This window comes from Eretmochelys imbricata, chromosome 6, assembly GCF_965152235.1.
Source record: "Eretmochelys imbricata isolate rEreImb1 chromosome 6, rEreImb1.hap1, whole genome shotgun sequence".
Classification (NCBI taxonomy): Eukaryota; Metazoa; Chordata; order Testudines; family Cheloniidae; genus Eretmochelys; species Eretmochelys imbricata.
This window is the reverse complement of record NC_135577.1, coordinates 2317961-2457500: the sequence shown is the minus strand read 5'-3', so window position 1 is coordinate 2457500 and position 139540 is coordinate 2317961. Positions and strand designations below refer to the sequence as shown.

The 139540-nt window shown below is 55.1% G+C and overlaps 5 protein-coding genes and 2 pseudogenes across 5 annotated transcripts in view; 5 read left to right on the top strand and 2 right to left on the bottom strand.

Annotated features, from left to right (window-relative positions):
* Positions 1-2409, bottom strand: part of BCKDK (branched chain keto acid dehydrogenase kinase) — a 22640-nt gene extending 20231 nt beyond the window's left edge. The window contains exon 1 of the mRNA XM_077820523.1: positions 2292-2409. The gene's annotated coding sequence lies outside the window, so the exon portion shown is untranslated. The remainder of the gene's footprint in view (positions 1-2291) is intronic.
* Positions 2410-5125: 2716 nt separating this feature from the next.
* LOC144266937 (vitamin K epoxide reductase complex subunit 1-like protein 1) lies at positions 5126-12927 on the bottom strand. Its single transcript, XM_077820524.1, is given in 5 exon segments — positions 5126-6058; positions 6060-6092; positions 6187-6295; positions 12759-12873; positions 12876-12927. Coding segments are annotated over 5 exon segments (681 nt in total). The 3' UTR covers positions 5126-5686.
* An 11895-nt stretch (positions 12928-24822) lies between these two features.
* On the top strand, positions 24823-60001 carry LOC144265901 (uncharacterized). Its single transcript, XM_077818959.1, has 35 exons — positions 24823-24882; positions 29291-29404; positions 29956-30171; positions 30573-30710; positions 31044-31280; positions 31449-31499; positions 36977-37033; positions 37371-37457; positions 37578-37701; positions 38341-38471; positions 40670-40723; positions 41168-41260; positions 41442-41654; positions 42568-42657; positions 42846-43058; positions 44269-44358; positions 44547-44759; positions 45944-46018; positions 46207-46419; positions 47610-47684; positions 47874-48086; positions 49275-49349; positions 49538-49750; positions 50923-50997; positions 51186-51398; positions 52573-52647; positions 52836-53048; positions 54218-54292; positions 54481-54693; positions 55882-55956; positions 56145-56357; positions 57571-57645; positions 57834-58046; positions 59232-59306; positions 59495-60001. Exons 2-35 carry the CDS (start codon positions 29339-29341, stop codon positions 59999-60001), a joined length of 4959 nt encoding a protein of 1652 aa, XP_077675085.1. The 5' UTR covers positions 24823-24882; positions 29291-29338.
* Positions 60002-74618: 14617 nt separating this feature from the next.
* Positions 74619-96117, top strand: LOC144266935 (serine protease 53-like). The gene is made up of 17 exons (XM_077820522.1): positions 74619-74661; positions 80717-80743; positions 82594-82762; positions 84162-84442; positions 84564-84730; positions 85115-85331; positions 85463-85613; positions 85987-86246; positions 86393-86556; positions 87383-87614; positions 87955-88014; positions 88840-88897; positions 90531-90589; positions 91336-91392; positions 93097-93153; positions 93625-93681; positions 96074-96117. The coding sequence occupies exons 1-17, from the start codon at positions 74619-74621 to the stop codon at positions 96115-96117; spliced, it is 2103 nt and encodes a 700-aa protein (XP_077676648.1).
* Positions 96118-108379: 12262 nt separating this feature from the next.
* LOC144265897 (perforin-1-like) lies at positions 108380-115667 on the top strand (annotated as a pseudogene).
* A 1822-nt stretch (positions 115668-117489) lies between these two features.
* Positions 117490-123320, top strand: LOC144265896 (perforin-1-like). The gene is made up of 3 exons (XM_077818955.1): positions 117490-117504; positions 119920-120506; positions 122207-123320. The coding sequence occupies exons 1-3, from the start codon at positions 117490-117492 to the stop codon at positions 123318-123320; spliced, it is 1716 nt and encodes a 571-aa protein (XP_077675081.1).
* Positions 123321-130061: 6741 nt separating this feature from the next.
* On the top strand, positions 130062-132537 carry LOC144265895 (perforin-1-like; annotated as a pseudogene).
* Positions 132538-139540: the final 7003 nt, after the last annotated feature.

Here is a 139540-nt window from a genome sequence, read left to right as displayed (position 1 = left end):
CCAAACCTAGAAGACCCCACTCCCCTCTCAGAGCCGGGGAGAGAACGCAGGAGGCCTGGCGCCCCGCCCTCTGTAACAGACTTGGATGGTTGGATTTATCTCAGGCCACTGGCATTTAGCCTGGCGTGAACCTCGCACAGAGGAGAGGAACCAGAGAGAATAAAAACCAGGCCCCACCCCAATCGCTCTGTGCCACCCTGCCACCCACAGAAAAGCCATCTGCCACCAGACATCGAAGAGGACAGAAAAAATATCCGGACTCCTGGGTTCTCTCCCCAGCTCTGGGAGGGGGATGGGGTCTAGTGGGTTAGAGCAGGGGGGACTGGGAGCCAGGACTCCTGGGTTCTCTCCCCAGCTCTGGGAGGGGAGTGGGGTCTAGTGGTTAGAGCAGGGGGAGCTGGGAGCCAGGACTCCTGGGTTCTCTCCCCAGCTCTGGGAGGGGAGTGGGGTCTAGTGGTTAGAGCAGGGGGAGCTGGGAGCCAGGACTCCTGGGTTCTCTCCCCAGCTCTGGGAGGGGAGTGGGGTCTAGTGGGTTAGAGCAGGGGGCACTGGGAGCCAGGACTCCTGGGTTCTCTCCCCAGCTCTGGGAGGGGAGTGGGGTCTAGTGGGTTAGAGCAGGGGGAGCTGGGAGCCAGGGCTCCTGGGTTCTATCCCAGCTCTGGGAGGGGAGTGGGGTCTAGTGGTTAGAGCAGGGGGGCTGGGAGCCAGGACTCCTGGGTTCTATCCCAGCTCTGGGAGGAGAGTGGGATCTAGAAGCCAGGACCCCTGGGTCCTGAGGCTATTCACCCACCTTGTCCTGGGGTTGGGGCAGCTGTTACCCTCTGGGAAAGCAGCGACCACACTAACAGCCGAACAAGGCTCTGTTTGCCTGGCTGGCGCGGTCGGATTGCGAGCGCTCTGCGAATGTGCATAGCAGCCTTGCCTGCCCTCCCCCAGCCCTGTCCTCAATTCACCCCCAGCAGCTGTGCCCAGTGGGGATGGTCTCCAGGACATGGAGGGGAGGGGCCTTGTTCCCACAACGCAGCCCGTTCGGGGAGAATGACTTTGGCCTCCCCCTGCCCCCTAATATACAGTCCCATGTTGATGGAAGGGGGCACTGTGTCTTGGGACCCCACATGCCTCTACAGCTTCCTGCACTGGGACAGGGGTGATATGGGAATAGTGATCAGGGCCATACGCTGGGTATACTGCCTTGTCCGCGGCTGCTATGGGGCCAGACAGGCTTCCCCAAGCTCCAGGTGAGCTTGGAGGGGATACCACCCTAGACAGACTGCCCAAGCCATGCGGCACTGGGCCAACGAGCCATGGTCCATCTAGGCACTATGCTGCATATAAGGCCCAGTTGGCATACAAATTACCCCCTTGTGTTCACAAGCTGCCGAAAACTCTCCATCCCCAAGATCCAACCCAGCCAGATCTCAGGGCCCTGGGGTCTAGTGGGTTACAGCCGGTGGGGCTGGGAGCCAGGACTCCTGGGTTCTCTCCCCAGCTCTGGGAGGGGAGTGGGGGCTAGTGGGTTAGAGCAGGGGGGTCTGGGAGCCAGGACTCCTGGGTTCTCTCCCCAGCTCTGGGAGGGGAGTGGGGGCTAGTGGGTTAGAGCAGGGGGGTCTGGGAGCCAGGACTCCTGGGTTCTCTCCCCAGCTCTGGGAGGGCAGGGAGTAAAAAACTCTTATCTGAGGTCCAGCGTGGTGCATTTCAGGTCTCGTCCCAAGGTGCCCGATATCAGGGGCAGGTGCATGCCAGGCCCCCAGCGCAGTCCATCGCCCCCTAGCCCGGGCTCTTTGCACCCCAGAAGGCAGGGCTGGGGGCGGCGGAACCGGGACAGGACAGCAGGAGCCCAGCCCTGGCATCGGGGACGTACAGCCCCGGCGCCTGCCCCCCACCACAGCCAACTCACCGGCATCAAAGCATTGCAGGAGCATCCCTGGCACCCAGCTCCACCCCTCCAGACCCCACTCTGGGGATGGAACCCGGGCGTCCGGGCGCCCAGCCCTGCCCCCCTCTCTATGCACTAGACCCTGCTCCCCTCCCAGAGCTGGGGATGGAACCCAGGAGTCCTGATCCCCCAGCTCCAGCCAGACCCCGCTTCTCTAACCACTAGACCCCACTCCTCCCCCTCCCCGGGCCGGGGATGGAACCCAAGTGCCCGAGGCCGGACTCGAACCGGCGGCTCAGAAACCCTAGGGCCCGTTTCCCATCCCCTTGCGCCACATGGGGAAAGCAGGGAATGGTACAGCCCCAACCCCCCCATTCCCACCGCCACGGTGGTACGTTCTAAAGGGGGCCCTTACCGCCAGGTGCGGGGCCTGCAAGGTTCCACTCTGGGGGACCGGAGCGAGCCAGCAGCCTCCGCCGCTGAAAGGGGGGGGGAGCCTCAGCCACCACGCAGCCCGGGAGCAGGGTGTCTTGGGAAACGTAGTTCCGACCGGCAGCCTTCCTCAGGCAAGTCAACAGTAAAGCGTCTCCTGGAGAACTACAAATCCCAGAAGGCAATGCGGTGAGAAAGGGCTCCATGAGCGGCTGGGGGCGCAAAGCCTCATGGGCAACGTAGTCCCATAGGGCATCTCCCTGCTTGTCAATGGGAAAAGCCGGCCGGCCTGCCTGCAGTTCCCAGCATGCTCTGCAAAGGGAACAGGATTCCACCCCCCTGTATAAAACACAGCACAGTGCCTCATGGGAGGTGTAGTGTTGGAAAGTTCTGTGCAGAAGTCACTAGGAGCCAGAACTCCTGGGTTCTATCCAGGGCTCCAGGAGGGAAGTGGGCTCGATCTGGGAGCCAGGACTCCTGGGTTCTTTTGATCATTTTTTCTACTCCAGAAAAACCTAGAGGCCCCAGGCTCAGAGCAGGGCAATATTGTGCAAGGTGCTGTACCAACACCTAGGAGGGCCATCCGTTCCGCAAGGAGGAGAGGGGACAAGTAACTGTTGAGGGTGGGGGCAGGAGGGGGCACAATTTAAAAGTTCTGGTGATTTGCAGCAGGGTTCAGGGCAGGTACTCAAGAGACAAGGGAGTTTCGATTTCTAGAGCTGCTTCTGAGGTCATGCTGTACAATACTACGTAATAGCAAATGGAGACTGTTCCAAAATTAAGCTACCCAGGGAAAAAACTGGTTATAGGATTCATACATGAATTAAAAATCTTAAGAAAGTTGTCTTAATATACGGTTAAGAGTTAAGGCCAGTTTGTACAGGGGTAGCTCGGACACTTGAAATTCTTTTTAAAAAACACTCCGAAATCATTATACATTCTGTCATTTGGCTTCTTTGATGGGCTACCTGGAAATAAAGTGCCGGAACGAATCTAGTGAATGAATATAATCCCCCCACAACTACGTACAGCTTTATTATTACAACCAAACCACGCGAGGTTTTGATCGGAAAAAAAAAAACCTCTCTTTATTTCAGTGAAGATGTTGTTTGGAGCAAAGTAACAGCGTTTGCAGAACTGTGTTTCTTTCCCAACTAAAAGATAAACAAACGTGTAGAGGTCGGCATCGATTCCCTTGGGTTTTAATTACCCAAATCTCTCGGGTATAAATTATTCGATAAACTACTTCAGATAAAATATAGCAGCAATTCTGTTGGTGACACACATTGCTGGCAAGCGTAATTTAGCCATTGTTGAAACAGTTTTAAAATTAATATTGGGGCTTATTAATCACAGGGAAACGTAGCCCTTCTTAGTGTAGGAAAAAGTCCAAACTTAATTGTCTTTTCACCACTGCACAAAGCTAACAACAGGTACCCTATTAAATTGGCTTAGTTTAAACGCAGATTGTCCTTGAACCGCTTTTCAGAAAAATAAGTAAAAAAGCCAAATACAATTCCAAGGCCTAAGGAACACACTTGCGAATGCCACGCTGCCTGAAAAAGTGAAAGTCATGGGAGAACAACTATTCAGGCGAAGGGTCAAAGGCACCCCCTTGGTTACTTTATTAAGGTTTGAAAGTCTGGAAAGAAACGACTGCCCATCACATATTGTGAACCCACTCCGTGCAAAAAATATAAAAATATAAATCCCGGCAGAAATATGGGGGGGGTCACATGACCCCTCTCCCCACACGTCGCCTCGGCCAAAGAGCTTAAGAGCAGCCACCTCTTCCGCTGACCTGCTGTGTGACCATGGGCACATCCCTGCCCCCCGCTGTATCTCAGTTTCCCCTCTGTGTGAAACAGCATCTCACCGGGGGCACTGAAGATTAACAAACTTGAATTTGCAAATTGCTTTGAGATGGTAGGTGGAAAGACTCTAGGGAAGGGGAGATTAGACCTTCAAAGAGTCCCTCCTACTGACACATGCAATTTAGGATTACGGCAAGCAACAGAAGATTTAAGGTCACACTGGCCCAATTGCCCCTTCAGTGAAATTAATGCGCAGGGAAATTTGAACCCTATGCATCTCTGCAGCAAGCAGAGCTGACCTGTGGAACTCACCGCTGCAGAAAAGCAGAGATCAGAGACTGCATCTAGGTGAAACACACATTGAACATGAATGTTACAATCCGTCTGCAGTGAAAGAAGCCCAGTGGGAACTCATGGCTCACCGTAGCAAGGCATCGAAGAGGAGTTGCATCTTCCTATGAACCATCCATTGTCGAGCAGAGATGGAAGCAGGACACCAGATTTACGAGTCCATGGATCTGAGTTGGGGCACCAGGGCAAGGGCACGACTCCAGGCTAGATGCAACCCTTGTCCTATCGCCATATCCTAATGCTCTGTACCTTGTTAGCCTGACACCACTATCTACGCATTGCCTGGCTCCCAAGTTTCCAAAGGGTTAAATAACGAGACACCAAACACACCCAGCGGCCTATTGCTGAGGGCGCCTTTATTTCAGCTACAAACAGGCAGCTCCAGCTGGTCTCTTCATGGTCATATTGATTTGGTGCACAGTGCCCCCTGCTGGTCAGTTAACAAAAGTACCGCTGTCATTGCAGCAAGGGACTTACAAGCCGGGGCTACATAGGGCTAGATCAGGATCTCAAACTTGAATCACCATGAGGGCCACATGAGGACTAGTCCATTGGCCTGAGGGTCACATCCCTGACCCCCAGCCCCAGCCCTGTCCCCACTCCACCCCTTCTATGAGGCCCTGCCCCTGCCCCACCCCCATTCCAACCCCTTCCCCATATCCCCGTCCCGCCTCTTCTCCCTCTCCTCCCCTGAGCGCCTGGCTCCCTGCTCCTCCCCCTCCCTCCTGGAAAGCACTAAGCGCCGCCAAACAGCTGTTTGGCAGCAGGAAGCGCCTACAGGTAGGCGGAGGAGCGGGGACACGGTGCGCTGGGGGAAGGGGAGCCTGGCTGACCCCAGGAAATAATCCCGTGGGCCGCCGCGTGTTTGAGACCCCTGGGCTAGACTGCGTTCTTGTTTAGTCCATTCACACTGAGTTTGTCAAGATCAGAATCCAGCCCTGACTCTAGTGGCACCAATGGGTCGCTCTGGATCGAGATCAGAATCCAGCCCTGCCTCCATTGGCGTCAGTAGGGTCATATGTCTCTCACTCTCCCTCACGCACGCACACGCTGGTCCCTGCTGGAAAGAATCGGGCACACGTGAGAGCTGCTCTGCCCCCTGCTGGAGGTGATGAAACCTGATCTCCCGTGTGTGTGTCTCTCACACTCAGTCCCTTGCTGGGTATGTGTGCGTCACGTAACCATTTTAACCCACATGATTCCAGCATTTTGGTTAAGCCAGAAATGGCCTCAGTTTGTGTTTAAAGGGTGAAGGACCCAGGGTCTGATCTGGTTTGGCACAGAGGGGGCAGGATCCCGTGCTAGATGGGCCCCTGGCTCCTATACAAAGAGGCTTCGCGGTCGCACTGCAGCTCCAGGAGGGGGCTGGGCGGGGCTCCTCAGCCATGCTCACTGCCCCTTGGGCCTTGGCGCGGCGTGGCCCGCTCCCACTCAGGCCGACCAGACGCTGGTAGTTGAGGAGGAGCAGGGCGCCGTTGAGCAGGTAGGTGGTGACGCACACCAGGCAGAAGTCGTGGAGCACGAAGAAGAGGATGTAGGCCAGGTAGAGCGAGCCGGCGATGGAGACCAGGGAGGTGCCCAGCAGGTGTGACGGCCGCCAGGGTGCTGGGAGTGAAGCCTGGAGACGGTTCGAGAGAGGGCTCGTTAGGCTACCAGGCACCAGCCTGCCCGTGTGGGACGGGGTAGATGCCCCCCCCTCCCCCCACCACTTACCAGCAGTGTCTGTAGGATGTAGAAGACGATGCCAAATAAGCTGTTGGGCTGATTAAAGACGCTGTGTTTCCCCAGGAGATCTTCCACCAAGCCAAAGCCACGGCCCCACCTGCAGAGAGAACGGGGACGTAGGACTAGGGGCTGCAAGGAGGCTGGTGGTGTACAGACAGCGACCCTCGCCTTCCACAAGGTGGACTCTGCTCTAACCACTAGACCCCACTCCCCTCCCAAGCCGGGGATACAACCCAGGAGTCCTGATTCCCAGTCCCCCCGCTCTAATCACTAGACCCCACTCCCCTCCCAAGGCAAGGGATAGAACCCAGGAGTCCTCACTCCCAGCCCCCTCTGCTCTAATCACTAGACCCCACACCCCTCCCAAGGCTAGGGATAGAACCCAGGAGTCCTGATTCCCAGTCCCCCCTGCTCTAATCACTAGACCCCACTCCCCTCCCAAGGCTAGGGATAGAACCCAGGAGTCCTGACTCCCAGCCCCCCTGCTCTAATCACTAGACCCCACACCCCTCCCAAGGCCGGGATACAACCCAGGAGTCCTGACTCCCAGGCCCCTAAATCCTGCTCCAGCTGGGGGGGGGGGGGGGTGGCAGGGAGCTCTGATTCCTGCAGCCCCTAGCGCAGGGAGCTCAGCCCCCTTCCTGTTTGCTGCCCCCCCCTTGCCATTTTGATGCCAGTAACGAATTCTGATGATAGCTCATTTCACACCCCCTGGCACCGAAGGACCCCAGTGGGCTGAGGCTGGGGGGCTGCAGGGGTGGGCCGGCTCAGCTGACTGGAACAGCCCCCCGGGGCCCCAATAGGGTCCAGAACCGGGTTACATTGCCGCTCCCCTGGGCCCTGCAATTGCCAGCCGCTCGGTAAGCATGAGCCCTTACACACGTGGCAGAAACAGAACACCCTGGCAATGATTGACCACGGCCCCACCCATCACAGCCGTGGGGGCAGGCGGGACTGGTGGCCTAGGAAACGCTTTCATTGATAAAAGCTCCCCTCTTCCCCACCCCCTGGCAGGAGACAAGCCAGCTGTTTATCCCGCAGCCAGATGTTTCAGGGTGTTGCCCACTGCGAGGGGAGGGGGGAGCCCAGGCCCGTGCAGTCAGGCCCGCGGATGCTAACACACGCATACAGCCAAACCCGAGTCCTGACGGAATCCGAATCGGTGTTTCGCCCGCGCCCCAGATCCCTGCGGGGGTGTTTCTCACCGAGATCACGGCCCCCGTCACGCTGGGGGGACACCCCTCCCTCGCCCGCCAGTGCAATCAGTGCCCGGTACTGCATGGACCCGACTTGCCCTTCCCTGACTGAGATTGGGACCCCTGTCATGTCAAGGCACTGCATGGACCCCCCCCCCAGCCAAAACCAGATCCCCCACTGCTCCAGGTGCTGCACAGACCCCCCCCCCACCACCCACTCCCCAACCAAGATTCGGGCCCGCCGTTGTTCCAGACACTGGGCAGACACACGGCGAGAGACGGTCCCTGCCCCGCAGAGCTGACAGTCTAAACAGACAAAGGATCATTGTCCCCGTTTTACAGATGGGGAAACTGAGGCCCAGATGCAGCATCGGAGGGTGAGCTGGGGAACAAAATCAAGATCTCCTGGGTCCCAATCCTCACTCCATGGCCCAGTCCCCCCTGGCTCTGTTGACAGGCCAGGGTCATTCCCCTTTCACCTCTCCCTGCCAGTGATAAAGCGTCCATCACCTCTGCCCCGTCCCTGCGTTCGATCTGGCTGTTTGCAGAAGACTAAGTAAACTTAACTCTGGTTCTTTCCCTCCACCCCTCTCCGCCCCCAGGAACATTTCCCCCCCTCTACTAAAAAGGACAGCAAATTCACTCCAGACCCTTCAAAAACATTTGTAAAAGAAGTTTCAAGGGGCTCCCAATGAGACGAAAAATAGTTCCAAGTGCCCCCCCCCTTCCAATTCACTTGCCAAATGTTTCTCATTTTATAACCATGTTTCCCTATATTTTTTAAAAGTGTTTCTCGCCCGCCCCCCTCCCCAGTCCTTGGTATCCTTACAGTCGCTCCTAGAAGCGCCAAAGAAGGATCACCAGGCGCTGTACAAACCCGGGCCCAGATGACAAACCCTGCCTCCGAGAGCTGAGCAAGAGCTCCGAGCTACAGCCAAGCCACTGCTCTAGCCACTTGGCTGGTGGGTCCGGCTCGCTGAGGCCGCCAGATTTGGGAAGAGGAATTCCCCCAGCTCAGACCGGCAGGGACCCTGGGGCAGACTTCACCTCCCTCTGCAGCGTGGATCCCCTGGGCCCATCTCAGATTATCCACTCCCTGGTATTGCGAGGGCCTCGGCATTGGGGGTCTCCTCTGCCTGATCGCACTCAACACAGAGGTAACTGGGATGATCTCAGGGTCTCTCTGGAGCTAACAAACAAACTGGGGGGAGCGGCAACACAGAGCACAAAGGGGCCAGGCTGGAAACAGAGATGCCAGGTCATCAGCAGGGCTGAGGCTGCAGGAAAGGACTAAGCAGAGGGTGCAGAACCACAGGGCTCTCCCATGGAGTGGGAAAGCACATAGGGCCTAGGAGGCAGGGGTATGCCCCGTGGGCTAGGCATGTAGGGCTGCAGCACAGCACGGCATCAGGGTCATCGCACAGGGGTGTGTGGGCACAGCACAGGGGGCAGCAGGGTGGAACATAAGTCCATGGCATTGGGAGCAGCAGAGCGATTCCACTGGGGGGCTGGGGCAGCTGGGGGGGGGGGCTATTGCACAGGGCGGCTGAGAAAAGGAGGCTATAGCACAGGGGTGTTGCAGTAGGGAGCAGGGGAGGTTCATGCAATGGGGCTGGGGCTGCTATGGGAAGCAAGGGGGATGCAACGGGGAAGGGGAAGTCATGCAAGGGGGCCGGGGGTTGCAGTGGGGGGAACGGAGTCATGCAATGGGGTCGGGGGTGTTGGAGCGGGGAGCAGGGGTTGCAATAGGGGAGGGGGAGTCATGCACCGGGGCCAGGGGCTGCAATGGAAAGCGGGGGGGGGGGGTGCAATGGGGAGGAGAGGATCATGCCGTGGGCCGGGGGTTGCAGTGGGGGGAAGGGGGAGTCGTGCAATGGGGCCGGGGGTTGCAGTGGGGGGAAGGGGGACTCGTGCAATGGGGCCGGGGGGGTTGCAGTGGGGGGGAAGGGGACTCGTGCAATGGGGCCGGGGGGTTGCAGTGGGGGGGAAGGGGACTCGTGCAATGGGGGCCGGGGGGTTGCAGTGGGGGGGAAGGGGATCTCGTGCAATGGGGGCCGGTGGGGTTGCAGTGGGGGGGAAGGGGACTCGTGCAATGGGGCCGGGGGGTTGCAGTGGGGGGGAAGGGGACTCGTGCAATGGGGCCGGGGGGTTGCAGTGGGGGGAAGGGGACTCGGCAATGGGCCGGGGGTTGCAGTGGGGGGGAAGGGGGACTCGTGCAATGGGGCCGGGGGGTTGCAGTGGGGGGAAGGGGACTCGTGCAATGGGGCCGGGGGGTTGCAGTGGGGGGAAGGGGACTCGTGCAATGGGGCCGGGGGTTTGCAGTGGGGGGAAGGGGACTCGTGCAATGGGGCCGGTGGGTTTGCAGTGGGGGGGGAAGGGGACTCGTGCAATGGGGCCGGGGGGTTGCAGTGGGGGGAAGGGGACTCGTGCAATGGGGCCGGGGGGTTGCAGTGGGGGGGAAAGGGGACTCGTGCAATGGGGCCGGGGGGTTGCAGTGGGGGGAAGGGGACTCGTGCAATGGGGCCGGGGGGTTGCAGTGGGGGGGAAGGGGACTCGTGCAATGGCCGGGGGGTTGCAGTGGGGGGGAAGGGGACTCGTGCAATGGGGCCGGGGGGTTGCAGTGGGGGGGAAGGGGACTCGTGCAATGGGGCCGGGGGGTTGCAGTGGGGGGAAGGGGACTCGTGCAATGGGGCCGGGGGGTTGCAGTGGGGGGGAAGGGGACTCGTGCAATGGGGCCGGGGGGTTGTCAGTGGGGGAAGGGGACTCGTGCAATGGGGCCGGGGGGTTTGCAGTGGGGGGAAGGGGACTCGTGCAATGGGGCCGGGGGGTTGCAGTGGGGGGAAGGGGACTCGTGCAATGGGGCCGGGGGGTTGCAGTGGGGGGGAAGGGACTCGTGCAATGGGGCCGGGGGGGTTGCAGTGGGGGGAAGGGGAGTCGTGCAATGGGGCCGGGTGTTGCAGTGGGGGGAAGGGGTGTCGTGCAATGGGCCGGGGGGTTGCAGTGGGGGGAAGGGGAGTCGTGCAATGGGGCCGGGGGGTTGCAGTGGGGGGGACGGGGAGTCGTGCAATGGGGCCGGGGGTTGCAGTGGGGGGGACGGGGAGTCGTGCAATGGGGCCGGGGGGTTGCAGTGGGGGGGACGGGGAGTCGTGCAATGGGGCCGGGGGGTTGCAGTGGGGGGGACGGGGAGTCGTGCAATGGGGCCGGGGGGTTGCAGTGGGGGGGGGACGGGGGAGTCGTGCAATGGGGCCGGGGGGTTGCAGTGGGGGGGACGGGGAGTCGTGCAATGGGGCCGGGGGTTGCAGGGGGGGAAGGGGACTCGTGCAATGGGGCCGGTGGGTTGCAGTGGGGGGAAGGGGACTCGTGCAATGGGGCCGGGGGGTTGCAGTGGGGGGAAGGGGACTCCGTGCAATGGGGCCGGGGGGTTGCAGTGGGGGAAGGGGACTCGTGCAATGGGCCGGGGGTTGCAGTGGGGGGGAAGGGGACTCGTGCAATGGGGCCGGGGGTTGCAGTGGGGGGGAAGGGGACTCGTGCAATGGGGCCGGGGGTTGCAGTGGGGGGGAAGGGGACTCGTGCAATGGGGGCCGGGGGTTGCAGTGGGGGGGAAGGGGACTCGTGCAATTGGGCCGGGGGTTGCAGTGGGGGAGGGGGAGTCGTGCAATGGGGCCGGGGGGTTTGCAGTGGGGGGAGGGGGAGTCGTGCAATGGGGCCGGGGGGGTTGCAGTGGGGGGAGGGGGAGTCCGTGCAATGGGGCCGGGGGTTGCAGTGGGGGGAGGGGGAGTCGTGCAATGGGGCCGGGGGGTTGCAGTGGGGGGAGGGGGAGTCGTGCAATGGGGGCCGGGGGGTTGCAGTGGGGGGAGGGGGAGTCGTTGCAATGGGGCCGGGGGGTTGCAGTGGGGGGGAAGGGGGACTCGTGCAATGGGGCCGGGGGGTTGCAGTGGGGGGGAAGGGGACTCGTTGCAATGGGGCCGGGGGGTTGCAGTGGGGGGGAAGGGGAGTCATGCAATGGGGCCGGGGGGTTGCAGTGGGGGGGGAAGGGGAGTCATGCAATGGGGCCGGGGGGGTTGCAGTGGGGGAAGTGGACTCGTGCAATGGGGCCGGGGGGTTGCAGTGGGGGGAAGGGGACTCGTGCAATGGGGCCGGGGGGTTGCAGTGGGGGGAGGGGGAGTCGTGCAATGGGGCCGGGGGTTGCAGTGGGGGGAGGGGGAGTCGTGCAATGGGGCCGGGGGTTGCAGTGGGAGGAAAGGCAGTCATGCAATGGGGCCGGGGGGTTGCAGTGGGGGAAGGGGACTCGTGCAATGGGGCCGGGGGGTTGCAGTGGGGGGAAGGGGACTCGTGCAATGGGGCCGGGGGGTTGCAGTGGGGGGAAGGGGAGTCGTGCAATGGGGCCGGGGGGTTGCAGTGGGGGGAAGGGGAGTCGTGCAATGGGGCCGGGGGTTGCAGTGGGGGGAAGGGGAGTCGTGCAATGGGGCCGGGGGTTGCAGTGGGGGGAAGGGGAGTCGTGCAATGGGGCCGGGGGGTTGCAGTGGGGGGAGGGGGACTCGTGCAATGGGGCGGGGGGTTGCAGTGGGGGGAGGGGGACTCGTGCAATGGGGCCGGGGGGTTGCAGTGGGGGGGAGGGGGAGTCGTGCAATGGGGCCGGGGGGTTGCAGTGGGGGGAGGGGGAGTCGTGCAATGGGGCCGGGGGGTTTGCAGTGGGGGGAAGGGGACTCGTGCAATGGGGCCGGGGGGTTGCAGTGGGGGGGAAGGGGACTCGTGCAATGGGGCCGGGGGGTTGCAGTGGGGGGAAGGGGAGTCATGCAATGGGGCCGGGGGGTTGCAGTGGGGGGGAAGGGGAGTCATGCAATGGGGCCGGGGGGTTGCAGTGGGGGGAAGGGGAGTCCATGCAATGGGGCCGGGGGGGTTGCAGTGGGGGGAAGGGAGTCATGCAATGGGGCCGGGGGGTTGCAGTGGGGGGAAGGGGACTCGTGCAATGGGGCCGGGGGGTTGCAGTGGGGGGGAAGGGGACTCGTGCAATGGGGCCGGGGGGGTTGCAGTGGGGGGAGGGGGAGTCGTGCAATGGGGCCGGGGGGTTGCAGTGGGGGGAGGGGGAGTCGTGCAATGGGCCGGGGGTTGCAGTGGGAGGAAAGGCAGTCATGCAATGGGGCCGGGGGGTTGCAGTGGGGGGAAGGGGACTCGTGCAATGGGGCCGGGGGGTTGCAGTGGGGGGAAGGGGACTCGTGCAATGGGGCCGGGGGTTGCAGTGGGGGGAAGGGGACTCGTGCAATGGGGCCGGGGGGTTGCAGTGGGGGGAGGGGGAGTCGTGCAATGGGGCCGGGGGGTTGCAGTGGGGGGAGGGGGAGTCGTGCAATGGGCCCCCCCGCGCACCTGGAGGTGAAGACCTTGGAGCAGCTGACAGAGGGGCTCAGGTCGCACATGGCCCGGTAGCCGGGGTCCCGCTCCCGCGAGCTCTCCACGTGCAGCGCGTACACGGAGAGCGCCACCCCAGCGCGCAGAGCCCGAGCCGCAGCGCCCGCTCCCAGCCCGGCGCCGCCATCGCCCGCCGCCACCGCGCGCTGGGCGCGAGCTCGCCCCCACCGGCCCGCGCGGCCTGCCAATCAGCAACCGGCGCGGGCCCATTGGCTGCCCCTTCAGGGGGCGGGGCTGGGGAAGCAAAGGCTTCTGGGACTTGTAGTTTTCTGGAACCAGTGGAGGAGAAGGCGGAACTATGGGGCAGGGGGGTGGGGTCTAGGGGTTGGAGGAGGGGCGGGGCCTGAGAGCCAGGACTCCTGGGTTCCATCCCCAGCTCCAGGAGAGAAGTGGGGTCTAGTGGTTAGAGCAGGGGGGCTGGGAGCCAGGACTCCTGGGTTCTACCCCCAGCTCCGGGAAGGGAGTGGGGTCTAGTTGTTAGAGCAGAGGGGGCTGGGAGCCAGGACTCCTGGGTTCCATCCCCAGCTCCAGGAGAGAAGTGGGGTCTAGTGGTTAGAGCAGGGGGGGCTGGGAGCCAGGACTCCTGGGTTCTATCCCCAGCTCCGGGAGGGGAGTGGGGTCTAGTGGTTAGAGCAGGGGGGCTGGGAGCAGGACTCCTGGGTTTTCTCCCCAGCTCTGGGAGGGGAGTGGGGTCTAGTAGTGGCTGGGGGGAGGGAGGAGGGCTGGGAGCCAGGACTCCTGGGTTCCTCTCCTTAGCCGTGCTGGGGGGACCTAGTCGTGGCAGTTGCACCCCCATGTTGGGCACACACCCCAGCACATGGTAATACTCCACCCCGCTGCCTCGCATGAGGTTGTTGCAGGTCTCCCAGATGCTGCCTCTGGCCACGAGCTCCAGGCGGCAGGCCCCCAAACAGTCATCGCTCTACACGCCCTGGTGGTCCCACACCTGCTCCTCTAGGACACTGTGTCCCGTCAGCCTCCTCTCTCCCAAATCCAGACCCTACGCCACCAGGGCGGAGTTGTTACAGTCCTTGATGGAGCGCATCCGCAGTTCCCGGCCTTAGAAGGAAACCTTGATGTGGGGGTCGGTGGCGGACGTGGGGTCCCCTTACAGGCCACTGCCCCACAGCACCCTGCCTGTGTGGGCCGCACATGGAGTTGGTGGGGGGGGTCCCCTAGCACTAGCATTTGCAGACGTCCCAGGAGATGGCATAGCCCCCCTCCGGGCAGCCACGGGGGCAACTCCTCCTCTGCCCCAGCTCAGCCACATACTCTTTCACCACCCACCTCAGTGCCTCCCACCTGGGGTCTTCCGGCCCCACCAAGGTATAGATAGGCAGTAGGGAGTAGGAGCCCCAGCCGAGCTGGGTTTGAGGCTCTCCATCCAGGCCGAGAAGACCCCGACATCTTACTTTGCTGTCAATGGGCATGAGCCCCCGGTGCTGCCTGGCTCTCGTAGGGGGTGCCGTATGTGGCGAAGCAGGGCCCTGCACATGTCCAGGCTGCAGGTGGGTGGTAGGCGGCGCAGGGCCCGGGAGAAGTGGGGTATCAGCAGGGAGCTTGGGGGAGTCTCAGCTTCCCTAGAGGGGAAAGAGAGAGGAGTTAGGAGCCATCCAGAGACCTCCGGCACCTTCCCACCCACACACAAACTGGGCCCCACCTTCCCCAGTGCCCACTCTGTGGCTTCCCTGGGGTCAGAGGGCTCCGTAGGGGTGTTCAGCCCTCACAATCCGTGCTGAACCCACTGCCGCAGTGCACTGCTAGGGGGCGCTGTGATCCAGAGAGAAGGGTAGGGGTCCAGGGGGGGTGCCATGCTGCAGGGAGCAGGGCAGGGGCCCAGCAAGGGATGCTGTGCTCTAGGGAGCAGGTCAGGGATAATGAAGGGGATTCTCACCTGATTGCTCCTGGGGGAATTCTGCACTACTGCGTGTGTGCATAATTAATGAGCCGTGCATATTTTTCATTTTTGCGCAGAAAAAAGCTTCTGCCAATGTGTTCCTGCAGTTCCGCCATTTGCCAGAGGGTGCTGTGGCGCAAGAACAGCAGCAGCTCCCAGCAAAAAATAACATCTGCAGTTCTGCCTTTTGCCCACCAGAGGGCACTATGGTGCTAGAACACAGCAGCAGCTCCTGGCCAGCTAGGAAAGAGAAAGATCCTGCCTTCTTCACAGTGCCTGTCAGGCCAGGTCAGGAGGCAGGGGCTATGGGGAAACAGACAGCGCAGGGTGCTGGGGGGTCAGACAGGGGTTCACAAGGGCTAGTGGGGGAGGACACACTGGGGCAGGGGCTGAATGGGAGTGGAGGCATAGGGCCACAGAAGGGAGGGAGGTGCAGGGCCACAGCGTGATGCGGGAGGGGGTGTAGAGCTACATAGGGACAGAGAGTGGCTGAGTGGGGGCACAGAGACACATGGGGAAGGGGGAGGGGGTACAGGGTCACATAGGGATGGGGGAATGGGTGTCTGAGCGGGGGTGGAGGGACACATGTGGACGGGGTAGATGTGTCTGACTGAATAGGAGAGGTTAGGGGTCAGCCAGGGTCTGTATGGAGGAAGCTCCCTAAGAATCCCTCCTCGCCCCCCAGCAAAACCTGTTCCATAGTTTTCCCACCCATATCCAACAACCCTCTAAGCTCACACCCAGGTTCCTTCCCAGCGATTTACTTCCCTCTCCCTCAGCTCCTCCATTACCCCGACTCCCCCCAGCCTTTGCCCTGCTTCTGAGCGGTGCAGGAAATAGGGTTCTGTATTGTAGTTTAAATGAATTATCACTCAGAGTTCTGTATTAATGTGCCTAGTAAGGAATCAGTTTGTCAAAAAAACATTTCCTAACTCTTTTTTGTTGTCTGTATTGTTACAGACATACTTGCTGACAGGTATTTTGAAATAAATGGCCAAAACTAATTGCAACTAGTGTGATTATATTGTGTTATTTTGACAAATAAAATATGCAGAATTTGAAAACATGGTGTGCAGAATTTTAAATTTTTTGTTGCAGAATTTTAATTTTTTTAGTGCAGAATTCCCCCAAGAGTATCACCTGTAATACACGTAGGACACCTCATGCTGCTCAAACATGTATTTGTCCTGCTTCTCCTTCAGCTGCGCATAGCTAGGATTGGGACCACCCAGGGCTAAGCCATGGGGCTCACCTGGCACCTCCAGCTCCAACTTCCAGTCATTGTTCATGTCTGACGCCATTACCCGGACCACAGCCGTGTCTGACATTTCCACTGAGCTGCTGAGGTCCTGGTTGCCCCAGCTGTGGACCCTCCAATCCACCACCGCCAGCGGCAATCTCTGCCACTACCTTCCCTGCAGTGGGTTCTGGCATAGGCTGCAGGTGCTGTTTGGGACGCATCCCGGACTGGTGTCCATCAGGTAGGCCCGCGTCCAGCCCAGCATGGTGGTCACATCAATGCCCTCCCCAACCTGGTTGTGCGCGGGCAAGGAGGCCACATGCTGTTCACACACCTCAGCCATGCCCATGTTGAAGTTGTGGGAGACTCCAGGGAGAAAGAAGAGGAGACGGATGAAGGCACTGGATCTGGATGTGGCTGGGAGGGGCCATCAGTCTCTGAGCCTCCCTAGAGAAACAGAGAGAGCCTTCATTAAAGACAATCCAGTGGCAGGCAGTTCCCCAGACACAACACATCCTAGCAGCATCCCAGCAGCCTCCATGTTGCTATGACCCTCCCTGGATCTGAGAGGAAGATGGGATCATAGAATCGTAGGACTGGAAGGGAACTTGAGAGGTCATCTAGTCCAGACCCCTGCACTCACGGCAGTTCTAAGTATTATCTAGTCCAGGCTGGGGAACCTTTTTTCTATAAGGGTCCATTGACCCACAGAAAAAAAATCAATCAGGGGCCACACACAACCCCACGGAGGAACAGGGGGCGGGGGCATGGAGGCTCAGGGCTTTCCCTAGGGTTGCCTACTTTCTAATTGCACAAAACCAAACACCTCTGCCCCGCCCCTTCCCTGAGGCCACGCCTCCCACTCACTCCAGCCCCCCTCCCTCAGTGGCTCACTCCCCCCCACCCTCATTCACTTTCACTGGGCCGGGGCAGGGGGTTGAAGTGTGGGAGGGGGTGAGGGCTCCAGCTGGGTTAGGGGTTTGGGGTACAGGAGGGGGCTCAGGGCGGGTCAGGGTGTTGGGGTGTGGGAGAAGGTTCGGGGTGCAAGCTCCAGGGGGCAGTTAGTGTGCGGGAGGGGGTCTCAACCTGGGGCAGGGGGTGTGGGGTGTGGGCTCCGGCCCGGCAGCGCTTACCTCAGGCAGCTCCCAGTCGGCGGCTCAGTGGGGCTAAGGCAGGCTCCGTGCCGGCCCTGGCTCTGTGCTGCTCCTGAAAGCATCCGCCACGTCTGGCCCCTCGGGGGAGGTGCGCTGCCCCCGCAGCTCCCATTGGCCACCGTTCCCGGCAAATGGGAGCTGCGGAGCTGGCACTGGGAGCGGGGACAGCACGCAAAGCTTCCCTGATCGCCCCTGCGCCTAGGGCCCACAGGGACATGACAGTCACTTCCGGGAGCTGCGTGGAGCCGACCGGACTTTTAACAGCCTGCAACCCTAGCTTCCCCTGCAGCGGGGCGAGACGGCACTTGTGGCTACAGCCCCGCGGGAGGGCACCAAGGCTCGGAGCTTGCGGCCCGTGGCACGGAGACTTGCTGCAGGCTGGATGAAATGAAGCAGTGGACTGGATCTGGCCTGTGGGCCATAGGTTCCCCATCACTGATCTAGACCATCCCTGACAGGTGTTTGTCCAACCTACTCTTAAAAATCTCCAATGATGGAGATTCCACAGCCTCCCTGGGCAATTTATTCCTGTGGTTGACCACCCTGACAGTTAGGAAATTTTTCCTAATGTCCAAACTAAACCTTCCTTGCTGCAATTTAAGCCCATTGCTTCTTGTCCTATCCTCAGAGGTTGAAAAGAACAATTTTTCTCCCTCCTTCTTGTAACAACCTTTTATGTACTTGAAAACTGTTAACCTGTCCCCTCTCGGTCTTCGCTTTACCTGACTAAACAAACCTAATTTTCTTAATCTTCCTTCATAGGTCATGTTTTTTAGACCTTTAATCATTTTTGTTGCTCTTCTCTGGACTTTCTGCCATTTGTCCACGTCCTTCCTGAAATGTGGTGCCCAGAACTGGACACAACACTCCAGTTGAGGCCATATCAGCGCAGAGTGGAGTAAAAGAATTACTTCTTTTGTCCTGCTGACAACACTCCTGCTAATACATCTCAGAGTGCTGTTCGCTTTTTTTTGCCACAGGGTCACACTGTTCATCCCCCAGATCCCTTCCTGCAGGGGAAACAGGGACCCTCAGAGCTGAGCTGAAAGACCCTGACTGTGAAACGAGACAAAGCTGGGGGCTGTATAAGAGAAGGAAAAGGGACACAAGATGAGATCCATCCATGGAGGTGATGTTCTGCCCACAGGAGGGTCTCCTGAGAGGTGGGTACCAGCCCTCTGCACTGGTCAGGCACTGCATGGACTGGCCACTGCGGGCGGGATCCCTTATTAGACAGGAAAGGAGCTGGGTAATAAGGGCAGGCTCAGGACTGCAGTTTATGTTTGTCAGTAACCTGGTGTTTCCGACCCTTCTCCTGGCCTCTATTTTGAATCTCTGTCTCCAGCTCTGTAAAATAAACCTCCGTTTGGTTTTACTGTTCCCATGTCTACGTACCGGATGTGAAGGAGAGTGGAACTGAGGTGATGCCCATAAACTGGGGGGTGCTGCGGGAGGCAGAGGCTCGGTGCACATTGCAGCTGTCCCGATAACAAGAGATGGGGCACTTGAGCAGAGCAGAGAGGGGGGTGTAAACTGCTCTCCAGCAGGAGAAAATGCAGGTCTTGAGGATCCCAGAGCAGAGCATCAGTGGTACCAGCATTTGGCAGTTAAGGGCAGATTTCCCCCTCCTGGCCATGGGCACGGCTCTCCCACGCTGTGAGCGGTGATACTAGTTCACCCCGGACACCTTAGGTAACCCCAAAATGTCACAGGAAGTTCACACCTCTCTGAGCGATGGGCTCAGTCTTTCTGCAGCTCAGGCAGCTCCGCTGTTAGTTACATTAGAGGCTGTTCACACCTCTTTGAGCTACAGATTCAGGCTCTCTGCAGACTCAGGCAGACATCACTGCTTTGATTACTCTAGAAGGAGAAGAAATAGGGGGACACTGGTCCAGTGACTAGCGAATGGGGGTGGGGGTGACAGGATCCCCAGGGTACAACCTGGAACTGTGGGACCACTGTGCCTCCTTAATTTCTCCGTCCTCGGCTGCATCTCACAAACCTAAGCCAGTGACAAGCAGCAAAACCCTCCAGGTGCTGGGATCACTCAGCCAACAAAACGTGGAGTCACACACCCAGCTAAGTTGCACGAATGCTCCCTGAGCCTCACAGACAGACACACCAGCAAATCACCTCAGGCTGCAGCCTTGCACCCCAGAAATACACCTTCTAACACTGCTCAAGACTCCCTTGGACAGCACAAGTAATTAATAAGTTTGCCGCTCTGATAAAGGGTAGTCCAACAGCCCTTGTGAACCTGAGCTGAGATTCTCTGAGCACTTCAACCAGAAACACACACTGTTTTAGGTAAAACGTAAAAACAGATTTGTTAACTACAGAAAGGCAGATTTTAAGTGATTATACATAGCAGGCATAGAAATCAAAGTTGGTTACTGTAGCCAGACAGACAGCCCCCCCCCCCCACCTCAGACCAGCATTGCTGGAAACACAGGAGGAAGCCGGAACAGGAGGAAGCCGGAGCACTTAACATATATTCCAGCACAGCCTTTGAAGCTGTGAAAGCACAGGTGTGCTGCTACAATGTGCCTCTGGGAACAGATACAACGATTAAGCTCACAGCAGGCAGAGGCCCTGTGACAGACATGGCTCTTAGCCCCTGCTAAATAGCGTGATGCACACACACCAACATCCTAGGTGGGAAAATATTTACCCTGATAAAAGAAATGTCCAGTAGTCAAAACTTATTGTTTCTCTCCCTTGCAAGTGTAAACTACTCTTGCGAAAGCTGGCGTCACCCAGACAGACCAGCCTCAATTTGGCATAAGAAAGGAGAAAGAGAATAAAGGAGTACAGAGGTATAAGTAGGGGACCTACAGCACCATGATTTTTGAGTGCTTTTCACTATCTATCTGCGGGTCAGATAAGTGACAGCCTCCCAAGGCTTCTGCAGCTAAGAGGGTCCCTAAGCCTTGTCCCTTATTCGTCTTTCCGCGGAATTGAGTGACCGATCCTGGCTTGGCACCGCTGGAATTGAGAGATGCAAGGAGGGTAAGAAGCACCCACACCTGATCTCCTATCTTTAGTGTACACATATTTTGAAATAGCGCTCTATACTTTGTTTTCTTCCTTTGGGATTGTGGCTTCAGTTTTGTAACTTGTTTGTGTGTGTAACATCTCTACATTTAAATAAGTAGGCACTAGCAATTTTGTAACCGCATGATTAGAATCTAGCTTAATAAATTTTGGTAACCATTTGTGCCTAAGCCTGACTTGTTTTCTCTGGTTTACTGTAAAGCAGCCAACACAATTAAAGAACCTCAGCCGTTTTGGCTCTAAAGCCTGGCCATGAGGTGAGAGTACTAAGAGCCTAGCGTTGTGTTGTGCCGCCTCCACGGAGCAAACTCTTGGGGCACCTGTCAGTCAATCCTGGCTGCCCGCTGCGAAGGAGCTCTGAGCTCTAGCAGTTAAAGTCACGGGTGGTTAGGACCTTGGGGCATCCGTCAGCCTAGCCCGGGCTGCCCGCCGCAAAGGGACAGTGCGTCCTAGCGGTTAAAGTCACGGATGGTATAAACGGGCATAGCTGGCACCTCACCAAACATCCTTGGCCGTCGGCTAACAGTTACTTAAGAAATAAAAAATGGAAATGCAGTCTAAATTCTAACTTTAATAGACTAAGCAAGATCTGAATCAAGCAGTGTCTCACCCTAACAGATGTTACAGGCACCTCATAGTTCCTCAATACGCAGACTGGACTCCCTTCCAGCCCGGGACCAATCTCCCTAGCTCAAAGTCTTTGCCTTCCAGACGATCTTCTGGGCGTTGAGATCATAGAATCATGGGACTGAAAGGGACCTCGAGAGGTCATCAAGTCCAGTCCCCTGCACTCATGGCAGGACCAAGCACCATCTAGACCATCCCTGACAGGACAATTTATTCCAGTGTTTAACCACCCTGACAGTTAGGAAGTTTTTCCTAATGTCCAACCTAAACCTCCCTTGCTGCAATTTAAGCCCATTGCGTCTTGCCCTATCATCAGAGGTTAAGGAGAATAATTTTTCTCCCTCCTCCTTGTAACAACCTTTTAGGTACTTGAAAACTGTTATTGTGTCCCCTCTCAATCTTCTCTTCTCCAGACTAAACAAACCCAGTTCTTTCAATCTTCCCTCATAGGTCATGTTTTCTAGACCTTTAATCATTTTTGTTGCTCTTCTCTGGACTCTCTCCAATTTGTCCACATCTTTCCTGAAATGTGGCGCCCTGAACTGGACACAATACTCCACTTGAGGCCTAATCAGAGCGGAGTAGAGTGGAAGAATTACTTCTCGTGTCTTGCTTACAACACTTCTGCTAATACAGCCCAGAAGGATGTTTGCTTTTTTTGCAACAGTGTTACACTGTTGACTCATATTTAGCTTGTGGTCCACTATGACCCCCAGATCCCTTTCCGCAGTACTCATTCCTAGGCAGTCATTTCCCATTTTGTATGTGTGCAGCTGATTGTTCCTTCCTAAGTGGAGTACTTTGCATTTGTTCTTATTGAATTCCATCCTATTGACTTCAGATCATTTCTCCAGTTTGTCCAGATCATTGGGAATTCTCATCCTATCCGCCAGAGCACTTGCAACCCCTCCCAGCTTGGTATCATCCGCAAACTTTATACGTGAACTCTCTATGCCATGATCTAAATTGTTGATGAAGATATTGGAAAAAACCAGACCCAGAACTGATCCCTGCAGGACCCCACTCGTTATGTCCTTCCAGCTTGACCGTAAACCTCTGATAACTACTCTCTGGGAACAATTTTCCAACCAGTTCTGCACCCACCTTATAGTAGCTCCATCTAGGTTGCATTTCCCTCGTTTGTTAATGAGAAGGTCATGTGACACTGTATCAAAAGTCCTACTAAAGATGTGGGAGTGGGGGAGTGATGATGTCACTGTCCCTCTTCCAGTTGCTAGAAAGATCCTTGCTCTGTCATGGGGGTCAGACAGTCCCATTGGTCAGGCAGTTCCCCATTGACTACGTGCCCTCTCCAAGGAGTCTCTCAGAGAGTGGATTCTTCCTGATGGGCCATCAATGCCTTTCTGGTCCTCCTATGTTGCAACTGTAAGGTCGACTGTGGATATCTCCCAACCTCACAATATAATTCAGAAACAAACAGAGCAAAACTTCATAACTCCCTGTCATAAATATAAAGGGAAGGGTAAACATCTTTAAAATCCCTCCTGGACAGAGGAAAAACCCTTTCACCTGTAAAGGGTTAAGAAGCTAGGATAACCTGGCTGGCACCTGACCAAAATGACCAATGAGGAGACAAGATACTTTCAAAGCTGGAGGGGGGGAAAACAAAGGGTCTGGGTCCGTCTGTGTGATGCTTTTGCCGGGGACAGAACAGGAATGGAGTCTTAGAATTTAGTAAGTAATCTAGCTAGATATGCGTTAGATTATGATTTCTTTAAATGGCTGAGAAAATAAGCTGTGCTGAATGGAATGGATATTCCTGTTTTTATGTCTTTTTGTAACTTAAGGTTTTGCCTAGATTCTCTATGTTTTGAATATAATTACCCTGTAAGGTATTTACCATCCTGATTTTACAGGGGTGATTCTTGTTACTTTTTTTTCTTTTAAAATTCTTCTTGTAAGAAACTGAATGCTTTTTTCATTGTTCTTAAGATTCAAGGGTTTGGGTCTGTGGTCACCTATGCAAATTGGTGAGGATTTTTACCAAACCTTCCCCAGGAAGGGGCGTGCAAGGTTTTGGTGAGGATTTTGGAGGGAAAGACGTTTCCAAACGGGCTCTTTCCTAATAATAAACCCAGTTAGACGTTTGGCGGTGGCAGCGAAAGTCCAAGGGCAAAAGGTAAAATAGTTTGTACCTTGGGGAAGTTTTAACCTAAGCTGGTGAAAGTAAGCTTAGGAGGTTTTCATGCAGGTCCCCACATCTGTACCCTAGAGTTCAGAGTGGGGAAGGAACCTTGACACTCCCCATGCAATGAGAGTACATCCAACCCAACAGGATGTTAGCATTCAACAGATCAAGACTTTTTAAATGATGCCTCACAAGGAATGCATAATACAAAACATCTCATAATCCTATCACAGTGGTGAATATGGGGGTTCAAGGGTGCTACTGTGAGGTCCAGTGTCACAGGCTGTCCTACCCAAAGGCAGTAAAGGCCCGAAGAAAGAGATGCTCACAGAGCCCTCTACAGATGTGAGGTTCAGAACAGTCCTTGGTGACAGCAAGGTCCCCACTGAGAAAACATCAGTGTCACTCTGCAGTTTACCCACCTGTCCCATCCCAGCCTCAGCTGCAACTCAGTGCCTTCTGGGTGGCTGTGTCTGCTCTCCAGGCATGCAGCCAGCATGAAATCTGCTAAATCTCTTGTTTCTGCAGAAAGAGCCGTTCCCTTGTTTCTTTCAGTTTCCATCTGAGTCAGAGAAGAAACGAACCCAGTGCAAAGTGCTGCTTTGTCTGCGGGTCGGTAACACGCCTTTTTCCCTAGCAGAGATGAGGCCAGAGGTTAAAGGAGAAGAAACAGGAATCTCCTGGCTATGGTCTGTTGTTAATATTTCCTGGTAGGGACTCCAAGATGCAAAGGCTGCTCATGTCCACAGTCAATCTCTGGGGTTGTTATTCCTACACAAAGGAATTTCTTAACTGAATTAAGTGTCAAATGTCACAGCCAGGAACGGGCAGGTCCTGATCTCTGCTTAGCCCAAAGGTGTGAACTGCAAATGGCAACAATTCATAAACAGCTGAGATCCTGTTGGAGCTGTCACATCCTGGAGGGGAAAGGCCTCATGTCCCATTCCCTAGGCCCATCCCCGCAACCTGCCAGTCATTATTCAGGTGACAATCCCAAACTCTCAAGAGTTAAGCATAGAACCCAGGAGTCCTGCCTCCCAGCCCCCCACTGCTCCAAAACGCATGATCTAGGATGTGGGGAGTGGCGGGTGTATTTTCCCAAGGACAGAAAGTTTCTGAGGTTCAAGAGTAGGTTTGTGGGAACAATGGGAGAAGCAATGGTGAAAAGCAGGAAGACTTGAACAGATCTTGTCATCCAGATGCAGGGCTGGGAGCCAGGACTCCTGGTTCTATCTCTGGTTCTGCCACTGATGCCTCATGTGATTGAACAAGTCACTGCCTCTCTCTGGGCCTCAGTTTCCCCATGTACAAAATGGGGATGATAAAACTTTGGCACAGGGATTGTCTCTCAGGATAGAATCATAGAACCATAGGCCTGGAAGGGACCTCGAGAGGCCATCAAGTCCAGTCCCCTGCACTCACGGCAGGACCAGCACCATGTAGACCATCCCTGATGGCACAATTGTGGTGCTTATCTCCCCTACCACTGAGCCCCCTGCCCCACCCCAGCCCCACTCCCAGTCAATGGCCCTGAAGCAGAGCCCAGCCCAGTGCTGAAGACAGGGGGAGCCCTGGCAATATGTGGGGTGGTCTCTTCACCCCATGGGCTCCCCTCTTGAGTTTCCCAGGCTGACTGACGCACCCCCCCCTTTGCAGAGTCCCTCCAGAGTTGGTCTCTGTTCCCACTTTTTCTCACCCTCTTAACACACTCCGACTCTCCCTCCCAGTCCCCTCTTTCTGCACCCTCCAGCCTGGGCCCACCCCTCTGTGGCTCTCTGCGTCCCCCCCAGCCCCACTGCCCTTCCACATCCTGGCAGTGCCAATGCGAGAGCAGGGCCGCCCCGCCCCCCGCCATCCTCACACCCGCTTCCAGCAGCTGAGCTCATGCGAGACACGGGAGTTTCACTTTTGTTTCTCAGATAACATTTTGCCTGCACGGAGAGAAGCGAAGATTTGGCCAGGTAAGAACGGGGGCCAGGAGAGCGGGGTGCAGGTTTAAGGAGTTTGTCCCAATCTAATCCATCAAGGGCTTCATTTGTGCCAGGACTGAGCCAAAGCATCTCCCGACCTGGCAGTTCAGAGCCCAGCACCTCTGGGCCGGGCAGTTCAGAGCCCCAGCTCCTGTGGGTTTGCCGTGTCACTTATGAATGTAAAAAAAACTGCGTAAGCCCTGGCACCTCTTTTGTTACATATTAATCGCTCCATCTGGTATCAGCTACCCCTGATCTGCACCCTCTGGGATGTCTTGAGTGCCCCCGATGTAACGCAGCTGTCAGTGATGTCAGCTGTCCGTGGGGGAGCCTCAATGCCAGAGCAGACTGGGCAGCTTCTTGCACCAGAAACGCTGTCCCAAAGCAAGTCTAGGGCCTAGACCTGCTTCCCAGTGATTTCAGCTCTGCTGGGCTGCAGCCAAACTCTCAGCCAGCTCTCTTGTTACACAGTGGAAACAAGAAAAGTCAAATAGGACCTAGGGCATAAGCCCCTGCAACAACCGCAAACACACACTTTCTCTCCCCTCTAGGCTTTGACGCCCATGTCCCCTGCCTAGCGAGTGCAGGTCAGTTGCGGGGGAGTCCCTCAGTCAGGGCAGGCCAAGCCCAGTTCTGCTGCCCTGGATTCACACAACAAGGATACCAGCCCTTGTACCCCTGCCCCGATAACAAAGTGACTCGTGACCCAACACCAGCCGAAAGGGATCCTTTGGGCAAAGCAGCCCCATTGTGCTGAGCATCTGGGCAGGGTAGCTGTGTCCACGCAAACAAGGTCGGCTGCTAAAGTCCTTTTCCTCCGCTCGTCCACCTCTTCCTCCTCCTTTCCCCTAGTTGTCAGGGGGGAGCTCATTCCGACCCTGCTTCCAGCTCAGTTCTAAGAAATGCCTGGTTTCCGAGAAGAGGCAGCTCTGCTCGGGTGTTATTTCTGTAGGGAGAGGAAGTGGTAACTTCCTGAAACTCGCAAGGTGGCTTTGTCTCCTATGGGGCAAAATGTCTGACCCCACGACAGTCACCACTCCTGGCATTTCCAGTGCCCCTTAAAGCCCTGGAGTACTTGTGGCACCTTAGAGACTTACCAATTTATTTGAGCATAAGCTTTCGTGAGCTACAGCTCACTTCATCGGATGCATTTAGTGGAAAACACAGTGTGGACATATATATACACACAGAACATGAGAAAAAAAAAACAAAACCAAAAAGCCAAACCTGTAAGGAGAATGATCAATTAAGATGAGCTATTACCAGCAGGAGAGCGGGGTGGGGGGAGGAGGGGGCTTTTTGTAGTGATAATCAAGGTGGGCTATTTCCAGCAGTTAACAAGAACGACTGAGGAACAGTGGGGGGATGAGGGGTGAAAAAAAATAAACATGATTTCAACAATTTCCATCCCACCATCAACCTCAGCCTGGACCAGTCCACACAAGAGATCCACTTCCTGGACACTACAGTTCTAATAAGCAATAGTCACATAAACACCACCCTATACCGGAAACCTACTGACCGCTATTCCTACCTACATGCCTCCAGCTTTCACCAAGACCACACCACATGATCCGTTGTCTACAGCCAAGCTCTACGATACAACCGCATTTGCTCCAACCCCTCAGACAGAGACAAACACCTACAAGATCTCTATCAAGCATTCTTACAACTACAATACCCACCTGCTGAAGTGAAGAAACAGATTGACAGAGCCAGAAGAGTTCCCAGAAGTCACCTACTACAGGACAGGCCCAACAAAAAAAATAACAGAACGCCACTAGCCGTCACCTTCAGCCCCCAACTAAAACCTCTCCAGCACATCATCAGGGATCTACAACCTATCCTGAAGGACGACCCAACAGTCTCACAGATCTTGGGAGACAGGCCAGTCCTTGCCTACAGACAGCCCCGCAACCTGAAGCAAATACTCACCAGCAACCACACACCACACAACAGAACCACTAACCCAGGAACCTCTCCTTGCAACAAAGCCCGTTGCCAACTGTGCCCACATATCTATTCAGGGGACACCATCAAAGGGCCTAAACACATCAGCCACACTGTCAGAGGCTCGTTCACCTGCACATCTACCAATGTGATATATGCCATCATGTGCCAGCAATGCCCCTCTGCCATGTACATTGGTCAAACCGGACAGTCTCTACGTAAAAGAATAAATGGACACAAATCAGACATCAAGAATTGTAACATTCATAAACCAGTCGGAGAACACTTCAATCTCTCTGGTCACGCAATTACAGAAATGAAAGTTGCGATATTACAACAAAAAGACTTCAAAAACAGTCTCCAGCGAGAGACTGCTGAATTGGAATTAATTTGCAAACTGGATACAATTAACTTAGGCTTGAATAGAGGCTTGGAATGGATGGGTCATTACACAAAGTAAAACTATTTCCCCATATTTATTTCTTTCCCTCCCCCACCCCCACGCCCACTCTTCCTCACTCGTTCTTGTTAACTGCTGGAAATGGCTCACCTTGATTATCACTACAAAAAGTTTCCCCCCCTCCCGGCTCTCCTGCTGGTAATAGCTCATCTTAATTGATCACTCTCCTTACAGGTTTGGTTTTTTGGTTTTGGTTTTTTCTCATGTTCTGTGTGTATATATATGTCCTCACTGTGTTTTCCACTAAATGCATCCGATGAAGTGAGCTGTAGCTCACGAAAGCTTATGCTCAAATAAATTGGTTAGTCTCTAAGGTGCCACAAGTCCTCCTTTTCTTTTTGCGAATACAGACTAACACGGCTGCTACTCTGAAACCTTAAAGCCCTGGTGGCCTCAGTTTCCCCATTTTCAAAATGGGGATGATAAAACTTTTCTGTTTACACCTGAGCTCTTTCAACAGAGACTGTCTCATGATGTGTCTGTGGAGTGCCTGGCACAGTGGGGCCCTGATCTCAGTCAGGGTCTGTGCCATGCCTGACAGAATTGGAGCTCCCAGCTCCCCTACCACTGAGCCACCCGGTCCCCGCAGTCAAATGGTCCTTAGGCAGAGCCCAGCCCACTGCTGAAGATAGGAGGAGCCCTGGCCATCTGTGTAGGGGGTGGTCTCGTCACCTCATGGGGACCCCTCTGAGTTCCCCAGGCTACCTGATGAGCCCCCCTTTGCAGAGCTCCACCACCCCATGGTAGTCTCTCTATTCCATCTTTTTCTAAGCCTCCTTCCACATTCTGACTTTCTCCCCATCTCTCTCTTTCTGCACTCTCTGGTCTCTGTCACTTGCTTTTCCAGCTTGGCCTCACCCCCTGTGCCTCTCTGTGTCCCCACCACCCTCACTGCCCTCCCTCCCCCTAGCAGCACCTGTGAGAGCAGGACCGCCCCACCCACCCTCACACTCTCACCAGAGGAGGAGCACATAAAAGACATGGGGAGTTTTGCTTTTGCTTTTGTTTTTCAGACGAAGTTTTTCTGCGGAGAAGTAAAGATTTGGCCGGGAAAGAGCCGGTGTGTGTGTGGGGTGTGTGTGTGTGGAGGGTGTCTGCCCCAATCTAGCCCATCCCCCCTCTACCCAGGGGGGCAGGATCATCCCCCCCAATTTATTTCCCCCCACAGGGCCAGGTCGACCCCCACAATCTATTTCCCCCCAGGGGGCAAGATCGTTCCCTCCCATTTGTTTCCTGTGTTTCACCGACCCTCCCCAAGCTGGGCTGGGGCATTGCCCAGTCACATGAGAGCGCTCGGCTCTCTGTGGGGTGCAAATTAATGTGGGGTTCCTGCCAGGCAGGGGCAGTTCCGACCTTGCTGTCTGTCCAGCAGAGAGACAGGCAGAGACAGCAGCTAATCTACCCCCAACGCTGGGCCTGGCTCATGGCATGATTTGAAACACTGTCAAACTCTGACTCAGTTCAACCAGCTAAAACTTTGGGTCTGTGGAATTCAACAGAACGTGACTTGTCTTTTGTTAGCCACGATCAGGACATTTACAGGGACAAGCTAAGCCAGGCAAGGAGAGCCAGCCCCCCAGATGTTCACACCCTCCCCCCGCAAAAATAGAGGGGTTCTATATATTTTCTTGCCAGTCTTTAGAGCCCCTTTTCCAGTTTCACCTCTGCCTCCCAGGTGCAGGAGCAGGAAACATGAGGGCTGGGTGCGAACTGCTTTGGTTTAACCTACACGGGGAACAAATATTTAATAATGGTCTCCACAGTCTAGCAGAGGAAGGTCCAACGTGATCCCATGGCTGGAAGCTGAACCTAGACACATTCAAGGTGGAAACCAGATGTCCATGTTTACCAGGGAGGGGAATTAACCATGGGAGCAATGTACCAAGCAGCGTGGTGGATTCTCTGTTGAGATGGGATGTGTTTCTAGGAAATCTGCTCTCGTTCAAACAGGAATTAATTGGGGGGAGTTCTCTGGCCTGTGTTATCCAGGAGCTCAGCCTTGGTCCCTCCTGGCCTTGGAATCTACCAATCTCCGCCATGACTTCTTGCAATCTGTCTTCTTGCTCTGGTTCCACCCAGGGGACAGGAATACAAACTGGGCAGGTAAACTGAGTCACACAGCTTATTGACAGAAATATTCCCGTGTTCTCTCTTTCTCCCACCCCCAGCCTCCTGCTGTCAGGAAGGGGCACACCTGGGCTAGAGATCAGCCATTCTCCATCAGAGCCCATCTGCTCCTGCGTGCCAGGTTCTCACCCAGTAGGTCCCCCTCTCAACGAGTTCCAGAGAGATGGAGCAACTCTGGGATGATGTCACCTGCTCCATCTGCCTGGATGTCTTGAACAAACCCATCTCCTTCTGCTGGGGCTGCCTCGTGGCTCACTGGCGTGTGGTCTTGGCCCGGGGGTCCCAGTGCCCTACGTGCCGGGCTCCCTGCTCCAGGGACAGGATAACCCCAGACACGCGGTTGAGAGCCCTGGTGGAGAAAATCACAGAGTCCTCATGGGAAGAGATGGAGGTGGTGAGACCAGACAGACCAGATCAGAGAAAGGGGCCTTTCCCCTCTAGGAGCACTGGGTCCCAAAGGCCCCAGGGCAGGGGACTGACTGGCTCAGGGGTGGAGTCCCAGCTCTGACCCTGCTCTCTCCCTGCAGCAGGGGCCGGGGGCTCAGCCAGAGCCGGGCCGCCCGGTGCAGCTGGTGCGTCTGGACGAGGAAGGGGACCTGACCCTGGACAAGGAGGCCCTGAGCCGCTGCCTGGAGCAGGGTGGGGTGGGGGACGCCCCCGTCTGCCTGGTGTCCATCATCGGGGAGCAGCGCCGGGGCAAATCCTTCCTGCTGAACTGCCTGCTGCGCCAACTCCAGAGCCCGGTGAGTGAGGACGGGATCCCCAGTTAAGGCCCCGCCCCCTGAACCGCAGACCCCGCCCACCCCAGACAGGGCCCCGCCCCCTCCACCCCAGGCCTTGCCCTCTACAGCAAAGGTCCCCTCTCCCCAGCCAGGGCTCTCCCCCTGTACCAGGCCCAGGGCAGAGCAACTGAGGCCCCACCCTCCAACCATGCCCCCCCACCAAGCAACATAGGCCCCAACCTCCAGCCATGGCCCCTCCCCCTGCAGCACAGGCCCCATGCCCTCCCCATGTATCACCGGACCCACTCTCCAGCCGTACCTTCACTCCCAGACCGCTAGGACTCCACCCCCTCCCCTGCTCCCTCAGGACCCCAGACCCAAACCCCGTTCCCTCCTGACCTTGCCCTGGTCTCCCCCTGCAGGAGGCTGTGGATGCGTCATGGATGGACCGAGAAGACGAGGTCCTGCGGGGGTTTGAGTGTTGTAATGGGATAGAGACCGTGACGAAGGGGGTATGGATGTGGGACCAGCCCCTCTGGGTCCAGGACCAAGGGAGGAGGGTGAGTGGGGCAGGGGGCAGGCAGGGGGATGGGGAATGGGGCAGGAGGGGCGGGGAATGAGGGTGATGTGGGGGGAAGATTCTAAGGGAGCAGGGGGGCTGGAATAGTGGGGGAGGGGAGAGGGGAATGGGGATGTCTGGGGTGCAAAGTCCTGTGTGGAGGTAGGGGGACTGGAGGGCTGGAGGAGGCGGGATGGAGCAGTGGGTGGGGGGAGAGAAATGGGCAGATGGGGGCAAGGTCCCAGCCCTGGGGCTCCCTACAGACACACTGGGCTGGAGTTGGGGGTGGGGGATGTTCACAGCTTGAAGCTCCTCCCCCAGGGCCCGCCTCCAGCCAGCGTGCCCAGGCCAGGCCCCAGGGAGCCGGGCAGCGGAGGTGCCGGGGCTGGGCAGGGGCGAGGGTGGTGTTAGCACAGGACGCCCGTTGCTGTGGCCGGTGGATCTGTCTGTGTGTCTGTCCCTGCAGGTGGCTGTGTTCCTGGTGGACACTGAGGGCTGCCTGGACCTGCAACGCCCCATGGAGACCAGCATCAAGCTCTCCGTGTTCAGCATATTGCTCAGCTCCTACTGGGTGGGGGCACCATGCTGCAGGGGACGGGACTGGGGGCTCCGCAGGTGGTGCCATGCTGCGGGGAGTGGGCGGGGGGGGGGGGGGTCGGCAGGGGGGCTGTTCTGCTGTGAGGTGAGTGAGGTGTGGGGTTGGCGGGAGGGCTCACCTTTTCTTCATATTATTTTCTAGATCTTCAATATTCCCAGCACGTTTACGCGGACGGAGGCAGATTATTTGGAGGTGGGTGGGGCAGGGGATACACACAACTCTACTGACATGGACCTGCCAGCCAGGTCGCTGCCGGGGGGACCCAAGTCCCTGGGCGGTGTGGGGATTGGAGTGGGGCAGTCTAGAGGCTGTTATTGATGTTTAGAAAGACCTAGCGATCTCGCCCCAGGCTGGGGTTTCAGGTGTGGTGAGTCTGAACAGTAATACATGATCAGTCATTAATAAAATATTAGTGACTGTCATATTTCTGGTTATTTATCATTACCTGACAGCTATTATTCATTAACCAATTAGCTCTGGGCAGTTGGTTCTCACAGCCGAGTGCTGGACCTCCTGAAGGTCCGGTGGAGAAGAAACTTTTGTGTCCCGGTTCACTCCACTAAGTGATCTGAAATGTGTCTGCGGACTCAGATTGCCGGGATGGTGAGGGAGCCTTGTGGCAGCTCACGGTGGGTTTGGTGACCTAGAGCTGGGGTGGGTGGAGCAAGGGGTTAGCCCAGATACAGCTTCCCCCAGAAATCAGCATTTCTCACAGCGCGGGCCCATCCAGAATGTCGCATTTAGCCAAGCCAGGGCCAACAGAGTTAAGGGAAACACCCTCCCAACCGTACCTCGGCCTTCTTGGGCTGGCACCTTAGTATGCCCGTGGCACCCAGCCCCACTCTCTGCCTGTGCCCCTGTCAGGGTTCCCTCCCCACTCTGAACTGTGGGACACAGATGTGGGGAACCGCATGAAAGACCCCTAAACTTATTTCTACCAGCTTAAATTAAAAACTTCCCCAAGGCACAAATTCTTGCTTGCCCTTGGACGGTATGCTGCCACCACCAAGTGAGTTAGACAAAGACTCAAGGAAAAGAACCACTTGGAGTTCCTGTTCCCCAAAGTATTCCCCCCAAGCCCCTTCACCCCTTTTCCTGGGGAGGCTTGAGAATAATATCCTCACCAATTGGTACAGGTGAGCACAGACCAAATCCCTGGGTTTTAGGACACTAAAACCAATCAGATTATTTAAAAACCAGAACTTTATTATAAAGAAAAAAGTAAAAGAAGCACCTCTTTAAAATCAGGATGGAAGGTAATGTTTCAGGGTAATCAGATTCAAAATATAGAGGATTCCCCTCTAGGCAAAACTTCAAAGTTACAAAAACAGGGATAAACCCCCCTCTTAGCACAGGGAAAATTCACAAGCTAAAACAAAAGATAAACTAACTCATTTCCTTCCTCTTACAATTTTTGTAATCTTAGATGCTTAGTTCAGGTATGGCTTTGGGAGATGTATTTTCCCTGCCCTGGTTCCTTGCTGACCCAGGGAGAACAAAGGAACACCAAACAAAAACCTTCCCCCACAGATTTGAAAGTATCTTCTCCCCTTATTGGTCCTTTTGGTCACATGCCAACCAGGTTATCTGAGCTTCTTAACCCTTTACAGGTAAAGGAGGGATTTTATGCTACCCTTAGCTGTATGTTCATGACAGCCCCATATGGGGCAGGAGCAACTTGCCCTTGCGTGGCACCCAGACACTGAGCCTGGATGGGCAGGATCAGATGTGGTCTCAAAAAGTTATCACGATACAGAAAGACAAAGAGAAATGCCATCCGGTTCTGTGTTAGGCCTTTTACTTCGCTTAGCCAATTAACTAACTTGTATAATTAGTTATTTTATATTCATTAATAGCTGCCAGTTATTGATTATTTGTGAGTCACTACTGGCTGTCAGCTGTTCGTTGTTTTGTACCCACCATTAGTTGGGTCAGTTGATTTCAGAGCGATCATTTCGGGAGATGGAAAATAAAAGTCTTGTTGAAAAATGGAAAGCTGATTGTCATAAATATGAAGGGAAGGGTAACCACCTTTCTGTATACAGTGCTATAAAATCCCTCCTGGCCAGAGGCAAAACCCTTTCACCTGTAAAGGGTTAAGAAGCTAAGATAACTTTGCTGGCACCTGACCAAAATGACCAATGAGGGGACAAGATACTTTCAGATCTGGGGGAGGGGGGACGACAAAGGCTCTGTGTGTCTGTGTGATGCTTTTGCCGGGAACAGATCAGGAATGCAGCCTCAGAACTTCTGTTAGTTAGTAAGTAATCTAGCTATAAATGTGTTAGATTTCCTTTTGTTTAATGGCTGGTAAAATAAGCTGTGCTGAATGGAATGTATATTCCTGTTTTTGTGTCTTTTTGTAACTTAAGGTTTTGCCTAGAGGGATTCTTTATGTTTTGAACCTGATTACGCTGTAAGGTATTTACCATCCTGATTTTACAAAGGTGATTCTTTTACCTTTTCTTTAATTAAAATTCTTCTTTTAAGAGCCTGATTGATTTTTCATTGTTCTTAAGATCCAAGGGTTTGTGTCTGTGTTCACCTATGCAAACTGGTGAGGATTTTTATCAAGCCTTCCCCAGGAAAGGAGGTGTAGGGCTTGGGGGGATATTTTGGGGGAAGACGTCTCCAAGTGGTCTCTTTCCCTGGTCTTTATTTAAAACGCTTGGTGGTGGCAGCATAGGGTTCAAGGACAAGGCAAAGTTTGTGCCTTGGGGAAGTTTTTAACCTAAGCTGGTAAGAATAAGCTTAGGGGGTCTTTCATACAGGTCCCCACATCTGTACGCTAGAGTTCAGAGTGGGGAAGGAACCTTGACATGGTGGCAGAGCGGGTGGGATCATTATGAGATCATTTTGGAATTATTTTGAGATCATTTTGAACCAGAGATCATTTTGAACCAGAAGCACAGCAGGATTTTAAAGGATTTTGTAAAAGGTGATTGCAGCTCTAGATTCTGTGTCTCTGCCTGGGGGACAGAGCAGCAGGCATAACAAAAGGATTTTTCTGTAGGATGAGAACAGCTACCAGGAAAAAAAAAATAGAAGTATCCGGTTACAGCACAGCAAAATTTTACATGCCAGTTTTTTTGTTTTGTTTTGTTGTTTTCTTTCTAACTCTCGGGTGTAAAGTTAGTTAAAAACAGAGAGGCTAGGATGAAAGAAAGCAAGACACAAAAACAGGAATATACATTCCATCCAGCACAGCCTATTTTACCAGCCATTAAAGAAAAGGAAATCTAACGTTCTTCTAGCTAGATTACTTACTAACTTAACAGAAGTTCTGAAGAACATTCCTGACCTGGTCCCAGCAAAAGCATCACACAGACACACAGAGCCTTTGTTCCCCGCCCCCTCCAGATTTGAAAGTATCTTGTCACCTCATTGGTCATTTTGGGTCAGGTGCCAGCTAGGTTACCTTAGCTTCTTAACCCTTTACGGATGAAAAGGTTTTGCCTCCGGCCAGGAGGGAGTTTATAGCACTGTATACAGAAAGGTGGTTACCCTTCCCTTTATATTTATGACACGCCCCCCAAATCACAGATAGGGTGAAACACTGGCTGTGATTTCTTCCTGGAGCTCTAGGAGAAATCAGAGTTAATAAGACACATGCACCTCTAAATATACTACCAAGTGTATAAAGACTAACAATATTTTCCACATCTCAAGGACGATTTTAACCAGTTGATTCTGGGAAACTTTCACGGGAGATTTCAGAGTAGCAGCCATGTTAGTCTGTATTCGCAAAAAGAAAAGGAGTACTTGTGGCACCTTAGAGACTAACAAATTTATTTGAGCATAAGCTTTCGTGAGCTACAGCTCACTTCATCGGATGCACGGGAGAGTGCATCAGCCACTTTGTTAGAAGCTCCTGAGATATGTTGGATGTCGAAATCAAAATCTTGGAGAGCTAAACTCCACCAAATAAGTTTTTTGTTATTTCCCGTGGCGGTATGAAGCCACCGTAGCGCAGCATGGTCGGTTTGCAGGTGGAAACGCCGTCCCCAAACATATGGGCGTAGCTTTTCCAGAGCGTAGACAATGGCGTAACATTCTTTTTCACTGACTGACCAGTGGCTTTCCCTCTCAGACATCTTCTTGCTGAGAAACATGACAGGATGGAACTCCTGAACCGGTCCTTCCTGCATTAAAACTGCTTCCACACCACGCTCAGACGCATCTGTGGTTACTAGGAATGGTTTGTCAAAGTCTGGGGCCCTTAGTACAGGGTCAGACATGAGTGTCGCTTTAAGCTGGTTAAAGGCCTTCTGATACTCTTCGGTCCACTGAACGGCATTTGGCTGTTTCTTTTTGGTTAGGTCTGTCAGTGAGGCGGCGATTTGGCACTGACAAAATCAGAATGTTTTCATGCAAACTTCCACTTTCAAAGAACAGCCAAATGTTAGCGTTTGTTGGGTTTCTCTCTCCACATTTTTGGGTTCCACTGTTTCTCAGGTTTCGATCTTTGATTTTCAGTCTTCAGTTTTCAGTTCTTGTTCATTGTGTTTTGGTCCATGGTTGTCAGTTTTGCGGCTTTAGTTATCACGTGGCACATTTCATTTATTGGGTTTTGTTCTTTGATCGTCAGATTTTGATTCTTCTCATTGGTTGAGGGGGGGGTTTGTTATCAATTTTCTGCTTTTTGTTTATTGATTGCAAGATTTCAATGTTTGTTTACTGGGCTTCATTTATCAGCGTCTTTCTACTGATTATTGGCTTTTAATTTTTCGTTATATATTTGGGGTGTTTAAACATTTTTTTCATTTCTGCTGTTCACTTATTGCTTCTTTTCACTGTTGGTTTTCTGTCTTTGACTATTCATTTTCTAACTCTGACTTGGTTTTGTGACCTTGATAACTGGTCTTCGTACTTCAGTTACTGGTTTTCTGTTTTGGCTATTGGTTTTCTGGCTTCAATTACTACTTTTGTGGCTTTGATTACTGGACTTCTGCTTTCAGTTATTGGTTTTCTGATATTGATTACTGGTTTTCTGTCTTTCACTTTGGGGTATTTTGACTTTGATATCTGTTTTTCTGACTTGCACTGCTGGTTTTGACTCTCTGACTATTGGTTTTCTTATTTCAAATACTTATTTTTTATTGTTGGCTTTCAGACGTTAATACCCGATAACTTACTTCGATTACTGGTTTTCTGACTTTGATGAATACTGGTTTTCTATTTTTGACCATTGGTTTTCTGGCATTAATTATTAGTTTGTTGATTTTGCTAAGTGATTGTGTGATTTCTTTCACTGCTTTTCGGGTTTCAATAACTGGTTTTCTGATTCCAGTGACTAGTTTTCTTCTTTTCATTATTTCTTTTTGGTCTCCAATTATTGGCTCAATGAGTTTGATTTTTGGCTTTCTGTGTCTTCTGTGACTGCTTTTCTAGAACCAGCTATTGGGTTTTCTGAATTCAGTTATTGCTTCTGGATGCGTGATTACTGGTGTTGAGTTATTGTTGTTTGAAATTATGTTTTCTCTCTTCATTTTGTCAATTTTTCTCTCTTCAGTTATCAGTTTCCACTTAATGTTGTCTGGGATCCCTTTAGTTTCAGTGGCATTTATTTCACTCGTTTATTTTGCGTCGCCAATCTTGATTGGTCACCTTTGAGGGGATGGTTTCTTCAAGATGGAAAAAATTGCCTTGTCTCTCTCTCTGCATCTCAGATGTTCATTCGGGTTGCGAAGGAGGTTGGAGAGACCTGCAATCTGGCCCCAATCCAGGTGGGTCCTTGTTTCCCATCACCCCCCGACATGCGGGTACAATGCTAGTTCCACCCCACCCCCTGCTCCAGTCACCCCACCTGATTCTTACTATTCCTATCTATCATCTCTATTATCAGAGCACCTCAGAGCCCCCATCCTAGGCTCGGACCCCGTCATGCCAGGCGCTGGACAAACCCAGAACAGCCAGTCCCTGCCCCCATTGTTCTTCCACCCCCACATCATGCCCAGGGTCTCAGTGTCGGTGGCTGGGTTGGACAGCAGCCTCCAGCTCTGGTCTCCTCTCTGTGCCCCCCCCAGCCCCAGAGTGACCCTTCCCCTGTGCTCTCCGTTGCAGCACCTGGACCTGTTGGTGCGAGATTGGCAGCACTCCAGAGCCTACGGCGCAGGCGGGGGGCAGGAGTATCTCACAGACATCACACAGGTAATGATCAGAGCCGGGCGCCACGTGTGTTCATGGAAACAGCAAACTCTGACTTTGGGGTGGAGTTGAAGGGTTCCACAGCGGGTCTGATGGCCGCAAATGTTACTTTGATTCCTGTAGAAACTGGAGGCCTCTGCTCAGCAGCCCCTGGTGGTTGGAGCCCTGAGGGAAAGCGGCTCCCGGTGCTACCTACTGCCCCACCCTGGCACAGAGTTCATCAGGAGCGAGGCAGGGATGCCAGGCAGTAAGAGACCCCATCTTCTCCCCTCTTACCCCCTGCACTGCTCCCCCAGCCCCCACCCCCTCCTGCACTGTCCCCACTCCTGTCCCTGCACCCATTCCCATCCCCTCTTGCACTTCCCCCATCCTCATCCATGCCCCCATCCCCACCCTCTCTCCTCTGCTGCCCCTTTCTTGCCCCTTTCTCTCCCTTCTGTGCTGCCCCCACCCCAAAATCCCAGTGCCCAGCTCACCCCCCCCCTTGACTTAGAATTTACTGTCCTGCCCACGGCACAGGTGAACTCACTAGGTCACAGCATCTATGCAGGAGGGGAGGGGGACATGCAGGGTCACTGCTGGGGTCCTGGGATCCTAGAGGGACGAAGCAGGTTTCCCCCTTTTAGGTCTTCATGGGTCCCCTGGCACCACGCAGTGGAGACTGCTGACCCCTCCACTGCAGCCTCTCCCTGCTCCCGCTGCTCCTCCCCCATTTCCCCCCGGGCAGTGGGGTGTGTGTGGGGAGGTGCTAAGCAGCCATTGCCCAGAGATGGAATCTCATTTCCTGTGGCACAAACTAGCCCCCCACATACCCCATTTAACTTGTGTCCTACCCCAGACACCTGGGTCCCTCCTGGATGCCTATGTCCTTTTCCCCCCCCTGCAGACATGGACAAATATTTCCGACAGTATCTGCGGGACTATGTCAGCACCGTAGAGAGCTCAGCAGGGACACACGCCCGGACGGACCAAGCCAGGAAGGGGCTGACTGGGGCTCAGCTGGCTGCCAGCATCAAGGTGGGAGAGTGGGGTCTGCTAAAGGGGAGGGGGGCCTGGATGGGAGACAGCAAAAGGGCTGCAAAGCAGGGACAGGGGTTCAATATGGGCTGCCATGCTGCAGGGAGCAGGTGGGGGTCAGCAGGGGGCGCCGTGCTGCAGGGAGCGGGTGGGGGTTCAGCAGGGGGCGCCGTGCTGCAGGGAACGGGTGGGGGTCAGCAGGGGGCGCCGTGCTGCAGGGAACGGGTGGGGGTCAGCAGGGGGCGCTGTGCTGCAGGGAACGGGTGGGGGTCAGCAGGGGGCTCTGTGCTGCAGGGATCGGGTGGGGGTCAGCAGGGGGCGCCGTGCTGCAGGGAACGGGTGGGGGTCGGCAGGGGGCGCTGTGCTGCAGGGAACGGGTGCGGGTCGGCAGGGGGCGCTGTGCTGCAGGGAACGGGTGCGGGTCGGCAGGGGGCGCTGTGCTGCAGGGAACGGGTGGGGGTCAGCAGGGGGCGCTGTGCTGCAGGGAACGGGTGCGGGTCGGCAGGGGGCTCTGTGCTGCAGGGAACGGGTGCGGGTCGGCAGGGGGCGCTGTGCTGCAGGGAACGGGTGGGGGTCAGCAGGGGGCGCTGTGCTGCAGGGAACGGGTGGGGGTCAGCAGGGGGCTCTGTGCTGCAGGGAACGGGTGCGGGTCGGCAGGGGGCGCTGTGCTGCAGGGAACGGGTGGGGGTCAGCAGGGGGCTCTGTGCTGCAGGGATCGGGTGGGGGTCAGCAGGGGGCGCCGTGCTGCAGGGAACGGGTGGGGGTCTGCAGGGGGCGCCGTGCTGCAGGGAACGGGTGCGGGTCGGCAGGGGGCTCTGTGCTGCAGGGAACGGGTGGGGGTCAGCAGGGGGCTCTGTGCTGCAGGGAACGGGTGGGGGTCGGCAGGGGGCGCTGTGCTGCAGGGAACGGGTGGTGGTCAGCAGGGGGCTCTGTGCTGCGGGGAACGGGTGGGGGTCAGCAGGGGGCGCTGTGCTGCAGGGAACGGGTGGGGGTCAGCAGGGGGCGCCGTGCTGCGGGGAACGGGTGGGGGTCAGCAGGGGGCGCTGTGCTGCGGGGAACGGGTGCGGGTCAGTAGGGGGAGCTGTGCTGCGGGGAACGGGTGGGGGTCGGCAGGGGGCTCTGTGCTGCAGGGAACGGGTGGGGGTCGGCAGGGGGCGCTGTGCTGCAGGGAACGGGTGCGGGTCGGCAGGGGACGCTGTGCTGCAGGGAACGGGTGGGGGTCGGCAGGGGGCGCTGTGCTGCGGGGAACGGGTGCGGGTCAGGAGGGGGAGCTGTGCTGCGGGGAACGGGTGGGGGTCAGCAGGGGGCGCTGTGCTGCGGGGAACGGGTGGGGGTCAGCAGGGGGCTCTGTGCTGCGGGGAACGGGTGGGGGTCAGCAGGGGGCGCTGTGCTGCGGGGAACGGGTGGGGGTCAGCAGGGGGCTCTGTGCTGCAGGGAACGGGTGGGGGTCGGCAGGGGGCGCTGTGCTGCGGGGAACGGGTGCGGGTCAGTAGGGGGAGCTGTGCTGCGGGGAACGGGTGGGGGTCAGCAGGGGGCTCTGTGCTGCGGGGAACGGGTGCGGGTCAGGAGGGGGAGCTGTGCTGCGGGGAACGGGTGGGGGTCAGCAGGGGGCTCTGTGCTGCGGGGAACGGGTGGGGGTCAGCAGGGGGCTCTGTGCTGCGGGGAACGGGTGGGGGTCAGCAGGGGGCTCTGTGCTGCGGGGAACGGGTGGGGGTCAGCAGGGGGCGCTGTGCTGCGGGGAACGGGTGCGGGTCAGTAGGGGGAGCTGTGCTGCGGGGAACGGGTGGGGGTCAGCAGGGGGCTCTGTGCTGCGTGGAACGGGTGGGGGTCAGCAGGGGGCGCTGTGCTGCGGGGAACGGGTGGGGGTCAGCAGGGGGCGCTGTGCTGTGGGGAACGGATGGGGGTCAGCAGGGGGCGCTGTGCTGTGGGGAACGGGTGGGGGTCAGCAGGGGGCGCTGTGCTGTGGGGAACGGGTGGGGGTCAGTAGGGGGAGCTGTGCTGCGGGGAACGGGTGGGGGTCAGCAGGGGGCGCTGTGCTGCGGGGAACGGGTGGGGGTCAGTAGGGGGAGCTGTGCTGCGGGGAACGGGTGGGGGTCAGTAGGGGGAGCTGTGCAACAGGGAGCGGGCAGGCGGCTCAGCGGGGGGCAGGGGGCTGAGCTGTCCCTGATCCCAGTTCCCCCGGGTGTTACTCCCCACAGGACGTCTCCCAGTACTTGAAGACCAAACGCTACAACTTTTCCTCCCCTGTGAAGGTACCGGGTCACCCCTCTCCCCGCCTCTCTCTTTCCAGCCTGGATATGGGAGGTGGGTGGGGGCTGGTTCTCTTGACCCTGACCCCAGGTTCTCCTGCCATTGGCCAGTCACACTAGGCCAGGAGGGGGCACCATAACAGATCCCCCAAATGTGCTTATCGGGGACTCCCAGCACGCAAGAGATAAGGGCACGTGCAGGAAGCCCTGCCAGAGAACCAGTCCCCTCCACTGCGGTGGCAGCAATGTGGCTATTACCATGGGGTCAAGGGGCTGCCCCCTGGCTCTGGGGGAATGTGGGGGGTCGGGGGCCAGTGTGGAGGTGATAGCAAGGAGCAGGGTCCTGTAGGAATGGGGGGAAGGTGGTGACTGGGGGGGGGGGGGCTCCCAGTTCAGAGATGGGCCTATCCCATCCCCACCCCCACCCTTTCCCCTCTCCCTTCACAGATGGCCGAGGTGTTTGCAGCCATGAGAGAGGAGATAAACGGCAGAGCAGTAGAAGCCGCCAGCCAGGAATATGAACAATTTGTGCAGCAGCTGGTGAGCTCAGAGGGGCTGTGGGTCGGGGATAAGGGGCACCGGCAGAGCTTGGGGGAGCAGGGCTGGGCTAGCAGGGGGCTGCGGGTCGGGGTTGAGGGGGCTGCGGGTGTGTGAGGCGGCAGCGCCCCCTGTGGCTGGGTAACGCTCGTGCCCGTCCCGAATGGCCGATGTCTCCCGGCAGGACCGTGACCACCAGAGCACGAGCAGCTGCCTGAGTGTGAAGCCTGCAGAGATGCAGCATCGCCTGGAGGAGAAACGCCAGGAGCTGCTGGAGCGCTGCCGGGGGAAGCTGCGGGGCAAAGACCCCGAGAAACAGGCGGCCCTGGAGGAGCTGAAGCAGGGCCTGGACAGGCTGATGGCCCAGTTCCTGCCAGGATATGAACAGCGCTTTAAAGTGAAGAAGGCCATGGGGTTGGGCCTGTACACTGGGGGGGAGGAGGTCCTGGAAGTGGTGGGTGCGGGTATCGGAGTAGGCATCGGGGCGGGTGTAGCTATGACTGTGGTGGGGCTGGAGGAAGCAGTGTTTCTTGGGGTCAGGGCGGGGGGCTTTGGCCTGATTGGGGGCGGGGGCAGCTGGGTGGACAGAAGGTGGTCTGGATCCAGACAGACACCACCACCCAAGGGCAGGAGGACAAGGAGGAGGGTGGGGCAGGGTATTTGGGTCAGGAGCCCCGACTGTGGGGTGACAGATAGTGGGGAGGAACATCACCCCCCACCCTGGGCAAGTCTCTGTCCCAGCCCTGAGTAATGAGAACCTCTGTATGCAAGGGGATAGATAGATAGATAGATAGATAGATAGATAGATAGATGAGAGGGGTGTATTGGGATGGATAGATAGATAGGTAGATAGATAGATAAGAACAACTTACAACGGGTAGCTTGATTGCAAAAGGACACAAAGGTTGATTGATTTACAGCGGGGTCCCAATCCGACAGTTTTCAGTTCATTCTCAGCCCAGGTCCACGTGCCATTAGCCAGTCGCACTAGGGAGGGACACCACAACAGCTTCCCCAAATGCCCTGATTGGGGCTCCCTGACCCCAGCCCCCAAGAGATAAGGGGACCCCCAGGGACCCGACTGGAGAACCAACCCCCTGCACTGGGGTGGTGCTCATGTGACCATGGCTGTGGGGTCATTGTGGGGCTGCCCCTGGCTTTGCGGGAATGGGGGGGTTGGGGGGCGAGTGGGGAGGTGGGAGCAGTGCGCAGGGCCCTGGAGGAATGGAGGGAGAATGTGGTGAGTGGGGGGCTCCCAGTTCATCGATTGTCCCACCCCCATCCCCTCCCTGTCCCCTCTCCACCCACAGATGGCTGAGATGGCAGAGATGAGAGAGAAGGCAAACAGAAAAGCAGTAGAAGACACCAGGAGGGAATATGAACAATTTCGAGAGAAGCAGGTGAGAGCAGTGGGGCTGTGGGTCGGGGATAAGGGGCACCGGCAGAGCTGGGGGGAGCAGGGCTGGGATAGCAGGGGGCTGTGGGTCGGGGTTGAGGGGGCTGCGGGTGTGTGAGGCAGCGGTGCCCCCTGTGGCTGGGTAACGCTCGTGCCCGTCCCGAATGGCCGATCTCTCCCCGCTCCCGGCAGGACCGTGACCACCAGAGCACGAGCAGCTGCCTGAGTGTGGAGCCTGCAGAGATGCAGCAACGCCTGGAGGAGAAACGCCAGGAGCTGCTGGAGCGCTGCCGGGGGGAGCTGCAGGGCGAGGATCCCCAAAAACAGGCGGCCCTGGAGGAGCTGAAGCAGGAGCTGGACAGGCTGATGGCCCAGTTCCTGTCGGACTACAAGCTGCGCTTTAAAGTAAAGAAGGCCATGGGGTTCAGCCTGTACATTGGGGGGAGGGGTCCAGGCCTTGGTGGGTGCGGGTTTCAGGGCAGGCATCGGGGCGGGTATAGCTGTGGCTGTGGTGGGGCTGGAGAAAGCAGTGGCCATTGGGGTTGAGGCTGGGGACTTTGGCTTGATTGCGCGGGGGAGTTGGGGGGAGAGCGTTGGGCAACTGGGTGGGCCCCGGTTTGGGTGGAAGTTGGTCCGGAATAAGACAGGCACCAACACCCCAGGACAGGGGAGACAAGCGGGAGGGCAAGGCAGGGTGTTCAGATCAGGATCCCTGCTGTGGGGTGGCAGATAGTGGGAAGGAAACATCACGTCTCACCATGGGCAAGGGTCTGTCCCAGCCCTCAGCACTGGGAACCTCTGTATGCAAGGGAATCGATACAGGGGGAAATGGGGATAGATAGATAGATAGATAGATAGGATTATGGGGATAGACAGATAGATAGATAGATTAGATAAGAACAACTTATAACAGGTAGCTAGATTGCAAAAGGACACAGAGGTTGACTGATTTACAGCGGGGTCACCGAGATCAGGATCCAGCCCTGACCCCATTGACATCAGTCGATAAATAACTCGGCCCCGGATCCTGTGCTCCAAGCCGGCCCCTGCATCCCTCAGTCTCAAGTTTCGTTAGTTTTCATTCCCAACCAGTGGGAGGAAAACCTATTTTCACATTTTGTGTTTGTTTTAAAGATTTTCTCCTCCCCTGATACAGTGCATGTGTCGCGGGGACAATTTTGGGGCGTTTCCCCTCATTTCCCCACTGATTTGAAAACAATCCAAAGGGTTTTGGGAGGTTAGAAACCCCCAAATCCCAATCCGACAGTTTTCAGTTCATTCTCAGCCCAGGTCCACCTGCCAGTAGCCAGTTACACTAGGGAGGGGCACCACAACAGCTCCCCCAGCTGTCCTGATTGGGGCTCCCTGACCCCAGCCCCCAAGAGATAAGGGGACCCCCAGGGACACAACCAGAGACAGGTGGACATGGCCGCGGGGTCCTTGGGGGACTGCTCCAGGCTCTGGGGGAATGTGGGGGTATGGGGTTGAGTTGGGAGGTGACAGCAGCGAGAAGGGTCCTGGAGGATTGGGGTGAAGTGGTGAGTGGGGGGAGAGGGGGGCTCCCAGTTCAGAGATTGTCCTGTCCCAAACCCACTCTGTCCCCTTTTCCCCACAGATGGCCGAGATGTCAGCGATAATAGAGGAGGTAAACAGGAGAGCAGTAGAAGCCACCAGGACGGAATTTCAACAATTTGTGAAGCAACTGGTGAGCACGGAGGGGCTGTGGCCGGGAGTGAGGGGCACCGGTAGTGCTGGGGGGAGCCGAGGGCTGGTTACCAGCGGGCTGTGGCTCAGAGTTGAGGGGGCTGCGGGTATGCGCGGCGGCAGCGCCCCCTGTGGCTGGGTAACGCTCGTGCCCGTCCCGAATGGCCGATCTCTCCCCGCTCCCGGCAGGACCGTGACCACCAGAGCATGCGCAGCTGCCTGAGGGTGAAGCCCCTGGAGATGCAGCAACGCCTGGAGGGGAAACGCCAGGAGCTGCTGGAGCGCTGCCGGGGGGAGCTGATGGGCGAGGATCCCCAGAAACAGGCTGCCCTGGAGGAGCTGACTCAGGGGCTGGACGAGCAGACGACCCCGTTTCTGTCAACCTACAGGGAGCGCTTTAAAGTGAAGAAGGCCGAGTGGTTGGGCCTGGCCGTGGGGTGGGGCAGGGAACGTCCTGGCCGTGGGGAGCGCGGGGATCAGGGCGGGCGAGGGTGCGGGTGTAGCTGTGGCTGTGATGGAGATGGAGGAAGCAGTGGCCATTGGGGTTGGGGTGGGGGGTTTGGCCGGATCGGGGGGGCTGAGGGCAGGTGTCTGGGGGCTGGGTTTGGACGGAAGAGAGCCCAGAATATGACAGGCACCAGCCCACCAGGGCAGGGGGACGAGTGGGAGAGCGGGGCAGGATGTTCTGATCAGCAGACCCTGCTGCGGGAGGGGGACGGGGCATAGTGGGAAGGAACCATCACACCCCACCCTGAGACTGTCCCAGCCCTCAGCACTGGGAACCTCTGTATGCAAGGGAACAGATACATTGGTCGATAGGTAGATAGATAAGTTTGTTTATGGGAATAGATGAAAACATCTTACAATGGTAGCTAGATTTCAAGAGGACACAGCTTGACTGATTTACAGCGGGGTCATGGAGATCAGAATCCAGCCCTGACCCCATCGACGTGAGTCGATAAATAACCCTGCCCTGAATCCTGTGCTCCGAGCCGGCTCTTGCATCCCTCAGTCACAAGTTTCATTGTTTTTCATTTTCAACAAGTGGGAGAAAAATTGATTCTCATATTTTGCGGGTTTTTTAAAATATTTTCTCCTCCCCTGATACAGTGTGTGTGTAGAGGGGACAATTTCGGGGTGATTTCCCTTCATTTCCCCACTGAGTTGAAAACAATAGAAAGGGGTGAGGGAGGTTAGAAACCCCCAAATCCCAATCCACCTGTTTTCTGTTCATTCTCACCCCAGGTCCACCTGCCATTGGCCAATCGCACTAGGCCAGGAGGGGTCACCGCAACAGCTCCCCCAAAGTCCTGCTCGGGGCTCCCTGCCCCCAACCCCTGGAAGATAAGGGGACCCCCAGGGATCGAGCCAGAGAACCAGCCCTATCCACTGGGGTAGTAACAATATGGCCATGGCTGTCCCCTGGTTCTGGGGAAATGTGGGGAGTTGGGGGGCCAGTGGGAAGGCGACCACAGCGAGCAGGGTCCTGTAGGAATGGGGAGAAGGTGGTGAGTGCAGGGGAGGGGGGCTCTGAGTTCAGAGATGGTCCCATCCCAACCACCGCCCTGTCCCCTCTCCCCCCGTAGAGGGCTGAGATGGAGGCAAACAGAAAAACAGTAAAAGCCACCAGGACGGAATATGAACAATTTGTGCAGAAGCAGGTGAGCGCAGAGGGGCTGTGGGTCGGGGATAAGGGGCACCGGCAGAGCTGGGGGGAGCAGGGCTGGGATAGCAGGGGGCTGCGGGTGGGGGCTGAAGGGGCTGCAGGTGTGTGAGGTGGCAGCGCCCCTTCTGGCTGGGTAACGCTCATGCCCGTCCCGAATGGCCGATCTCTCCCCGCTCCCGGCAGGACCGTGACCACCAGAGCACGAGCAGCTGCCTGAGTGTGAAGCCCCTGGAGATGCAGCAACGCCTGGAGGGGAAACGACAGGAGCTGCTGGAGCGCTGCTGGGGGAAGCTGCGGGGCGAGGATCCCCAGAAACAGGCTGCCCTGGAGGAGCTGAAGCAGGGGCTGGACGAGCAGACGACCCAGTTCCTGTTAACCTACGAGCAGTGCTTTCAAGTGAAGAAGGCCGAGTGGTTGGGCCTGGCCGTGGGGTGGGGCAGGGGACGTCCTGGCCGTGGGGAGCGCGGGGATCAGGGCGGGCGAGGGTGCGGGTGTAGCTGTGGCTGTGATGGCGATGGAGGAAGCAGTGGCCATTGGGGTTGGGGTGGGGGGCTTTGGCCAGATTGGGGGGGCTGAGGGCAGGTGTCTGGGGGCTGGGTTTGGACGGAAGACAGCCCAGAATATGACAGGCACCAGCCCCCCAGGGCAGGGGGACGAGTGGGAGAGCGGGGCAGGATGTTCTGATCAGCAGACCCTGCTGCGGGAGGGGGACGGGGGGACATAGTGGAAAGGAACCATCACACCCCACCCTGAGACTGTCCCAGCCCTCAGCACTGGGAACCTCTGTATGCAAGGGGATAGATAGGTTGGTCGATAGGTAGATAGATAAGTTTGTTTATGGGAATAGATGAAAACATCTTACAACTGGTAGCTAGATTTCAAGAGGACACAGGTTGTCTGATTTACAGCGGGATCATGGAGATCAGAATCCAGCCCTGACCCCATCGACGTGAGTCGATAAATAGCCCTGCCCTGAATCCTGTGCTCCGAGCCGGCTCTTGCATCCCTCAGTCACAAGTTTCATTGTTTTTCATTTTCAACAAGTGGGAGAAAAATTGATTCTCATATTTTGCGGGTTTTTTAAAATATTTTCTCTTCCCCTGATACAGTGTGTGTGTAGAGGGGACAATTTCGGGGTGATTTCCCTTCATTTCCCCACTGAGTTGAAAACAATAGAAAGGGGTGAGGGAGATTAGAAACCCCCCAAATCCCAATCCACCTGTTTTCTGTTCATTCTCACCCCAGGTCCACCTGCCATTGGCTAATCGCACTAGCCCAGGAGGGGTCACCGCAACAGCTCCCCCAAAGTCCTAATCGGGGCTTCCTGCCCCCAACCCCTGGGAGATAAGGGGACCCCCCGGGATCCAGCCGGAGAACCATCCCTATCCACTGGGGCAGTGACAATGTGGCCATGGCTGTCCCCTGGCTCTGGGGAAATGTGGGGAGTTGGGGGGCCAGTGGGAAGGCGACCACAGCGAGCAGGGTCCTGTAGGAATGGGGAGAAGGTGGTGAGTGCGGGGGAGGGGGGCTCTGAGTTCAGAGATGGTCCCATCCCAACCACCGCCCTGTCCCCTCTCCCCCCACAGATGGCTGTGATGGAGGCAAACAGCAGAGCAGTAAAAGCCGTCAGGGAGGAACATGAACAATTTATGCAGAAGCAGGTGAGCGCAGAGGGGCTGTGGGTCGGGGATAAGGGGCACCGTCAGAGCTGGGGGGAGCAGGGCTGGGCTAGCAGGGGGCTGCGGGTGGGGGCTGAAGGGGCTGCAGGTGTGTGAGGTGGTGGCGCCCCCCTGTGGCTGGGTAACGCTCGTGCCCGTCCCGAATGGCCGATCTCTCCCCGCTCCCGGCAGGACCGTGACCACCAGAGCAGGAGCAGCTGCCTGAGTGTGAAGCCCCTGGAGATGCGGCATCGCCTGGAGGGGAAACGCCAGGAGCTGCTGGAGAGCTGCTGGGGGAAGCTGCGGGGCGAGGATCCCGAGAAACAGGCTGCCCTGGAGGAGCTGAAGCAGGGGCTGGACGAGCAGACGACCCCATTCCTGTCAACCTACAGGGAGCGCTTTAAAGTGAAGAAGGCCGAGTGGTTGGGCCTGGCCGTGGGGTGGGGCAGGGGACGTCCTGGCCGTGGGGAGCGCGGGGATCAGGGCGGGCGAGGGTGCGGGTGTAGCTGTGGCTGTGATGGCGATGGAGGAAGCAGTGCCCATTGGGGTTGGGGTGGGGGGCTTTGGCCGGATCAGGGGGGCTGTGGGCAGGTGTCTGGGGGCTGGGTTTGGACGGAAGAGAGCCCAGAATATGACAGGCACCAGCCCCCCAGCGCAGGGGGACGAGTGGGAGAGCGGGGCAGGATGTTCTGATCAGCAGACCCTGCTGCGGGAGGGGGACGGGGCATAGTGGGAAGGAACCATCACACCCCACCCTGAGACTGTCCCAGCCCTCAGCACTGGGAACCTCTGTATGCAAGGGAACAGATACATTGGTCGATAGGTAGATAGATAAGTTTGTTTATGGGAATAGATGAAAACATCTTACAATGGTAGCTAGATTTCAAGAGGACACAGCTTGACTGATTTACAGCGGGGTCATGGAGATCAGAATCCAGCCCTGACCCCATCGACGTGAGTCGATAAATAACCCTGCCCTGAATCCTGTGCTCCGAGCCGGCTCTTGCATCCCTCAGTCACAAGTTTCATTGTTTTTCATTTTCAACAAGTGGGAGAAAAATTGATTCTCATATTTTGCGGGTTTTTTAAAATATTTTCTCCTCCCCTGATGCAGGGTGTGTGTAGAGGGGACTATTTCGGGGTGATTTCCCCTCATTTCCCCACTGAGTTGAAAACAATAGAAAGGGGTGAGGGAGGTTAGAAACCCCCCAAATCCAAATCCACCTGTTTTCTGTTCATTCTCACCCCAGGTCCACCTGCCATTGGCCAATCGCACTAGCCCAGGAGGGGTCACCGCAACAGGTCCCCCAAATGTCCTGATTGGGGCTCCCTGCCCCCAATCCCTGGGTCATAAGGGGACCCCCAAGGGATCCAGCCAGAGAACCAGCCCTATCCACTGGGGTAGTGACAATGTGGCCATGGCTGTCCCCTGGTTCTGGGGAAATGTGGGGAGTTGGGGGGCCAGTGGGAAGGCGACCACAGCGAGCAGGGTCCTGTAGCAATGGGGAGAAGGTGGTGAGTGTGGGGGAGGGGGGCTCTGAGTTCAGAGATGGTCCCATCCCAACCACCACCCTGTCCCCTCTCCCCCCGCAGATGGCTGTGATGGAGGCAAACAGCAGAGCAGTAAAAGCCGTCAGGGAGGAACATGAACAATTTATGCAGAAGCAGGTGAGCGCAGAGGGGCTGTGAGTCGGGGATAAGGGGCACCGTCAGAGCTGTGGGGAGCAGGGCTGGGATAGCAGGGGGCTGCGGGTGGGGGCTGAAGAGGCTGCAGGTGTGTGAGGTGGTGGTGCCCCCTGTGGCTGGGTAACGCTCGTGCCCGTCCCGAATGGCCGATCTCTCCCCGCTCCGGGCAGGACCGTGACCACGAGAGAAGGAGCAGCTGCCTGAATGTGGAGCCTGCAGAGATGCAGCAACGCCTGGAGGGGAAACGCCAGGAGCTGCTGGAGCGCTGCCGGGGGGAGCTGTGGGGCGAGGATCCCCAGAAACAGGCTGCCCTGGAGGAGCTGAAGCAGGGGCTGGACGAGCAGACGACCCCATTCCTGTCATCCTACAGGGAGCGCTTTAAAGTGAAGAAGGCCGAGTGGTTGGGCCTGGCCGTGGGGTGGGGCAGGGGACGTCCTGGCCGTGGGGAGCGCGGGGATCAGGGCGGGCGAGGGTGCGGGTGTAGCTGTGGCTGTGATGACGATGGAGGAAGCAGTGGCCATTGGGGTTGGGGTGGGGGGGTTTGGCCAGATCGGGGGGGCTGTGGGCAGGTGTCTGGGGGCTGGGTTTGGACGAAAGACAGCCCAGAATATGACAGGCACCAGCCCCCCAGGGCAGGGGGACGAGTGGGAGAGCGGGGCAGGATGTTCTGATCAGGAGACCCTGCTGCGGGGGCGGGGTGGGGCATAGTGGGAAGGAACCATCACACCCCACCCTGAGACTGTCCCAGCCCTCAGCACTGGGAACCTCTGTATGCAAGGGGATGGATGGATAGGGGAGGATGAGGATAGATAGATGAAAACATCTTACAACTATTAGCTAGATTTCAAGAGGATGCAGCTTCACTGATTTACAGCGGGGTCATGGAGATCAGAATCCAGCCCTGACCCCATCGACGTGAGTCGATAAATAACCCTGCCCTGAATCCTGTGCTCCGAGCCGGCTCTTGCATCCCTCAGTCACAAGTTTCATTGTTTTTCATTTTCAACAAGTGGGAGAAAAATTGATTCTCATATTTTGCGGGATTTTTAAAATACTTTCTCTTCCCCTGATACAGTGTGTGTGTAGAGGGGACTATTTCAGGGTGATTTCCCCTCATTTCCCCACTGATTTGAAAACAATACAAAGGTTGTGAGGGAGGTTAGAAACCCCCCAAATCCAAATCCACCTGTTTTCTGTTCCTTCTCACCCCAGGTCCACCTGCCATTGGCCAATCGCACTAGGCCAGGAGGGGTCACCGCAACAGGTCCCCCAAATGTCCTGATCGGGGCTCCCTGCCCCCAACCCCTGGGACATAAGGGGACCCCCAAGGGATCCAGCCGGAGAACCAGCTGTATCCACTGGGGTAGTGACAATGTGGCCATGGCTGTCCCCTGGCTCTAGGGAAATGTGGGGAGTTGGGGGGCCAGTGGGAAGGCGACCACAGCGAGCAGGGTCCTGTAGGAATGGGGAGAAGGTGGTGAGTGTCGGGGAGGGGGGCTCTGAGTTCAGAGATGGTCCCATCCCAACCACCACCCTGTCCCCTCTCCCCCCACAGGGGGCTGTGATGGAGGCAAACAGCAGAGCAGTAGAAGCCGCCAGGCAGGAATATGAACAATTTGTGCAGAAGCAGGTGAGCGCAGAGGGGCTGTGGGTCGGGGATAAGGGGCACCGGCAGAGCTGGGGGGAGCAGGGCTGGGCTAGCAGGGGTCTGCGGGTGGGGGCTGGGGGGGCTGCAGGTGTGTGAGGCGGCGGCGCCCCCTGTGGCTGGGTAACGCTCGTGCCCGTCCCGAATGGCCGATCTCTCCCCGCTCCCGGCAGGACCGTGACCACCAGAGCAGGAGCAGCTGCCTGAATGTGGAGCCTGCAGAGATGCAGCAACGCCTGGAGGAGAAACGCCGGGAGCTGCTGGAGCGCTGCCGGGGGGAGCTATGGGGCGAGGATCCCCAGAAACAGGCTGCCCTGGAGGAGCTGAAGCAGGGGCTGGACGAGCAGACGACCCAGTTCCTGTCAACCTACAGGGAGCGCTTTAAAGTGAAGAAGGCCGAGTGGTTGGGCCTGGCCGTGGGGTGGGGCAGGGGACGTCCTGGCCGTGGGGAGCGCGGGGATCAGGGCGGGCGAGGGTGCGGGTGTAGCTGTGGCTGTGATGACGATGGAGGAAGCAGTGGCCAATGGGGTTGGGGTGGGGGGCTTTGGCCGGATCGGGGGGGCTGTGGGCAGGTGTCTGGGGGCTGGGTTTGGACGGAAGACAGCCCAGAATATGACAGGCAACAGCCCCCCAGGGCAGGGGGACGAGTGGGAGAGCGGGGCAGGATGTTCTGATCAGGAGACCCTGCTGCGGGAGGGGGATGGGGGGACATAGTGGAAAGGAACCATCACACCCCACCCTGAGACTGTCCCAGCCCTCAGCACTGGGAACCTCTGTATGCAAGGGGATGGATGGATAGGGGAGGATGAGGATAGATAGATGAAAACATCTTACAACTATTAGCTAGATTTCAAGAGGACGCAGCTTGACTGATTTACAGAGGGGTCACGGAGATCAGAATCCAGCCCTGACCCCATCGACGTGAGTCGATAAATAACCCTGCCCTGAATCCTGTGCTCCGAGCCGGCTCTTGCATCCCTCAGTCACAAGTTTCATTGTTTTTCATTTTCAACAAGTGGGAGAAAAATTGATTCTCATATTTTGCGGGATTTTTAAAATACTTTCTCTTCCCCTGATACAGTGTGTGTGTAGAGGGGACTATTTCGGGGTGATTTCCCCTCATTTCCCCACTGAGTTGAAAACAATAGAAAGGGGTGAGGGAGGTTAGAAACCCCCCAAATCCAAATCCACCTGTTTTCTGTTCATTCTCACCCCAGGTCCACCTGCCATTGGCCAATCGCACTAGCCCAGGAGGGGTCACCGCAACAGGTCCCCCAAATGTCCTGATTGGGGCTCCCTGCCCCCAATCCCTGGGTCATAAGGGGACCCCCAAGGGATCCAGCCGGAGAACCAGCCCTCTCCACTGGGGTAGTGACAATGTGGCCATGGATGTCCGCTGGCTCTGGGGAAATGTGGGGAGTTGGGGGGCCAGTGGGAAGGCGACCACAGCGAGCAGGGTCCTGTAGCAATGGGGAGAAGGTGGTGAGTGTGGGGGAGGGGGGCTCTGAGTTCAGAGATGGTCCCATCCCAACCACCACCCTGTCCCCTCTCCCCCCACAGGGGGCTGTGATGGAGGCAAACAGCAGAGCAGTAGAAGCCGCCAGGCAGGAATATGAACAATTTATGCAGAAGCAGGTGAGCGCAGAGGGGCTGTGGGTCGGGGATAAGGGGCACCGTCAGAGCTGTGGGGAGCAGGGCTGGGATAGCAGGGGGCTGCGGGTGGGGGCTGAAGAGGCTGCAGGTGTGTGAGGTGGTGGTGCCCCCTGTGGCTGGGTAACGCTCGTGCCCGTCCCGAATGGCCGATCTCTCCCCGCTCCGGGCAGGACCGTGACCACGAGAGAAGGAGCAGCTGCCTGAGGGTGAAGCCCCAGGAGATGCAGCAACGCCTGGAGGGGAAACGACAGGAGCTGCTGGAGCGCTGCCGGGGGGAGCTGTGGGGCGAGGATCCCCAGAAACAGGCTGCCCTGGAGGAGCTGAAGCAGGGGCTGGACGAGCAGATGACCCCGTTCCTGTCATCCTACAGGGAGCGCTTTAAAGTGAAGAAGGCCGAGTGGTTGGGCCTGGCCGTGGGGTGGGGCAGGGGACGTCCTGGCCGTGGGGAGCGCGGGGATCAGGGCGGGCGAGGGTGCGGGTGTAGCTGTGGCTGTGATGGCGATGGAGGAAGCAGTGGCCAATGGGGTTGGGGTGGGGGGCTTTGGCCGGATCGGGGGGGCTGTGGGCAGGTGTCTGGGGGCTGGGTTTGGACGGAAGACAGCCCAGAATATGACAGGCACCAGCCCCCCAGGGCAGGGGGACGAGTGGGAGAGCGGGGCAGGATGTTCTGATCAGCAGACCCTGCTGCGGGGGTGGGGGGGGCATAGTGGGAAGGAACCATCACACCCCACCCTGAGACTGTCCCAGCCCTCAGCACTGGGAACCTCTGTATGCAAGGGGATGGATGGATAGGGGAGGATGAGGATAGATAGATGAAAACATCTTACAACTATTAGCTAGATTTCAAGAGGATGCAGCTTCACTGATTTACAGCGGGGTCATGGAGATCAGAATCCAGCCCTGACCCCATCGACGTGAGTCGATAAATAACCCTGCCCTGAATCCTGTGCTCCGAGCCGGCTCTTGCATCCCTCAGTCACAAGTTTCATTGTTTTTCATTTTCAACAAGTGGGAGAAAAATTGATTCTCATATTTTGCGGGATTTTTAAAATATTTTCTCTTCCCCTGATACAGTGTGTGTGTAGAGGGGACTATTTCAGGGTGATTTCCCCTCATTTCCCCACTGAGTTGAAAACAATAGAAAGGGCTGAGGGAGGTTAGAAACCCCCCAAATCCAAATCCACCTGTTTTCTGTTCATTCTCACCCCAGGTCCACCTGCCATTGGCTAATCGCACTAGGCCAGGAGGGGTCACCGCAACAGGTCCCCCAAATGTCCTGATCGGGGCTCCCTGCCCCCAACCCCTGGGACATAAGGGGACCCCCAAGGGATCCAGCCGGAGAACCAGCCCTGTCTACTGGGGTAGTGACAATGTGGCCATGGCTTTTCCCTGTTCTGGGGAAATGTGGGGAGTTGGGGGGCCAGTGGGAAGGCGACCACAGCGAGCAGAGTCCTGTAGGAATGGGGAGAAGGTGGTGAGTGTCGGGGAGGGGGGCTCTGAGTTCAGAGATGGTCCCATCCCAACCACCGCCCTGTCCCCTCTCCCCCCACAGGGGGCTGTGATGGAGGCAAACAGCAGAGCAGTAGAAGCCGCCAGGCAGGAATATGAACAATTTGTGCAGAAGCAGGTGAGCGCAGAGGGGCTGTGGGTCGGGGATAAGGGGCACCGGCAGAGCTGGGGGGAGCAGGGCTGGGCTAGCAGGGGTCTGCGGGTGGGGGCTGGGGGGGCTGCAGGTGTGTGAGGTGGTGACGCCCCCTGTGGCTGGGTAACGCTCGTGCCCGTCCCGAATGGCCGATCTCTCCCCGCTCCGGGCAGGACCGTGACCACCAGAGCAGGAGCAGCTGCCTGAGTGTGAAGCCCCTGGAGATGCGGCAACGCCTGGAGGAGAAACGCCAGGAGCTGCTGGAGCGCTGCTGTGGGGAGCTATGGGGCGAGGATCCCCAGAAACAGGCTGCCATGGAGGAGCTGAAGCAGGGGCTGGACGAGCAGACGACCCCATTCCTGTCAACCTACAGGGAGCGCTTTAAAGTGAAGAAGGCCGAGTGGTTGGGCCTGGCCGTGGGGTGGGGCAGGGGACGTCCTGGCCGTGGGGAGCGCGGGGATCAGGGCGGGCGAGGGTGCGGGTGTAGCTGTGGCTGTGATGGCGATGGAGGAAGCAGTGGCCAATGGGGTTGGGGTGGGGGGCTTTGGCCAGATCGGGGGGGCTGTGGGCAGGTGGCTGGGGGCTGAGTTTGGACGGAAGAGAGCCCAGAATATGACAGGCACCAGCCCCCCAGGGCAGGGGGACGAGTGGGAGAGCGGGGCAGGATGTTCTGATCAGCAGACCCTGCTGCGGGGGCGGGGGGGGCATAGTGGGAAGGAACCATCACACCCCACCCTGAGACTGTCCCAGCCCTCAGCACTGGGAACCCCTGTATGCAAGGAGATAGATAGGTTGGTCGATAGGTAGATAGATAGGTTTGTTTATGGGAATAGATGAAAACATCTTACAATGGTAGCTAGATTTCAAGAGGACGCAGCTTGACTGATTTACAGCGGGGTCACGGAGATCAGAATCCAGCCCTGACCCCATCGACGTGAGTCGATAAATAACCCTGCCCTGAATCCTGTGCTCTGAGCCGGCTCTTGCATCCCTCAGTCACAAGTTTCATTGTTTTTCATTTTCAACAAGTGGGAGAAAAATTGATTCTCATATTTTGCGGGTTTTTTAAAATATTTTCTCCTCCCCTGATACAGTGTGTGTGTAGAGGGGACTATTTCGGGGTGATTTCCCCTCATTTCCCCACTGAGTTGAAAACAATACAAAGGTTGTGAAGGAGGTTAGAAACCCCCCAAATCCCAATCCACCTGTTTTCTGTTCCTTCTCACCCCAGGTCCACCTGCCATTGGCCAATCGCACTAGGCCAGGAGGGGTCACCGCAACAGGTCCCGCAAATGTCCTGATCGGGGCTCCCTGCCCCCAACCCCTGGGACATAAGGGGACCCCCAAGGGATCCAGCCGGAGAACCACCCCTATCCACTGGGGCAGTGACAATGTGGCCATGGCTGTCCCCTGGCTCTAGGGAAATGTGGGGAGTTGGGGGGCCAGTGGGAAGGCGACCACAGCGAGCAGGGTCCTGTAGGAATGGGGAGAAGGTGGTGAGTGTCGGGGAGGGGGGCTCTGAGTTCAGAGATGGTCCCATCCCAACCACCGCCCTGTCCCCTCTCCCCCCACAGGGGGCTGTAATGGAGGCAAACAGAAAAGCAGTAGAAGCCGCCAGGCAGGAATATGAACAATTTGTGCAGAAGCAGGTGAGCGCAGAGGGGCTGTGGGTCGGGGATAAGGGGCACCGTCAGAGCTGGGGGGAGCAGGGCTGGGATAGCAGGGGTCTGCGGGTGGGGGCTGGGGGGGCTGCAGGTGTGTGAGGTGGTGACGCCCCCTGTGGCTGGGTAACGCTCGTGCCCGTCCCGAATGGCCGATCTCTCCCCGCTCCCGGCAGGACCGTGACCACCAGAGCAGGAGCAGCTGCCTGAGTGTGAAGCCCCTGGAGATGCAGCAACGCCTGTTGGGGAAATGCCGGGAGCTGCTGGAGCGCTGCTGGGGGAAGCTGCGGGGCGAGGATCCCGAGAAACAGGCTGCCCTGGAGGAGCTGAAGCAGGGGCTGGACGAGCAGACGATCCCATTCCTGTCAACCTACAGGGAGCGCTTTAAAGTGAAGAAGGCCGAGTGGTTGGGCCTGGCCGTGGGGTGGGGCAGGGGACGTCCTGGCCGTGGGGAGCGCGGGGATCAGGGCGGGCGAGGGTGCTGGTGTAGCTGTGCCTGTGATGGCGATGGAGGAAGCAGTGGCCAATGGGGTTGGGGTTTGGGGCTTTGGCCGGATGTGGGGGACTGTGGGCAGGTGTCTGGGGGCTGGGTTTGGACGGAAGACAGCCCAGAATATGACAGGCAACAGCCCCCCAGGGCAGGGGGACGAGTGGGAGAGCGGGGCAGGATGTTCTGATCAGGAGACCCTGCTGCGGGGCGGGGGACGGAGGGACATATTCGAAAGGAACCATCACACCCCACCCTGAGATTGTCCCAGCTCTCGGCACTGGGAACCTCTGTATGCAAGGGGATGGATAGATAGATAGATAGATGATAGGGGTGCATGAGAATAGATAGATAGATAGGTGTGTTTATGGGAATAGATGAAAACATCTTACAACTAGTAGCTAGATTTGAAGAGGACACAGCTTGACTGATTTACAGCGGGGTCATGGAGATCAGAATCCAGCCCTGACCCCATCGATGTGAGTCGATAAATAACCCGGCCCCGGATCCTGTGCTCCGAGCCGGCCCCTGCATCCCTCAGTCTCAAGTTTCGTTAGTTTTCATTCCCAACCAGTGGGAGGAAAACCTATTTTCACATTTTGTGTTTGTTTTAAAGATTTCCTCCTCCCCTGATACAGTGCATGTGTCGCGGGGACAATTTTGGGGCGTTACCCCTCATTTCCCCACTGATTTGAAAACAATCCAAAGGGTTTTGGGAGGTTAGAAACCCCCAAATCCCAATCCACCTGTTTTCTGTTCATTCTCACCCCAGGTGCACCTGCCATTGGCCAATCGCACTAGCCCAGGAGGGGTCACCACAACAGGTCCCCCAAATGTCCTGATCAGGGCTCCCTGCCCCCAACCCCTGGGACATAAGGGGACCCCCAAGGGATCCAGCTGGAGAACCAGCCCTATCCACTGGGGCAGTGACAATGTGGCCATGGCTGTCCCCTGGCTCTGGGGAAATGTGGGGAGTTGGGGGGCCAGGGGGAAGGCGACCACAGCGAGCAGGGTCCTGTAGGAATGGGGAGAAGGTGGTGAGTGTGGGGAAGGGGGGCTCTGAGTTCAGAGATGGTCCCATCCCAACCACCACCCTGTGCTCTCTCCCCCTGCAGAGGGCTGTGATGGAGGCAAACAGCAGAGCAGTAGAATCCACAAGGTCGGAATATGAACAATTTGTGCAGAAGCAGGTGAGCGCAGAGGGGCTGTGGGTCGGGGATAAGAGGCACCGGCTGAGCTGGGGGGAGAGGGAGGGGTAGCAGACTGGACTGAGGGTCGGCAGTGAGGGGTCTGCAGGTGTGTGAGGTGGCGGCGCCCCCTGTGGCTGGGTAACACTCGTGCCCGTCCCAAATGGCCGACCTTTCCTCCCTCCCGGCAGGACCGTGACCACCAGAGCACGAGCAGCTGCCTGAATGTGGAGCCTGCAGAGATGGAGGAATGCCTGGAGGAGAAACGCCAGGAGCTGCTGGAGCGCTGCCGGAGGGAGCTGCTGGTCGAGGATCCCCAGAAACAGGCTGCCCTGGAGGAGCTGAAGCAGGGGCTGGACGAGCAGACGACCCCGTTCCTGTCAACCTACAGGGAGCGCTTTCAAGTGAAGAAGGCCGAGTGGTTGGGCCTGGCCGTGGGGTGGGGCAGGGGACGTCCTGGCCGTGGGGAGCGCGGGGATCAGGGCGGGCGAGGGTGCGGGTGTAGCTGTGGCTGTGATGGCGATGGAGGAAGCAGTGGCCATTGGGGTTGGGGTGGGGGGGTTTGGCCGGATCGGGGGGGCTGAGGGCAGGTGTCTGGGGGCTGGGTTTGGACGGAAGACAGCCCAGAATATGACAGGCACCAGCCCCCCAGGGCAGGGGGACGAGTGGGAGAGCGGGGCAGGATGTTCTGATCAGCAGACCCTGCTGCGGGGGCGGGGGGGGCATAGTGGGAAGGAACCATCACACCCCACCCTGAGACTGTCCCAGCCCTCAGCACTGGGAACCTCTGTATGCAAGGAGATAGATAGGTTGGTCGATAGGTAGATAGATAAGTTTGTTATGGGAATAGATGAAAACATCTTACAATGGTAGCTAGATTTCAAGAGGACACAGGTTGTCTGATTTACAGCAGGGTCATGGAGATCAGAATCCAGCCCTGACCCCATCGACGTGAGTCGATAAATAACCCTGCCCTGAATCCTGTGCTCCGAGCCGGCTCTTGCATCCCTCAGTCACAAGTTTCATTGTTTTTCATTTTCAACAAGTGGGAGAAAAATTGATTCTCATACTTTGCGGGTTTTTTAAAATATTTTCTCTTCCGCTGATACAGTGTGTGTGTAGAGGGGACAATTTCGGGGTGATTTCCCCTCATTTCCCCACTGAGTTGAAAACAATAGAAAGGGGTGAGGGAGGTTAGAAACCCCCCAAATCCCAATCCACCTGTTTTCTGTTCATTCTCACCCCAGGTCCACCTGCCATTGGCCAATCGCACTAGGCCAGGAGGGGTCACCGCAACAGGTCCCCCAAATGTCCTGATGGGGGCTCCCTGCCCCCAAGCCCTGGGACATAAGGGGACCCCCAGGGATCCAGCCGGAGAACCAGCCCTATCCACTGGGGCAGTGACAATGTGGTCATGGCTGTCCCCTGGCTCTGGGGAAATGTGGGGAGTTGGGGGGCCAGTGGGAAGGCGACCACAGCGAGCAGAGTCCTGTAGGAATGGGGAGAAGGTGGTGAGTGTCGGGGAGGGGGGCTCTGAGTTCAGAGATGGTCCCATCCCAACCACCGCCCTGTCCCCTCTCCCCCCACAGGGGGCTGTGATGGAGGCAAACAGCAGAGCAGTAGAAGCTGCCAGGCAGGAATATGAACAATTTGTGCAGGAGCAGGTGAGCGCAGTGGGGCTGTGGGTCGGGGATAAGGGGCACCGGCTGAGCTGGGGGGAGCCGGGATGGGATAGCAGGGGGCTGTGGGTCGGGGTGGAGGGGGCTGTGGGTGTGTGAGGCAGCGGCACCCAATGCGGCTGGATAACGCCAGTGCCCGTTCCGAATGGCCGATCTCTCCCCGCTCCGGGCAGGACCATGACCACCAGAGCAGGAGCCGCTGCCTGAGTGTGAAGCCCCTGGAGATGCGGCATCGCCTGGAGGGGAAACGCTGGGACCTGCAGGAGCGCTGCCGGGGGGAGCTGTGGGGCGAGGATCCCCAGAAACAGGCTGCCCTGGAGGAGCTGAAGCAGGGGCTAGACGAGCAGACGACCCAGTTCCTGTCAACCTACAGGCAGCGCTTTAAAAAGAAGTCCATATTGAAGGCCGTGTACATCGTGGGGGGTGGCCTGGCTGTTGCGGGCGCAGCTGCCGGGGTGGGCATTGGCGTGGGCGTGGCTGCTGGTGCGCTGGCTGTGGGGGAAGTAGTGGCCATCGCGGTCGGGGCGGGGGGCGGTGGCCTGATTGCGGGAGGTTTGGGGGCCTGGTTAGAACAGAAGTTCGGCCGGAACAAGACAGGCAGCAACACTGCAGGGCAGCAGGACGAGGGCGGGGCAGGGAGCTCAGATCAGGTAGCCCTGCTGCCACCGGGGGGGTCCTAGTGGGAAGGAGCCATCACACCCCACCCTGAGCAAGACTCTGTCCCAGCCATCAGCACTGGGAACCTCTGTATGCAAGGAGATAGATAGATAGATAGATAGATAGATAGATAGATGGGGTTTATGGGGATAGATAGATAGATAGATAGATAGATAGATAGATAGAGGGGGTGTATGGGGATACATAGATAGAGTTATGGAATCAGACAGAAAGAACTTACACCAGGTAGCCAGATATCAAAAGGACACAGAGATCGATTGATTTACAGCGGGGTCACGGAGATCAGAATCCTGCCCTGACCCCATCAATGTCAGTCGATAAATAACCCTGCCCTGAATCCCGTGCTCTGAGCTGGCCCCTCCATCCCTCAGTCACAAGTTTCATTGGTTTTTATTTTCAACATGTGTGAGTAAAACTGATTCTCATATTTTGCATTTGGTGGTTGCTGGTTTTTTTTAACGTTTTCTCCTCCCCTGAAGAACTGTGTGTGTCGAGGGGACAATTTTGGAGGGGGTTTCCCTCATTTCCCCACTTATTTGAAAAATGATACAAAGGGAGGAGGGAAGTTAGAAAACCCCCAAGTCCCCTTCTAACATTTTTCAGTTTATTCTCCCAATGAAAGCTACATTTTCCCAGCAAAAAGGCACATCAAAAACAACGGTTTTCCCACAAACAAAAACATGTTTTGTGATGAAAACTCATTTTTTGGTGACAAAAAGACTCAGGTGAAATATTTCCATCAGCTGGGAGGAGGGAGGATCGCAGCATCTGTGTGTTCATGTGGGGAAGAAAGGGGGAGTTTGAATTCATGTGAACTGACCCATGTTATCGTCCAAGTGAGGACAGGACAATTGTGCGTGTAATTCACATAGCTGGGGTCTGAACGTCTGCACACGGCTTGTCAAACGGGTCACTCACACACCTTTTCCCCGAGCAGAGATCAGGCCGGAGGGTTAAAGGAAGAGAAACAGGACTCTCCTAGCAATGGTGAGCCCCATTCCCTGCCTGCCCCCCTGAGCCAGCCAGTCCCCTGGCCTGTAGCCAGCACCCCCTAGAGGGGAAAGGCCCCATGTCCCTGTCAAACTGTCCTACAGTGGCTCAAAGAGTACCAACCTCAGGGCAGACTGGTGAGTATCAGGGCACAAACCCCCAAATGGCGACGAGTCCTCGACTTAGATTTCACCGACCCAGTATCAAGTGTAAACTCGTCAGGCTCTTTAACAGCCTTAACATGGAGTCCCAGACAGTCCCTCGGGCACCCCGATCTATCTGGTCACCCAGGTGAGCCTGCCTTTGTGACAGATGGTCCCTTACACCAAAGATCACAGCAAAATTCAGGTTACTCCCGTCCTAAAGGACCCGTCACCTACCCCAGGTCAATTGCACCGTAGATCTCACACCACAGACAACACTTTTAGCCAATCCTATAATAAACTGTCTCAAGATTTATTAAATAAGAGAGTTAGCTACAAAGTTAAAGCAGGTAATCATAGATACATACAAATGAGTTACAAAGTTTCAGGAAGATGTGGGCAGGAAGGTAGGGGCCTGGTTTGGACGGAAGGTGGTCCAGAATGCAAAAGGTACCAATGCCCCAGGGCAGGGTGTTCGGATCAGGAGCCCCGGGCTGCAGGGGACACATAATCGGGAGGAAGCATCACACATGCACACCCTGAGCAAGGGTCTGCCCCAGCCCTGAACACTGGGAAATTCTGTATGCAAAGGGGTAGATTAGAGAGGGGTGGTGGTGTATGGGGATAGATAGATAGATAGATAGATAGATAGATAGATAGATAGATAGATAGATAGATAGATGGGATTTATGGGATCAGATAGAAAGAACTTACAACATGTAGCTAGATTTCAAAACCAACCAGAGACAGGAGTAGAACCCAGAAGCCAAGATTCTCAGTCCCCCCTACCCCCCACTCCTCTAACTAACATACAAGACCCCACTCCCCTTCCAGAGCTAGGGAGAGAACTCAGGAGTCCTGGCTCTCAGCTGTCCCCTCCTCCCCTGCCCTGCTCTATCTCACTAGAGCATATTCCTTCCCTTCCATCCTCATTGATAAAGAGAATAGCTACCCAAGTTGTCCATGAGATGTCAGTGGGCTCTGAGAATAGACCTTACCTCAACTTTCCCTTTTACTGCAGCCATCTGTCCTTCTCCATGCCTGGGGATATTTCCAGACCCTAGAAAGAAATACATGTGAAAGTCTCTTAGGCTCATATCAATGGAAGATAGTAGCCTATCAATCTAGACCATAGACTTTGTCTCATGAACCCCGTCGAGAACTCCAGACTACCTGGAGTCCTACCTTAGCTCCTGCTGAAATGATAGAGGAGGAACCAAGCTTGTAGCTGGAGCTGCTGAAATTGAGTTCAAGGTGTGAAGTGGGGTTTGTGGTTGAGTTGACCTGGCATCATGGAGCTACATGGATTAGCAGGAGCACTTCCCTCCCCCCTCCCCCCGTTCAGAGCAATCGTTTCCATTTAGGTCCATGCAGCCACAAACATGTTCTGTTCTTGCAAGGGGTCCAAACACATGGGAACTAGACCCTTCCTGCATCTGAAATTTAGCACAGCTTTCCCTCTGTCCCTCTCCATCCAGCCCCGAGGAGAACCTGCCTCAGATCCTGTGCTCACTGCAGGACAACCATAAATACTGTACTTCTTAAGCATTGCCCTGCAGGGCAAGTCTACAGACCCATCCTGTACTTTCGAAATCTGCTTTCTCTGAGGACACCACAGCTGCATCTTTCTCTAAGGATCTGGCACCTCCTGGACTCTCTGGATCATTCTTTGCAGGTAAAGCCATTCCTGGATTTTCTGGTCCATTCTTCAGTGGCAATGTGGCAGAATTTTGTGTCACTGGTCCCTTCCCTAAGGGCAACATGGCTTATGGCTTCTCACGTTCTTCTGGCTTCTCTGGATCATTCTTCTCTGAGGACGTGGCATCTTCTGAGTTCCATGAATCAATATCTCCTGAGGATGGGTGACTGTCTCTGGATTCCCTAGGTCATTCTCCTCATGCGGTAGAGCGGTTTCTGGATTCTCTAGATCATTCTTCTCTAGGGATATGACACCTCCTGGATTCTCTAGCGCATTCTTCCCTGAGGTTACAGCAACTTGTGGATTTTCTGTTCCTATCTTCTCAGAGAACATGCCACCTTCTGGATTCTCTGCATCATTCGTCTGAGTTACGTACCCTGCAAAAGGAGAACAAATAGACCCTCTCCTCATCACCTGACAGAATTTGTTGCAATTCCAGACACTTCCTTGGGTGAGAGAGAACGGGGATGTGGCTCTGTTCAGCCCTTAGCCACTTTCCTGAGGCTGCGGGCTGCTGCCCTGCATTTTAGTTAGCTCAGTAGTGATGGAAAACACTAAAAATAGACAAAGAAATCCTGTGGTGTAAGGATTGTGAAGGTGTTACTTTGCAGAGTGTGGGGGAGGCAGAGGCATGGGACTGTGACACAAAAATTTGGGGGGTGGGATTTGGTGCTAAATCCTCAGGTTTCAAGGAATGTTACAGACATGCTGTTTAGAAAGCGAGAGAAGTCACTGTGATTATCCTGGTGACATGGTCTCCTCAAGACCTCACGGAGAGACAAAAGAAAAAGCCAAATTAGAACCCAGAAGTCCTGACGCCCAGCCCCCTCTGCTCTAGCCATCAGTCCAACCCGTCACCAATACGCAGCCACATGGCAATATCTCCTGGCTACAGGTTATGTCTCTTTTACGCAATCCTGCGGTGATGTTATGAGTGCGATATCATATCTCCTTGAAAGGTGAGACAGGGCCAGAAAGAGTTAATTAACTCACAGACTGACATGACTCATGGCCGAACTTTAAAGACTTGTTAGGAGGATGTGTAAATGAATAGAGCTTGGAAATGCAAGCCGGCATTGTTAGAGAGAGAAGGGGAGCTGTTTGCTCAGGGCTTGTGATGTAAGCAAACAAGTCTTGTCTATTACTATGGGTTTGATTCAAAGAGTGAAACAGTGTTATTGTCTATGTCTCTTTGAAGGTTGGGGTAACCTCTATCTGAACTGTTTAATGGATAAATCACCCTGTGCTAATTGCCATGATGTTTTGGAGAAGAAAAGTTAAGCCTACTGTTTTCTCAGGCCGAAAGTCTGCTGGAAATGTATTAAGACCCTGGGACACGATCCTTCTTCATCTCAGATCTGCTTTGGATTTCAAGAAGGGGAAACCCTAAGCCACAAGAATTGAGTCACTGACTGGAATCACCCTGAATATGGACATTGGACCATAACCTATGGACTATTTCTAAAAGAACTTTTGGCCACTACAAACTCACCATCTCTGCTCTGTATCTGGACCTCAAGAAATAGACCTCAAGTCTGTACGTATATTGATCTTTTAACCAACTCTCTCTTTTTTTATAAATTTTAGTTCAGTTAATAAGAATTGGCTAGAAGCATGCATTTTGGGTAAGATCTAAGTTATCATTTGACCTGAGTCTGGGGCTTGGTCCTTTGGGATCGGGAAAACCGTTTCTCTTTTACTGGGGCATTGGTGTTCATAACCAGTCATCCCCATAAAGAGGGGCACTGGTGGTAATACCGGGAAACTGGAGTGTCTAAGGAAATAGCTTGTGTGACTTATGGTTAGCCAGTGGGGTGAAACCAAAGTCCTCTCTGTTTGGATGGTTTGGCGTGCCTTAATAATAAATGACACCTAGACTTGGGCTGTGACTGCCCTCCTCTAAGCAATTGGTCCTGAATTGATACTCTCAGTTGTGTCCCGCCAAAGGCAGCATCGTTACACCTGCTAAAACTGAAATGACTCAGAAAGCCCCAACTCACGGCGTGCCGGGGACTGTAAATCTGATGGAAACTCTGGGAAGAGGCTCTGCAGACACTCCAGGAACTGCTCACAGCCGCGCTCCCCCTTCCTCTGGATCTTTATCAGCTGCCTTCGGATCCTCTCCCTGGACTCTAAAAGCGTCTCCAAGGCCTCCTACTCCTCCTCGGTGACTATCCCCAGCGAGGCCACTTCGTCCAAGACGGGCTCGGGGGTTGTTAGAAGGAGGGCGATGAGTCGCTCCTGTCTCTGGAGGACCATTTCAAAGGCCAATGGGCCTTGGTCCCCGGGGCTGAGCAAGGGATTTGCAGAGAAACAACTTCAGATTGTTTGTAACTCCCCAAAAACCACACTCAACTCATCCACTGCAGCACAACGCCCCCTAGCCCCGCACGGGGGCAATGGGGCCAGCCCTGACTGCCAGGGGAGAGCATCCCCTACTGAGCCCCTTCCCCAATTCCTGCAGCACTGCGCCCCCTAGAATCGCATGGGGGTATTGGGGCCAGCAGTCACTGCCAGGGGAGAGCGCCCCCTACTGAGCACCTGCAGCACTCCCTGCAGCATAGCGCCCCCTAGCACCACACGGGGGCAATGGGGCCAGCCCTGTCTGCCAGGGGAGAGCGTCCCCTACTGAGCCCCCTGACACACACACTCCCTGCAGCACAGCGCCCCCTAGGGCATCAGGGCGAGCCCTGACTGCCAGGGGAGAGCGCCCTTTACTGAGCACCTACACCGCTCCCTGATTTTAACACTGAGAAGGCGGAAAATCACGTGAGAAAGGCTGCAGCCGTGGAGAAAGGAACAGCAGAAGGAAGGAGAGAATGGACATGAAGAGGAAAGATAGCAACGGCACGACCGTCAGGTAAGCGATACTGGCAGTAAAATGACTGGACCCAGTTACGGTGTCTGTACACCAGTGCAGGGAGCCTGGGTTACAAACTGGAGGAGGAAAAATTACTGGTGCAGGAAGTGAAACCAGATATTGTAGGGATAAGAGAACCACGATAGACTCGTAAACATGACCGGCGTGCGGGTATTGAAGGGCATGTGCTGTTCAGGAAAGATGGAACTAAAGACCAAGATGGTGGAGTAACATTGTAGATTAACGATATAGACTGTAAAGAAATGAGAAGTCAGAGAATGGATAAAACAGAGTCTGTGTGGGTCCAAATCACTTTGAGGAACAAAGCTACCAGAGTCTCCCCTGGGTTAGTGCTGGGGTCTGCTACAGACCCCCAGGATCTGATTTGAATATGGATAGAGACCTCTTTGATGTTTTCCATAAAATAAACACTCCTGGGAGTTGTGTGATTTTGGGAGACTTTAACTTCCCAGATATAGATTGGAGGACAAGTGCTAGTAGGGCCCAGGCAATCCTGGATGTGATAGATGATAGATTTCTTCACCAAATAGTCGCTGAGCCAACAAGAGGGGATGCCATTTGAGATTTGGTTTTGGTGAGGAGTGAGGAAACTCAGAGAAGATGTTCGAGGGCTTTCCCTCAACCCTCCCACTTCCCTGGTTCTTGTCACGCAGACAGCAAGCAGCAAAAGACCAGAAGTCCGAAGCGCAGACAATGCGATGTTTAGTGGGGTTAGTTTCCAAGCAAACATATTCTGAAGCCCTTACACCAGTCGGGCTTATCTCTATACACCGATAGAGTCTGTTCCCCTGTGATCCCTTCCCATCTCTGACGCCGCAGAGCCTTGCCTGTGTCCCTGTTCCCTATTCCCTGTTCCTGTTCCCCACCCCCTTAGCAAACATGATTCTAATTTCCCTTTCCCCCACTTCCTGTTTGACCCCAGTTTATATAGTAATATCCTCAGCGATACCTTATCCAATCATTTTACAGAAATTTAACTAACCAATCCTAACATATTGTAACATAATTCTCTAGCTAATTATATCCACTACCCTAATTAACTCACCCCTAGCGAAATTAATTATACATCAGACAGAAATAATTAGAGAACCAGACAGATTAACAATAGAAAAGTGGGGGCCATAAAGATAAAACAATACAGAAATGCGGGTTTCACAACCACAACCATTGATAAGTGATTTCTTGCCTGACAGGATACTATCAAACTAAGTTTTCTTTAAAAAGAAAAGGAGGACTTGTGGCACCTTAGAGACTAACAAATTTATTTGAGCTTAAGCCTTCGTGAGCTACAGCTCACGTCATCGGATGCATTCAGTGGAAAATACAGTGGGGAGATTTATATACACAGAGAACATGAAACAATGGGTGTTACCATACACACTGTAAGGAGAGTGATCAGGTAAGGTGAGCTATTACCAGCAGGAGAGCGGGGGCGGGTGGGGACCTTTTGTAGTGATAATCAAGGTGGACCATTTCCAGCAGTTGACAAGAATGTCTGAGGAACAGTGGGGCGGGGCGGGGGGGGGGGAATAAACACGGGGAAATAGTTTTACTTTGTGCAATGACCCATCCACTCCCAGCTTTTATTCAAGTCTAAGTTAATTGTATCCAGTTTGCAAATTAATTCCAACTCAGCAGTCTCTCGGAGTCTGTTTTTGAAGTTTTTTTGTTGAAGAATTGCCACTTTTAGGTCTGTAATCGAGTGACCAGAGAGATGGAAGTGTTCTCCGACTGGTTTTTGAATGCTATAATTCTTGATGTCTGATTTGTGTCCATTTATTCTTTTACGTAGAGACTGTCCGGTTTGGCCAATGTACAAGGCAGAGGGGCATTGCTGGCACATGATGGCATAGATCACATTGGTAGATGTGCAAGTGAACGAGCCTCTGATAGTGTGGCTGATGTGATTAGGCCCTTTGATGGTGTCCCCTGAATAGATATGTGGACACAGTTGGCAACGGGCTTTGTTGCAAGGATAAGTTCCTGGGTTAGTGGTTCTGTTGTGTGGTGTGTGGTTCCTGGTGAGTATTTGCTTCAGGCTGGGGGGCTGTCTGTAAGCAAGGACTGGCCTGTCTCCCAAGGTCTGTGAGAGTGATGGGTCGTCCTTCAGGATAGGTTGTAGATCCTTGATGATGCATTGGAGAGGTTTTAGTTGGGGGCTGAAGGTGACGGCGAGTGGCGTTCTGTTATTTTCTTTGTTAGGCCTGTCCTGTAGTAGGTGACTTCTGGGAACTCTTCTGGCTCTGTCCATCTGTTTCTTCACTTCAGCAGGTGGGTATTGTAGTTGTAAGAATGCTTGATAGAGATCTTGTAGGTGTTTGTCTCTGTCTGAGGGGTTGGAGCAAATGCGGTTGTATCGCAGAGCTTGGCTGTAGACGATGGATCGTGTGTTGTGGTCAGGGTGAAAGCTGGAGGCATGTAGGTAGGAATAGCGGTCAGTAGGTTTCCGGTACAGGGTGGTGTTTATGTGACCATCGCATATGAGCACCGTAGTGTCCAGGAAGTGGATCTCTTGTGTGGACTGGTCCAGGCTGAGGTTGATGGTGGGATGGAAATTGTTGAAATCATGGTGGAATTCCTCAAGGGCTTCTTTTCCCTGGGTCCAGATGATGAAGATGTCATCAATGTAGCGCAAGTAGAGTAGGGGCATTAGGGGACGAGAGCTGAGGAAGCGTTGTTCTAAGTCAGCCATAAAAATGTTGGTGTACTGTGGGGCCATGCGGGTACCCATAGCAGTGCCGCTGATTTGAAGGTATACATTGTCCCCAAATGTGAAATAGCTATGGGTGAGGACAAAGTCACAAAGTTCAGCCACCAGGTTTGCTGTGACATTATCAGGGATACTGTTCCTGAAGATCTGATTGTACGGGACAACCTTGGTTTGAGTGATCATGAGCTAATTCAGTGTAGCCTAAATAGAAGGATAAAATACATCTACAACTTGATTTCCAAAGGGCAAACATTAACAAAATAAAGGGAATTAGTTAGGGAAATGGACTGAACCAAAGAACTCAAGGATCTGAATGTGGAGGAGGCTTGGAATTTAAATCGAAGTTGCAGAAGCTCTCTGAAACCTGCATCCCAAGCAATGGGAAAAATTCCTAGGGAAGGGTTGCAGACCAAACTGGATGAGACAGCTTCTCAAACAGGTTATTACAAGAAAGCAGAAAGTCTACAAGGAATGGAAGAGGGGATGGTTCAGCAAGGAAATAGTTTAATGGGACTAAATCGGGGCCCCCCAGATAATCTGAAGCCAAGAATATTAAAGGAACTGGCACATGAAATTGCAAGTCAATAGCAAGGATTTTCAATGAATCTGTAAACTGAGAGGTTGTCCCCTATGACTGGGGGATTGCTAATGTATTAGTACCGATTTTTAACAAAGGGAAAAAAAGTGATCCAGGAAATTAGAGGCCCATTAGTTTGACCTCAATTGTATGCAAGGTCATGGAACAAATTTTGAAAGAGAGTAATTAATGAGATAAATGTAAATGGTAATTGGGATAAAATACAACATGGTTTTACAAAAGGCAGGTGATGCCAGACCAACCTTATCTCTTTCTTTGAGATGATAACTGATATCTTAGACAAAGGAAATGTGGTAGACCTAACCTACCTGGCTGTCAGTAAGGCATTTCTTATAGATCCACATGGGAAATTATTAGTTAAATTGGAGAAGATGGGGATTAATTTGAGAATTGAATGGTAGACAAGGAGCTGGTTAAAGGGGAGACTACAACAGGTCATACTGAATTCTTTCCCAGGTGTATGGCTGGTGGGTCTTGCCCACATGCTCAGGGTTAAACTGATCATCATATTTGGGGTCAGGAAGGAATTTTCCCCCAGGTCAGATTGGCAGAGACCGGGGGTGGGGGGTTGCCTTCCCCTGCAGCTTGGGGTCCGGGTCATTTGCAGGTTTTAACTAGTTTAAATGGTGGGTTCTCTGTAACTTGAAGTCTTTAAATCATGATCTGAGGATTCCAGTAACTCAGCCAGAGGTTCGGGGTCTGTTACAGGCGTGGGTGGGTCTGTGCCCCACAATGTGCAGGAGGTCAGACTAGATGATCATGATGGTCCCTTCAGGCCTTAACGTCTATGAGCACAGAACCCCATAGCTCCACCCCGGGACCAGCACTGATGTCCAGGGGAGAGCACCCCGTACTGAGCCACCCGCCTGCTCGCCGCAGCACAGCGCCCCCTAGTGCTGCCCTGGGGCATTGGGATCAGCACTGACTGGAAACAGACAGCGCCCCCTACTGAGCCCCCTGCAGCACAGCTCACCCCCCAAGAGGGTAACCCAGGGGGAGGGGGAAGGGAGTCCAATGCTAGGAGCAGGCTTGGTTGGCTCCTTTGTCTTGCCCCTCCCTGTCCTCCCTTCACCTCCCTTCCCTCCTCTGGCCACTGTCGGCCTGCTCCCCCATGGGCCGAACCCTCCCCTCTCCCTCCAGGCAGGGTGGGGTCCCCTGGATGGCCCCCTCCAGTGTGGCTGTCTTGGTGGAGCAGCCAAACGCCCATTCCTGGTCCCAGAGTTGGGGGAGCCGGGGGAATTCTCTGCCCCGGGCTATACAGGGGGGCAGAGCAAGTGCGCTCGTGCCCTGATCTCTGGGGTCTGTTCAGGCCCGGCACGATGGGCCCCCAATCTCAGTTGGGGGGTCTGTGAAAAGCCTGGCACAATGCAGGTCCTGATCTCAGTCGGGGTCTGTGCAGTGCCCGGCACGATGGGCCCCCAATCTCAGCTGGGGATCTGTGAAAGGCCTGGCACAAAGCGGGTCCTGATCTCAGTCGGGGTCTGTGCAGTTCCCGGCACGATGGGCCCCCAATCTCAGCTGGGGGTCTGTGAAAGGCCTGGCAGAAAGCGGGTCCTGATCTCAGTCGGGGTCTGTGCAGTGCCCGGCACGATGGGCCCCCAATCTCAGCTGGGGCTCTGTGAAAGGCCTGGCACAAAGCGGGTCCTGATCTCAGTCGGGGTCTGTGCAGTGCCCGGCACGATGGGCCCCCAATCTCAGCTGGGGGTCTGTGAAAGGCCTGGCACAAAGCGGGTCCTGATCTCAGTCGGGATCTGTGCAGTGCCCGGCACAATGGGGTCCCAATCTTAGCAGTACCCTAATACAAATAGCTAATAACAATATCGAATTCAAGCATCCTCATTGGGCTGCAGAGTTAACGCCAATTTAACTGTAGGGGCGAATCCTCCCACTGCCTCTCCCACAGCAGCTCCATTCACACCCCCTCTGACATGACTAGCCAAAGAACAGTGATAATTAAGTCTCCGATTTAGTCACGGGTATTTTTCACAAAAGTCATGGACAGGTCACAGGCAAGAAACAAAAATTCACAACCCGTGACCTGTCCATGACTTATACTAAAAATACCTGTGATTAAATCTTGGGAGGGGGGCCCACTGGCGGGGCACGGGGCGGGGTGCAGTGCTGGGGGGGTGCCCAGGGTCAGTGGCACCAGCTGTTGGGGGCTGCAAACCCCTCCCACTTCCCTGGTCCTTCTCACATGAACAGAGAGCAACAATACCCGAAGTCCAAAGGTGCAAACAGTTCAACGTTTATTGGGGTGAACTTCCAGCAAGCTTAAATTCAAGTTCCTTTTTCCTTATTTTCAAATCCCAACTTACTTCCTGTTTGCCCCTAATTTATATAATAATATTCTCAGCTATACCTTAACCAATCATTTTATTGAAATCTATCTAACCAATCCTAACATATTGTAACATAATTCTCTAATCAGTTATATCCCACTACCCTAATTAACTTACGCCTAGCAAAATTAATTATACAGCAGACAGAAACAATTAGAGAACCAGACAGATTAACAACAGAAAAGTGGGGGCCATAAAGATAAAACATACAGAAATGAGGACAGGTTTCAGAGGGGTAGCCATGTTCGTCTGTATCAGCAAAAAGAACAAGGAATCCTTGTGGCACCTTAGAGACTAACGAATGTATTTGGGCATATGTATTCATGGGCTAAACCCACTTCATCAGATGCATGCAGTGGAAAATACAGTAGGAAGATATATATAGATAGATAGATTAGATACAGAGAACATGAAAAAATGGGGGTTGCCATACCAATTCTAACAAGAGTAATCAATTAAGGTGGGCTATTATCAGCAGGAGAAAAAAAACTTTTGTAGTGATAATCAGGGTGGCCCATTTCCAACAATTGACAAGAAGGTGTGAGTAACAGTAGGGGAAAATTAGCACAGGGAAATAGTTTTCAGTTTGTGTAATGACCCAGCCACTCCCAGTCTTTATTCAAGCCTCATTTAGTGGTGTCCAGTTTGCAAATTAATTCCAGTTCTGCAGTTTCTCGTTGGAGTCTATTTCAGGCCTAAAAGTTGCAAATCTTCAACAAAAAAAACTTCAAAAATAGAAAAACATTAGCTTAAGAACAGGGCCTCAGATTGTCACAGTGAGAGAAGGCCCTTACACCGGCAGACAGTGATTTTGGTTCTTTATTTTATACCTCTTAAAGTATAGCTAAATGATAAACATATACCTAAATTCTTAATGTATAGGCCTTTACAGACAGGCCTGAATATCTACATCCTAACAGCTGTAAGGGCTAGAGAATTAATTTGTGAAAGGAAGTCTGAGAACCTGTGGAATCCAATTATTCCACACCGGCCTCAAAGACACATCAGCCAGGCTGAGTGTTGGACAGCAAGGGAGTGCTGTTGTGTTTAAGGCTTGGGGAGGGATTCCAGGACTCCTGGGTTCACCTCCCAGCTCCCTGTGTGACCGTGGGCAAGTCACTGAATCACTCTGTGCCTCAGTTTCCTCTCCCCACTCTGGGTCTGTCTTATCTATTTAGACTGTGAGCTATGAGGGCTGGGAGCTGGCTCCTACAGAGATCAGGGCCCACATTGTGTGTGCGCTGATCTTAGTGACCCCGGGGCAAATCTGGAGTGACCCCACTGATGTCGGCTGATCTCAGCGACCCCAACAAACGGTTCTGTTCTTGGCCTCGGCGGTTGTGGAATTTGCCCTTAACGCTCCACGTGCAATCCCCGAGCTGTTAGTCAGAAATCCTGCATTCTCGGGCCTCGCCGTGCCCCCTCCCCGCATCATGGGTGGGTGCACTTTCCAGGGAAACCGAGGCGCGACTCGGAAATGCGTCGCTCTCCCCTCACCCGCTGGCCCTCACTCATGCTGAGCTGGCTCATTACAGTGTCTTGGCAGGTAAATGATTGGCTGGTTTGGCTGTATTGACAGCTTTCCATGCCCCCCAGCTGCGCATGTATACGCAAATACACGCACGCAGACCCAGGTGAAATGAAAGAAATATACAGCCCATGAACAAGTTTTGCCTTGAACTGCCTTCTTCAGTCCTTACTCATTGCTTAACAATGTGCATGGGGCCTCTGCCAATCTGTAGGGCTCACACACGATGCAGAATGAAAGCCTGAATATCTCTCTATAGCCATGCAACTCTGCTTCTTTAACCAAAAACACATGCCTGTGGTCTTCACTGGTTTGGGGGACCTTTTTTTATTTGTTGGCTTTATTATGGTAGTGCCTGGGCACCCCAAACACAGACCGGCACCCCATTGTGCTAGATACTGTATAAACCCCGAACAGCAAAACGATTCCTGCCCCAGAGAGACTGAGGCACGTGGAACCTTTCACAAGGACATCTCTTCTCCCCACTGTTTAGTAAGTGTTTGAGTTAAATGGAGATTGGAGACATACAAAGCAAACAACAAATCCATGCTCAGACTATTTGCTTCCTGGGGCAAAGACTATGTACAACTCTGCATCTGTACAGCCCCAGGGACAACGAGAATCCCAATCTCAGTAAGGTTTGGGCAGCACCCAGCAGAATGGGGTTCCCAATCTCACTTGATGCAGTGCCTGGCAAAATGGGATCCCCTCTCTTGGTCTATGCAGCGCCTGGCACAATGGGGGGACCCCAATCTTGGCAGGTTCCTAAACTCTACCCTACAACTATATAATAATAGTAATGGGCAGGGGGTTGGACTAGATGACCTCCAGAGCTCCCTTCCAACTCTGATATTCTATGATTCTAATCAACATCGTGATTTAATTATTAATAATGAACATGATTAATAAAGTGGAATCTTTCACAAAGCGCGGTGACGTTTCAAAAAAGGAATCAGATAGGCTGAATGAAATGTGAATCTTTAACCCAGAGAGATTGCAACAAATATCAGTTAAAATTAACCTAGAGAGACTTTTCTCCCAAGTGTTTTCTCCCAAGTTTTCTTTGAGTCAAATGTGTGTGGAGGGGGAAAAATCACCCAGTCTAAATAAAAGCTGAATATTAAACTCAGAAAGAACTGATCCTGAGTTTGCATTGTGAATTGGAGTTAATTGTGTGTTTTAAAAAGTGTCAAGATGTCGCAATAAAATCTAAGTCTTTAACACAGAGATATTTTATCCCCTGAGTTTATTGGATATTTGAGTTAAATAGAGATGCTCCAAAACAGATAGAAGAGTTTTACACTGTCTGAATAAGAACTCCTTCCCCTTCTGGGTTAATCCAGCCTCAATTCCTGGCTGTCCTCATCTCAAAATCCTCCCAGATCCCCAGTCATCCATAGAGTCTTCTAGGGTAGCCAAGATCTGAATTTCTAATGGCCAGAAATGGACACAGTTTCTAGATCCATTAGAAAAGCCTCAAGAAAGGGGCAGAAGGCCCCTGTGTTTGTGATTCTGGCGCAGCTCAGCAAGGAGGAGTCACAAGCCTGTGGGGCAGAGAAAGCCCTAATGAAGTGGCAATGAGTAACCCATTTGCACACGCACGCCTCATTGTGTAATTCTGGCAAGGTGCATGCAGGCGGGACGACCTGGGGCGGCAGGTGCGAGGTGTATTTAAACTGTACCTCGGAGGAAGGCGCAGGAGGATCACAGGAGATCGGCCCACGGAGGATGGAATCTCTCAGCCTTCGGCAACTGCTGCTGATCGGGATCTGTGAGTCACGGGACGGGAGGGAAATCTGGCTGCGGGATGGGGTTGGTGCAGTTTGGAAGTGGCTTGCCATTGTGGTGTGGCAAGACTGATTTAGGCACCGAGCTGCTGTGTCGATGGGGATGGTGACAGGACCTGCAAACCCGGAGCTGGGGATAGAACCCAGGAGTCCTGGCTCCCAGCCCCTCCTGCTCTAACCCACTAGACCCCACTCCCCTTCCAGAACCAGAGAGTCCTGAATCCCAGCCCCCCAGCCCCATGCTCCAACTACTGCGCCCCACTCCCCTCCCAGAGCTGGAGAGAGAACCCAGGAGTGTAAAGTGCCTTGATCCAGACTCCCAGTCCTGCTAACACCTCCTGCGCGGGATGAATCCAGCCTCTGCTCTCCTCACCCAGCAACAAAGAAGGAACACTGAGTAGGAGCAGGGAGCAGCTAACCGCTGTCCCTAGGGATGAGTGAGACCCACTCTTGGGGAAAGAGAAAAGGCCAGGCTGGGTCAGCACGGGACAGTGCTGGGTATTTGCTCAGGACTTTTGTTTACATTTGGGGTTGGAGCGGAGCTGGATTGTAGGGGAAATCCTCATTTCCGTGAACAGGAAGCTTCCCTGTTTGTTTGCCATTTCTGCGTAAGAGTATAAAGTTCCCTCAATGGTTTGCTCCAAATTAGTGCTCAGCTCAGGGCAGGGTTGCAAGACAGCTTCCAATGCACAGGGCACCAGATTCCCTGGTGCACGGGCAAAACTGGAGTGGCTGGGATATCATGACTCCAGGCATCCCACCACTCCCCTCCCAGAGCTAGGGATAGAACCCAGGAAACCTGGCTCCCAGACACCCAGCTCTAACCGCTAGACCGCACTCCCCTCCCAGAGCTAGGGTTAGAACCCAGCAGTCCTGGCTCCTAACCCACCAAATCCCACTCCCCTCCCCGAGCCAGGGAAAGAACCCAGGAGTCCTGGCTCCTAGAGCACAGCCAGCTCCCGTTTTAATTCTGGGGTACTCCACTCCCAAATCCACATCAAACAGCACCCCACATTCCAGCCTTCTCTGCCCTCTTCCTGGGAGCTCCTCAGGCCCCTGACTCTTCAACATAGACCACTCCAAGAAATCCCAGCGCCTTTACTCTGGGTCCCACTTGGCTCCTGGTCCATCTCCGAGCCCTGCCGGGGGCTCACCTCATCTCCCACTGCCTTAGTGCCCCCTCGGTCTCAGCTCGGCCCTGAGTCCACTTTTAGGCCTGACCTGCTGCTGAGAGATGCCCCATCTCCTGGAGTCTTTGCCTTCTAACTGTCCCTAGCCTATTTGTCAGAGGGTGGAGATGAGATCACTTGATCATTACTGTTAGGTTCACACCCTCTGGGGCACCTGGCATTGGCCACTGTCGGCAGACAGGATGCTAGGCTAGATGGACCTTTGGTCTGACCCAGTAGGGCCATTCTTATGTTCTTATGTTCCTGCCCCGGGTTTCCCAGGCTCCCTTCCCACCCCCACCCTCCTTCCTTAGGGCTTCTTGCTGGGACTCAGCCTCATGCCTCCACAGGTCTTCTTGGCTCTTATCGCACAGCACGGCCTCCCTGCCAGCTCCGCACCGCAGGGGCTGTGGCAGGAGCCTTCCCCTTCCTGCAAATCGTCTCCACAGCCCCCGCAAATCTGCCTGCAGCCCCACCCCTGCCACCTTAGGCTTCATCATCACTGCCTCTAGCCCCGTCCTGGCTCTGGTTCTGGCTCCAGGCTTCCAAGTCCCAGCTGCCTCTCACACGATCTCCTCCTTGGTCCCTTTTCCCATGGCCCTGAGCTCCCTCCTTTATGAAAACCCAGCCCTCCCCAGCCCCAGTTCTAGCACCCTCGCCAGCAGCCTAATGCAACTCCAGTTCCTGTTAACGATGGATGGATTCATAGCTTCCCAAACCATTATGATCATCTCGTCTGACCTCCCTGGAGAACACAGGCCAGAGGCCTGCCCCCGAATAATTCCTAGAGCAGATCTCTTGGAGAAACAGCCAATCTTGATTCAAAAAAATGTAACAATGGAGAATCCACCACAACCCTGGGTAAATTGTTCCTATGGTTAATTACTCTCCCCATTAAAAATGTACACCTTATTTCCAGTCTGAATTTACCTAGCTTCAGCTTCCAGCCAGTGGATCGTGTTAGACTTTTCTCTGCTAGACTGAAGAACCCATTATCAAATATTTGTTCTCCGTGTAGGTACATGGGATCAAGTCCCCCCTGAAACCTTCTCTTTGCTAAACTTAATAGTTACAGCCTCTTGTAACTTTTCCAGCTGCACCCGGGGCTTAAACAATGGCTCTGATCCACGTCCAAACTGACCTCCTCTGCTCAGCATCGATCTCAGCTGGTGCCCAGCACCCACAAGGCTAATCAGGGTAAAGGCTGGATCTCCAAGCTGATGAGCCAGAGAAAGTTGTTTGCTCATGCAGCCACACTGGGGCTTTCCTGGGCACCAGAATGCACGCAGCCAGGTGGCTGGAGATGACATGCTGTGGCTAGTATATCTGAGTATTTCCCGAGTGCTAAGAGTTTCAGTCCTAACCTTGGAAGCTTTCTGAGAACTTGGTGTTATGTACATGGGTGGTTCTCAACCTTTATTCATTTGCGGACCCCTAAAAAGTGTCAAAGGGAGCTTAGGAAATCGATTGTCTGCGTAGATAGAGTTGAATTCGGTTCAGTCAGTTTAAGTCTGTGTGGACCCCTTAGACATAGTCTGCCAGCCCCTTGGGGATCTGCAGATTACATCTTGAGAACCACTGATGTATATTACTCGCATTCATAGATTCCACACCAGTAGATCCTAGAGTCTGATGTCTACACGACTGCGGTAAGTCGACCTGCACCACGCAATTCCAGCTAGGTGAATAATGTAGCTGGAGTTGACATACCTTAGGTCGAGTTACCACGGGGTCTACACTGCTGGGGGTCGACGGGAGAAACTCTCCCATCGACTTACCTTACTCTTCTCGTTGGGGATGGAGTATAGGGGTCGACTGGAGAGCCATCTGCTGTCAGTTTGGTGGGTCTTCACTAGACCCGCTAAATGGACTGCCGGTGGATCGATCTCAGAGCGTCGATCCCGGCTGTAGTGTAGATGTAGCCTGACAGTAGGACTTGTGTGCTTGAACTACAGCAGATCTCTCAGGAAAACATCCAATCTTGATTTACTAATAGTCAGGGATGGAGAATCCCCCCTTTGTAAATTATTCCAATGATTAAATTCCCTTTGCTGTTAAAAATTTGCACCTTATTTCCAATCTGAATTTGTCTGGCTTCAACTTCCAGCTGTTGGATCCTGTTAGACCTTTCTCTGCTCAACTGAAGGGCCCATTATCAAATATTTGCTCCCCATGTAAGTCATTATAGACAGTGACCAAGTCAGCTCTTAACTGTCCCTTTGTTAAAGCTAAATAGATTGAGCTCCTCGGACATCTCACTATGAGGCAGGTTTTCCCATCCTTTAATCATGCTCACAGCTCTTCTCTGCACCCTCCCCAAAGTTATCAGCATCCTTATCTAACATCATTCTGCAGAGACTTGTTTGGGGGAGTTTTGCCAAAGTTTCTGCTTTGAGAAATGCTCTTTCAAGGTGTTCTCACATCCATGTGCAGACTTCGATTCTATGTCGCAATCATTTCCCTGGAAAGGCATATTAATTAAATCGAGGAGAGAGGGAAGATTCTGAGAAGCATGACTCAGGTGCCTTGCCCTTGGACTGAGTTGGATCCAAAAAAGAGCACATGCAATTCTCTGCAACGACAGCACGAGCAAGGGGGCCGATGGTGACGAAAATGTTTCCAGGGTCTGACAAGTCCTTTGGAACACCGTTTTCCAAGGAACTACAGCTCGGGGAGGGGTGAAATCAATCAGGACTGTCCTTGGGTTTGTGTAGATTGGATGAGTTCTCACAGACAGCTGGAACCTGCTCTGGGGGTTGACTTTTCCATGATCAACTGAAGTTGCTGCTTTGATTGAGGACAGGATCCTGGTCAATAGCAACTGTACGCAAATCCTTAGACTAGGACTGTCTGTTAGGACTACCTGGCCTGGCGTTAAGCAACTTGCTTGCTCATGCTTGGCATTTCTCAGAATTTTGAAATATCAACTCTGAAACCAGAACCGTTGGCCTCCAGGCAACATTACCAAAAATAGCCTTTGCGGAGGGCAGGACTCAGGCTCAAAGCCTGTGAGTGCTGAAGTTTACCATCACAACTAGTCACCAAATCCTGCTGGGCACATAAAGATTTTTTCTCCCCCGGCTCCTTGCTTGGCCTCCAGCCACACTGGAGAGCTAACATTGAGCCTGGATAACTTCATCACTCTCGCTTCCCCAAAGGGGGTAGGAGCGGAGATCCAAACTTAGCGGGGGAGATCAGTTTTGAGGTCGATGAGAGCCATCGTTTCATCGCTAGGCGCGCACAAACAAAGCGGTAAGAGCTGGAAGTGGTGGCTGTCGTGTGATTTTTAGGGGGCCATATTTCGGGCTGACCTCAAATACCCCACCGTGCAGCCTCGTGAGGTGCCGCAGTTTTCAAGACAGTCGGAGTCTGTTTGTGGATACGGGAGCACTTGGAATAATTGGCCTCAGTCTTCAAGATAGTGCCCGATTAGAATTGCTTTGCTGATGCATCAGAGGATTGCACTCGAGTGAAACTCAAGCGGGCAGCCAGCTGGGCGTGCAGGCTGTGGGGAGCACAAACTAGGGGGGTGGGAGGGGGGGGCGTGACAGTCCGTCACCCCTGTGCAGTTCATAGCACACGGGGATCCGACAGGCCGAGGACAAGCTGCTGCCTGTAGGGGATTTGAAGATGGAGTGATCCCACTCCCATGCTCCAGGGCAGAAAGGAACTGCCTGTGAGCAGGAACAGGAAGGAAGATCTTCCTCTCGGTCAAACACCATGTCACAAGAGACACTGGGCAATGCTGAGTGGGGACATGGCAGCTTCCTCTGATCCAGCCCTGCTCACTGCTGGAGCGGGCAGGATACAGCGCTAGATGGGCCCACGGAAATCCCAGCACCGGCAGCTGAGCACCGTGCCCCCTGGACGGCACCCACATGAGGCAGCCAGAGCGAACTGGTCTCATGGCTCAGGCCAGGAGATAAGAGCTTCCTAGAGGGGAGTCCAAATGGGACCGAGCCGGGCAAGGTGCAGTCGCTGTTCACATTAACGCTCCACCCACCGCTATTGAGCCCCCCATTCCCTGCAGCATTGCTCCCCCTAGTGCCGCACTGGGGGGCAACAGCAAGGGAGGAGTGCCCCCTACTGAGCCCCCCAACCCCCCTGCTGTGTGCAGGACAGCGCCCCCTAGTGTCTCTCTGGGACATTGGTGCCAGCACTGACTGCCAGAGGGGAGCACTCCCGACCGAGCCCTGCCCTGCTCCCTGCAGCACAGTGCCCCCTAGTGGTGCACTGGGGCATTGACGCCAGCACTGACTGCCCGGGGAGAGCGCCCCCTAGCGCACAGCCCTGTGGGTTTGTAAGCCCAAAACCAATATTTGCTTGTTTGTTTTTAAAAAGAGTTTCCTTTTCTTTCACCGAGGTGATTTTGTTGGGTTTTTAACCATTTTATATCCCCCCATCCCCTTAGGTGTCCTTGGGCTTTCAACCCTTTTCTTTTTTAGTCTATTGCCTTTTTATCCTCTGAGAACTGCAAATAGAACCCAGGCGTCCTGCTGACTCCCTTCCCCTGCTCTAACCCACCAGACCCACTCCCCCACCCCCCGGAGCGAGCAATAGAACCCAGGAGTCCTGACTCCCAGCCCCGCATGCTCTAACCCACTAGTCCCCACTGTCCTCCCAGAGCCAGGGGTGGAACTCAGGAGTCCTGGCTCCCAACCCCTCATTTTCTAACCCATGAGCTCTAGTCCACAGACAATGATGCCTCAGAGATGTAAGTTCTCCCTGCTAAGTCCACTGGGTATCCTGGGTCCGGGCTGCCCTGGAGTCAGATACTGGGTCCTACTGAGCCAGCACATCCCTCCAGATGAAATCATCCCCCAGAGGCTACCAACACAGGCTCCTCACCCTTGTTTTCTCTCCCTTACAGGCCTCCAGCAAGGAGCAGTGGCAACAGGTAGGAAGCCCAACATCCCTCTGATCTGGGCTTGTGGGAATTTGGCTGCCCTCCTCCAGGCTCCTGAGCGGCTGGTTCCATCTGCCCCGGAGCTGTGGCGGGTGGGGAGCAGGAATGGTGGCTCTGGAAAGGAGGATTTTTGCATTTCACGATGGGCTTCTGCAAATGAGTCAATGCCCAGCGCACTGGTCTGAAATCCACCAGAGGAAAGTCAATAAGGGCAAGCGCAAAGCGCAGCACGTAGGAAGGGAAAGTCAGACGCACAGCTACAAAATGGGGAATAACTGGCGAGGTGCAGTGCTGCTGGAAAGGCTTCGGGGCTTATAGCAGATCACAGAGAGAATATGAGTCAACAATGTGATGCAGTGGAAAGAAAGGCGAATATCAGTCTGGGGTGTATGAGCAGGAGCGTCATATGGAAGACCCGGGAGGTCATTGTCCTCCTCTACTCAGCACTGGTGAGGTCTCAGCTGGAGGGCTGTGTCCAGTTCTGAGTACCACACTCTCAGGAAGATGTGGACAAATTGGAGAGGAGGGATGGCTCGGTGGTTTGAGCATTGGCCTGCTAAACCCAGGGTTGTGAGTTCAATCCTTGAGGGGGCCATTTAGGGATCTGGGACAAAAATTGGGGAATTGGTCCTGCTTTGAGCAGGGGGTTGGACTAGATGACCTCCTGAGGTCCCTTCTAACCCTGATATTTTAGCTTTCTATGAGAGAGTCCAGAGGGGAGCAAAAAAGTTTAGCCCACCTGAGCAATGAGGAAAGGTTAAAAAAGCCAGGTGTGTTTAGTCTTGAGAAAAGAAGAGTAAGGGGGGGGACCTGATAACCATCTTCAAATATGTTAAGGGTTTTGGTACAGAGGCTGGTGATCAATTGTTCGCCCCGTCCACTGATGGTAGGACAAGAAGAAATGGGCTTAATCTGCAGCAAGGAAGATTTAGGTTAGAAATTTGAAGAAAACTTTCTAACTCTCAGGGGCATTAAGCTCTGGAATGGGCTTCCGATGGAGGATGTGGAATCCCCATCATTGGAGGTTTCTAAGAACAGGCTGGACAAACATCTGCCAGGGCTGGTCTAGGTTTACTTGGTCCTGCATCAGCACAGGGGGCTGGACTTGATGCCCTCTCATGGTCCCGTCCAGCCTGACATTTCCGTGAGTCTAGATTAATAGGATACACAAGTAAAGCCATTGCAACATTTCATAGAATCATAGAATATCAGGCTTGGAAGGGACCTCAGGAGGTCATCTAGTCCAACCCCCCGCTCAAAGCAGGACCAATCCCCAATTTTTGCCCCAGATCCCAAATGGCCCCCTCAAGGACTAAACTCACAACCCTGGGTTTAGCAGGCCAATGCTCAAACCACTGAGCTATCCCTCCCCCCTGGTGGGGGAGGGATGAAGGCTCCAGATTTCCAGGCTGATGGGCAAGGGAGGTTTGGTAAATCATGCAGCAGACGTTGCAGAGACTCTGCAATCCAGCTGCATGGAATTTGCACATGCCACCAGGGATGTAATGACAGTGAGACACATACACAAGGGTATGCACAATGAGGCTGAAACAATCACATCACACACACACAGCCTCCCCATACTTTAACCCATAGACCCCACTCTCCTCCTGGAGTGAGAGATAAAACCCAGGATTCCATGCTCCTCCCCTCCCTGCTCTAACCCACTAGACCCCACTCACTTCCCAGAGCCAGGATAGAACCCAGGTGTCCTGGATCACAGCCACCCCCTGTTCTAACTCACTAGACCCCACTCCTCTCCTGGAATAACCAGTTCCCTGTTTTCTTCCACATGTGGGGTAGGATTATTGAGTGATAACTATTTCCCCCACTTTCTACAGGACCAGTCTGTGGCCAGCAGAGAATCTTTGGCCGGATCGTCGGTGGGGTCAATGCCCGGAGAGGGGAGTGGCCCTGGCAGGCCAGCCTGCAGCTCCGCGGGGAGCACATGTGTGGAGGGACCCTGATTGGTGACAAATGGGTTCTTTCAGCCGCTCACTGCTTTATTGGGTGAGTCTAGAACCTCAGGGCTCGAATCTTGGGGAAAGAAGTCTGCATGGCCTCTAGAATAGGGTAGCTAGGACTGTGTGTGTCATCTAGCACTGGGAGTGCAGGGCTGCTCATCTAGAGCCGTGGGCACGAGAACTCTCAGTCTAGAACAGTGCACACATCATCCAGAGGCAGAGAGCTGTTCTAGAACCCAGCATGGTCTCCAGTACAACATCCTGAGACTTGAAAGATCAGAGATGATGAAATCTAGAGCATCTGCAACATCTAGATAGGTATTCAGGATCTAGAGTACAGAGCAGTTAGTCCAAAACCATGCACAGCATCTATAATGAGCCTAGAGCTGAGCATGTAAACTGTGTGCACCAACCACAGTTGAGGATCTAGATATGTGTGCATGATCTGGAAAGAATGGAGACCTAAATCTAGAAAGGTGTCTATCATCAAGAGCAGTGAATCTAGAGCTGCACACAGCATCTAGAACAAACATAGAGGCAGGAAACTAAAACAATATGTACAAACCAGAGCAAAGAACCTCATGCTGTATACAACGTCTGGAATTAGTCTAAACCCACAATTGTATAGTTGTATGTACTGTCTAGAACTGGTCTAGAACCATGAATGTAGAACTGTTTCGCAGGCACCGTCTAGAACAAACCTAGACCCACTAATCTAGAGCTGCAATCCAGAGTGAGTCTAGAGCCATGCACTTAAAAAGATGACCACCACCAAGAGACAAAATAACCTCAGAACAGGGAATCTAGAATCAGCAAGATCCATTAACCTAGAACCAAGTGCACCACCAAGAGCCAGGAAGCAATCTATATATATAGAGAGAGAGAGAGAGACAAGATGGCCGGTGTCAGTTTGGTGGGTCCTGCGCTTTTCTTGGCAGGGGGCTAACCTGCCACCTCTTGCCCCTGCTCTTGGGGCCTGGGAAGGTGGTAAAGGAGGGAAGCAGGGGCGGGGTCTGGGTTGGCTCCTCACTCTGAGCCCCAGCCCCTCTCAACCCCTGCGGGTTCTCACCCTCTTCCCCCTTGGGTGGGGTAACTTTGGTCCTTAGACGCTAGGGGAGGGAGTCTCCCTCCCCTGGTGGGGCAGGGTCTCCCTTACTTTGGTCCTCTGAACTTTCAAGTCGCACAGCACACCTCCAGGCTCCAGTCCTCTCTCCTTTTCCCTGACTGCCTGAAGCGGGGGGGGGAGGGGTTATTAGGTTCCTGACAAGGCCTTAATTGACGGCAGGTGCTTCAATTAACCTGTAGCCACCCTCCCTAGGGAACCACGCCTTAATTAGCCTTAATTAGCTTATATGTTTCTCCTTCAGCACACATACGCATACACAATCTAGGACAAGTCTAGAACTCAGCCTGGTAATGACACCCAGGCCCTTATCCCCCTGCAGGAAGGACACGACCAAGGACTCATCCTCCTGGAACGTGGTACTGGGACGTCTGAAGCTGAGAGGTGGCCGTCTGCCAGGCATAGTGCGGAACGTGTCCGAGATCATCACCCACGAGAAGTACAAAGACTTCACTAAGGGCTTGGACATTGCCCTGCTGAGGCTGGCTGAGCCCGTCCCTTTCAGCCGTGATGTAGCCCCCATCTGCCTGCCTTACGCCAACCACCAATTCGCCTTCGGGTCCCAGTGCTGGGCCACCGGCTGGGGCAGGGTGAAAGAGGACAGTGAGTTAGAGGGGAGAGCTCCCGGCAAAGATGGAGACATCTAGTCCCCCGTCCCTTTCCCCGCTCCGGGGTATGCTCATTCCTGACAGGGCACTCACCCGTTTTCTTTCTCTCCCTGCAGTGACCCTCCCGCCTCCCAAGCCTCTCAAGAAGGTGGGGCTGGACTTGCTCAGTGCAGAGACCTGCAACTGCATCCACAATAATCTGCGCCAGAAGGAGCTCGCCAGCCCCGCCGGGCCAGGCCTGATCTGTGCCGGGTATCAGAAAGGGGGCGTGGGGCCTTGCCAGGTGAGAGTGAAAGGGGGGTGCCAGGTGGGGGAAAGGCAGAGGGGCTGGGCTAAGGGGTTGGAGAGAAAGAAGGGGAGGGATAGCTCAGTGGTTTGAGCATTGGCCTGCTAAACCCAGGGTTGTGAGTTCAATCCTTGAGAAGGCCATTTAGAGATCAGGGGCAAAAATTGGGGATTGGTCCTGCTTTGAGCAGGGGGTTGGACTAGATGACCTCCTGAGGTCCCTTCCAACCGTGATATTCCATGATTCTATGATTCTAAGGGGAAGCAGATGGGTTGTGGGAGGGGAACAGAGGGGCTGCCCCTGGTTTGGATGGGGGTAGAGAGGGCAAAGGGATCACACCTTGCTCCCCAGCCCTGAATCTCCATGCCCATCCCTCCCCAGGGTGATTCCGGGGGGCCGGTGGCCTGCTTCGAGGACGGGACATGGTTCCAGGCCGGGATCCTGAGCTTCTCAGTGGGCTGTGCCCGGCCCCACAGCCCCATCCTGATGACCGAGGTCACTGCCTACACCGACTGGATCCAGAACCAGACAGAGGGAGCCTCCTTCGCTGTCCAGACTGCACCGCCCCCTGTCAGCAGTGACCATGAAAAGTGCAGAGGTGCGGCCAGTGGGGAATGGGACATGGGGCCTTTCTCCTCTCGGGGGTGCTGGTTCTGATCCAGCCCCAGGGAGGGGGAATGGCTGGCTGTGAGGGGCAGGTGATAGGCTACTGACTTCTAATCTCTCCAGGTTGTGGGAAGCTGAACGGATCCGAGCTGAGTGTCACTGCCAAGGGGCCTTGGCCCTGGTACGTGAGCCTACAATATAGGGGGCAGCACGTCTGCGGGGGAGCGCTGATCTCTGAGAGCCGGGTGCTGGCAGCCGCTCACTGCTTCATCGGGTGAGTGAGGGGCATGAGGTGGGGGTGACCCAGCAGGGGTTGGGGAGGGAGGGAGAGGTGTCATGCACATCAGGGTATCCATGCCTCTATCAGAGATGAATGACTGTCTGTAATGTGTGCCCTGCCCAGCTTCCCTCTGGACCCCACTCCCCTCCCAGAGATAGAACCCAGGAGTCCTGACCCCCCATCCCCCTCTGCTCTAAGCACTAGACCTCACTCCTCTTCCAGAGCCAGGGATAGAACCCAGAAGTCCTGACCCCCATCCCCTTCTGACCCCACTCCCTTGCCAGTGCCGTGGATCGAACCCCAAACTCCTGACTCCCAGCTCCTTGCCCTGACCGATTAGTAACCCCCTCTGGGGGCTGTGTTGCAGGCGGCAAAACCCCAGAGCCTGGAAGGTGCTCCTGGGTGAACGGCGGGAGGGGGAAGAGCCACGCTGGCAAGAAGAGAGGGGCCTTCGGAAGCTCATCCTCCATGCAGCCTACGTGAATGTGAAGACGGGATTTGACATCGCGCTGCTGAGGCTCGCCAAGCCAGTGGTGTTTGGGGAGAACATCTGGGCTGTCTGCGTCCCCTACAAGACACACCGATTTCAGCTCGGCGGCACCTGCTGGGTCAGGGGACGGGAGAATGGTATGTGGGACACGGGGGCCTTTCCCCTCTAGGGGCACCGACTTTGATCTGGCCCCCAGGCGGTAACTGGCTGGCTCAAGGGGCAGAGGGTAGGATAAGGGGTAGGGCTTGCTAACTTCCAACACAATGTCTCTGTGTTTTTACAGATCGGGCTCCCCCACCGCAGTCGCTACAGGGCATGGAGGTGGATCTCATGGGACCTGTCGCCTGTAACTGCACCTACAACCAGTCCGGCTCCGCTGGCGAGGCAGTGTCCATCCTCCCAAACATGCTTTGCGCTGCTCAACAGGAGAAGAGCACCAGCTGTGAGGTGAGTGAGCCATCCTTGGCATAGCATGGCCCCCGGGTCTTCAGAACATCTGGGCAGCCACAACAGCTGGCTCTGAAGGACTGATCTCCATGGCTCCGTCAAGGGAGACATTCCCCCATTTTCCACCCAAAGGCCTGGTTCTGGCAGGCCTTCCGTTCCCCCCCCCCCCCCCCGCATCTCACCCCTGCCCCATTTGCTTATCAGATGCTCTGGACGTTCAGGGTGCTGATCACTTGAATCTAGATGCTGGCTCCTCTGGAGCTGTCCATGGTGCTGAAGTGTCCAATCCTCTGGGGCTGAACCATCCAGCATTCAGTGGGGCAGGTACCCAGCAGTACATGGGGCTTATGGCACTGTCCATGGTACTGAGATTTTCTATTGGCCATTGCTGAGCTACATGCTTTTGGGCCAGGCAGGTTTTCCACACACCCTTGTTCCTCTAGAGCTGTCCATGGAACTAATGTGTCCTATTTTGCCCAGGGCTGAGCCAGCCGGTGTTCGGTAAGGCATGGATCCAGTATGTCCTGGTTCTCCAGGGTGACCTGTCCTATTGTCTGTGGGTAGTCCATCCTGCCTTGGGTTGGACATTGATGTAGCACACCACAGCTCTCCACGGTGCAGAGATGGTCTGTGCAATCTCTGACCCACTGTGCACTGGGGTAGCTCATGGTCATTCTTGGAGGAGGACTGTTCCACTGAATTTCTGGGACAACTCCTCATGCAGCCACACCCTGGGGAAGACCCAGAATATCCACTGTCCAACAGGCCCTGAGAACCCACCCAGTCTGGAGTTCATGCAGTTGTCCCTTTGCTCGTGACTTTCCAGGGCGATGATGGGGGGCCTCTGATTTGCAATGAGAAGGGCACCTGGTACCTGACTGGCCTCTCCAGCTTTCGCAATGGCTGCGGGAGGAAGGGCCAGCCCGGGGTATACACAGAAGTTAGCGCATATGAGGAATGGATCTTGGACATCACGCGGGATGGTTACTTTGCCAAGCAGCCCATGCCACTTCCAGAGGTCCTAGAAGAGGACAGATGCCCAGTGAAGCCTACTCCAAGTAAGGGGAGATCCAGACAGCAAGCTCAGTTTCTTTGGGCGCCCATGCTAAGAAGACTGGGGCTAGGTCAATGCTTGGATGGGAGACCAGAAAGGAAAAACAGGGTGCTGCACAGGGGGCTACCTGCTCTCTCATAGCAGTTGCGGCTGGCCCCAATGCCCCATAGTGGCATCAGGAGGCCCTGTGCTGTAGGGGTTGGGACAGGAACTCAGTAGTGGGTGGTCTCCCCTGGCAGTCCATGCTGACCCCAATGCCCCACTGCAACACTAGGGGGCGCTGTGCTGCAGGAACCAATGTGGGTGATTCAGAGACACTCCCTGACTATGCCTCTCTCCTGCAGCTTCCGGTGGAGACGGGGAAAAACCAGTGACACCCACTGGTGGTACCACGCATGGGGAAGGTGAGTCCCGAAGCATCTGAGGGCACTTTTCCCCTGCCCTGGCAGTCCGAGGGGTGTTCAGAGGTGTGGTCTCACTGCAAAGCAACCTGCCCCTCCCGCAATCTGCCTCCCCACCCAGAGCTACCTCCCAGCGCCTGGGACAAGCCTTCTACCCTGCCTGCCAAGCACCAAGCCATCCAGAGCCCAGCCCCGCCTCCACCCGCTGCTCCGGTGTGGCACTAGGGGGCACCGCACTGCAGGAAGCAGAGCAAAGGCTCAGTAGGGGGCGCTGTCCTCCGGCAGTCAGGGCTGACCCCAGTGCAGTGTTGGGGGGGCGCTGTGCTGCGGGGAACAATGTTGGGGATGCCCAGACACTTACTGACTATGCCTTTCTCTCCTGCAACTTCCGGTGGAGAGGGGGAAAAGCCAGTGACACCCACTGGTGGTACCACGCATGGGGAAGGTGAGTCCCGAAGCATCTGAGGGCACTTTTCCCCTGCCCTGGCAGTCCGAGGGGTGTTCAGAGGTGTGGTCTCACTGCAAAGCAACCTGCCCCTCCCGCAATCTGCCTCCAGCACCCAGAGCTACCTCCCAGCACCTGGGTCACGCCTTCTACCCTGCCTGCCAAGCACCAAGCCATCCAGAGCCCAGCTCCGTCTTCACCCGCTGCTCCGGTGTGACACTAGGGGGCACCGCACTGCGGGAAGCAGAGCAAAGGCTCAGTAGGGGGCGCTGTCCTCCAGCAGTCAGGGCTCACCCCAGTGCAGTGTTGGGGGGGCGCTGTGCTGCGGGGAACAATGTTGGGGATGCCCAGACACTTACTGACTATGCCTTTCTCTCCTGCAACTTCCGGTGGAGATGGGGAAAAGCCAGTGACACCCACTGGTGGTACCACGCATGGGGAAGGTGAGTCCCGAAGCATCTGAGGGCACTTTTCCCCTGCCCTGGCAGTCCAAGGGGTGTTCAGAGGTGTGGTCTCGCTGCAAAGCAACCTGCCCCTCCCGCAATCTGCCTCCCCACCCAGAGCTACCTCCCAGCACCTGGGACAAGCCTTCTACCCTGCCTGCCAAGCACCATAGAATCATAGACTATCAGGGTTGGAAGGGACCTCAGGAGGTCATCTAGTCCAACCCCCTGCTCAAAGCAGGACCGATCCCCAATTTTTGCCCTAGATCCCTAAATGGCTCCCTCAAGGATTGAACTCACAACCCTGGGTTTAGCAGGCCAATGCTCAAACCACTGAGCTATCCCTCCCCCGAAGCTATCCAGAGCCCAGCCCCGCCTCCACCCGCTGCTCCGGTGTGGCACTAGGGGGCACCGCACTGCAGGAAGCAGAGCAAAGGCTCAGTAGGGGGTGCTGTCCTCTGGCAGTCAGGGCTGACCCCAGTGCAGTGTTGGGGGGGCGCTGTGCTGCGGGGAACAATGTTGGGGATGCCCAGACACTTACTGACTATGCCTTTCTCTCCTGCAACTTCCGGTGGAGAGGGGGAAAAGCCAGTGACACCCACTGGTGGTACCACGCATGGGGAAGGTGAGTCCCGAAGCATCTGAGGGCACTTTTCCCCTGCCCTGGCAGTCCGAGGGGTGTTCAGAGGTGTGGTCTCACTGCAAAGCAACCTGCCCCTCCCGCAATCTGCCTCCAGCACCCAGAGCTACCTCCCAGCACCTGGGTCACGCCTTCTACCCTGCCTGCCAAGCACCAAGCCATCCAGAGCCCAGCTCCGTCTTCACCCGCTGCTCCGGTGTGACACTAGGGGGCACCGCACTGCGGGAAGCAGAGCAAAGGCTCAGTAGGGGGCGCTGTCCTCCAGCAGTCAGGGCTCACCCCAGTGCAGTGTTGGGGGGGCGCTGTGCTGCGGGGAACAATGTTGGGGATGCCCAGACACTTACTGACTATGCCTTTCTCTCCTGCAACTTCCGGTGGAGATGGGGAAAAGCCAGTGACACCCACTGGTGGTACCACGCATGGGGAAGGTGAGTCCCGAAGCATCTGAGGGCACTTTTCCCCTGCCCTGGCAGTCCGAGGGGCGTTCAGAGGTGTGGTCTCGCTGCAAAGCAACCTGCCCCTCCCGCAATCTGCCTCCCCACCCAGAGCTACCTCCCAGCACCTGGGACAAGCCTTCTACCCTGCCTGCCAAGCACCATAGAATCATAGACTATCAGGGTTGGAAGGGACCTCAGGAGGTCATCTAGTCCAACCCCCTGCTCAAAGCAGGACTGATCCCCAATTTTTGCCCTAGATCCCTAAATGGCCCCCTCAAGGATTGAACTCACAACCCTGGGTTTAGCAGGCCAATGCTCAAACCACTGAGCTATCCCTCCCCCGAAGCTATCCAGAGCCCAGCCCCGCCTCCACCCGCTGCTCCGGTGTGGCACTGGGGGGCACCGCACTGCGGGAAGCAGAGCAAAGGCTCAGTAGGGGGCGCTGTCCTCCGGCAGTCAGGGCTGACCCCAGTGCAGTCTTGGGGGGGCGCTGTGCTGCAGGGAACAATGTTGGGGATGCCCAGACACTTACTGACTATGCCTTTCTCTCCTGCAACTTCCGGTGGAGACGGGGAAAAGCCAGTGACACCCACTGGTGCCACAGAAGAGGAAGGTGAGTCGCTAAGCACCTGAGGCCCCTTTCTCACTTTCCAGGCAGTCTAAAGGATACTCAGATGTCTGGTTTCACTGCAGAGCGACCTGACCCTCCTGCATCCAGAGCTACCTCCCAGCTCCTGGGACAGACCTTCCACCCTGCCTGCCAACCACCAAACCATCCAGAGCCCAGCTCTGCCCCCACCAGTCACTCTGGTGGGGCACTAGGGGGCCCTGTGCTGCAGGGAATGGGGGGCTCAGTAATGGGCGCTCTCCCCTGACAGTCAGTGCTGGCCCTGATGTCCCAGCGTGGTGGTAGGAGGCGCTGTGTAGCTGTTCCCCTGCTGCTGAACCCCAGAGCTGGCTGCATATCGGCGCCAGGCAAGCCATCCCCATCCAACGGCATTATCCAGCTGTTCCCCAGTTGCCCCACCCCAGAGGTGGCTGCATCGCAGCACTGGGCAAGCCATCCCTTTGCAGTGTCACTTTGGGGCAAACCATAGCATGTACTGGGTACTGCATGGAGCAGAGCAAATCAGTAGGGGACACTCTCCCCTCACCACCAGTGCTGACCCCAGTCCTGCAGTGCAGCACCAGGGGGCGCTGTGCTGCAAGGATTGGGGCAGGTGGCTCAGTAGGGAGCGCTCTCTTCTGGCAGCCAACGCTGACCCCAATGCCCCCGTGCCGTGCTAGGGGGCGCTGTGCTGCAGGGAACAATGTGGGTAACTCAGAGACGCTCCCTGACTATGCCTCTGGCTGCTGCAGGTTCCGGTGGAGAGTGGGAAATTCCAGTGCTACCCGGCTTTGCCAGACGAAGAGAAGGTGAGTCCCGCAGTGCCTGAGCCCCGTTTTCCACTCCCCGGGCAGTCCAAGGGGTGTTGGGATGTGTTGTCTCACCACAGGGCGACCTGATCCTCCTGCAATCGGCCTCCCCGACCAGAGCTCCCGCCCAGCTCTTGGGAGAAACTTTCCACCCTGCCTGCCAACCGCCAAACCATCCACAGCCCAGCTCTGCCCCCACCAGTCACTCTGGTGGGGCACTAGGGGCCCTGAGCTGCAGGGAATGGGGGGCTCAGTAATGGGTGCTCTCCCCTGACAGTCAGTGCTGGCCCTGATGTCCCAGCGTGGTGGTAGGAGGCGCTGTGTAGCTGTTTGGTGTGGATTGCACTCTCAGCATGGTGTGGATTGCACTCTCAGCAAATTTGTGGATGATACTAAACTGGGAGGAGTGGTAGATACGCTGGAGGGCAGGGATAGGATACAGAAGGACCTAGACAAATTGGAGGATTGGGCCAAAAGAAATCTGATGAGGTTCAGTAAGGATAAGTGCAGGGTCCTGCACTTCGGACGGAAGAACCCAATGCACCGCTACAGACTAGGGACCGAATGGCTCGGCAGCAGTTCTGTGGAAAAGGACCGAGGGGTGACAGTGGACGAGAAGCTGGATATGAGTCAGCAGTGTGCCCTTGTTGCCAAGAAGGCCAATGGCATTTTGGGATGTATAAGTAGGGGCATAGCCAGCAGATCGAGGGACGTGATCGTTCCCCTGTATTCGACATTGGTGAGGCCTCATCTGGAGTACTGTGTCCAGTTTTGGGCCCCACACTACAAGAAGGATGTGGATAAATTGGAGAGAGTCCAGCGAAGGGCAACAAAAATGATTAGGGGTCTAGAACACATGACTTATGAGGAGAGGCTGAGGGAGCTGGGATTGTTTAGTCTGCAGAAGAGAAGAATGAGGGGGGATTTGATAGCTGCTTTCAACTACCTGAAAGGGGGTTCCAAAGAGGATGGCTCTAGACTGTTCTCAGTGGTAGCAGATGACAGAACGAGGAGTAATGGTCTCAAGTTGCAGTGGGGGAGGTTTAGGTTGGATATTAGGAAAAACTTTTTCACTAGGAGGGTGGTGAAACACTGGAATGCGTTACCTAGGGAGGTGGTAGAATCTCCTTCCTTAGAGGTTTTTAAGGTCAGGCTTGAGAAAGCCCTGGCTGGGATGATTTAACTGGGAATTGGTCCTGCTTCGAGCAGGGGGTTGGACTAGATGACCTTCTGGGGTCCCTTCCAACCCTGATATTCTATGATTCTATGATTCTATGTTCCCCTGCTGCTGAACCCCAGAGCTGGCTGCATATTGGTGCCAGGCAAGCCATCCCCATCCAACGGCATTATCCAGCTGTTCCCCAGTTGCCCCACCCCAGAGGTGGCTGCATTGCAGTACTGGGCAAGCCATCCCTTTGCAGTGTCACTGGGGCAAACAATAGCATGTACTGGGTACTGCATGGAGCAGAGCAAATCAGTAGGGGACACTCTCCCCTCACCACCAGTGCTGACCCCAGTCCCCCAGTGCAGCACCAGGGGGCGCTGTGCTGCAAGGATTGGGGCAGGTGGCTCAGTAGGGAGCGCTCTCTTCTGGCAGCCAACGCTGACCCCAATGCCCCCGTGCCGTGCTAGGGGGCGCTGTGCTGCAGGGAACAATGTGGGTAACTCAGAGACGCTCCCTGACTATGCCTCTCCCTGCTGCAGCTTCCGGTGGAGAGTGGGAAATTCCAGTGCTACCCGGCTTTGCCAGACGAAGAGAAGGTGAGTCCCGCAGTGCCTGAGCCCCGTTTTCCACTCCCCGGGCAGTCCAAGGGGTGTTGGGATGTGTTGTCTCACCACAGGGCGACCTGATCCTCCTGCAATCGGCCTCCCCGACCAGAGCTCCCGCCCAGCTCTTGGGAGAAACTTTCCACCCTGCCTGCCAACCGCCAAACCATCCAGAGCCCAGCTCTGCCCCCACCAGTCACTCTGGTGGGGCACTAGGGGGCCCTGAGCTGCAGGTGGTGGGGTTGGGGTTTAGCAGGGAGCACTCTCCCCGGGCAGTCAGTGCCGGCCCCAATGCCCCAGTGCAGGACTAGGGGGTGCCGTAGCTGCGGGGAGTGGGGAAGGGGCTCAGTAAGGGGTGCTCGCCCCTCACCACAATGCTGACCCCCAATGCCACACTGCACTACTAGGGAATAATTTGGGTGACTTAGTGGAGACACTCACTGACTATACCTCTCTTCCCTACAGCTTCCAGTAGCCAGGAGCAGAAGCGAGTGCCACCCAGTTGTGCCAAACGAGGGGCAGGTGAGTCCCCAAATACCCAAGGACACTTTGTCACTCCCCAGGCACCGTAACTGGTGTTCAGAAGCGTGGTCTCGCCGCAGAGCGACCTGACCCTCCTGCAATCTGCCTCCCCACCCAGCTCTTGGGACAAAGCGTCCACCCTGCCTGCCAACCGCCGAGCCATCCAGAGGCCAGCTCTGCCACCGCCAGCCGCTGTAGCGTGGCACTAGGGGGCGCTGTGCTGCAGGGAGCAAGGCAGGGGCTGAAAAGAGGCGCTGTCCCCTGGCAGTCAGGGATGGCCCCAGTGCAGCACTAGGGGGCGCTGTGCTGACAACGTCCATTGCAGTGTCTCCGGCACGTTCGTCTTTAATCCAAGTGTTCATTCTGGTGTCCTAGCTGAATCCCTCGCTCTGCCTGCCTCGCTCCCCCCTGCGCTTTCAGCTAGATACCAGGGTCCCCTCCTCTTCCTGTATTAAACTGTGTAGCTCAGTACCCGGCCACCCACCCCAGAGGTGACCGCATCTCAGCACCAGGTGTGCCATCCTTGTGCTGCGTTGTGTGCAGCTGTTCCCCAGCTGCCCCGCCCCAGAGCCGGCTGCATCTCCGCGCTGGGTGAGCCATCGCCATGCAACGGCACCCCAGAGCCGGCTGCATCTCCGCGCCGGGTGAGCCATCCCCATGCAACGGCACCCCAGAGCCGGCTGCATCTCCGCGCCGGGTGAGCCATCCCCATGCAACGGCACCCCAGAGCCGGCTGCATCTCCGCGCCGGGTGAGCCATCCCCATGCAACGGCACCCCAGAGCCGGCTGCATCTCCGCGCCGGGTGAGCCATCCCCATGCAACGGCACCCCAGAGCCGGCTGCATCTCCGCGCCGGGTGAGCCATCCCCATGCAACGGCACCCCAGAGCCGGCTGCATCTCCGCGCCGGGTGAGCCATCCCCATGCAACGGCACCCCAGAGCCGGCTGCATCTCCGCGCCGGGTGAGCCATCCCCATGCAACGGCACCCCAGAGCCGGCTGCATCTCCGCGCCGGGTGAGCCATCCCCATGCAACGGCACCCCAGAGCCGGCTGCATCTCCGCGCCGGGTGAGCCATCCCCATGCAACGGCACCCCAGAGCCGGCTGCATCTCCGCGCCGGGTGAGCCATCCCCATGCAACGGCACCCCAGAGGTGGCTGCATCTCCGCGCCGGGTGAGCCATCCCCATGCAACGGCACCCCAGAGGTGGCTGCATCTCCGCGCCGGGTGAGCCATCCCCATGCAACGGCACCCCAGAGCCGGCTGCATCTCCACGCCGGGTGAGCCATCCCCATACAACGGCACCCCAGAGCCGGCTGCATCTCCGCGCCGGGTGAGCCATCCCCATGCAACGGCACCCCAGAGCCGGCTGCATCTCCGCGCCGGGTGAGCCATCCCCATGCAACGGCACCCCAGAGCCGGCTGCATCTCCGCGCCGGGTGAGCCATCCCCATACAACGGCACCCCAGAGCCGGCTGCATCTCCGCGCCGGGTGAGCCATCCCCATGCAACGGCACCCCAGAGCCGGCTGCATCTCCGCGCCGGGTGAGCCATCCCCATGCAACGGCACCCCAGAGCCGGCTGCATCTCCGCGCCGGGTGAGCCATCCCCATGCAACGGCACCCCAGAGCCGGCTGCATCTCCGCGCCGGGTGAGCCATCCCCATACAACGGCACCCCAGAGCCGGCTGCATCTCCGCGCCGGGTGAGCCATCCCCATGCAACGGCACCCCAGAGCCGGCTGCATCTCCGCGCCGGGTGAGCCATCCCCATGCAACGGCACCCCAGAGCCGGCTGCATCTCCGCGCCGGGTGAGCCATCGCCATGCAACGGCACCCCAGAGCCGGCTGCATCTCCGCGCCGGGTGAGCCATCCCCATGCAACGGCACCCCAGAGCCGGCTGCATCTCCGCGCCGGGTGAGCCATCCCCATGCAACGGCACCCCAGAGCCGGCTGCATCTCCGCACCGGGTGAGCCATCCCCATGCAGCGGCACCCCAGAGCCGGCTGCATCTCCATGCCGGGTGAGCCATCGCCATGCAACGGCACCCCAGAGCCGGCTGCATCTCCGCGCCGGGTGAGCCATCCCCATGCAACGGCACCCCAGAGCCGGCTGCATCTCCGCGCCGGGTGAGCCATCCCCATGCAACGGCACCCCAGAGCCGGCTGCATCTCCGCGCCGGGTGAGCCATCCCCATGCAACGGCACCCCAGAGCCGGCTGCATCTCCGCGCCGGGTGAGCCATCCCCATACAACGGCACCCCAGAGGTGGCTGCATCTCAGCGTCAAGCCAGTGATCCCTGTGCATGGAGCCTCTAAAGTGCTTTGGGATCCACCATGGCTAAAGATACCGCATGACCTCACTGCCTGTTGTCTTTCTGGTCACTTTCGCAGATGAAAACTGGAAGGGATACAAGGGAAAGATCCATGTCTATTAGCTACCGACCCACAGAAGAGAATTCTGGCTCCGTCTGTTTGCTTCATCCAGTGGCAGATTGTCACTCGCTAATCGGCAGCTCTCTCTGTTTCCTGTGCGGTCCCAGCTGCTGAGATGTCGAATCGGGCACGAGAGAAGCCACTCGCCTTCATTTGCGTTATGATCCCTTCCCAGTGGGTTCTCCTACCCAGCATTCTATGGATTTAGAAAGGACATTTCCTGATGCCACAATGCAACTGGCTCTGGGGAGGAACATTTTTGTTTAACTGCCTATTAATTATTATTAATAATAATGTTACAATAGTATCCAGAGATTCTGAGATCGGGGACTCCATTGTGCTGAGCACGGCACAGATCCCAACCGAGATTGGGGGTCCCCATTGTGCCACGTTCTACACAGACCCTGACCGAGATCGGGGGTCCCCCGTCGCACCGGGCGCCTCACAGCTCAGGGACCCTATTGTACTGGGTGCTGCACGGACCCCGACTGAGATCCGGGTCCTCGCTTTGTTCATAGCGCACCAGAGACGATGTTTGCATCCAAAGTCTGATCGTCAACGCTGCGGTGACCTTGGCTTTCCCCCACTCCCACCTCAGTTTGGGTTTCATTTGCCTCGTGTACATATATCACCTGGAGGGAGGTGTAATGATCTTGGGTGTTACAATGGCTTAAAACGAATGTAATATTGTTAATCACAGCACAACCTGATTTTTTGCAGTAGTGTTCAAACAATAATAAAAAATGGATTCATGAACCGCACCAAAGGGCTTCGAGCGTCAATCTAGAGCTTACGTTCAAAATCTTTCGTCTACTACGTTGCGCCCATATCAAGCCTCCTACGCCTTGCAATACAACACCTCGTGCTGAGCCTCCCCCCGGTTCCCTGCATCACAGCACCCTCTGCTGAGCCCCTGCCCTACTCCCCCCGGCTGAGCCCCCCACTCCCTGCATCACAGCGCCCCACACTGAGCCCCGCCCTACTCCCCCCCCCCCCGCTGAGCCCCCCACTCCCTGCATCACAGCGCCCCACACTGAGCCCCTGCCCTACTCCCCCCCGCTGAGCCCCCCACTCCCTGCATCACAGCGCCCCCTGCTGAGTCCCCACTCCCCCCGCTGAGCCCCCCATTCCCTGCAGCACAGCCCCCCCCACTGAGCCCCTGCCCCGCTCCCTGCATCACAGCCCCCCCCACTGAGCCTCTGCCCCACTCTCTGCATCACAGAGCCCCACACTGAGCCCCACACTGAGCCCCTGCCCTACTCCCCCCCACTGAGCCCCCCACTCCCTGCATCACAGCGCCCCCTGCTGAGTCCCCCTCCCCCCTGCTGATCCCCCCATTCCCTGCATCACAGCCCCCACCACTGAGCCCCTGCCCCGCTCCCTGCATCACAGCGCCCCACACTGAGCCTCTGCCCTACTCCCCCCCGCTGAGCCCCCCACTCCCTGCATCACAGCGCCCCCTGCTGAGTACCCACTCCCGCCGCTGAGCCCCCCATTCCCTGCAGCACAGCGCCCCCTGCTGAGCCCACCACCTACTCCCTGCATCACAGCGCCCCACACTGAGCCCCTGCCCTACTCCCCCCCACTGAGCCCCCCACTCCCTGCATCACAGCGCCCCACACTGAGCCCCTGCCCTACTCCCCCCCACTGAGCCCCCCACTCCCTGCATCACAGCGCCCCCTGCTGAGTCCCCCTCCCCCCTGCTGACCCCCCCATTCCCTGCATCACAGCCCCCCCCACTGAGCCCCTGCCCCGCTCCCTGCATCACAGCCCCCCCCCACTGAGCCCCTGCCCTACTCCCCCCCGCTGAGCCCCCCACTCTCTGCATCACAGAGCCCCACACTGAGCCCCGCCCTACTCCCCCCCACTGAGCCCCCCACTCCCTGCATCACAGCGCCCCCTGCTGAGTCCCCACTCCCCCCCGCTGACCCTCCCATTCCCTGCATCACAGCCCCCCCCACTGAGCCCCTGCCCCGCTCCCTGCATCACAGCCCCCCCCACTGAGCCTCTGCCCTACTCCCCCGCACTGAGCCCCCCACTCCCTGCATCACAGCGCCCCCTGCTGAGTCCCCCTCCCCCCTGCTGACCCCCCCATTCCCTGCAGCACAGCACCCCCTGCTGAGCCCACCACCTGCTCCCTGCTGCACAGCGCCCCCTACTGAGCCTCTGCCCCACTCCCTGCATCACAGCGCCCCACACTGAGCCCCTGCCCTAGTCCCCCCCACTGAGCCCCCACTCCCTGCATCACAATGCCCCCTGCTGAGTCCCCATTCCCCCCCGCTGACCCCCCCATTCCCTGCATCACAGCCCCCACCACTGAGCCCCTGCCCCGCTCCCTGCATCACAGCGCCCCACACTGAGCCTCTGCCCCGCTCCCTGCATCACAGCGCCCCCTACTGAGCCTCTGCCCCGCTCCCTGCATCACAGCGCCCCCTACTGAGCCTCTGCCCCACTCCCTGCATCACAGCGCCCCACACTGAGCCCCGCCCTACTCCCCCCCACTGAGCCCCCCACTCCCTGCATCACAGCGCCCCCTGCTGAGTCCCCACTCCCCCCCGCTGACCCCCCCATTCCCTGCATCACAGCCCCCCCCACTGAGCCCCTGCCCCGCTCCCTGCATCACAGCGCCCCACACTGAGCCCCTGCCCTACTCCCCCGCACTGAGCCCCCCACTCCCTGCATCACAGAGCCCCACACTGAGCCCCGCCCTACTCCCCCCCACTGAGCCCCCCACTCCCTGCATCACAGCGCCCCCTGCTGAGTCCCCACTCCCGCCGCTGAGCCCCCCATTCCCTGCAGCACAGCGCCCCCTGCTGAGCCCCCCACCTACTCCCTGCATCACAGCGCCCCCTGCTGAGTCCCCCTCCCCCCTGCTGGCCCCCCCATTCCCTGCATCACAGCCCCCCCCACTGAGCCCCTGCCCCGCTCCCTGCATCACAGCGCCCCCTGCTGAGTCCCCACTGCCCCCCGCTGAGCCCCCCATTCCCTGCATCACAGCCCCCCCACACTGAGCCCCTGCCCCGCTCCCTGCATCACAGCGCCCCACACTGAGCCCCTGCCCTACTCCCCCCCGCTGAGCCCCCCACTCTCTGCATCACAGAGCCCCACACTGAGCCCCGCCCTACTCCCCCCCACTGAGCCCCCCACTCCCTGCATCACAGCGCCCCCTGCTGAGTCCCCACTCCCCCCCGCTGACCCCCCCATTCCCTGCATCACAGCCCCCCCCACTGAGCCCCTGCCCCGCTCCCTGCATCACAGCCCCCCCCACTGAGCCTCTGCCCTACTCCCCCGCACTGAGCCCCCCACTCCCTGCATCACAGCGCCCCCTGCTGAGTCCCCCTCCCCCCTGCTGACCCCCCCATTCCCTGCAGCACAACACCCCCTGCTGAGCCCACCACCTGCTCCCTGCTGCACAGCGCCCCCTACTGAGCCTCTGCCCCACTCCCTGCATCACAGCGCCCCACACTGAGCCCCTGCCCTACTCCCCCCCACTGAGCCCCCCACTCCCTGCATCACAGCGCCCCCTGCTGAGTCCCCCTCCCCCCTGCTGACCCCCCCATTCCCTGCAGCACAGCACCCCCTGCTGAGCCCACCACCTGCTCCCTGCAGCACAGCGCCCCCTACTGAGCCTCTGCCCCACTCCCTGCATCACAGCGCCCCACACTGAGCCCCCGCCCTACTCCCCCCCTCTGAGCCCCCCACTCCCTGCATCACAGCGCCCCACACTGAGCCCCTGCCCTAGTCCCCCCCACTGAGCCCCCACTCCCTGCATCACAATGCCCCCTGCTGAGTCCCCATTCCCCCCCGCTGACCCCCCCATTCCCTGCATCACAGCCCCTCCCACTGAGCCCCTGCCCCGCTCCCTGCATCACAGCCCCTCCCACTGAGCCCCTGCCCCGCTCCCTGCATCACAGCGCCCCCTACTGAGCCTCTGCCCCGCTCCCTGCATCACAGCGCCCCACACTGAGCCTCTGCCCCGCTCCCTGCATCACAGCGCCCCCTACTGAGCCTCTGCCCCACTCCCTGCATCACAGCGCCCCACACTGAGCCCCGCCCTACTCCCCCCCACTGAGCCCCCCACTCCCTGCATCACAGCGCCCCCTGCTGAGTCCCCACTCCCCCCCGCTGACCCTCCCATTCCCTGCATCACAGCCCCCCCCACTGAGCCCCTGCCCCGCTCCCTGCATCACAGCGCCCCACACTGAGCCCCTGCCCTACTCCCCCGCACTGAGCCCCCCACTCCCTGCATCACAGCGCCCCCTGCTGAGTCCCCACTCCCCCCCGCTGACCCCCCCATTCCCTGCATCACAGCCCCCCCACACTGAGCCCCTGCCCCGCTCCCTGCATCACAGCGCCCCACACTGAGCCCCTGCCCTACTCCCCCGCACTGAGCCCCCCACTCCCTGCATCACAGCGCCCCCTGCTGAGTCCCCACTCCCGCCGCTGAGCCCCCCATTCCCTGCAGCACAGCGCCCCCTGCTGAGTCCCCCTTCCCCCTGCTGACCCCCCCATTCCCTGCAGCACAGCACCCCCTGCTGAGCCCACCACCTGCTCCCTGCAGCACAGCGCCCCCTACTGAGCCTCTGCCCCACTCCCTGCATCACAGCGCCCCCTGCTGAGTACCCACTCCCGCCGCTGAGCCCCCCATTCCCTGCAGCACAGCACCCCCTGCTGAGCCCACCACCTACTCCCTGCATCACAGCGCCCCACACTGAGCCCCTGCCCTACTCCCCCCCACTGAGCCCCCCACTCCCTGCATCACAGCGCCCCCTGCTGAGTCCCCCTCCCCCCTGCTGGCCCCCCCATTCCCTGCATCACAGCCCCCCCCACTGAGCCCCTGCCCCGCTCCCTGCATCACAGCGCCCCCTGCTGAGTCCCCACTGCCCCCCGCTGAGCCCCCCATTCCCTGCTGCACAGCGCCCCCTGCTGAGTCCCCACTGCCCCCGCTGAGCCCCCCCATTCCCTGAAGCGCAGCGCCCCCTGCTGAGCCCACCACCTGCTCCCTGCAGCACAGCGCCCCTTATTGAGTACCCGTTCCATCCCCCGCTGAGCCCCCGCCCCCACCCCCACCCCGCAGCACAACACCCCTTACTGCTCTGAGCCCCATAAACTTTGCAGGAATCTTCGCATCCCAGATCCCCACATGGGGCCCTTTGGAGAAGCACTGACAGTAGGAAATACACTTCTGCTCCCGGCAGCCCCCGTCGCGCCCGCTTTCCCCTTGCACCAGGGATCTGGCATGGGAGGAGCTGAGCCTTGCAACCGCCCTGGAGCTGAACTCCTTGTTCCCCTGCTGCCCCGCCCCAGAGCTGGCTGCATATCGGCGCCAGGCAAGCCATCCCCATGCAGCGGCATTATCCCGCTGTTCCCCAGTTGGCCCACCCCAGAGGTGGCTGCATCTCAGCACTGGGCAAGCCATCCCTGTGCAGTGTCACTTTGGGGCAAACCATAGCCCAGGCGTTACATGCTCGCGACTATGACCAGATTTTACAGCTGCCTCAAGTGCAGAGGTGGGTCCAATAAAAGATCTTACCTCACCCTCCTTGTCTCTCAAGTACACAGAAAAAGCAAACACCCTCAGAGCCACCTATTCTCAGAAAGAAGACGTCTCCTGGAATTTATTCAGGCTCCAGCCATAGAGTGCAAAGAAAATTCCTCGCAAATAGTAAACTATTCAATGCTGGGGAATAGCTGCACAGTGACGTCACATGGGGATGGCTCGCCCAGTGGTGAGATGCAGCCACCTCTGGGGTGTGGCAGCTGGGGAGCAGCTACACAGCAATGCCACATGGGGCCTGGCGTTGAGATGCAGCTGTCTTTGGGGTGGGTTCTTCAGATAAAGTGTTCTCAGATCCAGACCTTTCATCTTTGGAACTCAGCGCCACATGAAACCACATCTGTTTAGAACGCTCTGTAATGTGCATCACTTTTCCCAGCTTTTTCCTGCTATTAAGAACCCTTCTGTTAGCTGGTCTCCTGGCTGGGACTTCCTTGGTTGGGTTCTTAAATACAGGGTGAACAACTCGTTTAATCTCAGCCTGAGTCTGCAGAGAGCCTGACACAACAGCAGCAAAAGAGGCATGAACCGGCCTTGGTCCAGCTCAATCCCATGTTAACTCTGAACCCTAATAAGGGCAGGTCTTTTTTCAACATCCCAGCTGCTTTGCTGTGGAGCGACAGCTGGGAGGAAGGAGGGCAGGGATTGTATTAGAAAAAGCCATGCAATCACCCATAACTGCTGTCCTGTTTTTGCATCTCGATAGCAGATCTGTGGCACCCTCCCACCTTCACTGCGTTTTACTCCTGGCTCACTCACGTGGAAACAGAAAGCAACAGAAAATGGAGAGTGACCAGAACCCAGTCTAGCTCCAAGCCGGACAAAGCCCTCAAAACTTCCCACTAGGGCCAGATCTTTGAGCTGTTCTGCAGAAAGGATCAGCAAGATTTAGGCATAGCTTGGGGGCGAGTTGTCAGTGTGCGTGTGACGCTCCCCGGGGGTAGCCAGGGCCGGAGACCTTTTGCTACCACTGCCCTCAGGGGGAGGGAGCCTCATCTGTCCCTGCTGGGGGTTGGCCGCCTGAATCCACCTCCCCCAGGCAACACACCCGCTCCTCTCTCGGCCTACGCAGGCCCGCCTCTCTCTGGGCTGGCGGGGCTTGGTTCTCCGCTCTGGGTGTTGCATCCTCTGGGGCTGCAGCATCACTCAGATTTGGCCCCGCTTCCCTGACTGGGCCACATTTGTGTGATTGCAGCTGTGCCCTGGTTCGTGGGGCTGCAGATGGAGTTAGCATATTTCAGGGTCCCAAAAAAGGACACTGCCAAGGGGGAGGGGGATACTTTTGGGGGGGTGCTGGAGGGGGTATTTGAGGGGTGCTAGAGGGTGATGTATGTAATGGGCAGGGTACCTGAGGGGTGCTGGAGTGGGTACCTGGGAAGCCAGATGGGGCCATTGTGAGCAGCTGGCCTGACCTGTATGGCACAGGCTGGAGACCCTCACCCCTGAGCCATCGGTTGTGGCTGGGGTAGGGCATCTCTGCCCCCTTTTCTCTCCCACCCTCTTGCTGTCCATGGGTCTCGCTAGCCCCTTTTCCTGGAGTTTCCCCCTCTGCCAGGCATGGAGCGTTAGTTGGACTCTGCGTGGCCAGATCTGCAGACACAGAGCTGGAGCATGGGTTTGTTTCGGTCCCTGCTGCCCCCTAGTGGCTGGGATTGGGTGTCGTCTGTCTGTCTCTTTCCCTGCTGCAAAAATTCTGCTCTCCTGGATTGAGGACACCCAGTGAAGGGCTAGTAGAGGAATACGAACCCATCCCTCCCAAACAGCCTTCCACTGAGTCTGTGCGTGTAGAGGGAGCGCAGGGACTGGTAATCGATTCCCTGTTTGATGGGCCTCCCCGGGGAGCAACCTGGAACTGGGGTACCGCTGAACTCTCTGGCATACTGGTCTGGGCCCCCTCTCCAGCTGTGAGGTTGTGACAAGCTGCAAGCCTCTCCAGGTCTTGCACTTACACATCCTTCCACAGACAGGGACACACCCAGCTGCAGTTACATGAATGCTTTTCCTAGCCACTCGTTAACCAACAATAGAGAGGCTCCAGCCAGGTGCGCCCTCCCCAGGCTAGGACCCTCTTGCCCTGGTCAAAAAACCTGACCAGTGTACGTTTATTTCCCAGTCCGCCTCTCCCTCAATGTGGAGAGGACATGTAACAGTCCCTGACCCTGAGCAGTTTTCCCCTTTGCACTACGGACACCACACTGGTTTAAGTTAAAAAAATAAAAATAAAAACAGATTTATTCACTACAGAAAGATAGATTTTAAGTGATTATAAGTAATGAGCATACAAATCAAAACAGATTACCTCAGAAACAAAAACAAAATTGCCATCTAAGCTCTACAAATTTGAATCAAGCAGCGTCTCGCCCTGACGGTATAAGCAGTTTGCAAATCTTTCATACACAAGCTTGAATCCACCTGTCCTGCCTGGGACCCTCCTCCTGTTCAAAGTCTTAGTCCTGCAGACATGCTTCCAGGTGTTGAGTTGTGGGGAGGGAGTGGGGCCAAGTGATTATGTCACTGTCTCCTTTTATAGCTTCTTCCATGTGGAGGGAACTTCATCGTTCCAAGCAAAGGTCCCCAGTATAGTTTGTGGAAAAGTACAGACACAAGATGGAGTCCAGTGTCACATGATCTAGTCACATGCCCTAGCGTGCTTCGATGAGACATAGCAGCCATTACTCATAGACTGGCTGGAGCCTCCACAAGAAAGTCCATCAGGTGGCAATAGGCTTCTTCTAAGGCCAATTCTGTTTCTTAATGGGCCATTACCTGGAATGGTTCTTCCACAATGTGCTGGCTAGACCGGATGTAAACTACCTTGTGGGTGTCACCCAGGAGCAAACGCAGCTGGAATATTGGTTCATAGTCATTATTCATAACTTCAGCTACAAAACGTATCTGTGCATGCAAACAGGGTAATCATATTCGGCAAATCATAACTTCTCCACTGATACCTTACATGACAAACTTCACATAAAACGTATCATCGTCATATCACCGTGGTAAATATGGGGGGGGCTCGGGTGCTGCTCTGGGGTACAGAATGTCACACCCTGGAAAGATCTCGTTTTGCAAAGCCCGGACCTCACTCAATGCAAAGGGCATCAGACAGCTCGGGGGGGGGGCGGTGGGGGCTGCGTAGGAAGAAGGTGGAGGAGTGATTCTGAAGGCCAGATCCCCAGCTGGGATCACTCAGCTGTCGCTCCATTGGGGTCAATGGGGCAGATCCCCAGCTGGGATCACACAGCTGTCACTCCATTGGGGTCAATGGGGCCAGATCCCCTACTGGGATCACTCAGCTGTCGCTCTATTGGGGTCAATGGGGCAGATCCCCAGCTGGGGATCTACCTCTAACTCTTGGCTTCTGCTGCCCCATGCACAAATCTGTCTGGTCCCACGGGTCACTCTGGCTATGGATTCCCTTGGAACAGCAGAATCCCAACCCCCATGTCGACCCCCTGGTACTCTATCTCCTCTGTCTCGCCCCCACCTCCGCACCCATTTCTCCTTTGATCAGCAAGCCCAGGTCCCCTCCCCTCTTTACAGAGCCCCAATGCTAAGGGTGATCCCTGACAAGGGTTTGGGGTTCATGCTTCAAGGTTTCAGCCAGTCACCTGTAGGGGTCAGGAAGGAATTCACACCCTATCTGCCCCATTGCACAGCTGGCCAGCAGTATCTGGGATTGTCTGTCCCCCGCTTCCTCTGAAGCATCAGGGATCAGCCACCCCTGGAGACAGGACACTGATGGGGTGGCCTGTGCCCTGAGCCGCTCCAGAGAATCCTTGTTCTGCTGGCGGGTCTGGCTCATGTGCTCAGAGTCACCAGATTGGGGGTGGGAAGGAATCTCCCCTGGGTCAGAAGGGCAGGCAGCTTGTGGGGGGTTGCTGCAACATGGGGTGCGCATGGCCTGTGGGGTTGTCTGGGGGTGTCTCACCTATTCCATTGCCTGCCACCGCAGGAGCCAGGGACATCGGGGGAATCTCGATCCCTCCTGCTCTCTGCCCATAGCACGCAATGGTTTGGTCTCCTGTGCACTGAAATAGTCTAACCCACGTGAGTGGGCAGAACACGGGGGGCTGGGGGAGGGATTCTCTGGTCTGTGCTATGCAGGAGGGCAGATGAGCTGATCTAAAGGGGCCCTTCTGGCTTTCGACTCTGTGAAGCTCATTCCTGCCTCAGTTACAAGGGGTGGGGGCCACTGCATGGCTGAGCCGGGCAGGAATCAGATTTCCCCTGGCCCTAATTTGGTTCTTTTAGTGCTGCACCCTCAAGCCTCTATGGCAGGGGTTCTCAAACTGGGGGTGGGGACCCCTCCGGGGGTCGCGAGGTTATTACCTGGGGGGGTCGCAAGCTGTCAGCCGCCACCCCAAACCCCACTTCGCCTCCAGCATTTATAAGGGTGTTAAATAGATTAAAAAGTGTTCTTTTAATTTATAAGGGGGGGTTGTACTCAGAGGCTTGCTATGTGAAAGGGATCACCAGGACAAAAGTTTGAGAACCGCTGCTCTATTGCGTAGTAAGCAGGGGGTCCTGTTTTTACCGCTGCCCCCAGCGGCTGCAATCGTGTGTGTCTATCTGTGTGTGTCCACACTGCCCCTAGTGACTCTGTGTGTGTCTGTCCCTCCATCCGTCCTCTACTGGCTCTGTGCGGGTGCCCCACATACGTCAACGCCACCTGTCGCTCAGCTGGGACCTGTAGTCTTCCGGAGGGACGTCCCGTTGGCCTTTCATCCGGCACAGCTCTTTCTCCACTTTAGCCAAGCTCTTCCACGGACCCCCTTGGAGCCTCCGCATTTCCCTCTTGTACTTTGCCACGTCCTGTATTTCCGCCCTGATTTCTTCGACGCGCTCCAATGCAGTCCGACGTTCTCCACCGCCCTCCTCCACCTGGATCCCGAGCTTCCGTGCCGCCACGGCCATGTCTCGGATGCTCGCGCTCTTGGGAGAGGAGCTCACGACGCTCCATAGGGTGGATCGCAGCCTTCTGACCAGCTCCGCGCCATTGTTGCTGTCATAAATATGAAGGGAAGGGTAAGCACCTTTCTGTATACAGCGCTATAAAATCCCTCCTGGCCAGAGGCAAAATCCTTTCACCTGTAAAGGGTTAAGAAGCTAAGGTAACCTCGCTGGTACCTGACCCAAAATGACCAATGGGGGACAAGATACTTTCAAATCTGGGGGGATGGGGGGGAAAGGCTTTTGTCTGTCTGTGTGATACCTTTGCTGGGAACAGATCAAGGACGCAAGCCCTCCAACTCCTGTAAAGTTAGTAAGTAATCTAGCTAGAAAATGTGTAAGGTTTTCTCTTTTTTTGGCTTGTGAAATTCGCTGTGCTGGAGGGAATGTGTATTCCTGGTTTTGTGTCTTTTTGTAACTTAAGGTTTTGCCTAGAGGGAGCCTCTATGTTTTGAATCTGACTGCCGGTAAGATTATCTTCCGTTCTAATCTTACAGAGAGTCTTTTATCTTTGTTTTGTTCTTTCTAATAAAGTTCTGGTTTTTTTTTAAGAATCTGATTGGGTTTGTAGGGTCCTAAGAAACCCAAGCTGGTTTGTGCACAACTTGTTTATTCTCAAGCCTCCCCAGGAAAGGGGGTGTAAGGGATGGGGGGGATCGCTGGGGGAAGAGGAACTCCAAGTGGTCCTTTTCCCTAGTTCTTTGTTAAAGCGCCTGGTGGTAGCAGTGTACCCTAGCCCAAGGGCAAAGATTTTGTGCCTTGGGGAAGTTTTTAACCTAAGCTGGTAGAAATAAGCTTAGGGGGTCTTTCATGCGGGTCCCCACGTCTGTACCCCAGAGTTCAGAGCGGGGAAGGAACCTTGACAGTTGCTGTGCTCTGTCACGAGAAATTGTGGTTTGTTCCTGTCCAGCTGCAGGGCTAATTTCCCGAGGAGTCCCAGCGTTTCCTTGGCTTTCCCAGCCCTGGCTGGGATGATTTAGTTGGGGGTTGGTCCTGCTCTGAGCAGGGGGTTGGGCTAGATGACCTCCTGAGGTCCCTTCCAGCCCTGATAGTCTATGAGTCTATGATTGTTAGAGATGAAGTAGTTTTCAGCGGCCGATCCCTGCAGGGATGAGAACAGCGCGTGTTCTCTCTCACCGATGCTCTCAGTACCTACGAACGCTGCTGAGGAGACCACTGTTAAAAAACGAAACTGCAGCCAGTGGGACGCAGTGTCTCTCCGCAGATTTGTAACCACAACGGGCTCTGGGAAAAAGATCTGAACTCTCCCTCCCCCCAGGGAAATACCAGGAAATCTCAACCAGCCTATCTGTGATTTCAAGCATCCTCATTCTGCTTCAGAGTTAAACGGTGTTGAACTGTGGGGCTCAATTCCCTCCCTCCATCCCTATAGCAGCTCCCAGTTCCCTTCCCCTGGTGGCTCCATTTCCACCCCCACTAACATAATCAGCCGTGGAATAGTGACAACTGCTATTGTTACATGCCATCATTAGACTCCAGAGTCAACACGGGGAGACACGATAGATGTGACCACTCCTCACTTCCTTGTGTCAGCTCCCAGTTCCCCTTGCCCCACATGGGCTCCACTCCCACCCATCTGCTGAGACTATGAGCAATGACAGAGTGAAAACTGACTTTTTAAAGGGTTTTCATTAGGCTTCAGAATCAACAGGAGTTAAACTACAGACCTGAATCCTTGTTCGGTCTCTCCACAGCAACTCCCAATTACCCCTTCCCTTATTGGTGTCACGTTCATGCCCTTCTCCTGCCTCATCCACCAAATGATCAACACGTCGATGTACACTGACGTGCCAGCAAGTGACATCATTAGCTTCAAGTGTGAACGACCCCCTGGAGACAAATGCGGCCAGTTCGCTCTGCTCAGAGCTGTTGTGTCAGGCTCTCTGCAGACTCTGGCAACAGTCACACTGGTTGGATGGCTTTCTTTGCAGCCACGAGGACTAGAGAATTCATTTTTGAAACGAAGGCTGAGGTGTTGCAGAATCTAGTTATTCCACACTGGCCTCAGAGACACATCAGCCAGGCTGGGGGTTGGCGAGCAGGGGAGTGCTCTTGTCCTTATGGCCCAGGGAGGATTCCAGGACTGCTGGGTTCACCTCCCAACACCCTGTGTGACCATGGGCAAGTCACTGAATTGTGCTCTGCCTCAGTTTCCCCTCCACACGCTGGGCCTGTCTTGTCTGTTTAGACAGTGAGTTATGAGGGTGAGGGACTGGCTCCTACAGGGCTCAGCGCCCCCATTGTGTGCGCGCTGATCTCAGCGACCCCAACAAACGGTGTCTCTCTTGCCAGAAGCACTCCGTTTCCAACCCCCAGCTGTGAGCAGAAATCTTGCCCTTGCCCTTCTGCCTGCTTCTCCGCTGTCTGGCCTCGCGCCGCCCTGGCCCCTCCCTCCATCAGGGCAGGGAGCACTTTGTAGGGAAAGGGAGGCGTGTGTCCGAAATACGTTGCTCTCCCCTTTATCCACTGGCCCTCACCCACGCTGAGCTGGCTCATGACAGAATCTCAGCTGGCAAATGATCGGCTGGTTTGGCAGCTTTCCATGGCCCCAGCCGCACACACATAGACACAGACTACGCCAGTGTGTATGACTCATTTAGGAAGTATGATGAAAGCCTGAATAGATCTCTGTGCATGCAAATCTGCTCTAACCCTCTAGACCTCACTCCCCTCCCGGAGCTGGGGAGCGAATCCAGGAGTCCTGGCTCCCAGCCCCCCCTGCTCTAACCCACTAATCTTAAATACTCAAAGGAAATACTATCCCTAAATACCCACATAGCCCGTGGAACTCATTGGCACAGGATGTGAGTCAGGATTCGGAACAGGATCTTCACATGAAGAATGGAAAGAGCCAGAGTTATACTCCTATGGGTTTAAAACAAATATGTTTGGAAGGGATGTAAATGTCATGCTCCAAGGCTTAAACTACCCTCTGATTAATGAGGGTCAGGAGGAAAGTGACCCCAGGAGGGCAGGTTATTCCAGAATTGGCCACAGTATAAGACTGGATACCAGGCTAGATGGGCCCACTGGTCTGACCTGGGGTGGCAGGGAGATGGCAGGCTAGATGGGTCTATAGGTGTGATCCAGAATTGCAGGGAGGGGGCGGGATACTAGGCTACATGGGCCTATGGGTCTGACTCTGATCTGGCAGGGGTGGGGTGGGAAATCAGGTTAGATGGGTCCATTCCCATGGTTCTGATCTTGGAAGCGGAGCAGGGTTAGGGTTAGCCTAGGGGTTAAATTAGGGTTAGGGGAGGAGAGCTGGGATAACGTTGAAGCAGGCCTTAGGGGTAGAGTAATGGAGTTAGGTTAGGGTTAGAATAGGGAGCAGGGCCGGGGAGCCGGCTGGACAATCAGACCTGCTCTGGGGAAACGCTTTACAGGGCCAGCGGAGAGATTGGCTTTAACCAGCGCTCGGGCTCGCCTCCCTAGCAATACACATGACACATTGTGTTCAACTCAGAGAGTTACCTCTAAAAACTAAGGCCGTTCCCAGACAGAAAACTTCATTGTGTTCCAGCTAAGGTTGCTAAGTGCCCTTTAAGAGACGACAATCCATGACAAATATCCAGACATTAAAATCAGGGGGGAAAAGTTGGTTTCTTTAGTTGGGGTTGGTCCTGCTTTGAGCAGGGGGTTGGACTAGATGACCTCCTGAGGTCCCTTCCAACCCTGCTATTCTATGAGTCTATGAAATCATGAGCTCAATTGTCAAAAACAGCCAAATTTTAATTACTATTAATTATGGAAGTACTAATTCAGGTTCCATAATCAAGGTGAGTTTTGCATTTATAGCAGATATTCAGCCTCTTCATTACACATGAAAAATACAACATATTCTCCCCAAAATGATAACAATGACTCTTTGAATATCATATTAATTTTCCAGAACAGTTTATAGACAGGCAAGGGACTTACTTTTAAAGGTAGGTGAGTCCTGTTTGGTTTATCATGGATAGGGCCCTAACAAATTCACAGTCCATTTTCATAAATTTCTCTGTCATAGCATTTTAAAAATCTTGAATTTCACGGTTTCAGACATTTAGACGTTACATTTCACAGTGTTGTAACAAAACATGAATAACATATTTTTAAGTGGCAAAATATAAACACGTAAAGCCCATAAGACTCAGGATTTCTCGAACTGGGGGTCCCGACCCAAAAGGGGTTCACAAGGCTATTGTGTGTGTGGGTCACGGGATTGCCACTCTTACTTCTGCGCTGCCTTCAGAGCTGGGTGGCCAGAGAGCAGTGGCTGCTGGGCAGGAGTCTAGTTCTGAAGGCAGCTTTGCCGCCAGCTGCAGCCCAGAAGTAAGGCTGGCATTACTGGGACCCCACTAAAATAGCCTTGCTCCCCCTCTTGGGTTGGGACCCCCAGTTTGAGAAATGCTGTGTACTTTTGTATACTTTTACCCTATACAAAGAAACAGATTTCATGAGGGAGACTATAATTCACGGTCTGTGATGCATTTTTCATGGCCGTGAATTTAGTAAGGCCCTAATCATAGATAACAAGGCTTGGCCAAATATGACTTTTATTTGTTAGCATTGCAATGGCTAATATGAATGTTTCTTTTTAAGCATTGTTTTTATTTCTATCTACATTTTCACAGTTGAGCAAAATTATGCATTTTAATCATTTGTTAAATGTTTATCTATTTAAATTTTCACAGCTGTGGGAAATTATGGGGCATCCAGAAATGGGGACAGGTCAGACAACAATTATTTAATGACAAAAGTCATTGAGATTCAAAAAGTTAAAGCTTTATAACCATTCAAACACACAAACTGTCAACATCACACGTCAAAATACACAAAGGAACCCGTCATCAGCATGGACGCATGTCCTCTGGAATGGTGGTGGAAGCATCAAGGGACATATGAATCTTTAGCGCATCTGGCATGTAAATATCTTGCGACACCAGCTACAGCAGTGCCATGCAAACTCCGGTTCTCACTTTCAAGTGATATTGTAAACAAGAAGCAGTCAGCATTATCTTCTGCAAATGTAACCAAACTTCTTTGTCTGAGCAATTGGCTGAAGAAGAAGTAGGACTGATTGGACTTGTAGGCGCTAAAGCTTTACATTGTTTTATTTTTGAATGAAGGGATTTTTTGTAGGGCTGTGCGGCCTAGTGACCGGTCAGGGGTGTGAGCCGCCCCTAGGGTTGGGTGGCAGCTGGGTATGGGGACCCGGGCTCTCCCTGCTCCACGAGGTCCCAGCTCAGGACCCTGACAGTGACAAATATGCTTGCCACTGGGTCAGTGGGGAATCTGCCCGAAACACGCTGACACCTCTCGGCACAGTGACTAGCCCCCCTTAGATACTTTCTACCCTGTCCCTGGGGCAGGGCTGTAGGGTGTCTGGGCTCCTCGGTCTGTGCGGCTCTCAGCAGCTCTGTCACTCCTTGGGCATCCTCCTGGATCTCGGCATCTCTGGTTTCTGCCACCTGGGGCTTCAGCAGCTCCGGGGCTGGAGCTCATGGAGTGCACCCTCCTTCTTCAGTGGTCAGCCCTGAATGAGCCAAGCTGCTCCCTTTTATACCTAGTCACCACCCGGAACATGCCCAGCAAGGCCGAGGGGGCGTGGACTCCTCGGCCCAAAGAATAGAGTTAACCCTTGCAGTACCAGTGCGGGGCAAGCAGGAGGCACTGGGGAGGAGCGGCGGGGGCAGAAAGAGGCGGGGGAGGAACGGGGCAGGAAGGGGCAAGATGGGGGTGGGGCAGGGGTGGGAAGAGCTGGGGTCGGGGCTTGGGGGAAGGGGTGAGGGCGGGGGCTGGGGCAGAGCAGAGGTCAAGCACCCCCTGGGAACTCAGGAAGTTGGGGTGTCTGCTTCCAGCCATCAGAGGTCGTCTTAAAGTTGAAAGAATGAAGACCTCAGAAAGCTTCTACAAGGAAATAATTTAATAATATTTAAATAGGAATTATAGCTTTTATGACCTCGTGCTTGAATCTTGATAATACAGTGGCATGTTTGTTTGTCTTTGATAAGACAATCTTGCTGATCTCTTTATCTTTTGATGAAAAAGGTTTGTAGATTTACAATTGCCCACTGATACCTTCGACACCTTGCAATTAAAGCCTTCTGTCACACATTTGCTACAAAGCATCAATCCCAAGGACACATGTATCTCTCTCAAATCATAGCATATAAGGAAATAGTACAGACGATTAAAGGACATACACGTTATCGTGTAAACATTTTTATAGCCAATAGCGTTATCTCCTCTCACACCTGAGGCCTATTGCCATGACAGAAAACAGAATTCCTCCTAAGAAATACCTTAGCTAGCTGAAATCTTTCACATGATGAAATCAGCAATAGGTCGCATGCCTGTAAGTCATTATATTCTCCAAAGATTGTGTATAATAAGAATTATGAGTACCTCTTCCATTCCGTAAAGGCGCAGGCAGGTTTGTTGTGGCTTCACGTTATCAGAATAAATTATGCAGTCTGCACAGGTAACATGCTTTTAATCATGGCATCTGCAATCTAGCAGACAAAGGTCTCAGTAGATCTGATGGCTGGAAATTGAAGCTAGCCCAATTCAGACAGGAAGAAAGGACACAATCTTTAACAGAGAGTGTGATTAACCACTGGAGCAATTTACCGAGGGCCGTAGTGGATTCTCCATCATGGACAATTTGTAAATCTGGAGTGGTTTTTATTTTTTTCCTTAGAAGACCTGCTCTAGTTTGAACAGGAATTAATTCAGGGCAGGTCTCTGGCCTGTGTTATCCAGGAGGTCAGACTTGATGACCGGAATCGTCCTTTCTGGACTTACAGTCTGTGGATCTACAACACTGAGCTCTACCCCTACAAGTTGCCGATGTCCAACGGTACGTCACACAGTGGTCATTTCTCTCTCCCAGGTTCTGGGTTACCCATAATCCTCCGCTCACCAGCCATTTCACCCATTTCACCAGTCATTTGAGGGACCTCCCGGAGGATTACACCCGCAGCTCGCGCCTCGAGTACCATCAGCTGATCAACACCCTACGGCACCCACTATGTGTCCCAGCTGCAGCTGGGGGGCCGGGTGCGGGATGTGACGGCCGTGAGGGTCTGTGAGGCAGCGCTGGACGGGGTGACAGCTGACGAGGTCAAGGACTGTCTGAGCCTGGAGGCCTCTGTCAGCATCGGGGCCGGGAAGGGCAGGGCCCAGGCGGCCTTCAGCCAGTGTGAGGAGCAGAAGAAGAAGCAGAACGTCAAGCAGAGCTTCCACGAGACCTACAGCGAGCGTCACATCGAGGTGACGGGCGGCCACAGCCATGCTGACCTGCTGTTCTCTGAGGGGCAGGACAGCAAGGTCTGGAGAGCCTCAAAGCCAGCCATGGCCTGGTGTCCTACTCGCTGTGCTCCATCCACACCTTGCTGGGGCAGGACAACCCCAAGCAGGAAGCGCTGAGGTGGGCGGTGAACGAGTATGTCACTGAGAGGGCCCTGTGGAGGCCTGACTAACCTAATTGCCTTCTATGACGAGATAACTGCCTCTGTGGATGAGGGGAAAGCAGTGGATTTGTTATTCCTTGACTTGAGTAAAGCTTTTGACACAGTCTCCCACAGTATTCTTGCCAGCAAGTTAAAGACGTATAGGCTGGATGAATGGACTATAAGGTGGATAGAAAGCTGGCTAGATCATCAGGCTCAATGAGTAGTGATCAACGGCTCCATGTCTAGTTGGCAGCCGGTATCAAGTGGAGTGCCCCAAGGGTCAGTCCTGGGGCTGGTTTTGTTCAATATTTTCATTAACGATCTGGTGGAAGGCATGGATTGCACCCTCAGCAAGTTTGCAGATGACACTAAACTAGGAGGAGTGGTAGATACGCTGGAGGGTAGGGATAGGATACAGAGGGACCCAGACAAATTAGAGGATTGGGCCAAAAGAAATCTGATGAGGTTCAATAAGGACAAGTGCAGAGTCCTGCACTTAGGACGGAAGAATCCCATGCACCGCTACAGACTAGGGACCGAATGGCTCGGCAGCAGTTCTGCAGAAAAGGACCTAGGGGTGACAGTGGACGAGAAGCTGGATATGAGTCAGCAGTGTGCCCTTGTTGCCAAGAAGGCCAATGGCATTTTGAGCTGTATAAGTAGAAGCATTGCCAGCAGATCGAGGGACGTGATCATTCCCCTCTATTCGACACTGGTGAGGCCTCATCTGGAGTACTGTGTCCAGTTTTGGGCCCCACACTACAAGAAGGATGTGGAAAAATTGGAAAACATCCAGCAGAGGGCATCAAAAATGATTAGGGGGCTGGAACACATGACTTCTGAGGAGAGGCTGAGGGAACTGGGATTGTTTAGCCTGCAGAAGAGAAGAATGAGGGGGGATTTGATAGCTGCTTTCAACTACCTGAAGGGGGGTTCCAAAGAGGATGGATCTAGACTGTTCTCAGTGGTACTAGACAACAGAACAAGGAGTAATGGTCTCAAGTTGCAGTGGGGGAGGTTTAGGTTGGATATTAGGAAAAGCTTTTTCACTAGGAGGGTGGTGAAGCACTGGAATGTGTTACCTAGGGAAGTGGTGGGATCTGGTTCCTTAGAGGTTTCTAAGGTCAGGCTTGACAAAGCCCTGGCTGGGATGATTTAGTTGGGGGTTGGTCCTGCTTTGAGCAGGGGGTTGGACTAGATGACCTCCTGAGGTCCCTTCCAACCCTGATCTTCTATGATTCTATGAATCGCACCCACGGCTGCCCCCCGGGGACCCAGTGCAGCACCCATGACTTCTACTGCTGTGTCTGCCCCGGGGACGGCTCCATCAACACCATGTGCTGCTCGCAGGGGCGGGGCCAGGGGAAGCTGACGGTGACGGTGGAGCGGGCCAGCGGCCTGTGGGGCGACTGCTCCAGCCCCACTGATGCCTACGTCAAAGGTCTCCTTCCAGGGCCAGGAGCCGCAGAGGGAAACCGTGTGGAACGCCGACAACCCAGCTTGGGGCGTTCGCCCAGGCCTGGGGCCCCTATGGGTGGGGGAGACCAGCCAGCTCTGCCTCCAGGTCTGGGACGTGCAATGAACTGCTGCGCTCCGGGGAGGGTCGGCGCCAGGTCTGGCACCAGCCTCCCCCACAGCACCTCCTTACCCCGGCACCTCACGCCCACCATCCTCCCTCGTCAAACCAACCCCTCCCCCTGCAGGCCCAGTGTTCCTCAAGGCCCCATTGTCTCAATCGGGAAGTGGCGGGTGAAAAAGCCTCACCCCAGCTGCCCAGCCGGCTGCCAGATGCTGGGTCTGGCAGGGCAGCAGCTGGCAGATGAGGGGGGACGAAGGCAGCTCTGGGCTGCGCTCAGCCTCTGAGCAGTGAATGTGGACAGAGCCCTGCTCTTTGCTGGACCCACTGGATTCAGGTAATCTAGGGGCAGGGGGGCAGGTGGGCTGAAAGTCCCTGCAGGGAGAAGCTGGCTGGGACGAGGGGTGGGGAGCAGGGGTTGGGGTCCCAGGGAATGTACCCCACTACTAAGGACCTTGCTACCCAGGGCTCCTTGTTAACCATCCTCTCCCCAAAGTTTACCACCCACTGCCCTCCTCTACACCCCACAACAGTGCTGTGTGGCCATTCCCAGCTGCCCCATCCCAGAGGTGGCTGCATCTCAGCATCAGGCGAGCCATCCCTGGGCAGCATCTCTGTCCAGCTGTTACCCAGCTGTTAGCCAGCTGTCCAACCCCAGAGGTGGCTGCATCTTAATGCCAGGTGAGCCGTCACAACATTATAAGCAGACCTGGTTGCACTGCCTGTTATTAAGGTTGTCCAAAGCCTCACGTTACAAGACCCTGTTTAACTTTGGCAAACTTTCCCCAAAAGACTGGAGCAAATGGGGACAAGGAGGCTGGAGAGATTGGGGCAGGAGAGAAATGGTGAATGAGAGTTGGAGAGGGAAGGCTGGGGCTGGCTGGGCAGCGAGACTGGGACTGGGAGCTGGGGAGGAGACTGGGACTGACTGGCTGAAGGCCCTCTGCATTGCTACACGCTCATAACACAGCTCTGCACTAAGACAATGACCATTGTCCAATCTCATGCTTCAGCTGGTCACCTGCAGGGGTCAGGGAGGAATCCCCCCCCCCTTCCGCCCCCCATCCATGCACAATTGACCAGAAGTATCTGGGTCCCCTCCTCCACCAATTCCTCTGAAGCATCAGAAATCAGCCACAGCTGGAGAATAGACACTGGCTGGTCCCGTGCTCTGAGCTGGACCAGACAATCCCCATTCTGGCTGCCTGGATGGTAGGGCAGGGTTGCCGGATATGGGGCTGGGAAGGAATTTATCCCTGTCCCCGCCTCACTCAGACTGACAGGGACCATGGGAGCTTTTTGCCTCCCTCTGCAGCTGGCACCTGTTGGGATCATTGGGGAATATCTCACCTCATTCCCTGCCATGGCAAGGGCCCTGGGCATGGGTGGCACCTGGGACCTGTTCCCTGCTCCTGGGGAAGGACAGAGGCAGAGGTTCTCCAGTGCTCCCCCTGGCACCCCATAATGCCCAGCTGCCCTCAACCTGCTCCACGTGTCTACAGTCCATCATGGCACCAATCTCTCAGATCTTCTGGCCTCCACTCTGTGAAAGTACAAAGGAAGCTGGGAGTGTGGCGGGGGGAGTGGGGGAGGCTGGGACTGCGGGGAAGGGGTCAGGGGACCCCATAGGGTCAGTGGAGGAGGGAGGGAGGCAGGGGTACGCCCTCTGCAGGCACTCCCCATGGCACCCTATAACCCCCAGCCGCCCTCACCCCACGGCCTCTCCACACATTTACAGCCCATCATGGCACCCACCCCCTGAACCTCTCACAGCACCCATAATGCTCCCCGCCCCCGGCCCAGTGATCCTCAATGGCTCATTGTCTCGATGGGGGAGCGGCAGGTGACAGCTGCCCAGCTGGCTCCCTCGAATGTTGATCTAGAGGGCGGCACCTTGGTGGTTAAATTGGGGCTGAGACACGGGGGCGAAGGCAGATCTGGGCAGCTCGGCCTCTAGCCGGTGAACAAGTGCTGGACCCCGAGACAGGAGCCCTGCGCTTCGCTGGACCCACCAGAGACGGTATTCTAGGGGGCAGGGCAACTTGGGGGGTGGGCTGAGAGGGGCAGATCCAGGCTGGGGTGACGGGCACTGGGGAGAGGAGTGGGGAGCTGCGGCTGGCATGATGGGAAATTTAGGGGGGGGCAGCACCATACCCCACTGACGATCACTGTGCTATTCAGGGCTCCCTGGCTAACCTGCTTCTCCCCTGCACTGCCCTTGTCTGTGCCCTCCAATGCTGGTAGGCAGCTCTCCCCAGCTGCCCCACCCCAGAGGCAGCTGCATCGCAGGGCCGAGTAAGCCTCCCCTGTGCAGCTTTGCTGAGTGGCCGTTACCAAACTGCCCCACCCCAGAGGTGGCTGCATCTCAGCACCGGGCAAGCCGTTGTTGTGTGCCGTCGCTGCCTGTCTGTTCCCCTAGCTGTCCTGCCCCAGAGGTGGCTGCATCTCAGCACCGGGCAAGCCAGCCGCATGCAGCATAGCTATGCAACTGTTACCCACCTGCCCCACCCCAGAGGCAGCTGCATCCTCGCTCCGGGTGAGCCATTTTGGCACTGAAGTCTACGCTGGTAGCCTGGCCTGTTATTAACATTAAGCCATGCTTCCCATCATATGACACTCTTTTCAGTTGAGTATTGGACCAGTTTCTGTGGGCGAGAGAGACAAGCTGTCGGGCTGCACCGAGCTTTTCTTCCTGAGACACGAAGAGCCCTGTGGAGCTGAAGGCTGGTCTCTCTCCCCAGCAGAGATTGGTCCAATAAAAGATATTCCCTCTCCCGCCTTGTCTCGCTAATATGCTTTTGTTTATTGTGCTAGCATTAGAAGCCTAAAGTGAGATCAAGGCCCCCCTTGTGCCAGGTGTTGCACAGACCCCGACCAAGACCAGGGACCTCCCTTGTGTCAGGCGCTGCACAGACTCCGACTAACCCTCCCTCCACCCGCCGTGCCAGGTCCCGACCGAGATCAGGGTCCCATCGTGCCAGGTGAAGCACAGACCCTGACCAATATCAGGACCCCCCTTGTGCTGGGCACTAAACAGACCCCACTGACTGAGATCGGGACCCCACTGGCATGGGCGACGCCCAGACACACAGGGAGAGACAGTCCCTGTCCTGAAGAGCCGATGCTCTAACCTGACAAAGGCAGGATCATTCTCCCCATTTTACTGATGGGGAAACTGAGGTCCAGAGAGATTCAGAGGCTTGTCCAACATCACTCTTGTCTGTGTCAGAGCCAAGAATAGAACCCAGGAGTCCTGCCTCCATTTCCACTGCTTAAGGGCAAGTCTAACATTTCTATAAGCTCTCTTCTGCATTCTCAGTAGCAAGACAGAACAGCCAGTTACCTGCCTGGAAAGAAATTGTCATTATTTATTATTTGTATTACGGATGCACCTGGGAACCCTGGTGACGGACCAGGAACCCACTGCACTAAATATGCATTGAAAATACTGTCCTGAAATCTCCGCATAACCTGTGGAACTCATTGGCACAGGATAGGACTAAGGCCAAGAGTTTATCAGGATTCTGAACAGGACCTTTCCCTGGAGAATGGGAGATCCAGAATTATGATCCTAAAGGTTTTAAATATGTGTGTTTAATGGGATATAAATCTGATGCTTCATGGTCTGAACCCACCTCTGATCAATGAGGGGCAGGGCCAATTGGCTTCTGTTAGACATGGCACACTGGGCTAGAAGCAGCTCTGATTGGGCTAAAGAAACCCTAGAATATGACCCTCAGTTGGTGGCTAAATGTAACCAAATCCGCCACTCGGCATGTCCACTAGGGGGCCCCAGCAGTTTCTGTGGTGAGGCCAGTCATGCCCAGTGTGGTCCCAGCGCTCGCTGGCCTCGCTGCCAAGCAGCTGGGGACTAATGTCTAGCAAGCCCTGGATTTTGTGTGGGAACGCACCGCCCCCTACTGGCCAGACCCAGACAGAGCAGAAGCACACTGAATGTAATTGCAACTTACAGGGTATGTGCAACAATCTCCTCCCCCTAGTGGCGAGTGACGGCTAGAACGACGGCAAGGGAAAGGGGTGGGGTTATGCAAATTAACAAATGCATGTTCAGACATGCAAATTGGTCACTGTGTCATTTGCATAAAGCCACCAGGTTCCAGGTGTGATATAAGATGTGGTTGACAGAGCCAATGGTAATTGGATGCCTCTGGCTCTCCATATAACCAGGTTAACCCATGGAACTACCTGCTACTGAATTATGATTCATGCAGGATCTCTTTTCTGTCTCTCCCTGTAGGGGTTTTGGAGACTGACGCTGACTCCTGCGCCAGGGACCGCAACATACCAGCCATGCCCAAACCTAGATGCCTGCACCCTCCTCCTCCTCCTCTTCCTCCTCCCCGTGGTCTCCCCCGAATGCCAGACAGGCACGGCGGCTGCATGCATGAATGCAACCTTCGTGCCCGGGCACAGCCTGGTGGGGGAGGGGATTGACGTGACCACACTGGGCAAGACGGGGGCCCACGTGCTGGACACCAGCCAGTGGCGCGGCCCGAATGGCACCTGCATCCTGTGCCGGAACCCGCTGCAGGGAGGCCAGTGGCAGAGGCTGCCGCTGGCCGCGGTGGACTGGAGGGTCCGCGTCTCGTGCCAACGACAGCTCAGCAGCTCGGTGCAGCAGTCGGCCATGGGCATGATGGAGTCCGCGGCGTCCGTGGTGCAGAACGACTGGAAGGTGGGGCTGAAAATGCCCGTGGTGCCCAAGGTTAATGTCCAGGTGCGGCTGGCCGGCTCACGTTCCAAACTGGCCGAATTCGTCACGCAGAAGTCGCGGAAGGACAAATACACCTTTGTGAGCCATGAGGTTTCCTTCCCATATTACAGGTAAGCAGCAGCCCGGACACCTCCCAGCATGGGGATGGCTCATCCAGCACTGAATGCAGCTGGCTCTGGGGAGGGGCAAATGAGTAACACGTGCACAGTGATGTCACACCAGCGTGGCTCAGCCAGTGCTGAGATGCAGCCACCTCTCGGGTGGGGCAGCTGGGAAACAGCTGCACAGAGGTACCACCAGCCATCCAGGGCCTTTCCCTTGTTAGGAGCTGTCTCGTTCTGGGGTGCGATCCAGGCCAGTGAGGGATTGTGTCACTGCCTGACCTGTAGCCCTAAATGCTGCAAGAGGCTCTGCCTCTCTGAGTCCCTTTTCTGGATGCCCCACGAGCCAGCAGTGAGTATCTGTGCGTGAATCAGCACTGAGACCAGCAGCCTGTGTGTTACCCCCCAGCCACACGCTGGTCGATGACCCCAACACGCTTCCCATCCCAAGTGTCCCCCAAACCGTGTGCTTTGCAATCTCCATCCCTCTTGTGGCCCATTCGGAGAGTATTAAGGTTCCTTTGTTCCTTTAAAGATACAACACTCAGCAGCTTGCCGGGCTAACTGGAGTTCACATGCACTTTACGTCAAACACAGCACAGGGTGGGGTTAGCAAGTTTCTGAAGTAAGGGAGAGAGGAGGGTGAGTGAGGTCAAGCACAAGGGATAAGGACAAGAGTGATTACAAGCAAAGTGAAAAGCGCTTTCTGATGGCTAAGATATAACAAAACAAGGCACAACCTTTGTGCAAGGCAGTTTCCTTATCAATCTACCTTCCAGCGAGATGGTTGACCACCCCTCTGGTCGAGATCTCCCACCGAGTCCATTGTGTTTGGGTCCTTTCTCTTCTTAAGTGAAAGATCATTTGGGGTCCTCAGCCCTTCCCTTGATAGTCCAGTGAACCTTTGCAATGGATTCTCCTTACAGTCACCCCGCCATAGTAAAGTCCACCCAAGCTGTGAGGAAGGTGACGTGGAGTCAGCTGGCCAAGGAAAGTTCTTACTGGTTTCTTCCCCTGCTTGGGGTTGCTAAAATGCAAATCGATCTGTTTCCTGCACTCTCCTCCCCCTGCCGACTTAATGGTCCTGTTGACCCTCATTTGCAGTCCCCTTGTCTCTTACTGCGCCTTGGAGATGCCTTTCAGGGACAGAACCACAGTCCTTTGTCGAGGGTGGAGTACCTATCGCCCTGCCTGGCAGACGCACTCTGATAACAGAATTTCCCACCCGTATGCCTGTTTGGATGTGTCCTCCGTAGAGACGCCTCACAATGATAGCAATGAGCAGCGCGGCATTAGCTTGCTGTCGATAGCTTACGTGGCCCCTTTTAGATTCAGGTGATGACATGAGTGAGGTGGGGTACACTGAACTGGTCAGGCCAGCTGAGACTCACTACCAGAAACCAGGGAGCCCTTGTCCTCTGGCATTGGGGTGCTGTTAGGGTCACACCTGAGCCACAGGGGTGCTGGCTGAGATCCGGCCCCAGGGCAAGGGACTGGCTGGCTCAAAGGGGTTGGGAATAGGACACAGCTTTTCCCCTCTGTGGGGCCCAGGTCTGATCTGGCCCCAGGGTGGGGGGGACTGTCTGTTCCAGGGGTTGGAGGAATGGGAGAAGGTCTTTTGCCCGCTAGGGTCGCAGCTCTGATCTGGGCCGGCCTGGCTATTGGGGATTTTCTAACTCTCTCATAAATTCCTTGGATCCCTGGGGCAGGTTCGGGATCAGCGGAAAACCTCCACTCACTGGTCATTTTGTCCTGGCGGTGAAGAACCTTCCTAGCCTGTACAACAAGGCCTCCCAGCTGGAGTACCATCATCTGATTCACACCTACGGCACCCACTATATGACCCAGGCGTCACTGGGGGGCCGGGTGCGGGACGTGACTGCCGTGCAGGTCTGCCAGGTGGCACTGGATGGGCTGACCGTCAATGAGATTAAGGACTGTCTGAGCATGGAGGTGGCCGTGAATACCGGGGTGGGCTCAGACCAGTCCAGCTTCAGCAGCTGCAAGGAGAATAAGAGAGTGAAATTCCAACAGAGCTTCCACGAGACGTACCGGGAGCGCTATGCGGAGGAGGAAGGAGGGCAAAACACCGGCGACCTGTTCTTCTCCAACAATTACGTTGGGGTCTTCTCAGGCTGGGTAAAAACCTTGAAGTCCCTCCCTGGCCTGCTCACCTACTCCTTGAGGCCGATCCACACCTTGTTGGGGCAGGACGACCCCAAGCGGGAGGCGCTGGGGCAGGCAGTGAGCAAGTACATCCGTGAGAGGGCCCTGCGGGTGGATTGCACCAAGAGCTGCCCAGCGGGGACCCGGCAGAGCGCCCTCGATCCCTGCTCCTGCGTCTGCCCCGGGAACAGCTCCACCAACACCATGTGCTGTTCACGGGAGCGGGGCCTGGCAAGACTGACAGTGACTGTGGAGCGGGCCAGTGATCTGCGGGGTGACACTCTCACAGCTACGGATGCCTACGTCAAGATCTTCTTTGACAGGAGAGAGAGCCGGACTGTCACCATCTGGAACCGAAAAAGCCCTGTCTGGAACAGTCACATGGACTTTGGCTCTGTCCGTGTCACTGATGCCAGCCAGCTCCGTGTCGAGGTCTGGGACGAAGACAATGGCTGGGATGATGACTTGCTCGGGGTCTGCAACATCCCACTGAAGTCTGGGGGGCCCTATCACAGGGAGTGCTACCTGAAACGTGGCCACCTCAGCTTCCACTACAGTCTGCCCTGTGGGCCCAACCTTCGGGGCCAGAGATGTTCTGAGTATGTTCCCCAGCCCCCCCAGCACAGCATAGCCAAAGGGAAGGGGCCCTTCTGGTGAGCGCCCTGGGTAGGGAATTGGAGAGGGGCACGGGTGTGTGTTGGAGAACTGTGCTCCCTGTCCCGCAAAACATTTCCTAGCTCCTGCTCCGCTGACGCTACTGGGCTTCATGCTGTTACTCCTGCTCGGTAATTGGTGTCTCCTAAGTCCATAACAGCCTCCCCACTTCCATGGACCGGTCACCCTCACAGATCCCTCTGGAAAAATATCCCACCACTACCTGCCTAGTCCTGATCCATCGAACCAGTGTATCCATTGACTGTCTCCAACCAATGTCTGTATCCAGTGCATCCAAGCTATCCATCCATCCGTGCAACCAATATATCTATTCAATACATCATGGAATCTCTCCAACCCATTAGCCAACAAACCAACCAGCGTCTGTATCCAGTGATTCCAATGTGTCCATCAAACCAATTAACCAAGGAATGTATCAAGTTCATCCAAGCTATCCATCTAATCAACTAATGTATGTATCCACTACATGCAACATCTCTATCCAGCCAATCAATCCACCCACTATTGTATCCAGAGCTTCCAACATATCCAAGCAACCAATGTATGTATCCGGTGCCTCTAATGTTTCCATGCAACCAATATATCCAGTGCATTCAAACTATCCAAATAACTAACCTACCCATGTCTATATCCACTATATACTATGTATATATTCAGTGTGTCCAACCAACCAAAGCATCCCATCCTTCCATTTATCCATCCAATGTGTATATCCAGTACATCCAACCAACCAACAAACCAACCAATGTATGCAGTGCATCAAACCTATCTCTCCAACCATCCAACTAATGAATGTATGCAGTGCATCCAAGCTCTCTCTCCAACCAACCAATGTATGTGTCCAGTACAACACCCCAGCAAACAATATCAGGTAGTGCATTCATCCAATCAGGAACCAAACAATGTATCCAGAGCTTCCAACATATCTGTGAAACCAACCAATGTCCAGTAATCCAACGTTTTCATCCATCAATCCATCCATGAATTAACCAGTATCTGTACCTAGAGCAACCAAACACCCTGACAACATATCCACCAATCCATCGAACCAACCAATATGTGTCACCATTGCAACCAACCAGCCAATCAATGTATGAAGTACATCCAACTAACCAACCCACCAGACAACCAATGTGTGCAGACAGTGCAACCAACCCACCACCCAACATATCTATCCATCCAAGAGATCATCAGGAACAAAGGTCAGCCCCTGTGCTATTTTGGCATCAGGGATTAACCCTCTGCAGAAACCCGAAGATACTCCAGGGATCGACACAGTTCTAAACACACAGCGGATAGGCTGGGCTCCCGGGGGAAGGATTCATTAGGGGGCTGTTCCCTAACTGTTGTTTCTGTTGCTTTCCAGAATTACCCAGCAACTCTTGTGTTAATTATTTCACCATGAATGCACGCACCCCACACACCATCCAGCTGGATGTTCCCTGCGCATATGATCAGCAGTGATGCTGATATATCACTTGCCATTGGTAAGATTCACAGTTAACACCCATAACACGGCTAATACTCTGAAACCAGTTAACACCCAGGAGAACATTCCACTGGGCTATTGATTCTGGCTGTCAGCAGACTCAGGGAGATGGTACTGCATTAGGGTCACATTGAAAAAGGCAAATTCCCCCTGACTCTGGGATTAAAGTGTCTTCCTGGCTCATGCCTACCTACATCTGCTGAGAGCCTAGATTAATAGCTCCATGATGCAGTTAACTGGTGAATGATGACTGTTAACTCTGAACCCTACTGACTGCAAGTTAAATATCTTCAGCATAGAAAACTGTCATGCAGCTTTGCAGCTCCACCACAAAATGATTTGCTTCTGGGAGGCTTCCAGACCTCTGACTCTTTGCAAATGTATCTCCCTGCCTCAATAAACATTTGTGAAAGGAAGTCTGTAAACAGGGATCCATGTCATTCTTCTAACCCCACTAGGAGGGAACAAGATGGAGCAAATTGGAAATGAGCAGGTGCAATATATTGGGTACACTAGCGGGAGTAATGGGCTGGAGGGGAGAGAGGCATGACAAGACAGGGAAGCTAGACATCTGGGTGACTTTGCTGCAATGGGGAATCCAGTGTCATGTGGCTAATGCCAGTCAAAGGGAAGCGTTTCTATCAGGGACAGAGTGGGGTGGATAGGAAAGGGAGCCAAGGAGATGGGCAGTTTTATTATGGGGTATTAATAGCACACAGGTGATATTTACAGGTGAGTAATACTTCCAAGGGATCCCAGAGGGGATAGGAGGCCTTTCCCATCTACAGGACCCTATACAGCAGGGGTTCCCAAACTGTGGGCCATTCCCTAATGGTGGGCCATGACATAGTGCTGGGTGTTCCGCCATGGGCGGTGCTGGAAGGGGGATGGGAGGACGTTGCCCCCACAAACTGTGTACATTGGTGGAGTGGTAGCCGGCGATGGCCCCTTCCCAGCGCCAGAGGAGCCCAGCACCCCCCGCAGGTGGCAGAGGCTGAAGCGGAGCTGCCGTGCGGTAGGTGGAGGGTGAGGAGAAGGGGCCAGTCCCTAAAATGGTGGCTCCCAGAGTGGCTGGAGAAGGCTTGAGGGTTTGCAGCCGCTCCCACTCCGAGCCACCGCAGCCCACGATCAATGGCTGTTGGAACCCCTGGGGTACCAGCCCCACAGTCCCTTCTCAGGGACCAGGGCTCAGCAGTGGGTGATCAGGACCATCAAGGTAATGGCCAGGCCCAGCCTAAGCACCTGCCTCTGCCCAACACGGGCGGCCCCCAAGCACTTCCCCCATTCCTGGGCAGGGGGTGCCTGAGAACCGCGCCAAGGTGCTGGATGGGTGACTGTGACAGGGCTGCCAGGTGACACCTGCTAAGGCGAGGGGCTGCGAATGCCCCTCAGTTTCCCTCTCCCTGACAGACGTGTGTTAATAGTGGGCTTCCAGTGCCTATTGCAGCTGCACAGGTGGGCCTCATGGAACAAAGTTTGTCAACTCCTGATCTAGACCCCACTCCTCTCCCAGAGCTGAGGATAGAATCCAGGAGTCCTGACTCTCAGTCTCTCCTCCCCCCACACACAACCTGATAACATTAAATACTCAAAGGAAATACTATCTCTAAATACCCAGGTAACCTGTGGAACTCATTGACACAGGGTGTGAGTCAGGATTTGGAACTGGATCTTCACATGGAGGATGGAAGAGCCAGCATTATACTCATAAGGGTTTAAAACAAATATGTTTGGAAGGGGTGTAAATGTCATGCTCCAGGGCTTAAACTTCCCTCTGATTAATGAGAGTCAGGAGGAAAGTGGCCCTAGGAGGGCAGGTTATTCCAGTGTTGTCCACTCTGTAAGACTGGATACCAGGCTAGATGGCCCGTGGAAGAGCTTAGCCTTCCTGTAAACGTTTCAGCCAGCCTGTAAGTAATGGCTGCTAGGACTCAGCAAGGGCATGTGACCAGACCACATGACACTGAACTCCATTTTGGTACCTGTATTTTTCCAGAAACTGGGCTGGGAACTTAGCTTGGAACAAAGGGTTCCCACCATATGAGCAGACTATAAGGTGGAGAGTGACATCATGATTTGTCTTCACTCCCCCACAACTCAACACCTGTGAGAAGCTCTGAAAGACAAAGGACTTGGAATGTGGGAGGGGAACCCAGGCTGCATAGCACTTGCAGTCTGTGTCTTAAAATCTGCAAGCCGGCTTGTATCATCAGTCAGGGTGAGAAATTGCTAATTCAAATCCTATCTATCTCATATGTTAGGCTTAGTTTGCGGTTTTGTTTATTTGCTGGGTAATCTGCTTTGATCTGTTTGCTATCACTTATAATCACTTCAAATCTATCTTTCTGTAGTTAATAAACTTGGTATATGTTTTATCTTAACCAATGTGTTTTGAATGAAGTCTCTGGAAAATCTCAGTTTGGTTAACACAGGCTTGTTGTGCATATCCTTCCCACATCAAGGGAAAAGTGAACTATATTAATGAGTTGGCATTGTACAGACCCCCTGTGCAGTTCAAGATGGGATAATATTGGGTTTCTACTCCAGCAAGGATGCAAGCCTGGGGAGCTGGGAAATTGGCTGACGTCTTCTGTCTGTCCTTGAGTGGCTTTGGTAAAGCACTCAGGTAGCTCAATTGTGTGGCGCTACCTGCTGTCGAGTTAGGTGATAACAGGGCCTGGAGAGACTGGCTGTATCACCAGCAGAGTAGTGTGAGAGGGACCAGCCCAGCTGGAGGGTTAGGGGACACAGCGGTTCCCACAGCTCTTAGACTGCACACGGGGGGGACAACCCACCACACCCACCATTTTTTTCCATGGGTGCTCTGGCTCTGAAGCACCCACAGAGTCAGCGCCTTTGAGACGAACTCTTATACTCAGGGATTGAGTGCATCCCCACTATACTGCAAGCATGCATTCTGGCACTGTGACCCTGCAGAGCTCTTCTTCAGGTCTGGGAGCTCAAAAGCTTCTCTCTCTCACCAACAGATGTTGGTCCAATAAAAGATATTGTCTCACCCACCTTGTCTCTCTAATATGAATCCTGTCATTGTGGCCCCGTTGGGTGCATCCTAATATACTGAAACCACGAATTTTAGCCACTAGAGGAGGAGTGTAGGTCTTAATGCTTGTAGCCTGTGTTTAGATCTTACTTCACTCTGAGCGTGGGAGTTTTAATTGTAGCATGTGTATCCTCATGCCAATCCATGAAGGCAGTGGAGTTTGGAAATAAGGTGAACACAGGGCTGGCCTTATGGGTAGGCATTGTAGCGGGGTGGGATGGGGGTTCTGTGGTCAAGAGGCAAGGCGTGTGGTGGGCCTGCAGTGTGAGGCCACGGAAGGGAGCTGGGGCAATGGGGGAGGGAAGCAGTGGGGCCCAGAGGTGATGGGGGGATTCCTCTGCCACATTGTCCTTCTCCACCCATACTTTTACAAAGGTTCTGTCACCCTTGGGCTCCCCACAGTGACCCATCTCCCTGGGTGGCTGCCGTGTCTCTTACCGGAGCCCAGCTCCGGCTTCTGTCATGGCCAAGGGGCGGGGCCTCAGGTGAGAGGAGGAGCAGGGGGTGGGATGGAGGTGGGCATAATTTAGGTCGATTTATAGCTTTAGTGTAGACCAGCCCTTAGATTGGAAGATCTTTAAGGAAACAGTGTCTTTTTATTGTAACCCATCTGCCAGGTGGAGTGGCATTAATAAGTGCCAGGTTCAATGTCTAGGAGTTCCTTTTCAACAATATAACACAGAACTGGCTCAAGCCCCCAGTCAGTAACCTGGGAAAATTCCCACTCCTGGGGGCCTCTTACAGATAATACTTCCCCACTCGCAAGCACAGAGTCTGGTGAGTGTAGAAAAGAAACTTTGAATAAGAGGAGGGAAGTCACCCAACATTAAGTTAGGAAAACTCTGCAGGCAGGGTTCATAAGCACACCATGATCAAAAGACCCACCCCAGTGTGCGTTGAGCAGTGGCTTTTTCCTCAGGTTCTTGAGTCCAACAACCAAAAGTTCATTTAATGTGTCCCTCCCTTCTCCGTCCCCATTCACAGTTGTTGATCATGGTCAGTGAAGACCCAGAGTTCAGAGGTGCATCTGTGAGAGTTCACCTCCCACCTTGGTGGGAGGGGAAGGCACCTTGCTCACTCTGCTGTTCGGGGGCTCGCTCTGGCATCAGTCACCCTGCCAGTCACTCCACTCGCTGCTCTAGCATCTGCTCACCATCCTGCTTCACCAGCTGCTCTACATGCTCTGGGATGTCTTGAGGTCCCCCACTTCATAGACTCTCAGGGCTAGAAGGGACCTCAGGAGGTCATCTAGTCTAACCCCCTGCTCAAAGCAGGACCAATCCCCAATTTTTGCGTCAGATCCCTAAATGGCCCCCTCAAGGATTGAACTCACAACTCTGGGTTTAGCAGGCCAATGCTCAAACTACTGAGCTATCCCTCCCCCCACACAGCTCTCAGTGATTTCACCTGTTAGTGGGGAAGTCTAGACCCGGTTATCAGTGATTTGAGCTCTATTGGTCTGCAAACAAAGGACTCCCAATTGAGTCTTAATCACCTCTGTTAATACACAATAAAGAGAGGTAGGTCAAATGGACACCACCAGGCACAAGAACATGTCCCCAGCTACCCTCATCTCTTGGCATCCCTGTCCCCTCCCTAGTGAGTGCAATTCAGATGAGGGCGAACCTCTCACTCAGGGCAGGCCAAGCACAGCTCTGCTGCCCTTGATTCACACAACAAGGATAACATCCCTTTATTACCCTTGCCCCCAATAACAAAGTGATTTGCAATCCAACACCAGCCAAAAGTGATCATTTAGGCAAAGCAGCCCCACCACGCTGCTCACCTAGGCAGGACTGGGTGTGTTCATGCAAACAAGGTCAGCTCCTGAAGGCCTATTACATGGCTCATCCCTAGATGTCAACGGAAAGCTCATTCCGACCCTGCTTACATTATTCTGCATCGGTACAGCACTTGGCAGTCTAGGTCCTGGCCCATGGCTAGAATTCCTAGATGATACAACAACACAAATAATAAAAAATAATAAATTCTATTTATATTCCACTAGTTCTCTCTATTTATCATGCCTTCTCCCCGGGAATACCAGTATGGAGGGAACGGAATTCATCTTGAGCTCCCATAATTACCTAGTAACCCACAATGCACTGCAAAAATGTCCCATGAGGTATTGCACCAGATGATGGAATAGGGGATACCGGGATGCCTACCCATAATGCCCCACACCATCTGCAGACAAAGCCTCTTCGGTGGCCCAGACGAAAGCAGCCAAAATGCTCACAAGTTCCAGCAATATGGCAAAGTCGGCATCTGTCAGCTCCCAAAAGATCTGACGGTGAAACGTTTGAGGGCAGATGTGGCATGTCGTCGTGGAATTCAACAGAAAGTGGCGCTCTATCTTCAGTGACAACCGCATTCCAATAACCCGTTAAAATCATTACCCAGAAAATGCAACCCTTTAAGGAATAGCAAGGATTTCACTAGTAAGAGGAAGATAAGTTAGAAAGAAGTAATCGCTCTTCTGTAACCTATTTTCCAGCCATAAGTGTTTGCCTTCAAATTGAAAGAATAAAGACTTTGGAAAGTATCTAAAAGGAAGTAAGCTAATAATATTGAAATAGGAATTACAGCTTTTATGACCTCATTCTTAGCTCTTGATAACACATTGGCATCTTTCATAAGACAATCTTGCTGATCTGTTTATCTTTTGATGAAAAGGTTCGTAGATTTACAATTGCCCACTGATACCTTCGACACCTTGCAATTAAAGCCTTCTGTCACACATATGCTACAAAGCGTCAATCCCAAGGACACATATGTGCCTCTCAAATCATAGCATATAAGGAAATAGTACAGAAGATTAAAGGACATACACGTTACCAGCTGCATTTCAGAACTTGTGTAAACACATTTATGGCCAATAGTGTTATCTCCTCTCACATCTGAGGCCTGTCGCCTTGACAGAAAACAGAATTCCTCCTAGGAATTACCTTAGCTAGCTGAAATCTTTCACATGATGAAATCAGCAATAGATCGCATGCCTGTAAGTTATTATATTCTCCAAAGATAGTGCATAATAAGAGTTATGAGTATCTCTTCAATCCCGTAAAGGCGCAGGCAGGTTTGTTGTGACCTCACATTTTCAGAATTAATTATTCAATCTACACTGGTAATAAGCTTTTGATCACGGCCTCTGCAATCTACCAGACAAAGGTCTAATAAGGTCTGATGGCTGCAAATTGAAGCTAGCCAAGTTCAGACAGGAAATAAGGACACAATTCACCAAGGGCCATGGTGGATTTCCCATCATGGACAATTTTGAAATCCGGAATGGTTTTTGTTATTTTTTTCCTAGGAGACCAGCTGTAGTTCAAACAGGGATTCATTCAGGGCACTTCTCTGGCCCGTGTTATCCAGGTCAGACTAGATGATCACAACAGTCCCTTCTGGGCTTAGAGTCTGTGGATCTATAACACTGAGCTCTACCCTCACAAGACGCCAATGTCCGACAGTACGTCACACGGTGGCCGCTTCTCTCTCCCAGGTTCCGCGTTACCCACAAACCTTCGCTCAGCAGCCATTTCACCCAGGCCCTGAGGAACGTCCCGGAGGATTACACCCACAGCTTGCTGCAGCTGGGGGGGCCGGGCGGGGCATGTGACGGCCATGCGGGTCTGCAAGGCGGCGCTGGATGGGGTGAAGGCTGATGAGGTCAAGGATGGTCTCAGCCTGGAGGCCTCCGTCAGCATCGGGGCCAGGAAGGGCAGGGTCCAGGCGGCCTTCAGCCAGTGTGAGGAGCAGCAGAAGAAGAAGAACTTCAAGGGGAGCTTCCACGAGACCAAAGCAAGTGCCACACTGAGGTGACGGGCGGCCACAGCCACGCCGACCTGCTGTTCTCTGAGGGGCAGGACGCCCAGGTGTTCTCGGCCTGGATGGAGAGCCTCAAAGCCAGCCCCGGCCTGGTGTCCTACTCGCTGCGCCCCATCCTTGGTGAGGCAGGACAACCCCAAGCGGGAGGCGCTGAAGTGGGCAGTGAGCGAGTACGTCGCCAAGAGGGCCCTGTGGAGGAATTGCACCTGGAGCTGCCCCCGGGGACCCAGCGCAGCGCCCAGGACTCTTGCTCCTGCGTCTGCCCCAGGGACGGCTCCACCAACACCATGTGCTGCTCGCGGGAGCGGGGTCAGGGGAAGCTGACGGTGACGGTGGAGCGGGCCAGCGGCCTGTGGGGCCGGCAGAGACTAGCCTACGTCAAGGCCTGTGGGGCCTACGTCAAGGTCTCCTTCCAGGGCCGGGAGGTATGGATGGAAAGCATGTGGAACGCCGACAACCCAGTCTGGGGCATCTGCCTGGACCTGGGGCCTGTGCGGGTGGCAGAGACTAGCCAGCTCCGCCTCCAGGTCTGGGACGAAAACAACAAATATGACAGCGACCCGCTGGGGACCTGCAACGAGCTGCTTCACTCTGGGCAGGGCTGGTACCAGGTCTGCTACTTGAACCACAGCCAGCTGGCACCATCCTCCCCCACAGCACCTACCCCGCATGCCCACCCTCCCCCTCATCAAACCAGATTCTCTCCTGCCAGGCCCAGTGTTGCTCAATGGCCCATTGTCTCTAAGAGGAAGTGGCGGGTGAAAAAGCCTCACCCCAGCTTCCCAGCAGGCTGCCAGATGCTGGGTCTAGCAGGGCGGTAGCTGGCAGATGAGGGGGGACGAAGGCAGCTCTGGGCTGCTCAGCCTCTAGCTCGTGAACACGCACTGGGTCCTGAGGCAGGAGCCCTGCTCTTTGCTGGACCCACTGGAGTCAGGTAATCTAAGGGCAGAGGAGCTATGGGGGCAGGTGGGCTGAAAGTTCCTGCAGGGAGAAGCTGGCTGGAACGAGGGGTGGGGAGCAGTGGTTGGGGTCCCAGGGAAGGTACCCCACTGCTAAGGACCTTGCTAACCAGGGCTCCTTGGTTAACCATCCTCTCCCCAAAGTTTACAGCACACTGGCCCTCCTCTGCACCCCACAACAGTGCTGTGTGGCTGTTCCAAGCTGCCCAACCCCAGAGGTGGCTGCATCTCGGTGCCAGGTGAGCCATCCCCGGGCGGCATCACTGAGCAGCTACTTCACAGCTGTCTCACCCCAGAGGTAGCTGCATCTCAGTGCCAGGTGAGCTGTCATGACATTATAAGCAGATGTCTGTTATAAGCACTGCCTGTTATTAAGGTTGCCCAAAGCTTCACGTTACAAGACCCTGTTTCCAGTTGCCTGGAACTTTGGCAAACTTTCCCCAAAAGACTGGAGTAAATGGGGACAAGGAGGCTGGAGAGATTGGGGCAGGAGAGAAACTGTGAATCGGGGTTGGAGAGGGAAGGCTGGGGCTGGCTGGGCAGCGAGACTGGGACTGGGAGCTGGTGAGGAGACTGGGACTGACTGGCTAAAGGACCTGTGCATTGCTACATGCTCATAACACAGCTCTGCACTAAGACAATGACCACAGCCGAGTCTCATGCTTCAGGGCTTCAGCTGGTCACCTGCAGGGGTCAGGAAGGAATCCCTTCCCCCCACATGCATAATTGACCAGCATCTGGGATTCCCCACCCCATCCCCGATTCCTCTGAAGCACCTGAGGTCAGCCACAGCTGGAGACTAGACACTGGCTGGTTCAGTGCTCTGAGCTGGTCCAGAAAACCCTCATTCTGGCTGCCTGGCTGGTGGGGCAGGGTTGCCAGATATGAGGCTAGGAAGGAATTTCCCCCCAGGGCAGACTGGCAGGGACTGTGGGAGCTTTTCTCCTCCCTCTGCAGCTGGCACCTCCTGGGATCATCGGGACATATCTCACCTCATTCCCTGCACGGCAAGGGCCCCGGGCATGGCTGGCACCTGGGCCCTGTTCCCTGCCCCTGGCACAGCCTGGCCTACTGAAGGCTGAATGGTTTGGTCTAACCCAAGGGGTGGGCTCGATACAAATGTAGCTGGTAAAATTCCCTGGCCTGGGCTCACAGGGCATCAGACTAGATCCTCTAATCTTCTGGCCCCAACTCTGTGAAAGTACAAAGGATGCTGGGAATGGGGGTAGAGGGCACAATGGGACTGGGGGGAAAGAGATAAGGGGAGCCCATAGGGTCAGTGCGGGAAGGACAGAGGCAGTGGTTCCCCATGGCACCCTGTAATGCCCAGCTGCCCTCACCCTGCTCCACGTGTCTTCAGTCCGTCATGGCACCAATCTCTCAGCCACTCAGAGCACCCAGAGTACCCCACTTCTGCCAGCCCAGTGATTCTCAGTGGCTCATTGTCTCGATGGGGGAATGGCAGGTGACAGCTAGCTCCTATGTTGATCTAGAGGGCGGCACCTTGCTGGTTAAATTGGGGCTGAGACATGGAGGCGAAGGCAGATCTGGGCAGCTCGGCCTCTGACTGGTGAACGTGCGCTGGATCCCGAGACAGGAGCCCTGCGCTTTGCTGGATCCACTGGAGACGGTATTCTAGGGGGCAGGGCAACTTGGGGGGTGGGCTGAGAGGGGCAGATCCAGGCCGGAGTGACGGACACTGTGGAGAGGGCATGCTGGGGAATTTAGGGGGGCAGCACCGTACCCCACTGATGACCACTGTGCTACTCAGGGCTCCCTGGATAACCATCTTCTTCTCAAAGACCACAGCCCCCATCTGTGCCCCCCAGTCTGGGTAGGCAGCTGTTCCCCAGTTCCCCCTCCCCAGAGGTGGCTGCATCTCAGCTCCAGGTGAGTCATTTTGGCATTGCAGACGGTGTTGGTAGCCTAGCCTGTTATTAAAGCGAACCCAGACTTCCCATCATATGACACTCTTTTCAGTTGACTCTTCCTTACTAGACTTTAACTATCTGAGCTGAAATTTTCCATGCTGGCCGGTGTCTACCGCAAGCTGAATATTCTGGGAGAATTTCAGCCAAAACAATTAATCCATTCCCAAGAGAGAGGCAAAGGAAAAATACAGTGTTTTGCCCACATTAAAAAATTTCTTGCCATCTCTTTTTTAACTGCTCTAGTGGCCTGGCTCTTCATACCGGGCCGGCGTCTTTTGCTGTCAGAGCAGGACTTTCCCTGTAATTTCTCCTCCAGGCCGGGCTGGGGCCGGGCAGTGTTAGGGGGCTTATTCCTTCACCCACTTACTTCCCTGGTCCTTCTCGCATGAACAGAGAGCAACAATACCCGAAGTCCAAAGGTGCAAACAATTCAATGTTTATTGGGGTGAACTTCCAGCAAGCATGATTCCAGTTTCCTTCCTTAGTGTCCCCCTTCCCAGCTCTGACACCACAGAGCCTTACACCTGTGTCCCTGTTCCCATTCCTGCCCTTAGCCAAACATGATTCCAATTTCCCCACTCCCCTTCCCTGTTCCCATTTCCCCCTTTAGCAAAACATGATTCCATTTTACTTACCCCCATTCCCTGTTCCCATCTCCCCCACCCACACACCCCACACATCCACCCACTCACTTCCTGATTGACTGCAGACTGCATTTTCCACCTTTATGCATCCGATGAAGTGAGCTGTAGCTCACGAAAATTTATGCTCAAATAAATTGGTTAGTCTCTAATGTGCCACAAGTATTCCTTTTCTTTTTGCGAATACAGACTAACACGGCTGCTACTCTGAAACCTGCAGACTATATAGTAAAACTTGAGTTCTGCTTAGCTATACCTTAACCAATCATTTCCTGAAATTTAACTAACCAATCCTAATGTATTGTAACATGACTATTTTCAGAGTAACAGCCGTGTTAGTCTGTATTCGCAAAAAGAAAAGGAGTACTTGTGGCACCTTAGAGACTAACCAATTTATTTGAGCATAAGCTTTCGTGAGCTACAGCTCACTTCATCAGATGCATACCGTGGAAACTGCAGCAGACTTTATATATACACAGAGAATATGAAACAATACCTCCTCCCACCCCACTGTCCTGCTGGTAATAGCTTATCTAAAGTGATCATCTGGTTAGGCCATTTCCAGCACAAATCCAGGTTTTCTCACCCTCCACCCCCCCACACAAATTCACTCTCCTGCTGGTGATAGCCCATCCAAAGTGACAACAAACCTGGATTTGTGCTGGAAATGGCCTAACCTGATGATTACTTTAGATAAGCTATTACCAGCAGGACAGTGGGGTGGGAGGAGGTATTGTTTCATATTCTCTGTGTATATATAAAGTCTGCTGCAGTTTCCACGGTATGCATCTGATGAAGTGAGCTGTAGCTCACGAAAGCTCATGCTCAAATAAATTGGTTAGTCTCTAAGGTGCCACAAGTACTCCTTTTCTTTTAACATGACTATGTAACCAATGACAGGTTTCAGAGTAACAGCCGTGTTAGTCTGTATTCGCAAAAAGAAAAGGAGTCCTTGTGGCACCTTAGAGACTAACCAATTTATTTGAGCATGAGCTTTCGTGAGCTACAGCTCACTTCATCAGATGCATACCGTGGAAACTGCAGCAGACTTTATATATACACAGAGAATATGAAACAATACCTCCTCCCACCCCACTGTCCTGCTGGTAATAGCTTATCTAAAGTGAGCATCAGGTTAGGCCATTTCCAGCACAAATCCAGGTTTTCTCACCCTCCACCCCCCCACACAAATTCACTCTCCTGCTGGTGATAGCCCATCCAAAGTGACAACTCTTTACACAATGTGCATGATAATCAAGTTAGGCCATTTCCTGCACAAATCCAGGTTCTCTCACTCCCTCACTCCCCTCCAAAAACCCACCCCCATACACACACAGACTCACTCTCCTGCTGGTAATAGCTCATCCAAACTGACCACTCTCCAAGTTTAAAACCAAGTTAAACCAGAACTATTACCAGCAGGAGAGTGAGTCTGTGTGTGTATGGGGGTGGGTTTTTGGAGGGGGGTGAGGGAGTGAGAGAACCTGGATTTGTGCAGGAAATGGCCTAACTTCATTATCATTCACATTGTGTAAAGAGTTGTCACTTTGGATGGGCTATCACCAGCAGGAGAGTGAATTTGTGTGGGGGGGTGGAGGGTGAGAAAACCTGGATTTGTGCTGGAAATGGCCTAACCTGATGCTCACTTTAGATAAGCTATTACCAGCAGGACAGTGGGGTGGGAGGAGGTATTGTTTCATATTCTCTGTGTACATAGAAAGTCTGCTGCAGTTTCCACGGTATGCATCTGATGAAGTGAGCTGTAGCTCACGAAAGCTCATGCTCAAATAAATTGGTTAGTCTCTAAGGTGCCACAAGGACTCCTTTTCTTTTTATGTAACCAATTATATCCCACCACCTTAATTAGTTTACACCCAGCAAAATCAATTATACAGTAGACAGGAACAATCACAGAACCAGACAGAGATTATACAGACAAACAATAGCAAAGTGGGAACTATAATGACAAAACAATACAGAAGTGAGGATTTCACATCCCAGCTATTGATAAGTGAGTTCTTGCCAGACAGGATGCTATCAAACTAAGTTGCCTTTTACATTTTCTAGGCACTTCCCTTTCTCTGGAGGTGAAAAGCACTATCAGGACAGGATTGTATCCTAACAGCCCAATAGCACCTTCTTTCAATGTGACTAGTTTGGGATGTGAGGACGTGACCGGTTGCTTCCCAGCTTATGGCTGCTTCTCTTGCTTAGCCAAAGGCCTTAGCCTAAGCACAGGGCCTCAGACTGTCACAGTAAGAGAAGGACCTTACAGCGGCAGACAGTGATTTTGATTCTTTCTTTTATACCTCTAGAACTAGCCAGGTGATAAGAATACACCTACATTCTTAGAGTATAGACCTTTACCGACAGGCCTGAAGATCTATATCCTAACAGGCAGCAGAACAGCGAGCAGGGAGCCTGCTGCTTCTGGGGTCTTAGCGACCCTCCAGTCCTGGCACCCAGGCGGTGCAGAGGAGGAAGTGTCTGATTCCAACACAGAGCAGATAAAAACTAGACCAAGGGGGGGAGCTGGAAGGTGCAGATTCGGGCAAGAAGTTGGGAGAGACCAGGAGGGCAGCGATGCTGTGACTGAGAGTTGGAGGAGGGGTGAGTGAGGCTGGTTGGGCAGGGAAGTTGGGTTGGAGACCTGGCAGGCGGTGGGAAGGCTGGGGATGGCTGGACAAGGAGACTGGGATGAGGCGCCGGGGGGAGGAAGAGACGGGACTGGCACTGGTTGGAGAGGATGGAGGAGAAGGGGTCCAGTTTGAGGCAAATGGGCAGAAGGTTCTGTGCCCATGAGAGCACTCTGCCCTCCTGAGCCTGGACGGGACCCCAGGATCCCCAGGTGCCAGTGTCTTCTGGGAAGGTAAATTACCCAGAGGGTTGCACATGTCATTGCTTCTCCTGTCTGAGCTCAAAGCACCTCCTCCCTGGGATCCTCGCATCCTTCTGCCCCGCCACGAGCTGCCTGGGTGCCTCCTCCCATCCCCCTCGAGCTCAGGGCATCCATTCCCATTTCCCCCATTCTCATTTCTTTTGTGATTGGCTGGCAGATCAGTTATTCAGGGTGTCGACAGGTTACACCCCACTGGGAGGCTGAGCAAGATTAAACTGGGCATTGTTGGGACAGGTTAATTTCCGGGGGGGAGGGATAGATCAGTGGTTTGAGCATTGGCCTGCTAAACCCAGGGTTGTGAGTTCAATTCTTGAGGGGGCCATTTAAAGATCTGGGCCAAACATTGGGAACTGGTCCTGCGCAGGGGGATGGACTAGATGACCTCCTGAGGTCCCTTCCAACCCTGATATTCTATGATTCCAGATTTAGCTGATGCTGCTGGCTCTGCTAACCGATGCCAGGGGCTCTGGGCATCCCCCATTTCCTTCTCCTGGGTTCCCGACTACCCCCCAAAATGTGCAGGGCTCTGCCCGGCGACGCCTAGAATAGTCGCTGACATTTGGGAACTGATTGGCTGCGACATTGAAAAATGACATCGAAACCGAGAATAGCCAGATCTGTTTAGTGCAGTGGTGTTGTCGCCAGGTTGGTCCTGCTGTAATAGAGAGACAAGGCGGGTGAGGAAATATCATTTATTGAACCAGCTTCTCTTGGTGAGAGAGACAAGCTGTTGGGCTGCACCAAGCTCTTCTTCCTGAGACACGAAGAACCTTGGAGAGCTGAAAGCTGGTCTCTCTCACCCACAGACGTTGGTGCAATAAAGGATATTTCCTCACCCGCCTTGTCTCACTATAATGTTTATGTTTATTATGCTAGCATTAGAAGCCTAAAGGGAGATCAGGGCCCCCCCTTGTGCCGGGCGCTGCACAGACCCAGCTGACTGAGATCAAGGCACCGTTATGACTGGCTCTGTCCAGACACACAGGGAGAGAAAGTCCCTGTCTCGAAGCTCTGACCCAACAAAGGCAGGATTATTCTCCCCATTTTACAGATGTGGAAAGTGAGGCCCAAAGAGATTAAAAGGTTTGTCCAACGTCATATGGGGTCTGTTGCAGAGCTGAGAATAGAACCCAGGAGTAATTGTACCATTTCCGCTCCTTACGTGCCAGGCGAACGTTCCTGTAAGCTCTCTTCTGCGTTCTCAGTAGTGAGACAGAGTAGCCAACAGGTAGAAAAATCCACACAGCAAGTTACCTGCCTGGAAAGAAATTATGATTATTTATTATCTGAATTATGGATGCACCTGGGAACCCCAGTCATGGATCAGGACCCCATTGCACTAAATATGCGTTGAAAATATTGTCCTGAAATTGCCTCATAGCCTGTGGAACGCA

Excerpts from the sequence above, each read along its gene's own strand:
- LOC144265901 (XM_077818959.1), top strand. The coding sequence starts at position 29,339 with ATGACTTCTTGCAATCTGTCTTCTTGCTCTGGTTCCACCCAGGGGACA. Across the intron at positions 55,957-56,144 it reads AACAATTTGTGCAGAAGCAG|GACCGTGACCACCAGAGCAG; the intron begins GTGAGCGCAGAG and ends CGCTCCCGGCAG. Across the intron at positions 56,358-57,570 it reads CCTACAGGGAGCGCTTTAAA|AGGGCTGTGATGGAGGCAAA; the intron begins GTGAAGAAGGCC and ends CTCCCCCTGCAG.
- LOC144266935 (XM_077820522.1), top strand. The coding sequence starts at position 74,619 with ATGGAATCTCTCAGCCTTCGGCAACTGCTGCTGATCGGGATCT. Across the intron at positions 84,731-85,114 it reads GGGGCGTGGGGCCTTGCCAG|GGTGATTCCGGGGGGCCGGT; the intron begins GTGAGAGTGAAA and ends ATCCCTCCCCAG. Across the intron at positions 85,332-85,462 it reads TGACCATGAAAAGTGCAGAG|GTTGTGGGAAGCTGAACGGA; the intron begins GTGCGGCCAGTG and ends TAATCTCTCCAG.
- LOC144265896 (XM_077818955.1), top strand. Across the intron at positions 120,507-122,206 it reads GTTTCCTTCCCATATTACAG|GTTCGGGATCAGCGGAAAAC; the intron begins GTAAGCAGCAGC and ends TCCCTGGGGCAG.